Source organism: Perognathus longimembris, chromosome 28 (assembly GCF_023159225.1).
Source record: "Perognathus longimembris pacificus isolate PPM17 chromosome 28, ASM2315922v1, whole genome shotgun sequence".
In the NCBI taxonomy this organism is placed as follows: domain Eukaryota; kingdom Metazoa; phylum Chordata; class Mammalia; order Rodentia; family Heteromyidae; genus Perognathus; species Perognathus longimembris.
This window is the reverse complement of record NC_063188.1, coordinates 1,570,691-1,711,822: the sequence shown is the minus strand read 5'-3', so window position 1 is coordinate 1,711,822 and position 141,132 is coordinate 1,570,691. Positions and strand designations below refer to the sequence as shown.

The 141,132-nt window shown below is 49.8% G+C and overlaps 6 protein-coding genes across 7 annotated transcripts; 4 read left to right on the top strand and 2 right to left on the bottom strand.

Annotated features, from left to right (window-relative positions):
• The first annotated feature begins 29,672 nt into the window (after window positions 1–29,672).
• On the top strand, window positions 29,673–41,300 carry Zfp92 (ZFP92 zinc finger protein). The gene is made up of 5 exons (XM_048336663.1): window positions 29,673–29,760; window positions 37,206–37,270; window positions 37,590–37,716; window positions 39,693–39,794; window positions 40,147–41,300. The coding sequence occupies exons 2-5, from the start codon at window positions 37,238–37,240 to the stop codon at window positions 41,298–41,300; spliced, it is 1,416 nt and encodes a 471-aa protein (XP_048192620.1). The 5' UTR covers window positions 29,673–29,760; window positions 37,206–37,237.
• Window positions 41,301–67,559: 26,259 nt separating this feature from the next.
• Window positions 67,560–68,528, top strand: LOC125344061 (melanoma-associated antigen 11-like). The gene has a single exon (XM_048336662.1). The coding sequence runs from the start codon at window positions 67,560–67,562 to the stop codon at window positions 68,526–68,528; it is 969 nt and encodes a 322-aa protein (XP_048192619.1).
• A 6,773-nt stretch (window positions 68,529–75,301) lies between these two features.
• On the bottom strand, window positions 75,302–76,022 carry Trex2 (three prime repair exonuclease 2). The gene has a single exon (XM_048336826.1). The coding sequence runs from the start codon at window positions 76,010–76,012 to the stop codon at window positions 75,302–75,304; it is 711 nt and encodes a 236-aa protein (XP_048192783.1). The 5' UTR covers window positions 76,013–76,022.
• A 4,019-nt stretch (window positions 76,023–80,041) lies between these two features.
• Window positions 80,042–101,622, bottom strand: Haus7 (HAUS augmin like complex subunit 7). Of its 2 annotated transcripts, none has more exons than XM_048336634.1 (10): window positions 101,487–101,622; window positions 100,788–100,903; window positions 99,651–99,718; window positions 96,941–97,002; window positions 89,324–89,415; window positions 88,669–88,827; window positions 88,413–88,509; window positions 87,786–88,001; window positions 86,395–86,509; window positions 80,042–80,218 (listed from the first exon to the last, which is right to left on the bottom strand). In XM_048336634.1, the coding sequence occupies exons 1-10, from the start codon at window positions 101,595–101,597 to the stop codon at window positions 80,148–80,150; spliced, it is 1,107 nt and encodes a 368-aa protein (XP_048192591.1). In that variant the 5' UTR covers window positions 101,598–101,622; the 3' UTR covers window positions 80,042–80,147. The 2 variants fall into 2 exon arrangements, with proteins under 2 accessions (XP_048192591.1, XP_048192592.1); XM_048336635.1 differs by having other exon boundaries at window positions 87,786–87,998.
• An 11,017-nt stretch (window positions 101,623–112,639) lies between these two features.
• LOC125344060 (extracellular matrix protein 2-like) lies at window positions 112,640–118,633 on the top strand. Its single transcript, XM_048336661.1, has 7 exons — window positions 112,640–112,757; window positions 113,041–113,156; window positions 113,540–113,672; window positions 113,778–113,935; window positions 114,408–114,547; window positions 117,670–117,996; window positions 118,456–118,633. Exons 1-7 carry the CDS (start codon window positions 112,640–112,642, stop codon window positions 118,631–118,633), a joined length of 1,170 nt encoding a protein of 389 aa, XP_048192618.1.
• A 7,349-nt stretch (window positions 118,634–125,982) lies between these two features.
• Window positions 125,983–138,742, top strand: Bgn (biglycan). The gene is made up of 8 exons (XM_048336264.1): window positions 125,983–126,129; window positions 133,801–134,049; window positions 134,396–134,508; window positions 135,022–135,235; window positions 135,869–135,979; window positions 136,159–136,252; window positions 136,390–136,528; window positions 137,564–138,742. Exons 2-8 carry the CDS (start codon window positions 133,812–133,814, stop codon window positions 137,759–137,761), a joined length of 1,107 nt encoding a protein of 368 aa, XP_048192221.1. The 5' UTR covers window positions 125,983–126,129; window positions 133,801–133,811; the 3' UTR covers window positions 137,762–138,742.
• Window positions 138,743–141,132: the final 2,390 nt, after the last annotated feature.

The window sequence follows — 141,132 nt, the reverse complement described above, 5'->3', positions numbered from 1 at the left end:
CACTGCTTGGATGGCAGAGATGGTGTCAGATCCTAGAGTCACTCCTGTTTGGCCTTTCAAAAGTTAATCAAAGCTGGGAAGTCCTAGAAGAATAGTTCGTAAGCATGCCTTTCTAATGCCCATGTCTGTCTACTGGGCAGGAACTTGCCAGTCATCTGTGATAGTGGGTAGTAAGGGTAAGTTTGTCAAATGAGAGGATAGTTTAAAATCCCAACCCCCCGAATCTACTCAAAGCCCTGACTGGCAGTGAGAATTTTAAGCTGATACATCTGTTCAGGAAAGAGACCTGAGATTGTGTTCTTACTGAGATCTGTTAAGTCATTAGAGATCAGTTTCCCAGCCAGTCAGGAAAAAGCTTTTACAAACTAGAATGTTAAAAGCCTACACTGAGGTAGCCCAAAAAGAAGTCTGTATAGTTGAAAGTTAAAATGTTGAATATAATTTCCAGTTTGGAGTAAAGCTCCTAATGGATATCTGATCCTGCAGCCCCTTGGTAAAGTAGACTAAGGTTAAGGTTCCTGGCTAGGTAAGGTCAACGCCCCTGAGTCAGCCTGAAGAAGTTATAGAAGATGGATGATCTTCGCCCATCAGCCTCCCCTATTAGGACCAAGGAACCAGAGTTGTTTTTGGGAAGATGAGGCAGGATAAACTAGAGGCATAGAAAACAGAGGTAACAGTATAGACTGCACCTGTGAGAAATGGTTACAGGCCAAGCCGCCTATGTTGGTTAAAGAAAAAAAAATCCTAGCCTTATTGGAAATACCTGATTTAAACTTATTGCCCTGGCAAAATGACCCAAGGGCCATTGATTGCCTAAAGCTGTCTTGACTTTCAGTAATGTGCCAGCCTGCAAAAGCTAGTGTGCTTAAGAAGGAATCAGGAGGGCTGGGGATATGGCCTAGTGGCAAGAGTGCCTGCCTCGGATACACGAGGCCCTAGGTTCGATTCCCCAGCACCACATATACAGAAAACGGCCAGAAGCTGCGCTGTGGCTCAAGTGGCAGAGTGCTAGCCTTGAGCGGGAAGAAGCCAGGGACAGTGCTCAGGCCCTGAGTCCAAGGCCCAGGACGGGCCAAAAAAAAAAAAAAAAAAAAAAAAGAAGGAATCAGGAAAATACTAGGGAATTTGACTAAAGTTAGGCTTTAGGTTAACTTAGGTTAAGCTTCTCTAACCAGTCTATGGAGAAAGTTGCAGGTAACCCAGAAGGTGTGACATTCTACTGGAACCACTGGGAGCCACTGCTGCCTGACACCACCATGGCCCCTGCCGATTGCATTTGAGTGAGGATCAAGGAGAGAGTCTAACAGTCATCTGGAAGAATCTACATCTTCAGATCAGACTCTTATCATACACAGCTGGTTTCTGCTGGAAAGTGCTTTGGATCTGCTAACTAGCTCTATTAAGAAAATTGGATATTGTAAGAAATTTTCAAGCAGACTGGCCTGCTGCTAAATTCAAAGCATGTATGACAGGCTGGAGAGTCACTTCCAGGCAATACCTGGGGTGGGAGGTGTGTCCCAGAGTATTAAATGTGGGCTGGGAATATGGCCTAGTGGTAAAGTGCTCGTCTTGTATACATGAAGCCCTGGGTTCGATTCCTCAGCCCCACATATATACAAAAAGCCAGAAGTGGCGCTGTGGCTCAAGTGGCAGAGTCCTAGCCTTGAACAAAAAGTAGCCAGGGTCAGTGCTCAGACCCTAAGTCCAAGGTCCAACACTGGCAAAAAAAAAAAGAGTATTGTGTGTCCAGATGGATTAGGGTGTGACCTCAGAAGAGAGGGAGGTAACTGCCATCAGGAGTGCCAGGTACCAAAGTAACTGGACAGAGATTTAAACTGCTGGGGGCATCTTCATGGATCCCTCCTGGGGGTGAATCTTACAGATGCTACTGGCCAACCTTAGGCAATTGGAGGAACTGGAAACTGGAGAATTCCACTCTAGAATAGTTGGCTCATGATATAGAATATAGATATAGAATATAGATCTAGAATATAAAATATAGATATAGAATAGTTGGCTTATGATAGTTGACTCTGGTCTGGCTTCTTAGGAGTAGCCTGTGTGTGGAGTCACAGTAAATTGCCTTGATGTAGTTGAGATAAACCGGAAAATGTAGACAGCTTAAAACTCTAGCAGCAAAGAAGCCCCAGGAAATGTAAAGAGGAAGGTTAGTATAGAAAGCCTTGGAGAAAGGGATAGAGAAAGGGTTTCCTCTGGATAAGAAAGGGATTTAAAAAGTAAATTGTCACAGAATGTTCCAGTAAGTCACTGATGGTGTGAGGAAGTAAAAGATGGTGTGAGTGGGGATATAGTTAAATTTTATAAGACACAGATTATAAAACTATATAAGGAGAGACTTTAGAGAGGAAACAAAAATGTTTCCTTTAGAATAAAAGGTTTTGGCATGTTAAAAGTGAGAAAGACAATCCCTAAAGTGAGTATGTAACAAATGGTAAAGTTGGTATGTAATCAAATTGGCTATAATATAAATAAGGTCAGAATTGGGGCTTCAGTGTAAAACTATGTTTATCTGTTGCATTTGTTATGAGTTTTTATGGTATTGCGATTCTCAGTCAGAATCAAACTAAGCAAGGAGAACCACGATTGGTTCTCGAGTTACCTATCAGAAGGGGGGAATGAAGGGAGGAAATGAAGAGCCAGACTTTGAAGTCAGGCCCCACTTTACCACGCGAACCCCACTTTACCATGCGAACCCCACTTTACTACGTAAACCTGAGATAAGCAGGCCCTGTGAGCAAGCCCAGGAGAAGCTTATTAGGGCCCAGCTGGTCGAGAACTCTAACGACTGGGAATGCTTAACTCTAACTGCCCCTAGAATGCCTCAAACCCTGAGCCAATCAGATTTGTACTCGTAATCTTGCTTGCTTGAACACCTGATTGCTGCAACTTTGTCTTTTGTCTTTATAAGCTCTGTGTAATCGCAGCTCGAGGCTCCCTCCTAACCTCCGCTGTGTCGGTGGGAAGGACGAGGCCCGAGTTGCAGCTCGCTTAAATAAAGCCTTGCCTTGCTTTTGCATTTCGGAACGTCTGAGTCTCGGTGATCTTCTTGGGGGTGGTCTCGCGACTTGGCACAACAATGTGACCTACTGGGGACCAGGAGCCCCTTCAGATTTGAAAGGCAGGACAGGAAGAAAAGGGCAGGCAAGGGGCTAAGCCCAGACTGCTAGTCGGTGGAAGCTCTCTGCCTTTCCCCTGAGTAGAGTAGGCCTGTGTGCCGTCATGCCTGAGCAGGTGAGACTCTGCCTGTGTGGGCTTCCATCAATAGGTCCCCTCCAGTTCTGAGTGGGGGTGAAGTGAAAGGTTTTTTTACTTGGCATTATTTAGAAAGTGAATGTGTTGGACACCACTCCCCAGTAACTGTATTTAGGTCAAGTCACCACTGGGCAGGAGGCACAAGCTAGAGGCTAGTTCTGGACTTGAGGTTTCTCCACACAGCTGCACCCCCACAGTGGCCTTTTGTGTGCTCCTGACCTCCACCCAATGCTGCCCCTGATTGTCCGATCTCGAGTCCCTTGTGGTCGTTTTCCATCTCCATACTCCACAGAGGGGGTGACAGGTAAGGGCTTCTCCCGGGCAGCTTGACACCCCCCCCCCCCCCGCCCAGGCCCTAGCCATCAGCAGGTCTATTCCAGAAGACACAGGTCTCTAGAGGCCGCCCCGTGGTGAATCGTCAGTCCTCTCCTGTGAGCAAAATGACTGAGCCGTGGCTCTTCCCTCATTCTTGGTCCATTGATAGGGGATCACTCACACCCAGAACCCTGGCATCTTCACCTGAATAGACTGGGCCAGGACAAAAGCCCAGGCATCTTGCGGCCACTTCCCCAGGCCTCAGAGATTGAACCAAGGTTCCCTGGTGCTGGAGCTCTTGATCTGTCTTATTGGCCTCCTTCTAGAACAGGTATGTTCTCTGGCGTACAAGATTTTCTGCCGATGACCAGCTTCAGCAGTCGATTGGGTACCAACAAGGAGTGTGGAGTCAGTGCAGGAGAGACACGGAGTCAAAAGTGTTGAGTTAGTCTCTGGCCCAAATAGCTCAGAGGTCTTTATTTATACTATTTTTAAGCGGGAAATGGTTACATAAAAGCGTCTATTTATTTAAAGCAACTCCAAGGTTTTTTTTTTTCGGTAAATTCTAACCAATTATTTGCATATTGCTCAGCTGTCTATAGTTATTTTAACATATCCTGTCCAATGGAATACTACACAGCGATTAGAAATGATAAAATATTGGTATTCGCAGGGAAACGGTCAGAGCTTGAGCAAATAATGTTGAGCGAGACAAGCCTAGAACGCAGAGAACAAAGGCACATGGTCTCCTTGATATATGACTGTTGGGGGTGGGGGGACAGTAGAGACCAGGTCTGCAAAATAACACACTTCTTTTCAAATGATATTTCCACATGTTTGGGTCAGTGACTTTACATTATGTATTTAAATCCAAACAACTACTAAACAATCATAAAAAGGTTGAGGATAGAACTATCAGTGGATCACAATAGCTCACCAGCTATGAACACATGATTATATAAGACGAGGATAAGCAAAAACAACTCCAAGAGAAGGACACAGGAGGATTCTATTGGTGATGTTACATTTAAAGTTCTAGGTGAATTTCCTTTGGCGTACCCCACGTGGTTACTGTATATGGTTTTGGTACACTGGATATTGTATATATGTCTACCTGATTTAGAGAAGGGAAAAAATATGAGGGAGGGTGTAACAAATATGACAAGGAATATACTCACTACCTTATTATGTAACTGTACCAACTTTTCACATCACCTTGTCAGTAAAATTTAATTAAAAAAAAACAACAACATATCCTCTGACTAGACATTGGGTTTCTAACCACAATAAAACTTGGTCAGAGGCATGAGACATCTCTTTATCTTAAAGCTTGCAGTTTCCACATTTTTATTTATTCTATCAAATGCCAAGTAAGTTAACCAAGTATTTAACATGGTTAGTAATTGTAAAATCTCAAAGGGCCTCTTTTGTAATTGTGCTTTAAAATCCATTATCCTTTCACGTTACGTTCAGGTTTAAAATAGGTATAGATACACCTTCCTTGTGGGTATTTTCCTGCACACATTTCCTTCTTTAAGCACTATTGTAACTGTTTTACCCATTATTCCTTTTTTATGTTGTCATTTGTGCATCATGCCTTTCCAAACCACCTTATTCTCTCCCAAATAGAAAGATTTGTCCATCTCAATGTTTTGCCATGCATCCTAGCTTCCCTTTCTCCCTCATGGTCATAATATCCTGTCCAAAATCTTTCCAGGCTACACAACCATTTCCCACTAACTGCTGCTCCTGTGGGGTCCTTCCAAATCCTACTTAGTGTCATATATGCCTCATAGAAAGGTCCCCCTATGGTGGGAATTAACAGTTTCTCTTTTGTGGATACGGTTGTATGGCCCCAATGCCAAGTCCAAATTTTGGGACTTAAGATGGGTTTTCTAGCTCTTAAAACTAGCTTCTTGGACTCTGGGTCTTTCTCTTCATCACTAAAAGATTTCTAATTTCCTCATACAGCTCTCTTGCAGGTTTTTCCCCTTGCACCAATCCTGGGCTTGTCCCCCACTGGTGAGGAAGTAGTTACTTTTGTGTCAGTCACATAGTAATGCACTTTCTTCTCTAAAATGCCCTTATCTCATAAGAAATATGTTAGAAACACAAATATACTAATTATAAAGCATGTCTTTAGCAATGCAGTCTAGGCCCCGGGCCTTGCCTATGAGGCTTTTCCTTCTCTCGGATCCATGTCAAATGGATGGAAAGCTTCAATTTTCCCTACTGAAATGCCTGGTAATTTGGGGCAAGCCCCTCCAAAGGGGTCCTCTCTGCACCTTGTCCCATTTTCAAGACTGGCGTAACACCTGACCATTGACACTGCTACCACTGTACTTGGAAGATAAACCCAAGAGTACTTTGGCCATGGGTGTCAACACTACTGCCTGCCTGACACTGGACCCCAGATGCCTTGTCTGGCCATTTCATAGGTTTATGTCCCCAGCTCCTCAGTGTGCACCATAGCCTCCATTACAGAGCACAGTCAGCCCCATAAAGATCATTTACCGCCCTCTTGCTGGGCATGGGTGGGCAGATTCCTCTGTAACAGATGTGACAGACAACACAGACGCCTACCAGCAGTTCCTGTGTCCCTGTCCAGAACACACTGTAATGGTTTAGACTGTTACCTTGTTGACCTTGTCCATACCGTAAACTCCAGGTTCCCTGGGTAAAAGTTCCAAACCAGGCTCTGCTAAGCCAAGCTTATACAATGACTATAGGTTTTCCTGGACAGCTACACCGTACTACCTCATGAGGGTGAAATGTTTGTGTCCACCTGCCAGCCTAGGCAGGACAGGTGAAAACACACTCACTTCAGGAGACAATCACCATGACAATTTTTTACTGAACATGGACAGGAAGAGAGAGGTCAAGGGCTAAGGTACAATTTGACCAGGACTGTTTACCTCTAGGGCAGGCTCTGCTGTTTCACTGAGTCTGCAAATCGAGCGGTCTGAAGGTCTGGAGATGTGTGTTTTAGTTCATAGCATGTCTGACATTGTGGCAATTCCCTCAAGTTCCATGTATCTCAGGAGAAAATCCTCCAGAGACTAACCCAAAACCAAGACTATGCAGAGAGGTTTAAGCCTGGTGAGAGGAGCCAGAGGAAGTGGGAACTGTGGGATTATAAGGCTTCAAAGAAAAGTAAGAATCACATTCAGGAACTTTATTGAAGAAAAAAAACATTCCCTGAAAACCACTGAGGAGGAGATGGGAAGGCAGACAGGAACTGCCTGCAGCCACTCTTAGAGGCCGCAGGCCTCCTCCAGTGCCTCTCCTCCGGGGATACTGAGGCCCACTCCCAGAGGTGGGGACCTCCCGCTAGGAGTTCCTTCCCTGAGAGCCCAAGATCAGCCTCTTGTCAGGAGGTTGGCCGTCTCTGCCAAGACAAAGCACTGTGCAGTGGCCCTGCCCCATAGCAGACAGACCCAGGACAATACCAAGCACTGGTGAGGCAAAGAAGGGCACATCTCACCTAATGGAAACGGAATCAACAGTACAAAGTAGAACACCAAAACACCACATTGACAACATCCCTCCCCCCCACCCCACGCGCGCAACCACCCTGGTCCAGTTCTTCCTGTCCAAGATTGAAGTCCTGGTCCTGTGTGAGCATCAAACCGCTCGCTCGTTGTCCACTCTTTTCTGATGACGGCTGGATTTGGGCTGGCAAGCCAGCGGCAGGCATCTGGGCTAAACCTACACCAAGAAAGCAGAGGCTGAACTCATGACAGTGCACAGGAGAGCAAGCAGAGCCCCAGCGGGCACGGGAAGCTGCGTGTGCCCCGGACACGGAGGTGGCTGACCGGGTGGGTCAGGACCTCCCCTACCACCCCGTCCCCACCCAGGCTGGACACAGGCGGCCTGTTCACCCTAACATCTCAAAGTCTAGTCTTCAGGAACCCCCAATCACAGTCAGAGCTGGTCGTTCACCGGGAGCTTCCAGGCTAGCTGCCTGACTTGGCAGAGGTTTGGGGCTGAGGGGGTTGGGTGGGGGGAGGGGCAGCCCTCCCTGCCTGAGTAGACGGCAAACATGGCCATCGGGTTGCTGGTTTGGGGCTTTGTGGGCTTTTCCCTGGCCTCACCTCCCAGACTGCCAGGTGGTGGCTAGCCGAGAGGAAGACTCTGTGCCTTCTGAGCCCGCACACTCAGGGAGTGAGGAAGGACTCACAGTGACTAACCTGCTCTTCCTCCTCCTCCTCCTCCTCCTCCTCACTGTCCGACTCTAGGATGTCCTCTACGATGTCCTCGAGCGCCCCCAGGTGGGCTCGCTGGTAGTCCTCGGCCTCCTGCTCTTCTGCCTGCATGAGGCTCTCTGGGTCCCAGCCAGGCCCTCCTGGGCCCTCCCAAGAAGCAATGCCCACCTGGGCTGGGCTGGGAGCCCCAGGAGCCTCAGTGGATCCTGCCTGGCTCATGCCGGCAGGCGCAGAAGCATTTTCTCCTTCCTGAGCCGTGGCAGGGGGGACCCCAGCCTCTATGGTGCCAGTGGAGGCAGCTGCCTCTGTGGCATCATCGGGCTCAGGAGTGGCCTCAGCAACATGGTCAGGGTCAGGAGCAGCCCCGCTATCGTCATCGTCGTCCACGGTGCCCTGGGAAGACCCTTCTTCGCTGGCAGGGGCAGGCTCAGCAGCTGCTCCGTGGGCCCACAGAGCAACCCAGCTGGCGTCATCGTTGCCCACAGGGTCCTGGGAGGACCCTTCAGTGGCAGGGGCAGACTCCGCAGCAGCTCCGTGGGCACACGCAGCCTGGGCTTCAGCCAGACCACCACCCTGCTCTTGGGCTCCTACCTCTTCGTTGGACTGCTCATTCCTAGCTAGGCCCGCCTCCCATGCCTCAGTCTCCCGAACTAGGCGCAGCAGCCCCACAAACCCCGGTGGCCTCCTCTCCAGCCTCAACCTCCTCAGGTTGTTCTGGAGCACCCGGTTAGGCCGGGCTCGCATCAGCACCTGCCGGGCTCGCACCTGGTCGGCGACTGCTGGGTGGATGGCCCCTTTCTCCATGGCCATCTGCAGCAGGCCTTCCAGGCGCATCACATATGCAAACAGAGTCTCCCGAGGCCTCTGGGAGCAAGTCAGGAACTTCAGCCTTGCGGTCATCCTGGTGTCCTTGTTCCCAAACACCTGCACCAGTGCGCCCAGGCAGTCCTGTGCGGGTGTGTCTGGATGTTCCTCCAGCAGCCCGCACAGGAGATCCAGGGCAGGACCACCCAAGCTCTCCACCAGCCGCCTCCTCCTCTCCCTCTCTGAGATGTAACGCCACAGGTACAGCATGTCATTGGCATGGTCCAGCCAGCTCTCGAAGGACTCTTCCCCATGGCCTGGCTCTTCCCTCCCAGAAAAGGGCCTCAGTTCCTGGTAGGACATGTTCTCCAGGATAGGCTGCAGGGCCTGGCTCCACTGCTGGGCCCAGGCTCCTGACCCATCTGTCCCTTGGGCTGCATCAAAGGCTCCTTCCTCACCTGGCGCTCCCGCCTCACCCGCTGCACCTGCCATACTCACGACCCCCATCACACCTGCAAATCCCATGTCGCCTGCAGCTCCCTCCTCATCTGACAATCTGGCCTCACCCATGGCTCCCAGGCCACCTGCGGCTCCCAGGCCACCTGCGGCTCCCAGGCCACCTGCGGCTCCCAGGCCACCTGCAGCTCCCAGGCCACCTGGGGCTTCCAAGCCACCTCCGGCTTCCGCTCCACCTGCGGCTGAGGCTGAGGGGACACCTGCTCCTCCTTCCACACTCGAATCCCCTTCCTCACCTGAGGCTTCTGCCACAAGGGGTGTTCCATTCTCACATAAGGCTTCCTCGACTGCATCTTCTGCATCACCCAGGACTCCTGGCTCAGCCTGAGCTCCAGCCTCCTTGACTGGTGCTCCTTCTTCATCATCCTCAGCTGGACTTTTTGCCTCGCCGCCCCCCAGTCCTTCCTTTACTGAATCTCCTTTCTCGCATGCTTGACCTGTGTGTTCCCCTCCACCCACAGCTCCTTCCTCTTCTGTAACTCTTACCTCAACACCATTGACTCTGTCGCCCCTAGATCCAGCCTCACCCCAATGTCTTCCCTCGCTCCAAGCTCCTTTATCACCCGGAACTCCTTCTTCCTCTTCAGAAGCTTCCTCATCTTTAGATCCGCCTCCGTCACTTCCGCTGCCTCCCTCACCCCCAGCTTCTTCTCCACCTCTATCTTGTTCCTCACCATCACCTCCCCCTTCCTCATCTCCAGTTTCTTCACTCTCAGCCCCTTCCTCACTTTCGCTTCCTTCCTCACTCCCAGATCCTCCTTCACTCCCACAGCCTTCCTCATCCTCAAATCCTTCCTCACCCCCAGGCCCTTTCTCACGCTCGGGTCCTTCATCATGACCAGCTCCTTCTGCAACATCAGCTCTCTTCTTAGCCCCAGCTCCTTTTCCTTCCTCACCTTCACTTCTCTCCTCACCCCCGGCTCCTTCCTCACCTTCGAGTCCTTTCCTGCTTTCAGCTCCTTCCTCGGCACCAGCTTCCTTCTCGCCTTGAGCTCCGTCCTCATCCCCAGCACTGTCCTCACCTTCCTCGCCTTCCTTCCCCCCAGATCGTTTCTCACCCTCAGCACCTTTGTCGTCCTTAGCTCCTTCCTCACCTCCAGCTCCTACTTCAACTGCAACTCCTTCCCCGCCCCCAACTTCTTCCTTGCCTCCACTCCTTTCCTCATCCCCATCCCCTCCCTTGCCTCCAACTCCTTCACCAGGAGTTCCCTCCTCACCTCCAGCTCCATTCTCGCTCCCAGATTCTTCTCCACCCCTATCTCCTTCCTCGCCCTCATCTTCTTCCTCATCCCCAGTTTCTTCACTCTCAGTCACTTCCTCATCCCCGGATCCTTCCTCACCATCCTCACTTCCATCCTCATCCCCAGATCCTTCCTCACCATCCTCACTTCCATCCTCATCCCCGGATCCTTCCTCACTTCCATCCTCATCCTCAGATCCTTCCTCATCCCCGGATCCTTCCTCACCTTCCTCACTTCCATCCTCACTCCCGGATCCTTCCTCACTCCCGGAACCTTCCTCACTCCCAGATCCGTCCTCACAATCTTCCTCACCCCCAGCTCCCTCCTCACTCCCAGCCCGATCCTTGCCTCCAGCTCCATTCTCACGCCAAGATTTTCCCTCACTCCCAGGTGTTTCCCCACGTTCTTCGAATCCTTTGTCACCTTCAGTTCCTTCCTTGTCCTTAGCTCCTCCCTTGCCCCTAGATGACTCCTGCCCAGATCCTTCCTCATTCCCACCATCTTTCTCAGCTTCAGCTCCTTCCTCACCTCTAGCACCTTCCACACCTTCTGCTCCTTTCTCAGATGCCACTCTTTGCTCATCTCCAGCTCCTTTCTCTTCTTCAGCTCCTTTAACACCGCCAGCTCCTTTCTCCCCTCCAGCTCCCTTCTCGTCCCCAGCTCCTTTTCCCCCGGGTGCAAATCCCTCCACAGGATCACCTGCCACGTGGGGTATTCCCTTTTCGGCTAAGGGGGCCAAGCCCGTGTCTCCTGCTTCTTTGGCAGTGCCTTCCTCACCCATAGCCCCAGGTACTGCGTGCCCCTCAGGCTGTGCAGGATTGGGACTGTCCTGTAACTCAGCCTCCCTGGTGTGGGGCAGGAAGACCACAGGCCACAGAGCCCCGTCGCCGGATATTGCTTGGGGAATCAAAGTTTGGTTTAAATATCCAGCAAACTGCACCAAAGCGACCCTGGTGCCCACTTCCTTTCTGAAGGCCCTGCAGAGCACTCGGTACCTGCCCAGGGGATGCAGGGAGGCCTGTATCACCTCCTGGAATTCACCTTCCTGGCAATCGTCAGGAATGTCCAGGATGAGCAGGGAGCGCTGAGCATCGGCGCCCACCAACTGGCACCATTCCTTCAGCAACTCCAGCGCCTTAGCAGAGGGTGAGGGGGAGGGAGGCATGTTGGGAGCAGACTGTCCAGGTGTCTGTAGTGCCCTGTGAGTGCAAAGGGAAGAAAGGGATGTTGGTACCAGGCGATTCAGCACCAGCCCCTGCCACCCTACTCCCACAGCGTGGGGGCCAGAAGTTCCTCCTCCCCTGGTTTGGTTTGTGTGTTTCGTTTTAAAGGAAATTTTCCGACAACAAGTTAAAACTGTTTACAAGATACAGGGCTAGCCATGCTTTGTTTTATCCGGCAGCAGGTTTGTGCTTTTTGCCCCCAAGGAATTCGCCAGTCTCTACGTTTCCCATTTTTTTCACTATGTCTTTAGTGTGGGCCTGACCTGTTCCCATTCATTCTTGATAGTGGCGCTTATTGCTTGCTCTCTTTGGTCCCGATCAGTGTGGTTAGTGCTTACAAATCTCGTATTCTTTGTGAAGAACCGAATTGCCCTTCTGCACAGGCAATTATGAAAGTCTGAACAAAAAGCCTCGTGCTGCTTGTGCTTACTTGCTCACTGGCACTCTGCAAAGTCAACCACGCTTCCAACTTCTGCTGGTTCACTGGAGAATTTTCTGCCCCAGCGGGCCCGGGCAAGTGTGAGCCACTTGGTGCCCAGGTTAAGTTCGGAGTCTTTGGTCTTGACCTTGAAACCGCTTCTAAATTCCTCTAATGCTTTCCGCTTTGACCTATGGGACTGCAAACAGATAGACATGTTATCCTTATTCATTCCCAGTGAGATTTCACTGTGGCCAGAGAAGTCAAATCAAAAAGGCAGTCCTGGAAGCAAACCTCGGGCCGCAGCTAGACTCCAGCCTCCTCAGAGGCTACTGGGAGCTCTGGTCATTGGAAGTACAGAGGGCCAATGCCCACTGCCTCACTTTCCTCTCTAGGTGTAGCAAAACACCCCCTCCTCGTCTCTGACCCATTCCTCCCCAGCCACACTTCAGATACAGCAGGTGAAAGTGCACGGGCACCGGGCAAACTAGGCAGCCACGTGAGGTGGCCTCCGCCCCCCCCCCCCTTCCGTAGACCTGACTCTGAGGGGAGACAGGGACTGTCTTCTGGCTCCTCCCCAGCGAGGCATCCAAGGGCCACGCCCGCCCCCGCCCCCTGTCCTCTTGATGAAGGTCCTGGAAGGGCCCTGCCCACTGGGTGGAGCCTGGGTCTCCAGTTACAGGAGGTGCGTGGCCTTGTGCAGTTGCAAGCTTCAAGGACACTGGGTGAGCTTGGGGTGGAAGTCCCTTGGACATCCTTGGCCTCCCAGCCTCGGCCCAGCTCACCGGCCAGGAAGCAGTTCCCTAAGGCCAGCCCCGCCTCCTGTCAAGCTGTCCCTCCCTCCCCTCACCTGTGAGGTTCTGGAAAGTAGTAGTGTCCTTGGCTGTCAAGTCCCACATTATACAAGGGGGAGGGCTTCGTGGCTGTCCTTAGATGCAAGGCTTCGGCCTGGGGTCCCCTAGGCAAAGGGAGGGGCTTCCGGGATGGAGATCACACACGTTGCCAGTGTTCCTCTGTCACGCCGTCTCTTGCCAAATGGCCTGCGAAATGCCCCACCGTTTCCCAAGAGCCCACTGGCCAACCTGGAGACCCCTACTGGCCTAGCTCCAGTCTCCCTGTGCCCCTTAACTGACGTGCTTGGGGGTTCATCCCCGGTGTTCAGTGGGGAGGCCCCATGCCACAGGCGGCATGGTCCCCTCTGACACGGACCTCAGAGGAAAGGGCTTGTCCTGAGCTCCCCTCCGAGACTGGATGGGGCTCCAGGAGTGGAGTGGGGGTCCATCAGGTAGCCCAGAGCCCTCCATGTCTGTCCTGGAAGTCCCTCCCCCGTCCCACCCAGTGCATTTGACAATGCTGCGATGCCCAGTGCAACCCTTTCAGCTCCACTTTTCTTTGCGGCTGTCTGTCTGGGCGTGGGAAGAAGGCTCCTGTTGGAGCTCCTCCACCCGCCTCCCATCCTCACCTGCCCAAAGACCTTCATTCCTGGAAGCCATGCCTGCCACCCGCTGCCCATTCCCCACCACACACGTGGGGCCCTCTGATGTGCTGCCTCCCCTTGGTCATGCCATGCCCCTTGCCTCCCCGCTCCCAGATGCTCCCCGCCGTGGCGAGGGAGGGGCTGCAGATGTGGAGATCTTGCTCGTGGTGGGTCCACCTGCGTCCAAATACAACTGTGTGGCCCTCCCCTGAATTCGGTTTGCCTCACTCCCCTGTCACTCCCTCCCCCATGGACCTGTGCACCATGTTCCACACTGCTTGAGGCCCAGGCTCCCTGAGGACCGCAAACCTCCTCCGGGACTGCCAACCAGGCTCCACAATGCGTGAACACCTCCTGGTGGACTGGAGCCTAGGGTCCACACTGCTTCCAGACTGCCACCTAGGCTCTGCGGACACCTGCACATTTCCTCACTGGCTGGCAAAACGACCTGCAAATCTCCACAGGGAGTGAGACCCAGGCTCCTCGAGGACTGCAAACCGCCTCACAGACTGGGATGCATTCCACAGCCCCCGCAAACTCAGGTTCTGAGCATCCCGGAAATCTCACACGCCGTGACCCACGGCCCCTAAATCTCCTGACACACGACCACTAAACCTCATCACAGGCCACAACCCATGGCCCCCAAATCTCCTCCCACACTGCAGACGATAGGCCCAGAAGTCTCCTCACACGCTGCAACCGGTGGTCCCCAAACGTCATCACACACCGCGACTCAAGGCCCGGAAATGACACACACAACAAGACCCTCGGCCACGAAACCTCTTTAGACACCACTACCCATTCTCCGTGCCACTCGGAAACTTCCTCACTGTCCGCGTGTGAGGCCCGCAACCCTCCTCCTCACAAGCAAATGAAGCCTGTCGCCCCCACCCCTCAAGCCAGAAAACCTCCTCGAGTCTCTGGGGCCCAGGCTCCAAAAAGCCTTCGAAATCCATAGGCCGAGAGGCCCTCAGGGGCCCCGCTAGCGTCGCCTCCCGCCCCGGCCCGGTCACACCTTCCCTAACCTCCAGACAAGGCCGGACAGCCACGCCTTCGACTCCCATCAAGGCTGGGCCACGCCCCCTCGCCTCCCGCTGAGGCCAGGCCACGCCCCCTCGCCTCCCGCCGAAGCTGGGCCACGCCCCCTTACTTCCCGCCGAAGCCGGGCCACGCCCCCTCGCCTCCCGCCGAAGCCGGGCCACGCCCCTTCACCTCGCGCTCAGGCAGGGCCACCCGCCCAGTAAAGTCCCGCCAAGGCCCGAACCACGCTCCACCGGCTCCTCACCTCCCGCCCCTCAACGCTCTCCCAGGTCCGACCACCCCCGTCACTTCCCGCCCAGGCCCGGCCGTCCCCCCCTCACCTCACGCCGAGGCCCAACAAGCGTCGCCTGCCGCCCAGGCCGAGCCACCCTTTCCTCACCTCCCCCCAGGACCCGACAGGCACACCTGAAACTCCGGCCTAGGCCGAGCCACCCCTCCTTCACTTCCCGCCCAGGCCGGACCACCAGGTTCCTCACCTCCCGCTGAGGCCGGGCAATTCCCCCCCCCTCACCTCCCGCTGAGGCTCCACAACAGTGCCCGGCCACCCCCTAGTCACCTCCTGCCAAGGCCGGGCCAGCCCCTGTCACTTCCCGCCTAGGCCTGGCGACCCATCCCCCCCTCGCCTCCTGCAGAGGCCGGGCGACCCAACCCCCTGCCACCTGTCCCAGCCGGGCCCGCCCCCCCTCACCTCCCGCCGAGACCCGGCCGTCCCCCCCTCACCTCCCGCTGAGGCCCAACAAGCGCGCCTTCAACTCCCGCCCAGGCCCCGCACGCGGCACTTGACCTCCCGCCGGGGCCCGAGCGCCGCGCCTCCAAGTCCCACCCAGGCCCGGCCTCGCGCTCCTCAGCTGCCTGCGCCACACCCACCCCGCACGGGGCCTGGGGCCTTCACGAGGCCCCACTAGGCCCCGGCCCAGCTGGGCCTTCCAGGCCGGCCCTCACCCCTCCACCCTCCGGGAGTCCCCCCCAGGCCCCCCGCCCATGTCCCCGCTGCCCGGCCCTCTGACCCCAACCGCGACCCTGCCTGCCCACGAGAGCGCGGCCGCCCACCCCGCACCCGGCCCGGGGACCCGGCCCTCCGCCGACTGCCGCAACCTCGTGGCCGTCGCCTCACCGTCCGCCCCGCTCCTCAGGCCGCCGGGCCGAGGCCCCGCTCCGCACCCCCCAAACCCCTGCACACTTTCGGGGCTCCCACGAGGACCCGAGTGCTGCCCCGCCAGCCCGCAGCCCGGCCGCGACACTCACTGTCGGCCCCCGGGGCTCCGTCCCGCACGAGGCCGGTCCAACGGCCGCTCCCGCTCGCCCGGAGAAGCCGCTCCAAGTGCTTCCACAGCGCCCGCCGGGAGAGGTCTGCGCCGGTCTGCGCCGGTCTGCAGCGCGCGCCCAACGGTCACACCGAGGGATGCTGGGAGTCCCCAGAGCCACGCCCCTTTCCCCCAGAATCCCCCGCTCCTCCCACAAGCCCCCGCCCCACCCCGCGTCCCTCCCCTCCCCTCCGGACTCTTCCACACCCCTCCGGGGAGGGGCCGACTGCCTCGCCCACGTGACCCGCCCCTCCCTCCCCGAGGCGGCGCTGGGCCCCACCGCCCAGGGAAGGGGAAGGGCTTGGTGCGGCCCGCCTACCCAGCCGCCATCGCACTGCCGAGGCCCGCACGGCTCGGGGGGACCGGCTCCCGGTGCCCGGATGCTGGCGTCCTGCTGCCCTCACAAGACGCACGCCAAGCCCAGGCCTCGGGCACCGGCACCAAAGGAACCCGGATGTAGTCTCGGCGCCATCCTGGCTGCCGGGCCGTCTCCGCCGTCAGCGCCATCCAGACCGCCATGTCGTCTCCGCCGTCAGCGCCATCCAGGCTGCCCGGCCGTCTCCGCCGTCAGCGCCATCCAGGCTGCCGGGCGGTCTCCGGCATCAGCGCCATCCAGGCCGCCCGGCCGTCTCCGCCGTCAGCGCCATCCAGGCCGCCATGTCGTCTCCGGCGTCAGCGCCATCCAGGCCGCCCGGCCGTCTCCGCCGTCAGCGCCATCCAGGCTGCCGGGCCGTCTCCGCTGCGCTTCCCACCGCAAGCACCTGTCCTAATCACCACCGCCCTCCTCCCCTCCCGTCTCTTGCCTTTGCATAAATGCTCTCCCTCCTTTCTCAGCTTGCCCTTCGAGCTGACAATCTGCATCCTCGGCTGTCCCTGCAGGAAACATCCACATGATCAGAGTGTGGCACCCTTTAGGCTGACCTCAGTACCAGGCACCCGCAATTTTGTCCAAACCTTGCGGCGGGGTTTTGGAGGTGGCCTTGGAATGTTCCTTTAGGCACGGGTGGACCCGTGAGCCAGGCTTGCGTGTGGCCCTGACAGCCGCGGATGTTCTTTGATCTTCCTTTCTGCCACAGAACCTCATCCCCGCTTTGGCCCATCCTTCAGGCTCTATTTGATCACAGGACATAAATCTTCTACATGGGAGAAACCCTACAATACACATCAGTTCATTTTATGAACCTCCATGTGTGTTGACGGTACATAATTAGCGAGAAAATGCAAGTTCTGTAGCACCTACCCATATGCTTGCTTTTTCTTCTCTCCTTCATTTCCACCCCAAGGCACACCTCAGGTCATGCGTTCACCAGCCTTCTGGCTGTCTCAAACTGCCCTGATTTTGCTTTCCTTCTTGGTGGATGTTTGCTGTGCAGGTAGAAATAGACTTGAGTGATGAAGGATTTCTCCCCTTCCTTCAGAATGTAAAAATGCTCTTCCATTGTCTCCTGGATCCCATTGTTCCCGTTGGGAACTCAGTATATCTTCTTCTTTGTGTGCCGTGCTTCATGCAATTCTACCTTCCTTAGAGCGTTTTCCCTTCATCCTTTGTTTGCTTTATCCTGACGGATCGCCAAACTGCCTATGACTCTGCCTTGAATTTGTCTTCCTGGGGCTTCGCTGAACCTTTAGAATCCATACATTCACTTTTGCGAGCTCTGTCTGGCAACTTCAGTTACTGTGTCTTCCTGTATTTTTTGTTGTTGTTCCTTTTCCTTGCTGGCTACTCTCTCCAGCAATTCCACACGAATATTACATAGATGTTTTGACATTGTACTGCCACCCACGGAGGCTCTGGTACCTCTGACCCTTGGAAAAGTCATGTTGTCCCCTCCTTTCCACAGAACCAATCCTATCTACTTACCTCTTCTCCTCCGTTTCTGTATTCCCATGTCTGTGATCTGTCACTCGGACCATCCGGTGAAGCCACAGTCCCAGCACTCAGAAGAGTGGCTGAGGCCAGAGGATCACCAGTTCTGGGCCACCCTGCTTTACCTAACCAGTTGCCAACCAGCACGGGTTATACCGGGAGACCCTGTGCCAGAAAGGCACCCTATAGTGCAAAGACAATATATCTTCACTTCCGATATCTATATCGCCTTCGGTTGTAGATTTATAGCTGGTTCTTTGAGATGCATTCTTTCTCTCTTCTGAAAATTCTTTTCCATACAAGTTCATTAGGAGTATGTTTGGTGTTCTCAGGCACATTTGAAACCATCGCGAGGTCACCTCAGGGTCATTTGCTTCCAGTACTTCAAAAAAAGAAAAATCCAGACATTTTTTTTGTTTGTTTCCTGAGTAACTTACATTCTTCTTTCTCCTTTCTTCTGGTAATTGAGCATTCTAGCCTGGTATGGCCTATAATGTGTCCTAGAGAATCCCATATTGCCTAGTTTCTGCTCTGTGTCTCCAGAGATGTTTTGTTGCTGCTGCTACTGCTGTTGCTTTCCTTCTAGTTTGTCGGGGACACTCTGCTCCGGGAGCTTCTTCTTCCGGCAGGAGGAGCAGGGAGCGTATCCCAGGGGGGTAGAGCCGAGAAGAGGTAGAGTTGTGAAACCGACCACCCCAAGCCCCCCTTACGTTGAAGGCAGGACACAGGACACGCAGACGATTCCGGGGAGAAGTCGAAGCAACGTCTGAGGTCTTTATTCCGGGATTGGATTTATATAGCAGAAATGGCGGCAGGAAGGGGAGGGATTTGGAGCGGCTAGCTAGGCACTGTGATAGGGTGGCTAGGCTGTCCATCAAGGGTCCATCATGGGACTTCCCCTAAGGGCGGACGTCACGGCCCACAGGACCGCCTCTGGGTTGATCACCCTCGGCCATCTTTGTGCACACGCGGTCTGAGGCGGGAGGCGGGGCTGGTTAGAGCCACCTTTGCCGCCTTTCCGGTTCCGGACCCTGGGAAGGCAGGCGGGGCTAGCAGCCACGTGGCCCCAGGGCTGGAGAAGAGGTGGACCGGCTAGGACTGCCTCTTAAAGCTGCAAGCCAGTGCCTAACATCTCCCCCTTCTGCTTTTAAATAGCAGGAGGCTCCTTACTCGAGAATGCGCCTGTCTTAGGTTGCCTCCCCCATGGGAGGTCTTACCCGTCATGGGCTAACACCCTAATTCTTCAGGCAAACCTATCTGCAGGGCCGGTCAGCCCAGTAGAAGAACTAGGGGAGAGTGGAATTGACACTCAAGAGAATGCCCTGTTATTTCTGCCTCACGCCTGTACACTCCGGTAGGCTGCACGTCCTGGTGGGTGTCGTGACCAACCTCATAGGGTTCCCAATTGGCTAAAAACAAAAGAACACCGTTGACTGGACAGCCTTGGCTTATCACTTAAGAAATAGTGGTGACCTATTTGTCCTAGCAAGAGGCAATGTGAACATAAGGCAAATGTAGACATAAGGCAAATGGGGGGGCCTCGCCCACAAAGGGGAGTAGGTGAAGGAGCCACCCATTTGGCTCAGTCCAGGGAAAATTGGAGTTCTTTGTCTGTTTCTGCACCACTCATGGTAAAGCAGGCAGCATTCCCCTTCTCTGGCGGTGAGGTAGAAGCAGGCTCAGGCTCTGGCGACTGGAGGTCCACGGCAGCCAAGGTGCTGGTAACTTAATGCATGTGGTTAGCAAACATTTTATCAAAACATTGAAGCAAGGTGCCAAACCCTCCACACCTATTTCCCTCCAACGGGAACCCCTAAGCTCAGCAGCAGGGGAAAGGCAAAAGGGAAACAACAGTGCAAAACTCCATTTCAGTTCTTGTGCAAAGCTGCAGGCAATATCGCCACAGCAGAACACTGCACCACGAAAGACGCCAAGGCAGAGTTCAGGAAGCAAGCAGGGCCGGACAGTGGGAGGAAGTGAGGCTGGCTGCCTCCGATGTGGTCCACCACTGATGCACACAGGCAGGCTTCCTGTATTTCCACGGAGGAGCAGGAAGAAATCCACCACCGTCTTTGTTTTTTCCTAGAGAGAATGAGGAGAAGACCTTCCTCAAGAGCGAGTGCTCTTGGGTGGTTGTACTGTTGAACAATACTTTAAGTCTCTAGCTGGTATCCACATTGGGCTTAGTTCCCCAGTTGGGAAGACACACGCAAAGCCCCTTCCCACGCTGATAAGTGGCTCAGGATGTCGCCATGCTCCAGTGAGGGTCTCCTTCCTACGGACTTCCACCTTTAAATAAGGTGACTGATTTGAACAATGCCTCTGAAAAGCCGACAGAGGATGGTCTTTGGAGAGATTTAAAATATTTAATGTAAACATAGCTGTCCTTAACTGGTCATGGGGGCTGCTCCAGCCCCTTTTGTTTTAATTAAAAACAGAGAAGGGGCACCAGGCTAGGAGTATTGGCAGAGGTGTCTCTTGTGGAACTACTTCCTGCTGAAAAGGGGCGAAGTAGTCAAGGGTCCCTGATTTGTCATTTTGCCTGGTACCGTCCAGTTTGGTTGGAAAAAGTCCTCATCATTTCCGAAGCCACATTTTGAAAAACCAGTTCAGCTCCAGTGGGGACCTGAAGTGGGATGCTATGACCAGCGAAGGTCCAGGACATGGGAGACAAGACGCGAACAGAACAGACACATGGCACGGCTTAATGGCGGCGGAGCTGGTCAGAGCCTTAGCAGGCTCACAGCAAGGCACCTTCAAGTCCCTGCCCAGCCTTGAGGAATTTGGCATGCCCATCTCCTGGGGGATGGGTGGGCTCCACCTCCAACCAATGTTTAGGATTTAGCCAAACAAGCAGAATTTAACCAAAGCTCCAACTGAGCAAACATCAACAAGAACTGAAAGCCTTTTTTGTCTCTTTTAAAGCAGATGTTAATCAAGTAAGCCCTTTTTTCTCCTGGGCAGCCAGGGGGCTGTCTCCCTCCCATCTAATACATTCTTCAGCAATGCTTCCCAGTATCAAAAGAGCCTTTACTCTCCCCAGATGTCCCTTTACCACCTGGGGGAGGGGGGGACTTGGGGAGGAACCGGCCTTGAGGGATAGGGTCAGGTAGACCCCAAGAGGGCTTTCTTCTCCCAGGCCCACGCAAGATGGTGAGGAACCTCTGGTGGAGGGGCGACGAGGCGGCGGAGGCTTCCCGCCCCCACCCTGCTCGTCCACCACGTGTTCTTGGACTGAAGTGCCTGGCCTAGGATCGGGGGGATCAGGCCAAGGCTCGTCCATGGGCCAATCAGAGTGAGGCACCGAGCCCCTCTCCTCCTGGGCAGCGGGAAGGCCGCTTCCCTCCCCTCCACTGTGCCCTCGCTCCCCCGCAGATCCCTCCTGGGCCCAGACGTTTTTCTCCAGCGGGCCTGGGTTAAAACAAGCCTCAAGGGCAGAGAGGACTGGAAAGGCCTCCTGAGCGAGCTCCCCTCCCAAATCCAACTTCCTCTTTTTCACTTTCTGCTCTACGGGGCCCCGAGCTGTCCAGCTAGTAGCCCCCGCCAGCCACACAGGCGGCACATGTCAAGGCCTCCTGGATCCTTTCGACCCGGGAGTCTGAAATGTCTTGTCTGATATTTTTGAGCGTGAACCTCAAAACCCTGAAGGGTGGGTCACTCCGCTGACTTTGGGTTTGCTCCATAGGGGATACTCTTACCTCAGACATGGCTTGCTCGGCTCGCCGGTAGAGCTTCTAAGCCTATGTTCGTTCGCCGCATGTTCTGGCGCCAATTATGTCGGGGACACTCGGCTCCCGGCGCTTCTCCTTCTGGCAGGAGGAGCAGGGAGCGTATCCCGGGGGGGTAGAGCCAAGAAAAGGTAGATTCGCGAAACCTCCCGCCCCGAGCCCCCCTTATGTTTAAGGCAGGACACAGGACACGCAGACGATTCTGGGGTAGAAGTCGAAGCAATGTCCGAGGTCTTTATTCTGGGATTGCATTTATATAGCAGTAATGGTGGAAGGAAGGGGAGGGATTTGGAGCGGCTAGCTAGGCACTGTGATAGGCTGGTTAGGCTGTCCATCAAGGGTCCATCATGGGACTTCCCCTAAGGGCAGACATCACGCCCCACAGGACTGCCTCTGGGTTGATCACCTGTCGGGATCTGATAGATCCCCTTCTCCCCGATCCCACGGGGAGAATGGTGAACCCCAAAATCTATGAAAGAGCACTCGGCCTTGCCCTCCGCCGGCGGAAGGCCAAAGGCATACTCACATGGACCTGCGCTAAGTTGAGGAAAGGTTGCTGAAGCCTTCCCCCCGCCCCCCCCCCAGTCCCCTCACAGGTTACCAAGAGCCGGGGCGAAAAGGAAGGCATCAGGGACACGCTGCGGTGGTGGGATGCGTCTCAAAAACTTTAATAGGGAAAGGCACTTATATAGAAGTAATGGCGGGAAAGAAAGGGGGCTGGCCAAAGGGCCAGTCATAGGCTAAGGACCATGTCCATCAAGTGACATCACGAAACTTCCTTTGTGGGCGGGACAACCCCATCATGGTGGCACGCACGTGTTCACCTCCCAAGGGGCGGAGGCCAGAAGGTGGGAGGGACTTCCATTGTCCCAAGGCTGGTGGAAAGGCAGCCTTCCCCCAAGGCCATAATAATCCCCAACAATCACCCGCGGCCATCTTGGCGCACACACGGCCTGAGGTGGTAGGCGGGGCTGGTTAGAGCCACCTTTGCCTCCTTTCCGGTTCCGGACCCTGGGAAGGCAGGCGGGGCTAGCAGCCACGTGGCCCCAAGGCTGGAGAAGAGGTGGGCCGGCTAGGACCGCCTCTGAAAGCTGCAAGCCAGTGCCCAACACTAGTTGTCTGACCAGGCAAACAGGATCTCCAGCCCAGTTTCACCAGTGTTGGACATCAACTGAAGGCCACACTCAGTTCAAGTCTTGGAGTCTATGTGGTTCAGTCACAGCTCTGGGGCCAATCAGAGTTTTGCAGAAGTTGTACAGTATATGCCCCATTTAGGGATCCTACCTCTTGGTGCCTTTTTCAGGATCACCCTTTTTGCTTTCCCTTGGCTGTGCTCACCCTAGTGTCTGCCTCTGGCTTTAAGCCATCCAGCATGGCACCCTCTGAGGCCCATCTGCACATGCACTTAAGGAAAGCAGACCCTCACCCGTCCTATTTCAACCTTGCATTCTTCCATGGTTCCTGCCTCTATTGCTGAGTGTCTTGTGCTGTCAGGAGGTTTTGCTACTCATCTTCTGCCCTAGATTCATAGTTCTTTTGTGCTGGAGAGTGCATCTGTCAGGGGCTACCCCCTACCGTGGGTAAAGGCAAAGCCTGATTTAACGCTGGACAAAGTCACTTGGGCATGGACTCTTGCAAGAGCCTCCTACCTGACCCTCCCTTGGCTTCAATATGGTGTCCTCTCCAACCCTTCCCCTCACAGCACCTGATGCACAATTACCACTGCTCTCTTAACACATGATCTTAAAATTAGGCCCACGATTTTTTTTTTTTTGGACAATTCCCCTTTCAAATACTGTAGCTTGAGTTTTCTGCCACTGGAGTGGAGGCTTAGGCTTCATAAGTCCATTCGTGGCTAATACTGGTAACACAAACTCCACCCCTGCTTAACATTAATGGATTACCCAATTTGTTGACAGCCTTAACTGTGATCAGCTTTAAGTAGAGACCCAGTTCGCTGTGGAACTTAACATTTTGATAACAGCTATGAGTACTGTAAAGTGGATCCCTCAGCACAACTGCTGAGGTCTTCACATGCTGTACCTCACCAGACTCTCACCTTGCCAACACCCTCCAGCTCAGATGCTGGGCCGAATTCATTGTAGGATAGTAGGTATTTAATATTGTAATATCCCCTCAGTACCCACCAGTGTGCATGAGTCATGGTCTGATAAGTATTGTAGTGGCATATGACCCCAATAGACTGGCTTGTAGAAACACAATAGCAATTGGCTAGGGGGTATCTCCTTCGGGTTTGTGGAATGCATCGCTATAGAACCAGGCTGAGAGGCTTTGGAGACCGTCATAAGTGTCCTGAGCACACCTTAGTGCTGGAATTGGGGTGGGGTCCCTCTGTGCCTCTCACCGTGGTAGGGCACCGACCCTGCAGTTCTTACATACCTTAGGTGCTGGTTCTATACAGGAGATTCCTGGGCGATGAGTGAGGGAATGCTTATGCGTTAAGTTTTCCTTCTTTTTATCCAAGGCATAAGGAATGTGTCTAAGTGATAATTGAAAAATGAAGAAATCTCTCCCAACCTTCACTTTTATCAGATCACATTTGCCTGGGGCTTTCCTAGAAATTTTTCAGGAATATTAACAGAAGGGCCTATTTTAAGAGGTAGATATGAAGAAACCTGGAAGCACAGCGTTAGGAAGTTTTGGTAATGGACATTTGATACCAGGAATCACAAAGATAAGTATATACTGGGACTCCTCATATCTTTTCCGGTTTCCTGTAAAAGAGTACATACACATTAGGCCGTGCATTAACTGAGACAGGTTAGGCACCCACACCACCCGGGTTTTCCACTTTTATGATGCATATTCCAAACACACCATTCAGATCTATATGGAAAGTTTGTCTGGTAGCAGTCGCCCCTCATTTCCAGCACCCTGATCCTGCTACCTCTAGCCCAATGAAGGATGTTTATTTCCCCTGTTTCTTCTTTCCTGGGGCATCTGACTCAGTCATAAGCATGTGCTACTCTTTCCTGAAGGACAGGCCATGTGTCCATATTCTAGGTCCAAGTAGTGGTAAGAATGCTCTGACTTGTCATTTCCCATTTATGTTATGAAGACTAGGGAGCCCCAGACCAGATAAGAGACCTTCTTGTACAAAAATCCTGGTGTTGGAAAGAGAACCTATGTTTTTAGTCAAGAAAAATAATAGTCCCACATAACTTGGAGGGAGCAGCATGAGCAATAGAGGGATAGAGTGAGAGAATAAGAGAGATTAAATTAAAGAAATCAAGCCATTCACTGAGGATGGATTGACCAGAATATGTTGTCCGTGTGGGACTTTTGTCCATGTTGGTGGTTTTGGTAAAAGTGTTGTGAAATCATTGAAATATTTGAAAATGGTCACACAGGTGCATGCATACATGCGCCCACATGTACACACACACCTGGATGTGTTGCAATCACATTTTATTTCACATATCTGTCCTTGGTTTTTTGTGAAAAAATTATGAGGAATGCATGCAGAATCGATGCATAAGGCCAATAAGCAAGCCTTGTAATTCTTTCATGAAATATTCCTATAGCATGGGAAACAGTCATGTAAGTATGATGGAGTACTAGTAGGTGATACCATGTTAAACATATAGAGTTCCATCCTAACCCCATGCTTGATAGAATGTGGGTGAAAGACGGATGTATCCCTGTTTTCTGGTCATTGGCATGGGTGTGTGGGGGTTCCATTCACTGCAACTGAACAGTCAGGATGAGGAGAATCCCTGGCATGAAACCATGAGCTTAGTTTGGGGTATGTTTATTGGAAGCATCCAAGTGGCAATGTGAAATGGTCAGCTGAATTCAGGAGGCAGGAACTCCAGAGATCGATGTGGGCTAGAAACAGAAATGGGCCATTGTGAAAGTTCCCAGTGGCTCAAAGATGGACTCATTCATGGACATGCACTTATCCTTCCTCTCCAAGCATGGACACAGACCAGGAAATAGGGGAAATGTGGCCACTAGTATGTCAGGCAAACTCCAAATCAGCCTCAGACTGAGCAGGTATCCTGGGCCATTGGAAGGTCTCTCTCTTCCTGCCTGTGGTCTCTTTCACCTTAAGGGATGCCTCATGATTGAGCATTGCTGGTTGCCCTCCAAAGTCATTCTCATCTTATTTCTAAGAGGCCCCCTTTCGTTGAAGTGTCTGTCACTTGACTACATGTCACAGGACATTGTAACCTCCATCCCCAAGACCAAAACCAATTGGTCCAAGCACAGCTGCACAACTGGCTGCACAGTAGCTCTGGCACAACTGTGAGTAACCTGGAAAATCTATTGAACAAATAACAGAGTGGGAGTGAAGTGAAGAATTCTGTTTCTCTCCACAGAAGACATATCTCTCATATCTTGTTTCTTGGGCAGAAACAAGGCAGCATGTGGCCCTAGTTGACACTGAAAGATACTCTCAAGCAGACAGTAGCACTCTAAATTCAGAGCCAAGACCGAAAGATGGCTAGGTATGGGCTAGAGACCTGGCTCAGGTGACATAGTCCTTACCTTTCGACTGTGAAGCCTTGAGTTCAATCTCCAGTATTGTCAAAGAAAATAAAAACAGTAGGAGGTTGGGGTGATAGTGCATGACTCTGAGGCAACTTGGGTGGGGATGCATGATGGCGACAGTTGTGAACACATAGAGGATATGTAAAGGGAGGTTTCTGTTGTCATACATTCCTGAATAAAAAACTGCGATAGGTCTCCCTATTGGAGGGTAAATAGCAGGAGCGACCCTACTTTCAAGGTTATTGGTAGCCATGTTGAGGCTTTACAGCAGAGTGTAATTTCTGTGTCCCTTCTGTGAAATGCAGCCTTAGCTATTGGAAAGTTGCACTCTGGCCAGGATTTTGACAGTCACTTCCTGGTTGTGATGCCATCTGACTTCCAAATCCACTACTTCTGAATGGAAAATGACATATGAGAGGCAAAAATTTTACTCTCTTAGGCAGGGCAGATCATACTACCTCCTAGCACCCAGACATGGCACTATTGCCCACTATTTTCCTCAACGCTGTCAAGCTGCAGAGACCATAGGGCTTGAGGTCTACCGCACATGAAATGAGACAGCTTCCATCTTATAAACTGTTCAGCACTCTCACCCTTTTCCAGTGTCAAGGAAAAGCCTGAGTGAGCTAGGGCAGGGCCACATGTACTCAGACCCATTGCTCCCTGCTCAGAGTTGCTGTCTCTGGAGAAAGACAATTGCACACTCTGCTTCTCTGACTATGTGCTATTTCCCAGCAGGAATGAAGTGGGAGGGAGCTTCACTGAAACTACCTCTCCCAGGCTAGCAACTCAGCCTGTGTACACACAAGCTCACTTTCCTGTCTGTCACCTCAGAAAGTGCCATGGGATGAGAAATCACTGTTCAAGATTTACACATCTTTCCCCTATACCACCTTTCTGCACTTTCAGGCCATCAGAACATGTCAGGTGGCCTTTGAGGAGATGCAAACTGACTGTTGTCTCACTTCCCAAGGCATCTCACAGTGTCCTTTAGTCCAGTCTTACCTACTGACTCAGACCGTCTATAGGGCTCCCTAACTTTTTACGAATGGTTACCTTCACTCAGGACCCCTTATCCAGATCTCTTCTCACTAAACCCTCTGGGGGTATGCTGCAGTGGGGCTATACCTGTGCTCCCAGTCCTCCCAGGGTCCTGGATGCCTCCATGAAAACTGCTGCCCATTCTCCCTGGGAACTGCTAAGGCCAAAGGGAGAGAGCAGTTGGCAAGGCAGCCCCGGCCCCCATCCAGTTACTCAATGACATGGGGATGAAGACCCTGCGTCACCTCCTCTCCTGTCCGTGGAGAGCCTATGTTCACCCTGGCCCTGGTCACCTGCACGACTGCAAGTGAGCACAAACGGGATTGACTCTCCCCATCCTGGAGGCCCGAGGCTGAAGTCATGGTGTGGCTTTAGAGGTGCTAGGGAAGGGTCTGCCTGTCTCTTCTAGCAGTTTCGGGGCTCCAGGCATCCCCTGGCTTGTGGGCACACTCTGCTAATCTCTTCTTCCTTACGCACCAAGCGTCTCTCTTCTGTGGAGCATACCTGTCACTGGATTTAAGGCCACATGGATAATCTACCTTGTCCTTAATGTAACTGCATCCGGAAATATTCTTTTTCCTCATAGGCCTCTTTCACAGGCCCTTGAGGTTAGGATGTGCACCTATCTTTTGGGGAGCCACCATTCACTGCAGTACACTTCATTTATGAAGCCTGGGCCTAGTCAACCAATGCCCCACGGGGGATGGGGGACATCTCTGGCACTGGAGCCCACAGCTCAGGGCCACCAGTGACTCTGGTCTGGGGAAAGGGCTGGGAAACTGTGCTTGCACTTTACCCGCTAGGTCCCCACTCTCTACAGGCAGAAACACCTTGAGCTTTCCGGAAGCCTGGGGCAGGTAGCCTTCCTGCTGGGAGCACAGGCTTGCTAGAGCTCCTTGCCATGAGCCAAGCTGTCCCCGCAAGGACTCAGGCCACCAGAAGACTGGGAACCCAGGTCAACTGGGAAGGAAAGGTACAGCTGGGGGTGGAGGTCAGCAGTTCCCAGAATCCAGGGTTGGGAGGGCAAGCCTGGGAAATGTGGAAGCTATTCCTTGTTATTCTTCTTTTAGTCTTTTTCATAGTCCTTTTCTTTGAGGAAGTTATAATTGTCCACACAGAGGTGTGTCTAATGTTTGTATCCTGGTTTCAGCACATGGATGGTTATGAGTATTGTACACACTGTACATGTAATTAGTGACATTAAAGCCAGTGGCTCACACCTGTAATCCTAGCTATTCAGGAGGTTTAGATCTGAGGGTCATGGTTATCTCCAGTAAACTACAAAAATGCTGGAAGTGGAGATGTGGCTCAGGAAGTAGACCACTAACTTTGAACAAAAAAAGCTCAGGGGGCTGGGGATATGGCCTAGTGGCAAGAGTGCCTGCCTCATATACATGAGGCCCTGGGTTCGATTCCTCAGCACCACATATACAGAAAACGGCCAGAAGCGGCGCTGTGGCTCAAGTGGCAGAGTGCTAGCCATGAGCAAAAAGAAGCCAGGGACAGTGCTCAGGCCCTGAGTCCAAGGCCCAGGACTGGCCAAAAAAAAAAAAAAAAAAGCTCAGGAATAGGACCCAGGCACAGAGTTGAAGGCCCATGATAAGCAAAGAAAAACCAGCAAAAGTATTTGTAAAATATTCCCCTGTAGCCCTCCCTTCCCATTCTGCAGATGTCTAGCCTCACCTGTTGAAATCATTTATTTTGTAAAATTCTTTGAAGATAATAGGTAGCTGAGGGGTGGCTTGCTGGTCACATCGTATAACCTGAAAGGAAGACTTGGTAGCTAGTAGGTCTTCAAATTTTGCACTTTCTGCTTTCTTGTGTTCTATCTGCCTCCTCAACACCATCTCCCACTTTCTGATCCTTGTTTTTCCAGATCATGCAAGCTTGTTCCTAATGAGACAGAGACCATGCCCTGGATACCTGATGCTATAAATATCCCACAATGGCTCCTAGAGACCCCAGAAAGGTGGAGAGATGAACAGGTGGATATAATTCCCGCAGGGCTGGCCTAAGGAAGATACTTGACCAACTGTGATTCCCCCTCCCCGAGTCTTTCAAGGATTGTAGTATGGTGACTACCGCGGCCCCAACCCCTCTCTGCAGCCTAGATGGGAAGCGAAAGTGCCCCAAAGTCCATGGGGAGCGACACTAGAGGCTCCTGTGGGGCAGGTTTGGGCCGAGCCGCCCTCCCGCAGGGCCGCGCATGCTCTACGTTCCCCCCTCGGCCCCATTCCCACGCCGCCGCCGCCACCCCAGCCCCGCCCGCTCACAGCCCCATTCTGAAGCGCAGCGCCAGCAGACCAATGGAGATGGACAGCGGTGCCGGTGCGCTTCCTGAGCAGCACCCGGGGCGAAATCCACACCTTGCTGGCAGCTCTCATCTTCCTGGGTACGGCGCCCCGGAGGGCTTCTCGGAGGTGGCAACCTCGGCTTCAGCTCTGTGCAGGGGTGGGGAGCAGCAGACAGTTCGCTGCCTGAGGATCCCTGTATGCCATCCGGGCATGGATGGCTCAGAGCAGGTCCTAGGCCTGTCCCAGCAGGGGCACGAAAGGGCGGATGCAGGTGGATGGGGAGTGGAAGGAAGGAGGGGGAGCAGCAGCGGCGGCAGCAGCGGGGGGATCGTCACAGACGCCCTGGAAAGAGGGCGGAGAGAAGCCGGCTGGCTGCCTTCTACAGGTACCAGGATAGAGGGGGAAGCTCGCTGCAGCCAATGCTTCCCTTTTCTGTTCTGTGGTTTTCAGACATTAGCGCCGGGGCTGCACAAGACCATCACATCGCTCATCCACTGGGTAAGTTTGGATTTTTGCATGTCTAAGTGTAAGAACTCCTAGAAGGCTGGCATTGTGGAATCCCAGGATGTGTGCATGACACCAAAAATCATCCTCTCTTGGCTCTCACAGTTGGGTGCTGTGCCTCCCACGGTGACAAGTTCACTGGTTTCAGATATACTAACCTCATGTCGGGAAAGGTCAAAACCTTATTCTAGCCAAGGAACAGGTAGCCAGGACTGAATGAAGGTGGAGAAAGACTAGAGGGTGGGAACAGAGCTATGATTAGCAGGGAACTGTGCCCAGTGCTTCCCTACAGGACTGGTTGTGACTAGTTCTGCCCAACAAATCTCTGCCAACCAGCCCCCATGGGCCACGTTGTTGCACACATCAGGGAACAAATCGGGAAAAATATCTACTCTTTGGATCTACTTTTGGTGGCTTAGTACAAACAATAAACTGTAAATGGTTTAAATGAGTAATTGTAGGATATATTAAAAGTTAATAAGACTTGGAACAGATAGGAGGAGAGTCCAGTTGCAACTTTTAAGTAATGTAGTTTAAATAGGTCTCATTTCCAAGGCAACATTTCTGCAGACTTGAAGGTGGTAAGTGAGCCATGTGCCTATGTTTTGGGAAAGCATTCTAGGCAGAGGGAGCAGCTGGTGCAAAGGCCCTGGAACTGGTGTGGCTTGCCTCTGGAGGAGGGGAGGTACAGATTAAAGGCCAGAATGTCTGGAACAGAGCAAGGATTTCAGGGCAGGAAGGCCAGGAACGGTCGTGTGGGTTTTACTCTGACACGTGCATGTTCTCAAGGACTGTAATCAGGAAAGGGCAAGACCAGACCCATGTATCTCACAAGCAGTCTGGGATGTCTAGGCCACCCTGTGCCCCGATCAGGACAAGCCTAAACACAGAAGTTGCCTGGAAACTTCTTAGGGGGCTATGTGGAAGGTCTGCTTGAAGCTGAGGTGTGGGAATATCAGGGCTTCCGTTCCTTGGTGTAAATTCCCTGACTATTCTACCTGGCAAGGTGACCAGGTGACAAGGCCTCAAGGTAAGAAAAGCTGCTGGGGCTGAGAGGGTAGTTGGGATCTTGAGCTGGACCTGGGAGAATGCTCCACCCCAAGTAGTCCTGCGTGTTATTTGTGTCAGAAAAAGCCCAAATTCCTCATCCCTGAAGGCTCAGTATGATTCTCAAAGCTCTTCTTCATGTGTGGCTTCTTGGTTTGTCTTTTCCCTGGGAAATGCACCCCACCTAGTGGTGGTGTGCAAGATGGCACTAAGGTGCTTTGCCGGAACCTGGCTGACTCTTTTCTCTGTCAGGCTTTTTGGTTATGGGCAGCCAGCTCTGTCTTATCCTCCTCTTGCCCCAACCAGCACAAGTGAGGCTGTTCAGCACACCCAGTGTCCCCGCAATCAAGAATAGGGGAATCAACTGCTGGCCTGGAGGCTCAGGCCCCTTGAAGAAAGGAACTAGCTCAGGAAGCAGCTAGTAGATGCGTAGGCTGATAGAGCTTCTTGGCTTCTTACATGAGGCTTGGGTCTGATGGACACTTGCCTGTGTGCCCAGTGTTCCGCTGTGCAAAACGTGAGTTTGAGGCCATCTTTCAGGCTTTCCTTGCTCTGAAAGCCCACAAGCAGCCAATGGTCTTGCTGGTCTACCAGGCAGAAGTTGCTCTTCAGCTCAACCAATGTCCTTTTAGGGGCTTGCTTATGCCCACACGCCAGTGCCATTCCACCCACCAGGGTTCCAGGGGCAAGAGTGTATGAGGAAAAGACTTGTGATTGCCTTTGCAGAACTTGAAATTATAGCTTACTTTCTGAGAGTGGCTTCAAGGAGAGATATTGCTATGAGTAGCTATCTAATACAGCCAGCACCGCCCCCCCCCCCCCTGCAATGAATCTTCTGCTGTTGAACTTCTTCGTTGATCTCCACTGAAAACAGAATCTTGACCGTGGGGTGGTTCTCTTAGGTCATCACAACCAATAGCTTTTTGCACCTTATGTCATGGGTAAGGGGACTACAGATATTGCTCTCATCTTCCAAGTTTCTGAAAGTGAATAGTAGCCATACAATATAGTTATGGTGGGGGGAAAAACCAAGCTTATACTGTTTTTTTCAAAACCAATCATTTTGTCCTAAAACATTTAGAATTTTTGATAATTCCTTCTCATGTGTGTTTAGTGTTGCACCATGTACACTGTCTGATGGTACATAGAGGGATGTTTTCATAGCCTGTGAGCATAGATGATTGCAATAGCACCTCTTTTCCCTTATTTTTCATTGCATTGAGAACTCTACATCAGGGGCTGGGAATATGATCTGGTGGCAAGAGTGCTTGGCTCGTATACTTGAAGCCCTGGGTTCAATTCCCCAGCACCACATATACAGAAAACGGCCAGAAGTGGCGCTGTGGCTCAAGTGGCAGAGTGCTAGCCTTGAGCAAAAAGAAGCCAGGGACAGTGCTCAGGCCCTGAGTCCAAGCCCCAGGACTGGAAAAACAAAAACAAAAACAAAAAAAACTCGAGAGTTCTAAATCAAAATTCATCATTTGGAAAGGAACACGTCAGAGGCATTTAATAAATCCATAGTGTTGTGCAACCACCACCTCTATGTATGTAGTTCCAGAACACTTTCACCACTCCAGTAGAAAACACCAGACATGGGAGACATTTGCAGACCTTCCAGGCTTCCCTCAGGCCCAGCCCCAGTCTGCTTTCTGATTATGGATATGCCTATCCTACATAAGTCCTATGTGTCTATAAGACTTAGAGATCTTCCTGGATGGCAACTCTCCACACACTGACACAGGTATAGATTAAAAGCAGAGAGAACTCTGCCACTTGCAGCTCTGGATGGGGCCACACAGGGGCTCACTTGGGGACAGGATTACAGCAAGCTGGAATCTCAGGATAGAGGTGGTTCTTTGTGGATTTTCTTATTAATTGAAGGATTTCGTGGGCTCTGGCACTCAGGGCCTGTCTCTAGTTGTCTGGGATCAAGTGTCAAAGTGGGACCACAAGAAGGAGGCAGGGGGGTTCAGTCACAGTCTCAAATCTAGGTCAGGAGGGTTCTTGGTTCTTGTGAAATATTATGTTACATCATATGAATGGAATTATACAATATGTGGCCTTTTGTGTCTGTGTCTGGCTTTTTTTTTACTTAGCAAAGGGTCCTCAGGGCTTATCCACATTGTAGCATGTGTCAGAATTTCCTTCCTTGTTATGGCCAAATAATGTTCCAATGTTTATATTGACCACATTTTGTTTATCTCTTTGTCTTTTGACGGACATTTGGGTTATTTCTACCTTTTTCTAGTGTGACTAATGCTGCTGTGGATATTAATTTATATGTTTTTTGTGTGAACACACCTGCTTTTAATTCTTTTGAGTAGATACCCAGGGGTGGAATTGCTAAGTTCCATGGTAATTATACTTAACTCACTGAAGAAATCTGAGAATACCTCTTTTTCCCCCTTTTAATTGGGAACACTGTGTTTGTTGGCCAGCTTTCTATTACTATAAGCAAATGCCTAATGCTATACCCCAGGTGTCAATGATAAGGTGGGCAGTGCCAACTGCTCTAGACTCCTGAGCTTCCCATGGGAATGGACAGTGGCGTCCCAGGTACTTTAGCTTGCTTTTTGCCCAGGCCTGTTTCCAGGGACCAACAGCTCAGTCCTTTACCCTCCCCTAAGGCCATCCTCTAGTTCCCTGGCCAAGTATACCCTCGAAATGAGCTCTCTTGGCCCTCAGCCCTAAAAAAAATAATAAAATCAAAAGAAAACAACACTGCCTCCTTCCACCTACTGCCTAGCTTCAGTGGAGGGATGCTGAGGCCAGTAGGGATTTTACCACCCTGTTCCATGCCATGGATGAGGCTGTCAGGCTATCCCAACATCTCCTGCTTTCTGTGTACTGTTTTACTGTGACCAGAACCAGGCTATCCCAGTCAATGGTGACTACTTGCATGGAGTAAGGGGACAGGGAAGAGCTGTGCAGAAGAGATGGGCTTTAGTCTGCATCCCCGTCCTGTCTGTGTTCCAGAATTACCCATGTCTCTACCACCATGACCCCATTTGAGGGTATAACAATCCAAAAGATGGAAAAGAGCAGGCCCTAGCCTCAGCCAAAGCAAGTCCCTCCAGCCTACAGACCCAGGATCAGGTCCTTCCCTCTCTGCCTCCTCTTTGTTACCAATTCTGAACTATTTTGTTCCCACCACTCACAGATTTCTCTACACTAACTTTGGAAAAGATGCTGGTCACTTGGGGTAGAACTCTCAACATGTTACATGTACAGAACTTTTGTCTGAAGAGACAATTTAAATTATGTATATTCAATGAGAAGTATTTAATGTCAATCTACCAAATGGTATTTTATATAGGCACCTCCCTTCAATGTCCACCATTCAGACATACCACATTTATTTTGTCAGTTTTGTAGACTTACATGCTCTGACTTCTATGAAAGGTTTTAGGATATCTTTGATACTTTTTAAATGAAAATGTTTCCTATACACAATAAAATGGCTGAGATAATGGGCTTATGAAGGAAAAGGGTTTTTTGGCTCACGGATTTGGAGCTTTCAGCCCATACTTGACATGCCAAATCATGACAATATGGTAGAGCAAAACCATTCACTTCATCATGCAGAAACAAAGAAAAAAGAAGAGGAAGAACATAGGAATCCCAGTGTCCCCACTGAGCACACCCCCCCCCATGACCTAAAGACAGCCTTCTAGACCCCACCTCTTAAAGGTCCCATCATCTCCCAAAGCCACCTGCCCCTGGGACCAAGCCTCCAACACCTGTGTGGGCCAGTGTGAGAGGGGTGTGGTATCATTTACAATACAGACTTTAGTAACACTGTTCAGTGTGCACTTGGGCAGAAAGAACAGTCCAGTGATTCCTCCCAGGTATAGCAGCAGCCACCATCTTGCCTTATTTGTTTCATTCTTTATTGGTGTTTTGTTTCTGAAATATTTTAACTTAAGTTGCTTGCTAGTTCTTCCTCAAATCATTCAACACGCATTCCTAAAGTGAACATTTTCTTCTATGATCCAGTGCCATTATCCACCCAACACATGAACACTAAACAATCTCCTACTAGCTTCTAATGGACCATCTCCTAGTCACTGCTCTTCCATGATGACTCTTTAACTCATGCCATCACCTTACCTAGGTCCTTTGTTTTGCTTGAGTACTGGGTTCCTTAAATCTCTTTTCTCCTAGAAGGGTCTTCCTTTCCACCCTCCTTTTTACCCCTGACACTGACTTTTGAGGAAAGCACCCTGTGTTGCTTGCTTGTGGTATCTTTCTGCTGCCTCCATCCCTGGGGTCCTCTGAATACCGGACATCAAGTACAGGGACCATATTAGGATGTAGTCAAATCAGGTCCATTGCTGCTGTAAAATGATGTTGGATTTCTCTCTTACAAGCAGCAACTGGAGGATGACATTTTCATGTTTGATATCTCAGTCTCCTACATTTTTCCCCTAATACTTCTAGCATAGTTTCCATCTTTAGTGATCCTTTTGCTGATTCATATGAATGTCTTCAGAAACATGATTTTCATTTTTGGCTGACGTTGATTGACAGTTTATCGGAGATGGAAAGGGCTTTGTGGCAATTTAAATGTCAGTTGAATACTATGGCTGTCCTTGTGCTCCTGGGAACCTGTCCCCTCTTCCACTCCAGTAGCACAAGCTATAGTCACCCAAAAAAGCTGTCTTCACCTACTCCTCCGACTATCTACTGCCTAGTTTCTATGTTCCTCTGTCCAAGACCTTCATGTTGATCATTTCAAGTTAAATAGAAATAACTTTAAAATTTGTATTATTATAAAGGTGATGTACAAAGGAATTACAAATACTTAAATCTGGCAAAGACAAAGAACATTTTTGAGCCAAGTACTGGTGGCTCACACGAGGATCATGGTTCAAAGACAGCCTGAACAGGGAAGACCGTGAGACCTCATGTCCAATTAAGCACCAGAAAAGTAGATGTGGGGCTGTAACTCAAAGGGGTAGAGTGATAGCCTTGAGGAGTTCAAGCCCCACAACTGACAATAAAAAAAGAAAAAAGAAATAACATTTCTGGGGTGAATGTCCTTTTATATTATCTTCTGGCATTAGAATTGATGGGAGAAATCTGAAGCTAATGTGATTTGTGTTCACTTTGTCAGCTCCACACTTTTCCTGCCTGACTCTCTGCTGTCCTCACTTGGATTCATTATCTGTGCTCACTCCCTCAGTTCTCAGCAACAGGAACAAAGTGTGGGCCTGCTGAGGGCTAGGAGATGTATCCTTAGCCCACTACTGTCTTTGCCCACTTGCCGCCTTTAGCTTTCAGCCTGAAATTACTCCTTCAGAGACCCTCTTCCTGCTCCTGAGCCCCTCTTCACTTACCTTTCACTTACCTGTTCCTCTCTGCTTACTACTACCAAGTCTCAGTTTTTAGATGAAGAGTCTACTATGCTTGTGGAGTTTTCTATAGGACCTCAGAGCCAAGGGGGAAAGGTATCAGAAATGGATCTTCTGATGATGTTGGGATGAGAGATGTTTGGAAGAATGGAAAGAGAGTGAAGAAAATGAGGAAATAAGGGGAAAAGAATAACTGGTCAGGCTGGCCCCCAGCATAAGAAGTGGGCATGGAACTCCTGGCTCATGACTCACTGAATGGGAAAGAGGAGGAACTAGAATCCCAGTTTGAGAAGGTGTTGGGGACCATACTGTGCCCCCTGAAAGGCATACTGATGTCCTGTTCCAAGCCACATGTGAAGGTTCCCTAATTTGGAAATAGTGTCTTTGAAGATCTGATCAAGTCATGATGTGATGATACTGAAATAGGGCAGGCCCTAGTCCCAGTAGTGGTGTTCGTACAAGATAAAGGATTATTGGAACCAGACACAGAAAAGAAAAATAGGCATGGGAAGATGCAGAGGATGCAGTGATGCAGCTGCAAGCCCAGATTGCTAGTATCCACCAGAAGTTGGGAAAAATGAGGCAGGAGTCTTCAGAGAGAGGGAGGCTGCCCTTGCCAGCACGTAGATCTCAGACTTCTGGCCTCCAGAAGTGGAAGCTAACGCATACTTCAGTTTACACACACATGTGCACGCACCACACACACACTGTGCATGTTACAGCATCCCCATGAAACAATACAAAAGGTTTGTCAGAGGCCTCAGTGAGGCTCCACGAGTGAGGAAGTCCATTGCGTCCCGCTGTAGGCAATGGCCCTGTGTAGTGGGGTGTCTGGGCATTGAGCCCTTGGCCGCTCAAGAAAAGACCACTCCCTCTTTCCTTGTTTGCTGTCACTCTCACATACACCACAGCCCAGCCTTGCTTCGTGCCATCTGATAAGAAAAGCAAAATTGTGAAACAAGTTGCAGTTGGCTTCTTTGTATCAGTAACTGCTCCAGGATGGCCTGGTCTCACCTGGGCTCTTTACATTTCCCTTAGCCTCTTGACAGTGACGGGGCAGGATCCCGGCAATGGCAGCCATTTTCCTGAGGGAAAGATCCAAGGTGAGTGGGTGTTCTTCTCTCAAGGCCTCAATATCTCCCCTTATCAGGCTGTCCTCGCCACCCCCACCCCCCGCCATGGACCTGGGACCCTCCAAGCCAGGGGGGAGCTCAGAGTCAATATACCCCTTTCTTGGCTTCACATGCTGGCTATACAACTTCTGTCAGCTACTCTTTCGTCAAAGAATGCTGATTGTGAATGAGCCTATCCACAATTACTCAACTATCTCAAAACTGGGGTACCCCCATGTTATGTTGATGCTAGCTCACCCTGGAACCTAGAAAGTTAAATTTCCCACAGGCATGAAATTGTTTATTATAGGTACCAGTATCTTTTGAGGATGTGTCTGTATACTTCACGCAAAAAGAATGGAAGCTTCTGGACCTTAAACAAAGGATCTTGTACAAGCAGGTGATGCTGGAGAACTATACCCACTTTGTATCACTGGGTAAGTGACTTTGCCCCCACACACACATAGTCGTTCCCACCTACTCCACATACATTCTGTTTATTTCTGAGTTTTCTTTGTTATTGGTTACTATGAGTGCAAGAGTAAATTCATTTGTCCATCAGACCACTAATCTGCTGTAGGACTTTATTGGTAAATGGTTTGGACCTGAAAATACATTCAGTAAATATATGAGCCAGTGAATTTCAGTAATCTACCATCAAACTAATTTTGCATACAAAACCATGAGTGAACTAAACATGCATAGATGCCAATTATACTGGAATCCTATGTATTTTTTAGGATAAATCCATTATTATCACAGTTGCACTGTACATTCATCCTACTTCAGAGAATTTAGCACCATCTTTTTTTTTTTGCTAGTCCTGGGGCTTGGACTCAGGGCCTGAGCACTGTCCCTGGCTTCTCTTTGCTCAAGGCTAGCACTCTGCCACCTGAGGCACAGCACCCCTTGTGGCCGTTTTCTGTATATGTGGTGCTGGGGAATTGAACCCAGGGCTTCATGTATATGAGGCAGGCACTCTTGCCACTAGGCCATATCCCCAGGCCCCTAGCAGCATCTTTTCCTTGCATCATCCTCATAAGTGCCATGTAGGATGAAGTGCTGAATTTGATTTTCAAGTCTAGAGAAATCCAGAAAGGATCTGTCAGAGCTTCAAGTGGTCTGTTTTCCCTTTCCTTTACCAACATGCCTCTAACCTCTTATCCCCATGACACTTCCAAAAAATTATGTATTAGAGGATGAACCCAGCATTCACAAGCTGGCTGGGTGGGTGAGAGGAGAAGCAACCTGAGTGACGGAAGCAATGTATCCACCTTCTGCCTCTGAGAAGGGAGCCTGGGAATTGTTCTTTGCACACATGGTAACCCAGTATGTCATCTGCTGTTGCAGAGCTCAGTCCTTCCTCTTTCCAGACATCTTCTTTCCTGCTAAGAATGGGTAATGCATAGAGGTTGCTCCCCCAGTGTACCTAAATGCCTTAGAGCTGGAGGCAGGTATTGGAGACCCAGCCTCCTTTCCACTCTACAGACTTCACCTCTAATTTTTACCCCCTATGGGAGACTAGCTACTTTGCCTGGATTTTCTCTAATCTTTTCCAAACAAGTAGATGTGTGTTTCCAGGAAGACTTCTTTGTTTTCTTCTGTGAACTTCATGGTGAACCCCTGTTTCCATTTTCCATTTTATTTGTTGTTGTGGTGGTGGTGGTGGTTGTGAGACAGTGAGTTGAAGTTGGTACCTGTTGAATTACTCATTTGCTGGTGTCCTATTGAGCCCTGCCTCCCAGCCCCTAACAAGATAGGTTATTTCTTTTCTTTTTAAAGCTTTATTCCTTGTGCCCATCCTTGGCTTGAAGTCAGGATCTGGGTGCTGTATCTGAGCTTTGGTGCTCAAAGTTAAGGGCCTACTTCTTGAGCCACAGTTCCACTTTCAGGTTTCATTTTCTTTCTCTTTTTGGTCAGCCATGAGGCTTGCACTCAGGGCCTGTGCACTGTCCGTGAGCTATTTTGCTCAAGGTTAGGGCTGTACCACTTGAGGCACATGTCTACTTCCAGGTTTCCATTTTCTTTTTGTTTCTTTCATTTTTTGTCACCCATAGGGCTTGATGTCAGAGCATGGGTACTGTCCTTGAACTCTTTTGCTGAAGCATAAGTGTGCCAACACTGTGAGCCACAGCACCACTTTTGGTTTTGTTGTGGTTAATTGGAGATAAGATTTTCATGCCTGGGATGGCTTTGGATCTGGTCCTCAGATTCTGCCCTCCTGAATAGCTAGGATTACAGGTGTGAGATACCTCCCTGGCTCAGTGTTTCCATTTTCAAAGTACATCACTGTGGCAACCTTTTTCTGGACCTACCCAGTGATGCTGTGTTACGTGAAGAAATGTGGGCTGCCTTCAGGCATGACTCTGTCCACAGATAGAGTGATGCTCATCTGCTTCATTTTTATGAACAGGACTTGACTTTCCCAAGCCTCAGCTGGTGGCCTATCTGGAACAAGGGGAAGGGCCCTGGGTATTAGACCTCTGCAGCGAAGGAGTAGCAGAATTACAGGCAGGTGAGTGAGCACCTCTCAGTTTATTTGCCTGAATCAAGGGGAAAGAAAGAGCACAGTTCAAACAAGATACAGGGTGGACCATTTAGGATGGGATATTTTTCTTTGGTGCCACCCATCCCTTGGCCGTGGTGTCTGCCAGGAGAATGTAGAGCCTGTGGCCTGCTGTGTAATGCCAACACTTCCCTCTGTCCTCTGCTCTTGTATGTGGTGGAGGAAAGCTTTTCTGTTCTGGGGTCCTCCTGCTGGGCCCCCCACATTCCCTTGTGCATGCTTGATGTGGAAGTGGAGAGCAAATCATATAATAGTTGAGCCCCAGGGAGTGATGGCAGTGCTTGGTGCTCTGTCCTCGCAGGCGATGGGATTCAGAGGAAGACGCGGATTTCAGAGCGCAAACCTTGTGCAGGAGGAGTGCCGGGGGGTCAGGTGGCGAGGTCGGCAGGCGCATCAGAAGCATTGTCCCAGAGTCGTCCCCCGACCTTCTTGCAGAACCGTGCCGTGCAGTGTCCCCAGGGCGTGGGGAAGCGCTTCCCGTGTCAGCAGTGCGGGAAGTCGTTCAGCCGCAGCTCCAACTTGATCAAACACTGCATCATCCACAGCGGGGAGAAGCCATACTCGTGCGACGAGTGCGGGAAGCTGTTCCGGAGGAGTTCGGCGCTGCTGGAGCACCAGCGCCTGCACCGTGGGGAGAAGCCCTTCACGTGCAGCGAGTGCGCCAAGAGCTTCACACGCAGCTCCAACCTCATCAAGCACCAGATCATCCACAGCGGCGAGAGGCCGTTCCCGTGCGGCCAGTGCGGGAAGCTGTTCCGGCGCAGGTCGGCGCTGCTGGAGCATGCGCGCACGCACAGCGGGGAGCGGCCGTACGCGTGCGGCGAGTGCGGCAAGGCGTTCAGCCGCAGCTCCAACCTCATCGAGCACCGGCGCACCCACAGCGGCCAAAAGCCCTACAGCTGCCCCGCGTGCAGCAAGGCCTTCAAGGGCATCTCGCAGCTCATCCACCACCAGCGCAGCCACAGCGGCGACAAGCCCTTCTCGTGCCACGAGTGCGGCAAGGCCTTCCGCGGCCGCTCGGGCCTCAGCCAGCACCAGCGCGCGCACAGCGGCGATCGGCCGTACGAGTGCAGCGAGTGCGGCAAGGCGTTCGGCCGTCGAGCCAACCTCTTCAAGCACCAAGCGGCCGCGCAGCGCCGGGGCGGCGGGAACGGGGTCCGGCGTGGGTGTGTGCTGCTGCAGCCTCGGCGGGGCGCCTGCGCGCCAGGGCTGCAGGAAGGCGACGAAGGCCTGGCCGGCCGCAGCAGCCACAAGCCCCACGCGTGCGAGCAGCGCAGCCAGGCCTCCGAGAGCAAATGGAAGAAGCTGCGGCGTCCCCTGCGCACCCCCAGCGGCCACAAGGCCCAGGCAGGCGGCCAGCACGCAGGGGCTCACGAGAAGTCGCCCCTCAGCCACCATCTGAAAGCTCAACCCGTCGAGAGAAGTGAAGACAGCCACAGTGCCAGCGTCGTGTAGCACGAGAAGGTCCATGGCAGAGCCTCACCCTGACACTGGTAAACATGGCGGTGACTGACAATGGAAGGTCCTACCCTTCCTCAGTGCGATCTGCCCCAAGTCCTCCCCTGCTCGGTTGCAAACGCACCTCTCTACTCCGAGATGATGCAGTCCATGGCCAGGCACTGTCCCTGGAAGGCCCACCCCTCCAGGGCCTGGGTTAGGACGGGGGAAATGTACACACATGTGCGCGTGGGCTGTGCAGGCGCCAAGGAGCAGACTTGGACATTATAGGAAATGAATTGCTCTCTCCCATGCACATGAACAGCACTCTGCAGCTCTTCTGCAATAGGAAAGAGTAGGGTAGAGCCAGCTGCACGCACCAGTACAGGTGCTACTGGGAGGGTTTGTGTCCTCTCTCTCCCTTTTCCTTAAAAATTGTTAATGTTCCACAATAGGAAATACTAAAAGCACTTCAATCGCTGAAGAGCTTATAAATGAAGGGAGCTCGGAAGTTAGCCTGCTGGTCCATGGCAAAGCACAGTGCACCCTGTTGGCCTGAAACACAGAGGAAAAGCTCTGTGGGCATGGGGTTAGAGTAAACTGAGCACCCCCTACTGCTTGTTGGAGAACCTATGTTCCACCCCATCATCTCTGAGCACAGGCTTCTAGGAAATCACCAGCCTAGGCCCTGCAGACAATAAGACTCAGGGACCCTGAATGTGTGCGCTCTGCAGGAGAAGCCCTTTCCTTCTGGTCCCTCAGAGCAGCGTGCTCTGGATAAGACAGCAACATTTGCAGCTCTGCTATCCTGCTGGCTTCCGTCACCTCCTCTCTGACCATGTAAGACAAGGCCAGAGTGGCTTCTCTCACCCCTCCTCTTACCCCTCCTCTCAAACTTACCTGCTCCTTCCGTTCATGAATCCCTATCTTGTGGTAGTGATTATTAGGAGGAACAAAAATGAGAATATTTAGAAATTTGCACTTAGGCAGGCCCTGAATTGCAGCTGGGCAACATAGAGCTGCTGTCTTTCACTCAATATTTCTTGGAATATTCAAAGTGTGTTGCTTTAATATTTTTATATTTAGGGCTACTGCAAGTCAGTAATGGAAAATGTTGCCATATGAGTGTCACGGAGTCACTCTTTAAATAAGAATCCCTCAGGCTGGGTGTAGCTCAGTGGCAGAATGCTTGCCTAGCATGACAAAGCCCTCGATTATATCTCCAGCATCACAAAACCCCAGCATCTCCCCAACCCTCTGAAGACCTCAGGCAAAGAAAAAGCGGCCTTCCCACTTACACGTGGGCAGTGGGTCTGTCTTCTCCTTGTCATGATATGATTCTCCCCTCTCTTCAGCCTTGCACAGACAGGCGGACCTTTCAAATAGCACTTTACTGAAAGCTACAGGGATTTCTCAAGAAGCATATGGCCACTAGAGGAAGCTGCTAGCAGCCACTGTCCTATTCCCTGCATACTATCCCCAGACACCCGGGAGCTCTGCCTCTTGGTGTTCTACACCAAGTATCCTGGTCAGCTGTCCACCTTCCAACCCTTTCTACTCCAGGAGACAGTGGGGCTTTATCATAGATGCCACCTGAAGGGCAGGGAGTGTGGTGAAGGACACCCCTGGGGACATAGAGCTGCACCTTCCTTGTAGCTGAGATGGTCAAAAGCTGCTTCCTGCCGGGAGACAGGAAGGCAAGAACACATGGAAACCCAGGACTCCTCCTGAGGATGTTGTTTCCAGAAATTTTTATAAATACACATATACATGACTAGAAGTTTTATGTACAGAAAGTATTTTATGAAGTTCCAGAATTTTTATGATTGCCTCTTGTCTCAGCCTCTTCTTGTAGATTTCTGAAGGCTTGTGCTGGGTTGATCTCCTTGTGTATATAAGCCTGTCCTAGAAGCTTATAGATGATTGTCACATTGCCCACATTATCCCTCTGCCAAGCCCAGTGCTAGTACTGTCAGCCACATATGAAATGAGCACATTGGACTCAGGCTATTGTAATCATCTCCAATTTTGTGTGAAGGCAGTCCAAAATATCTGCAACTTTGGTATTTCCACTAGGAAAACAACCATTAGGAACAGTGTCTTTGAAGCTTCTGGTGAAGCAATTGGACAGATTAAGTTTTTCTGACGCTCAGTCTCTTCTAGGGCTGACACAGATACAGGAAACCAGTCCATACAGTCACAGCTTCTATGGAGGAAGACTTGGCTCTTGCAGATATAATGACACTCTTTTGGTCTTCACATAAAAGCTAACTCTATTTTTAACATGTGTATCTTCTTTCACTTGTATCCATCATTCAAGGATGATTTGCTATAGGGAGGATGCATTCTATGCAGACATTTTCAGCAGAAAATAAATCTGTCTGGAGAATTATGTCAAAATACCCTGAAAAACTCCAGGGTACCCATTGCTTGTCTGCATAATGACAATATAACTCTTTCTTTGTTGAATCTCCATCTAATTTAAGTCCTGCTAATTTAGTTTTCACTGTCAGGTGATTAGAAGTAGGCATTTCTTTCACAGATAATAATCAGGTATAAAATATGAAGTGAGTTGGTTTTGCATGGAAGGAAAGCCAGAGTTCACAGAAGAGACACTTGGAACTTTTCTGCTATTGTGCCTGGAAGTAGGGCTTCATCCCTCCTGCTGCGTGGGGACAGGGATGACTGTTCACACATGGATTTTTGAGAGATGGCCAAACTGTTAAAAGGTTAAACTATTTTTAATGCCTTTCTGCTTTTCAGAGCTTCCTCTATCTTCTACTCGCTCCCAGCATGCACGCATATGCACTTGCATACACACACACACACATACACACACACACACACACACACCAAAAATTTGCCTGGATGATCATTTGGATCTCCTTTGCCTTTTGAGCAGTAGTCCTTCTGAAGCTTTGTATGCTTTCCAAGACATGTGTAAACCCCATGACAGTATTTCCATGGGGAATTCACTGTGACATTGAACTGTTCCCATTTCTGTTAGTTGTTAATAAAGAAGCTCTACCTTGAAAGGAGCCCCATAGTGAGGAGGGGCTGTTCTGATGGTTTCAACTTAACTGATAGGTAGTTAGTTGGGTTAGAAATCACAGAAGAGACATCACTATGAAACTGGGAAAACCCCAAAGCCAGTACTTGGGTGATTCTTTGGGCCCCCTGCCTCCAGCATAATGCCTTAGTCTGCTCAGGGTACAGAATCCTCTGACTAGGATCATGGCAGCCAACCAAGGCTGCATAGACACTGCCTGAGAACGGAAAGGGAGGGTTTGCCTATCTGTTCCTTAACAAGTTTCCCATCAGTTTTGTGAGAAATTCCACCCTTTATGTTTTTCCTGTTGCCAGGATTCAGACAACAGGGCAAAAGCCATACTTATCACTGTGAGTGAACAACCCAGCTCTCCACACAGGAATTGGATGTATAGGGAATTTTGATGGGAGGTTGCTATGAAATATTGGGACGGGAAAGCTGGGAAGGATTGGGAGGACAGGTTGTGGTGTGTTGCGGAGACACGAAAGGGGCACATGTGTTTCTCTCACACAATTCTGAGTTAAAAGGTCAATAAAACCCAGAATATGGGAGAGCTTGTTATGCCGTATACACAAGTTTGGACAAACTGGGTCCAGATGAGCAATTTTTCAACACATGAGAGAATTATTCTATAATTCAGGAAGGAAAGTTGACATAAATTAGAGTTACTATAGTATTTGGCAACCATTAATATTGTGCATTATAGTTATGATGTGTGTGAGGAGGTGACCTTGTATGTCTCCATGGCCACAATCTACTGCTTATGATGTGGCACCATGAGAGGGGAGGGTAAGAGGAGCCTAACATATTTGTCAGAAGTACCCACGTGCTATGGTACATACAGCTATGGATCCTCTTGGTTTTGTGCACACCTCTGAACATTCTTTTTTGTTTCACTCTGGGTTTTTTTTAGATAGTATCTCCCTGTGTAGCCCAGGATAGCCTTAGACATGCTATGTAGCCCAAGCTAAAATTCATGATCCTTCTGCCTTAGCCTCCCAAGTGTTGGGATGACCAATATGTACTACCATGACTGACTTCTACTTATTCTTGTATTTTTATATTGGAAGTATTTTCAAGATCAAGGTCCTAGATATTGACAGGAGCACAATGCCTCCTTTTGTGTCCAAGAGACCTAAATCTGGTCCTTTTCTACCATCCGAGAACATTGAAGCTAGAAATGAAGACCTACTGCACAGTTGGACATTCTTGGGTTTGGATTTTTTAGCTTTCTCTGGCAGCTTTATGAGGTACAGAATAGGCATACAGTAGGCTGTACAACTTTAAACTTGGTGGGTTTTGATACATGTCTCCACCTATGAAAACATGCTTTAACCAAAGTGTAGCTTTGTGCTTGCAGTAACTCTTCCTTACTGCTCTTTCCTGTCACATATCACACACACACAGACACACACACACACAGACACACACACACAGACACACACACACAGACATCCATTGGTCTGTTTTCTTCACTATAGTATAGATTAACTTGCATTTTCTACAATTCTATATAAACTGATTTCGTTCAGATGGTTGTGTTTCTATCAGTATTTCATACATTCTTGCTGAGTGCTATCCCATTGTATGGATAGGCTACAATACATCTTGGGTACACGTGAGTGGACATTTAGATGGTTTCTGATTTGGGGCCATTACAAACTGCTGTGAATCTTTGTGTAAATGTTTCAATGTCGATATATGTTTTTATTTCTCTTGGCTACATAGATAGGAGTACAATTGCTGGGTCATATGGTAACACACTGAGTTGAAGTCTTTGAGAAACTGCCTGACTGTTTTCCAAAAGTATTTACACTATTTTATGTTCTCACAGTTTGTATAAGAGTTCCAGTTTAGCTGAGTGCTGGTGGCTAATGCCTGTAATCCTAGCTACTCAGTAGATCTGAGGATCACAATTCAAAGCCAGCTTAGGCAGAAAAGTGTGTGACACTCCTCTCATCTCCAATTAACCACCCAAAAACCAGAAGTGGCGTTGTGGCTCAAGTCGTAGAGCACTAGCCTTGAGCTGAAGAGTCAGAGACAGCACCCAGGCCCAAAGTTCAAGCCCCATAACCAAAAAAAAAAAAAAAAAGAGTTCCACTTTCTCCACATACTAACACTTGTCCTTGTCTTTTCGACTCTACCCCTCTTAGTAAGTGGGAAGTGGTATCTCATTGTGGTTTGGATTTACATTTCTATGATAACTATCATTTAGGAGTATCTTTTCATGCACGTGTTAGCTATTCACTTGCCTTCTTTGAGAACATGTGTGTTCATCTTCTACCTATTTTTGAGTTGTCATCTACTTATAAAGTTGTGAGAAATTTAGACCTAAGTCCTTCATAGATAGGTGTTTGTGGAAATACTTTCTTTCAGATTGTGAATTTTTAAATTTTAAATGCTGTACTTAAGAAGTATTTGTAGGGGCTGGGGATATAGCCTAGTGGCAAGAGTGCCTGCCTCGGATACACGAGGCCCTAGGTTCGATTCCCCAGCACCACATATACAGAAAATGGCCAGAAGCGACGCTGTGGCTCAAGTGGCAGAGTGCTAGCCTTGAGCAGGAAGAAGCCAGGGACAGTGCTCAGGCCCTGAGTCCAAGGCCCAGGACTGGCCAAAAAAAAAAACAAAAAAAAAAAACAAGAAGTATTTGTAAAACTCTGATCACTAAGAATTTTCTTAAGTTTTTATGGGAGTTTTTTTTAATTTTGCTTTTGCTTTGAGACTAGGTTTTTCTATGTTTCCTAGGTCTATTTCAAGCTCCTGGACTGAAGTGATCCCCCTGCTGAAGGGATCACTGAAGTGATTTCCAGAGTGCTTGCTATACTACCACACTGAGCTTTGACTTCATGTTAATTAGGACATTCTCCCCCTCTTATTTTACAAATATTTTAAGATAACTTCTATGAAATCAAAAGATGATATGGCTGAAAGTACAAAGCTTAGCAAGTTACCTACCTGTTCTGTTTCCTTATCACTACTAAATCTTAAAACTTTCTTCAGGAGAAATTGAGAACCAAAGGAAATACATATCACAATCTCTAGTAGGTGGTATCAATAAAAAAATTGGCTTTAATATCAAACAAAAAATCTATACTATGAAACTAAAATGAAGCACTGCATCATAACTAGTTTCTGGGCATTCCTTTTAACAACAACTGCCCCTTCGAACCTAATGAAAATGAATAAATCAAGAGGCAGAGAATTGATGGGAATACAGAGTAAATGTATGGACAGGTAACAATAAAATCTGCCCACTATAACTAACATGAGTCAATAAGAAAAAATTTAAAGACCTATTATTCTACGATGGCAGAAACAGAAAAAAAGAGAGGTCCTTTGTACAACTAGTTAAACATACTGATAAAAATGAGAAAAAAGTAAACCTAGGTGTCCCCAATTTCGATCAAGATTGTCTTATTTTGTATAAGCTCTTTACATTTCAAGCTATATAATATAATGCTCTTTTCATAGGAACTATTAAACTCAGCTATTAACTTCCAGACAATTTACAGCTCACAAGGTTAACAAAAATGAAATTGTATGACATCTAAATAACAGCAAGTAACAATATGCCATTATACAACCCACTGAGGATACTAGTTCTGTTGTTTTATCTTTCGTGTTAGACTCTAAGACATTCTTTCACATTTTATAGGCTCATTATTTGTTTTATTTAAGACTGATGTGTGTTAATATATGATGCATAATATATTAAAGATGAATAAATCAAATAAAAAATAAAGTGCAAAATGGGCTTTGATCTCTACTGCACATAGTCACCTGTTCAACTCCCTGGGAACTTGGAAAAATATTTTTGCTCAGCCTAGGATCTTCACCCAACAGTGTCAATATTCTACTGATACTTGGACATCACTAGTAAAGAAGTCATACCCTCTACCCTGTAATACAGGTGTGCAAAGGTCCCTTCTCAGCCCTTTAGTTCTTTAAAAGGTTTATGCTTTAGGTTCTTTAATTGTTTAGGTTTATGTTCATTTAGGTTTATGTTTCATTGTATAGTGTAAGGCAAATTCAGGACTCATTTTTTTCTATACGAATTATCATGTTTCCCAGCACCAGTGTAGCAAACACAATCTTTTCCTCAATTCAATTTCCTTAGGATCATGGTGAAAATCAGGTGGCCATGACTCTACTTGTGGACTCTTCATCATGCCTCAAACTACTTTATGTTATTTTGTGTCTTGCCAGCCAGTGCCATGGACTGAATATGCCCCCCCCCCGAAAAAAAACACCAAAAGTCATGTGAAAATCCCTGGCCCTCAGAGCTCAGAGGGTAAGCTGTCCTATAAGACATCACACTAGCCTGGTGTGGTAGTTCATGCTTGTATACCTGCTACTTGACAGGTAGCAATCAGGAGGTTCTCCACAGGTTGAGATCAATCTGATCAAAAAGTTAGCTAGACTTGATCTCAACCAAGAAGCAGTGCATGGGGTTATGGGTCTGTGGTCCCACCTATTGGAGAAACAGAGAACAGAAGGATCAAAGTTCAGGCTGGCTCAGCCTGGCCCAGGCTGACCCAGGTCAAAAGAAAGTCAGGCCTTGTCTAAAATAATAAAGAAGTGGTAGGAGTATGTCTCTAGTTTCACAAAGACTAGAGTTCGAAACTATAAAACACATAGACAAAGTTATCATGGTATACTCCAAAGAGTCCTGAATTCAAACACTGTGGTTCTGACAGATAAAAAAGAAATGAAGGGAACATGATGGAAAATTCGAAAGTACAGTGAATAATAACAGACATTGAAGGAATTTTAAGACAGTTGACTGGGTGCTATTTCCCACAAGGGAGACCAACAAAAATGTCATTACTTGTCCACATTACATCAACAGCCAAATAAAAGGAATTATAGATGAACATAGAATCAAGACTGATGATCTTTTATTAGAAAACAAAAGGTAAGCATTGGTGGCTCATGGATATAATACTAGCTACTCAGGAATCTGAAATCTGAGGATCAAGGTTTGGAACTACATTGGACAGACATATATCCAATTAAACAGGAAAGGCTGAACCTGACATGTGGCTGAAGTTATAAAATGTTAGAACTTGATACATGGAGTTCCAGCCTCAGTATCAGCACAGAAAAAAATGAAAAGAAGAGAAAATAGAAATTTATTTTTTTATATCTCAGAACACAGCCATAAACATTAATATCACAGCAGATGTCAGTGGCTCACACCTATAATCCTAGCTACTCAGAAGGCTGAAAGAGGATCTCAGACCAGGCAGGAAAGTCCATGGGACTCTTACCTACAATTAACTACCAAAAAAGCCAGAAGTAGAGTCATGACTCAAGTGGTAGAGCACTAGCTTTGAGAGAGTAAAAAAAAGCTCAAGGATCATGTCCAGGCCCGAGTTCAAGCCGCAGGACTGGAAAAAAGATTAATATCATAATGTATAAAATGCTTTCACAATTCAGAAAGGAACATAATTTCTTGAAATGAAAGAAAAGTGAACTGGACAGGTGATGAGCATGAATATTTTAATGTAAACAGAAAAACAAATGGCTAGCCAACATAAACACAGGTCAATCTTAGTGACTAAGGTATTGAAGAACTATTACTTTATGTCACTTAAAAATACTTCAATAAGTGTACAGCATGTAGTGGTGAGGCTATGTCATAATGGGAAAGTTGGCCTGCTATTTAATTGTAAAGAGAAATATTTAGGCATTACAGGATATTCCATATTCTGTCTTAAAAAACAATATTTCACTGACTTATGATACAAGAACTCCAAATCCTGACACTAAGTGAAACCTGTGACACATGAGCCAAAAAGTCTGAGTGAATCTGGATCCCATCATTGCAGAGAAGAAACCACAAATGCAATGCATAGGTGCACTGACACACAATGGGGATGGGTACTGTCCAAATCTGTCACTTGCCCAGGATGGGTTGAGGAAGTGCAGGAGACACAGGTCCCTTCATATAGCTCCTGGGCAGTTCAGGATGGCGAGTGCTCATCTCCCTGGCCTGAGTGAACAGGCTGGTAAAGTGGTCCAAGCAGAAGGTTCCAGATCCTAGAGAGTCTGAGAGAGCATGAGTGACTGTTAGGAGTGGGGAAGCGTTCATACCTGTCCATTGACCAGGACAAGCCACACATGCGCAGGAGAAACCTAGGGCCCTCTGGGGGCTCTTGGGTGGACTAGGATGGAGAGTGGTCCCAGCTCTTCTCTGAGTGTACTGGCTATGAAAGTGATTCAGGCCACAGGTCCCAGGTCCTGGAATGTCTGAGAGCCAATGCTTCCAAGAAAGCCATTCGGAATAAAATTGAGAATGCCCTGAAAAGCCAGCATATGGAAAGGTAAGGTTGTCGCACTGTATTCTTGTGTACACACTACTTTTCTATTTCTAGGAAGCACTATTGGAAATCATATCTGGTTTGGTTTTCTTTTGTTTTTGCTTCTACTGTTGAGATTTGAACTTGGTGCTTCACATTTGACATTTAAGCACTCTTCCTCCAACGTCCTTCCCCCCCCCCCATTTTTTGCTTTATCTTATTTTTCAGATAGTGACTAGAAGCTAGGCTCGGGCCCTAATCCTCCTATATCCACCTTCCATGTAGATGTGGTTACAGCCATGTTCTACCACATTCAGCTTTGTTTCTGAGATGGGGTCTGCTTGGGCTGGCCTAGAGCTGAGATCTTCAAATCTCTGTCTCCTGTATAGCTGGGATTATAGGTGTGCCTCATGACACCTGGCCATGTATTGCCTTTTCTGTAAAAAGTAATTCCTCTTTTCCTATAGCCTCACATCAAAAGTTAATTGTATTTGCTAGATGTCAACAAAAAACACCTTGTTCTGTCCTTTCAAATTAACCATTGGTTTGCCTAACACCAAAAATTTGTACTCATTCCATGCATGTGTGTGCTGCATTAACATTCAGTGCCTCAACCATTAGTCCTATGATAGTTACATGCATTTAATGGTATAAAATATTAAATATTACATCATAAGTATGGTATACATTTCCTGAATGGAGTTTGCTAACCTTTTGTACACAATTCTCATTTTGAAAAAGTAGAAAACAATGAAATAGTTTCTTTGGAAATCTTGGATGCTTAACAGATATAATATCCTCATTACTCAGAAAAAGAAAATCAACAAGAAACCATTCTTGTCCCTAAGGTGCATTTTTGTGAAATATTTATACCAAGAGAAGTCTTCCTGAGTTTTCTAGAGCTAAAGCATGTAAGATAAACTCTCTGTTAGCCAATGAAGAGCAGATATGCTTGGAGTACAATTAAGTCATCAATGTTATTTTCTAATTTCCCCTCAGATTTTAGTTGATATTTTCCCCTCCTGTATTTATAGTACAAATCAGGGGAAATCAAGTGAGCTTTGACTATTTTTAAGTTCTTTTCACTGTTTTGGAGTATCACAGTGTTTATTGTGGTATTTCACAGGCAGAAGCTTTATGACGAATATTTGGTTGAGTTTGCAAATTTGACTGAGCTCTTGAAACAACACATGAAGAAAGTGAAGGAAGAAGGGAGAAATCCAGCTGTGAGTATCCAGCTTCACTTTCCCTTCACTGAATTACAAGTCCCATTCATTAACAGTTCACGTAGATATGGAGGAGAGAATGTAGAGGACATGGGCCTAGATTGATGAAGATGAGACGAAGTCGTAGTAATGGGATGCTAGATACAACTTCAAATCTTCAAGTCAAGCAGGAAGGAAAAGAGAAAATCTTTTGTAGTGGAAAGGATTACATCTCTGCTGACACTGGTTGGCTATCTAAGGAACAATATAGAAGATAGAATAAATTTCATTACAGAGAATGGGATACATCATAATCACAAAACCCCAAACTCCTTATTAAGCCCGAGGAAGTGGGTTCTTTTCCTGTTTTCTAGCTAATGCTATATAGCATGGAATATCACAATCCCAATCTTAAGTGGATGAGGGAGCATTTGCACAGGAAAAGCACTCTCTCTCTCTCTCTGTCTCTCTCTCTGTACCTGGGCACTGTCTCTGAGCTTCTTTTGCTCAAAATAAGCACTCTCCCCTTGAGCCATAGTGCCACTTCTGCCTTTTTGAGTAGTTTATTGGAGATAAGGATCGCACAGAGTTTCCTGCCTAGGCTGGCTTCAAACCACAGTCCTCAGATCTCAGCCTCCTGAGTAACTAGAATTACAGGTTTGTGCCACTGGTATCTAGCTCATCTGTTTCATTAATGATGTGTCTAGACTATCGTGTGTCAGGCTCCCCTCTTCACCCTCGCGTGTATCCCGCCCCATCCAACCGGGCAGAAAAGCTGGAGTGAGGCCCAGTGTGCAAACCTTGGGGGTGCATAGTCGCAAGACGCCCCTCCTCCCCTTGGTCTCTTAAAGAACGACACAGGACGCGAATGCAGGCATCTGGGGTGAGCTTCTGGAACTCCCACTGGATTTACTGGGGGGGGGGGCAGGGTTATATAACAGTAATGGCGGCAGGAAGGGGAGGGATTAACTGCATACTAGTGATAGGCTGACAAGCTGCTCATCATGATGATGTCACAGAACTTCCTCTATGGGCGGAGATCACTGCCCACAGAACCGCCCTCTTGGGCTCGGGCTGCCGCCATGACGATATCACATATGGATCACATATGGCCGAGGCGGTAGGAGGGGCTGGTTTGCTATCTCTTTTGGTAGAACTCAGAAGGGGGTAGGAGGGGACAGCAGCCAAGCAGCCCCAGGGCGGGAAAAGGGGCCTGTCCCTTAGGTATAGCCAGACCCCGACAATCCTGGTTAGAAGTAAGGAGACAGAGCAGAGAGGGTTGTGCCTTTAGGGACGAGGAGAAGCCATAGTATTGTTTCCTGGGAAGGGCCCAGTAAAGTATGACTATCAGGGTATAAATGTCAATCAGTGCTCAGTGTTAGAGTCCAATGTGGGTTTATGACATAATGATCATCAATTAAAAGAGAACAGTCAGCAAGGTTGTAACAGAGCAAATGGAAAGTTGGACATGAGGGCTTATTATGAGCACGTGTGCATGTATGCATGCATGTGTGTGTGTCTGTCTGTCTGTGGGTGTACCAGACCTTGTTGTACTCAGGGCCTCACTCAGGGCAAGTGCTTTACCAGTTCAGCCATGTCCACAGCCTTTAGACACTGAGGTATAGTGTCTCTGGAGATGGGGTAGGGTATATATTTGCAGACAAAGGTGTGATGACTGATTCTATCATTGAAGCTGGAACTGAGAAAAAGAGGACATGGAGATGAGTATTTCTTAGTCAATGAAAAGTGTTCCATTTGAGAGATACGATATCCAGATACACTACTAAGTTTCAGTACTGAGGATGATGTGCTACAAAGAAAGATAGCCAAGTAGTAACTAGATATTGAGAAACAGTGTCCAAGAGCCTGGACTCTGGAACCCACTTTTCAGCATCCAGCTTTGTTTTGATCTTTGTGAAGCCACAGGTAAGTTTAATTATGTGTAGGCCTCTGTTTCCTTCTCAGTGAAAGGGGACATACTAAGAGTCCCTGCCTCATTGAGTTGTTTAGCATATCAAATGAGTTCCTGTTTGATAAGTGCATTTAAATGGTTTCAGAAAGGGATCTGATAGGTGATTCTTATAGGGTGCTTTGTTACTAAATTCTCTTTTGCTGTTATTGGGAATTACAAAATTAGTGGGTTCCTGTGTAAAAGAGTGAGTAGTTAATGACTGAGACATATCAAGAACATTGGTAGAGAAGCAGAAAGTCCAGAATTCTTTCAGACATCAAATGTGTGATATTTCAAATCTTTAAAAACTAAAGCCTATATTTTGAATATTGTTAACTAGGACACTTTGCTATTAAATGAGTAGGAGTCAAGATCATTATATCATTTTCATGTGTATTGGTGAACAGAGTCATATAAACTTGGAAACTGTTAAATGAAAAAATATTTTTAAAATAACCCTTTTAAGCTATTATATTTAAATTTAATAATTTGGGGTAAGCTTTACTTTTCACAAAGTTATATTACATCTTTTTCTTTTTATACTTGCATTCTATATTTGAACAGCAAATACAGGCTTTCCAACATTCTCAAAATCTTCACAACCAGTACATGGACGCCTTTGGAGATTTATATAAGAAATACATGCAGATCTGTAATATTTGGCAATATAATATTTTCTTACAATATTTCCTTACTGTGTCCATGGAAGATGAAAATGCTGATTTTCTTAATAAGCTAATGTAAATATTGGGCTTCTACCTCTACAATTCTTCCACATTTTCCATTTGGTATTGTTGTTAAGTTTGCTATGCATAGTAAATTATTTTTACTCATAGGGGTCATTCACACTGGTTACTATTATTCAAAACAAGAATTCATAAATTGGTCATTTTACCCAGAGATAAACATAGTCCTCCAGGACTATGGTACTGGTACTTTATAAACAGCTTAATCACAGCTTTTGTTCCACAATCCATTTTCCAAGGGAATAGTGATAGCTAAAAGTAGCAAGTATATGCCACCTGTATTTTCCCACATGTTTTAATGCACATTTGGTTTTCGTATTATTGTGGACAACATATTGTTTTATGCAACCACTTACAGTGGCTGCATAATGATCAGAGAGACCTAGACATACAACAAGGTGAGCAGAGGAATAGCAGTTTGTGAACTGAGAATTATCTTCTGTAGATTGTACATCTTAGCAAATTGTTCTCAACACACTGACTTCTGCATTGTGCAGGTGTGGTCTTATTTAGGATTCTATTAAATGTTGTACACTCCTATTGTTTTTCTTCTTCCTCCTCCTCCACCTCCTCCTCTTTTTACTTCAAGTATATTTTAAATATCTTGCTCACATTCACATTAACATTTCATGCTTTCAAACTAATTTAGATGGCACAAAACAACCTAGTTTAAAAATAGTCATTCTGTACATTTAGAACACTTGATGCACTCAGGGACACTTACTTGTGTACAGAACATTCGATGAAGTGCTTCTGCCTAGTGGATGCGCTGTTGTACTCCTCCAGAACATTTGTCAATTAGCATGCATTTTGAGAGAGCTCTTCTAAATGTTAGTGCTGAATGTTCCTACTTAAGGTGGGACTTGCGTTTCATTTAGAGTGCTGCATTTTATGATCCTTCCCATCTGGCAAGCAGTGGGCTCTGTGACTCTCCCTCTGCAGTGGCTCTCTTACATTTCTCATAGATATCACCCTAGTATGGGACCGCGACATGCCTTTCCTGTACTACCAGCTTTTATCTGGGGTACTCTTCTCTAACCCATCCTTTAAAGGTTTGCAATATTATGTTCCCAAAAGAAAATCCTCCCCTCTTGCAAACTGCTCAATGGCTTCCCTTTCTAAATCTTTGTATATTCAGAGTCCTACCACGTGACACCACCCCTTTAAAGCTTCATTGCTTCATTCTTCCTTTCCTCCCACCACTCCAGGTTGACAGCTTGCTCTAACTCCCACAACTTCCATGCTCTGGATAGCAGTCCAAGCCAGCCTAGGAAAAAAGTGTGACCCCTCCCCCCCCCGCCGCCGTTAGGTGAAAAATAACTAAACACAGTGGCTGGGGCCATGCCTGGAGTGGTAGAGCATGAGACCATGGGTTCAGTTATGCCATTTTTCATGACTTGATGTGGTCATTCTACATCCAGATCATTTTATTCCCTCTAGGAAAATCATATTGCTTTGACCTAGTGATAACAAATGGGATAATACCTCACAGGGATTTTTTTTTTGCATTGCTATGGATAAAACCCAGGGTCTCATGCACACTACCACTAAGTAGCAGCCACAGTTCACTGTCTCATGTTTTGGAAATTTAGTAGTGGATTTCAAAATTATGGCACTTGTTAATATACATCTCACACTCTTTTCCTTCATTTATTCCATCTCAACCCTAAAAATTCCTTATCCTGCCTGAAGGAAATGTTGGGTCTTCTGTTATGAAAATATTCAATTTGACTCAGTCATGTATTTCTGGGTTATGTAGTGGCTATTTTGACCCTCATGTACTTGACAATATTTTTTGGTTTGGAATAACTAATAAGTATCACTTGAATTTTAATCTTTACTCTTTTAAATGTAGATGTTCTCATTTTTAAAAGCGAAATGAACTCCAAGAGATAGAAACAGGAGGATTTTATTGTTGTCATTATGTTTAATGAAATAGGTGAATTTCCTTTGGCATACCCCCTGTGATCACTGTATATGATTTTGGTACACGGGATATTGTATATATGCCTATCTGAACTAGAGTAGAGAAAGAAAAATGAGGGAGGTTGTAACAAATAAGACAAGAAATGTACTCACTACCTTATTATGTAACTGTACTCCTTCTGTACATCACCTTGTCAATAAAATATAATTTAAAAAATTAAAATAAGATGAAAAGTGGTAGTTTCTAATTGAACATGTCTTTTTGTTTCAGAGCCATTGTGAAGCAGGGGATTATCAAGAAAATGATCTCACTCATGAACTGAATTCATTTAGAGAAAGAATGGCCCAGATACAATCAAAATGTATGAAGGAAATTACAAGTTAACATATCTTCCACATTGAAAGTGAAGATTGGTTTCAGCATTTAATATTTTATTTACTGAAATGTGAATGTCTACCTAAATATTTAACATGTGTTCACTATTTCCTTTCCTTTAATGGTGGCAGGAGGAGAAGTCTGATATCCTGCGATCTCTTTTCTCTCTGTTGTCCTCCCAAGACTTTGAGGACAATGAAGCTCGACCTTAGTGATGTGACACTGTTGTGAAATTAGCTACATGAATGTAATGTGGCTTAAAGGTTCCACATGAAGCTGTTCTATCTTCTGTTTATTTCTTTGTTAACTGCCAGAACCCATTTTTGTTAAAAAGCCAGGTGAAGGCTGACGAATGATAAGCCAGAAACAGTGCTAAAGCTGTGTGGGAGCAGCTCCCAGGTCTGTGATAGTAACAGTCACAGGTCTTCTTTAACGTTATTTGTTCACTTTTAGCAATAAAGTTTATTTTCTTTGCAGTTTGGTCTCTATGTGTTAGTGGCATTCTCCTTAGTCACAAAGCACAGCATTTTCATGTCTCTATTTATCCTATATGTTAAATGATTCCAGGCAGTGATTTACAAAACAATACAATTTTGTCTGTTCATTGTATCTTGGGGCACTATGAACTTAAAATGTAAGGTACCAGAAACTACACATTGATCATTAGGAAATGGAAACTATAGCAGAGATTCTGTTTACTATTCTGAAGTGATCCTCAAGAGTATTTTATGTGAAAAAAGTATGATGCAGAGTAGTGTAAATGTTTGCATGCCCTTTCATAAGGATACCCACATACACAGAAGGGAATGTGTCTTGGAGAGGGGACAATGTGGAGAGTGTAGGAATGGATGGCAGACTTCTCTAAAAAGACTTTTATAATATGGGTTTTTATAATAAAATTGTGGAGTTATAAAACAAAAATCCTTGCAAAAACCTCATACTGAAAACTGATGGTTTCATTTAATTTGTATAATTTTCTCCATGCACACATTATTTTATTCAAGTTTTTTAAGGAAATAATTTATCAGAAGAGACACTAAGAAATCAAGCCACTATGGCTCAGAATGTGGCTAAGTGGTAGAGTGCTTGCCTAGCATGTACAAAGCCCTGAATTCCATTCCTCAGCACCACATAAACAAAAAAGCCGGAAGTGGCACTGTGGCTCAAGTGGTAGAGTGCTAGCCTTGAGCAAAGAGAAGCCAGGGACAGTGCTAAGGCCCTGAGTCCAAGGCCCAGGACTGGCCAAACAAGAAAGGAAGGAAGGAAAGGAGGAAGGAAGGAAGGAAGGAAGGAAGGAAGGAAGGAAGGAAGGAAGGAAGGAAGGAAGGAAGGAAGGAAGGAAGGAAGGAAGGACAGCCATTAGATGTTATAGCTTCCACTTGGGCACTTGGTTTCACTGTTTTATTTCTACAGTAAGCTCCCAGAAGATCTTGGTCAGTCCAACCAATACTACAGACTGTTGCCCTAAAGTATACAAATTATAAAAGCTCTTATTTCTGACAGATGAATTTTTTTCACTTTCAATAACTTTAAACTATGGCACTCTGTATCCCAAAATATCTCAATAGACCTATTAATAGGATATGATAGGGGGCTGGGGATACAGCCTAGTGGCAAGAGTGCCTGCCTCGGATACACGAGGCCCTAGGTTCGATTCCCCAGCACCACATATACAGAAAACGGCCAGAAGCGGCACTGTGGCTCAGGTGGCAGAGTGCTAGCCTTGAGCGGGAAGAAGCCAGGGACAGTGCTCAGGCCCTGAGTCCAAGCCCCAGGACTGGCCAAAAAAAAATAAATAAATAAAAGGATATGATAGGGACAATATATAGGATAATTATTACATGATTTATTATTCTATATAACAATAATATAGATGGTAACAATATACTTACACATTATATAATTCTATATTAATGTATTCTATAATGTGCAATTATATTCAATAGTTCTATGCTATTATATAATGTGTATAATTGCATTAAATATACTTATGTGTTATTATGACAAATCATATAATTATATTTTATATTCATAATAGGAACAATACATAGGCTAATAGAAATAATATAGAGAATATTAATATATGATTATAATAGTATATAGACTATAATAGAAATAATAGGAATGTAAAGGGCCACCGGTCACCTTGAGCAATATTCAGTAATATTGCTCTTGTTACCTTGAAACATCATATAATTACATGTGCCTACTAATACAGAGAGAGAGGGAGTAAGGAGAGAGGGAAGGAAGAAGCTGGTGTTAAACCTGAGTCAAGACATGGATATATAATATCCATTGACATTCATGGTCAATGTGACAGCACTATAATGTAGTACATTTAAGAGGTGATTAGGTAGCCTATGGGCATGGTTCAAGGGCTAGAGCACCTACTTAGAAAGTGTGAGACCTTGAATTAAATGACCAGTACTCTAAAAGTAAAGTGAAGAACAGGTGATTAGACTTTGAAGGGACCTCACTTCCAACTGACATGCAGACCCTAGATAATTGGCTTCATAAGCATGCACTGTTCTTTGTGTCTGAGTATGGACACAGAATTTGTTTAAAGTAGATGTGGCAACAAGATACCATTTTGGAATCAGAGAACAGCCCTCATCAGGTAATCAAGCCTGCCAATGCCTCGATCTTTGACTCCTCTAGAACTATGAGTGAATAAATAAATTTTCTTTATTTATACATGACTCATTCTCAGATACTGTGTACACATGGTATGCCATCAGTGTAACAAAACTATGTCTCCTGTTTCTCATAGAGTAGGATATGGTCCTGAAGCAAAGGTAGGCCGTCTATCACCTTCCACAGTATCTAATGATCACTAAGAATGTGGACTCTGAAATGTGATGTTTAGAAATTTGAGTTTTAGTCCTGGCTCTATGTATAACTTACTATCAGTTTACATTAGTTTCTAAAACTCTCTGCATGCCTCACTTGTATAATTTCGACAGTGGAGATAGTACCCACATCCTTCTGGTAATGTAAGGAAGAAATGTATAGTGTGTGAAATATTTAACATCATGCTCAGTACATGACCATGTTCAATAGGCAACGACAATTTTTCTAGAGTTGAATATCAATGTTAAAAATTGTCTAAGACTTTTCTGATAAAATCCTTAGATTTAAGCCTCTCCTTTCAATCATCAATTCCAGGCATGTTCTTGACAGCTACTAAGTGTTCTGTGCAGCAATTATATGGGTCAAAATATGATCAGTACGCATCATTCCCAAAGCTAGGAATAAGCAAAGGGCAGAAAGTTCTTGAGGAATATGGTGCAGAGGAAGTCACATGAAAGATATAGATAGAGACACACATAACCACAAGTTTCTGAATAGCTAGGTTTTACTATGACATTTTCTTCTTTCCTTCCATTGTAATTGATTTCAGGGTTTAGTCTTAAAGGACATGTGATAGAAACACTCCTGTTGGTGTAATTTTAACCAAAAAATATTTTAACAATCTAGTAGGACTTAGTGGAATCCAGTTCTTCATTCTTCCTACTCGGGAACGTGTTTGCTGACTCCTATGAAGAAAGAACCCTCCCTTGAATGGACATCATGCATGAAGTGCTCAACCCTACCTAGGTCCTTGTCCTACATGTGTGCTTCATTGTGGGCCTGTGGATCTAACTCCACACCCACAAGACTCATCTACCTCCCTTACCACATATCCTCTTCTTTCCTCCCCTCTTCTGTATCCACCATCAGAGAACTCTCTCTCTCTCTCACACACACACACACACAACACACACGATGTCCGTTTATTTCATTCTCCTTGTGCACCAGATAATACAAAAGTGTACCTACACAGCTGACCACTTGTCAGTAGTTAGGCCTGTGGAGACTCTTCACATTACTCTGGGGTCTCTGGCCTCACTGTCAAGGTTATCTGCTACTGTCTGTGCATATCACAAGTAGAAATAATGGAACTTTCTGGCTCATTCACCAGGTGATAAAGGTTGACTCATGCCATCCCTTTCCCTTTCTTACTTTTTTAAAACTACTTTTTGTCTTTTCCTTTTTTGCTACTGGGGACTAAACCCAGGATGTTGTACTTGCTAGGCAAGCACTTTGCCACTATGCTGCATCCTAGCCCCCCTTTCTTAGTTTTGAGTGAAACAGTCTAAAGTATGGATGGGGTTTTTCGTTCAACCCCATGTGATGGGTCATGTGGACGTTCCTTGTTGTCCTAGGCTTCTTGGGAGGCAACAGAGATATCATGGAAAGGTATTGCTTTGAAGGGAAAAATGTGGACGAGCCACATGAACAGGAGTTCATCAAAAAGATGTTATCTGCAGGATGGGCCGTGGCAAGCAAGGACATGGAGGAGTGTTGAGGAGCAGAATCAAAGAGAACAAAAGGAGGAGCTTGGGCGGTCAGGTCACCTGTATTTGAACCTGGGTTGAAATGGCCCTTACAGTTCCCGAGGCTACAAGTCCACAGTGCGGGCCTGCCGAGATTGGTTTCTGGAGATAGCTTGATTCCTGGCCGAGATGGCTGCTTCTTAGTGCTTTACCATGGCCTTCCTTCAGTGTCTTTAATAGAGGAGAGAGGCAGACAGACAGACAGCTTTGTTTCATCTCCACTCCTTATAAGAATACTAATCCTGTCAGAACAAGGCCCCAACCTTGTGACCGCCATTAACCGTCATTACTTTCCTAGAGGCCTCATGGCCACACACAGGATACTGGTAGTGAGGGCTTTGATTCAGAAACTGATGAAAGGACAGGAGAGCAATCCATTCTTGGATTCGACCCCGGCCCTCCAGATTCCTGTGGTCACAGGCGAGGTCCATTCATTCCATCCCCCAGCCCCAGTAGTCTGCAGTCATTCTACTATCAACTGTAAAGGCTGAAGCCTGAGGTTGTATCAACAGTATCATATAAATGGCATATGAGTGGAACATGAATTAGGATGGCTCTTGACAAAATTTCCTCTTCATATGGGAACCTGTGATATCCAACAAGTTACGTGCTTCCAACCACAATCATGAGGGTAGCACAGGACAGACATTCCATTTCAAACAAGACACATCAGAGGAGAAACCAGAAAGGGTACTGGATTCCAAGAAAGCCTTGAGTTCTTAAAATTCAACAGTAACTCTATTACTATAATGCTAGCTACTCAGGAGGCTGAGATCTGAGCTTACAGTTTATAGCCAGCTGGGGCAAGAAAGACTGTGAGACTCCTAATCTGTAATTAATCATCAAGAAGTCAGACGTAGAGGTGTAGCTCAAGTAGTAGAACTGTAGCCTTGAGAAAGAAAAAAAGCTCATGGACAGCACCTAGGCCGTAAGTTCAAGCTCCAGGACTAGTATCAAAAAAAAGTAAGCCTCTGGTCCATTGGGGTGGTAGTGTAACTTGTAAGTTCACTCATGTGAAGGAAATGAACATTGTCCTAGTGGGTGACAGACATGTGAAGAGGTGTATTTAGTAACAATCCAATTGAGTTGACAAACCAAGAGTATGAGAGATAGCTTCATCTCTGTTACATATTATGTTGAAAACAAATCAAAATTACACTGAGGTGCCTTGTCAGTGCCTTCTTCCTTTCTAAATGTGTGGTTTTTTCCCCTTTTACTTGTGTCATTGTGGCAGGCAAGAAGTTGTGTACAATGGTGAATAGGATGTAAGATGAAACAACTGATTATTTTTTGTGATATTAAGGAGACGTAAATATTTGCATATATTATATACATATGATGGAAAGAGATATCAAATAAATTTCTGTGTAAATGGGAGTTTGCAGATGAAGGTGACTGCAGTGGTGTATGAAACCGTAGTTGATGTGAAAACAGCAAGACTTGCTCGTGTCCTCTGATACTGTCTTGTGAGTAGGAGTCAGTTACAAGTCTATTTTTTTCAGAATAAACATGAGGCTCGGTGAGCCAACTGCATACACCTGCTATTCTTGAAAGCGCCACCTCCATCATGGGTGGTGTAGGTGGATCCTATGGTTGGCCCTGGAGGTTGGGGACAGCACAGTCGGGCTGGATATCATTCCCTGTCTCTCCCCCCTCCTGTGGGCAGTTGGGCAAGTGAGCGGGGCACTGTGAAGTCCACTGTGAGGTCCGCTTTGTGGTCCATGGTGAGGCCCCCTGTGGGGTTCATCCTTGGGACCCCTGTGGGGCTCATCAGGAGGCCCACGGTTAGGTCTTTTGTGATATCTACCATGAGGTCCTCCTGTAAAGCCTCCTGTGACGTCACTAGTGAGGACCCCCGTGAGGTCCCCTGTGAGGTCCTCCATGAGAACTCCTGTGGGAAGGCCTGTAAGGCGCCCTGTAACACCCCTTAAGGCTTCCCATGAGAACGCCTGTGAGGCTCCCTGTGAGGCTTCCGTGAGGCTGCCTATGAGGACCGTGTGCCCCCCCTCCGTGAGGTCCCCTATGAAAACGCCTCAGAGGCGCCTATGATGCCCCCTATGACGCCCCCGTGTGCCCCCCCCCCCCGTGAGCTGCCCCGCAAGGCCCGTGTGAGGCCCCTCCCGCCCCCGTGTGGTGCCCGGCGGGGGGCGGGGGTGGAGGCTCTGCGTGGCGGGAGGGGGAGCCATGGCCGCCTCCCGTTCGGCCGTTTCGGTGGGGGGGGGGCGTCCGTCCCCGTCGTCTCCCCTGCCGCCCCCTGCCCGCCGCTCCGCCGGGCCACGCAATGTCGGGGTGCCAAGGCCGGTTGGGGGCCGGGGGCGCAGGGGGACCCCGAGGGCCTGTGGGGTCAAGGGGGAGCTGCAGGTGCACGGACCGCGCTCCCCAACTCAGGCCACAAATCACGTGCGCTTGCCGCCGTGGAGCCCACCCGGCCCCAAGGGAGCATCCGCGTCGACAAGGGCGCGAGGCACGTGACCGCCTCCGCCCGCGGCCCACTTCCGCCGGAAACCGCGGACGGACGAGCTGCCCGCGCCGCACAGCGTCAGGCCTGGAAGAAGGAGGCAGCCGCCGGAAAGTGTCTGTGGAGACGGAGCGAGAGCTGACGGAGGACAGGGGAAGAACCCGCAAGGTACAAGGGTCCCCAGAAAATCCGACCCTCACTCGTTTTCTACCCTAGCACCATTAAGGGACATCAAGTCCGAGGAAAGCGGCCCTCCCGCGCCCCTCCCCCACTTCTGCCTCTTGGAACTCTGGGAGCAAACGCCTTAATCAGAGTCCGTGAAGGCTGGAAGTGACAACGACGTCAACAGTAGAACATATCCAAATAATTCAACCCACTCCCTCTATTGTGAACTTTACATCACCTAGGGAGGGGGTAACGCCTTTCCCTACACCTCCCGTATCAGGGAACCTTACAGTCCAAGTCTTATGGCTGTGAAGCAAAGATGGCAGAACGCTGTGACAGGGTGGGATGAAAGCTGAGGGTGCACCAATAAGCCCCTGAAAGGTTGACTGTAAGAAAACAAAAACGGCAGGGTGCCAGTGACTCAGGCCTGTAATCCTAGCTACTCAGGCTGAGATCTGCAGACTGCAGTTCAAACCCAGCCCAGGGAAGAAAGTCCATCAGACTCTTATCTTCAATAAACTACTAGGAAAAAGCTGGAAGTAGCGCTGTGGCTCAACTGGTAGAGCACTAACCCTGAGCAAAAGAACCCAGGGACGGTGCCCAGGCCTTGAGCATACGCCCTAGGACCTGCACACACACACACACACACACACACACACACGCACGCACTGTTAAAAAAACAAATATATGTATTACCTGACATACATAACTGTAATCACTTTCTACATCACTTTTGCAATACAAAAAAAGAAAAAGAAAACAAAAGAAAAAAGAACGGAAAACTCAAAAAACAGAAGAGGAAAGCCTGGGAAGGGTAACCAAGTTCCCTTCAGCTGGTCTGAAGGGGAACCACGCATAGCCCCACCCTTAAACTAGGATCTGTTTAAATAGTAGGCATAAGGAGTGAAGTCAGGTAGAGCAGATGGAATGGGGTTAGATAGAGGCAGGGTGGGTAGAGTGGGGGAGCAATGCTATCTTGACTAAGGACTTTCAAGGTTTCAACAGCAAATGTGTCGAGCACAGGCATTAGAGTCATATGTGGCCTTGGTCTCAGGCTCTCTTTAAGACTGTTGAGTATATTTGTTAAGGGGAAGGGAAATGATTCAGCAGGGTGCTCAGCAAGGACAGTTTTAAAATATGAAACTTGGAGGAAAACGTGACTGCTTTCAATTTAAATTATTTTCCATCATTCAGGGCTCCCAACTTAGATCTAAACAAGGACCTTCAAATCACTGCAGCCTCTCTACCCATTCCTGACCCCTTTCTACAGCCTCACAGGACCAACCATGTGAGTCAGGGTATTGATCTGAGGGGTGCAGATGAAGTTGGAAGAGGATGGGAGCTATGATCTGTTTGGGGCCAATGGGAGGACCCAGAAGGAAGATGGTGGGGGGAAGATGATGAGGTCGCCCCAAATCTTATTATATGTCTGCTGTTAGTCCTAGGTGGCTCAGGCACCATGGTCAGATATGCCAACTCCTAAATCAGGCTTTGAGGGCCAGAAAAATATGAGCACTCTAGTTGCACAGGAAAGAGCTGAGATTTTGCAGGAGAGGAGCTTGAACTCCAGGACAAAGAGGAACTCATTGAACACTGTCCCTCTTGATAGTTCTGGGAGACCCCATTCAGAGTGACAGGTAGATGATGCCTGACTTCTGCTTCTGGATCTGAGAGAGATTAGAATTTCCCCAGAAGGAACAGGATCTTAAGTATACAATTCAAGGCTCCAAACATACATAGAACTGATGGATATGGGAAGAGCTCAAATTACCCTGAAAACACTCAGCCTTATCAATGAGTGCTAGCAGCTCACGCCTGTAATCTTGGCTACTCAGGAGCCTGAGATCTGAGGATCACACTTTGAAGTCACCTCAGGCAAGTAATCCAAGAGGCTCTTTTCTTTCCAATAAGCTATGCCTCTCTCCTGCCTAAAAAAGCTGGAATTAGAGATCTAGCTCAAATGGTAGAGCACCAGCCTTGAGCAGAAGAAGCTCAAGGAGCCAAAGCCCTGAGTTCAAGCCCCAAGACCACACACACACCTACCAAACTTGCTATGAATTGTGGGTGGTTCCATGCAGGGTAATCAGGAAAATCATTTGAACTTCTGCATCTGGGTCTTAGTTAGGCTGATCTTTGGAAGGAAGAACATGAATCACCTCAGCAGATTGAGGGGCCTACATTCTATCAGGAGTCCATGTGAGACTTAAGGCAGAACTGATGGGTTCCTGTTTTCTGCCCCTGTTTTCAAACTTAGTCTATTTCCTATAGTCTACAAAACTATGCAATCTGAGGGCAGAAGGCTCAGCTTATCATAGACTGGAGCTTCTCTCTAGAGTAAAGGGGCAGACTCAGGTTCAGGGCATGTGCACTTCTGCCTTAGGCATATCAGACAGGAATCAATCTCTGTCTAGGAATGTGACCATAATTGAGGAACCAGAAAACCTCTGATCTAAGACATAAGATTCTTACTCTTTCAGCCCAGGGTGGCTCTGAGCAGGACTGTGGGGAAATAGGCCTCCGCAGGCTTCCTACTCAGGGTTCTGGTGAGGGTCAGAGTAATTGCAAGATGAATGTGCAGGACAGCAGAGAAAAAGGACTAAGGCATCATGAGGAGTAAGGATGAATACCTTAAGGACACTTCAGACAAAATACCCCTAAAACCTGACCCTTTTGTCATCCTAGGGAAACTCCTGCAGTGGTGTCCAAACAAGCTATATTCACATTTCTTTCTCCCAGGTATTAGGACCTTGAGACCTTTAAGTGAGAGAAGGCATTAGGACAGCAGAAGGGACCATACCTGGTCAGCAGAGGTGTCCAACATCTTCCAGGAGTCAAGGTGAGGAGAGGAGGGATTGCCCTCTCAAAAACACACAGGACCCCAACCCCAACTTGCCAACTGTGAGGAAAACCCAGGGACTGTGGGTGGATTAGCCTTCCATTGGCTCCTCTTGGAGTCTTGCAAAAAAGGGTAAGGGAGGTAGCCTCAGGTCATCAGAGAGGAGTTCCAGACCTTGCCATCTATCATCATCATCAGATCCTGCATGTACATGCTGGACACTGAGTTTGGTCACTGCTTGCTGCTGTCCCTGAACAGGTATAGCCATATGTGAGAACTTCTGGCTGAAGTTCAGTTTTACAGACCAGCTGCTGGCAAGGAGACAGTTGGAGGCCCAGAGTGGGTATAGAAGGAACATTCATCTCAGAAAAGTGGGCCCTCTTTTTATGGCTAGAGGCCTAGTGATGGTCTTTCAGGCTGGAACCTCAAGGTGGGCGGGGGGGGGGGGCAAGAAGGCTGATCAGTGAGTGCCTCTTCCACCAGCATTAGCAACCAGGAGCTGAAAGTATAGTCTCAGAGTGTCCTCAGGTCACAGAGGAGGTGACACCTAGGAAGGGTTAGAAGTGTACACTATGAATGTGTACCTGTGGCTCACCTACCCCAGAACACAGGAGACCCCACCATTACCTAATCCCACGTGCTGTACAGATATCCCTACAACCTAAGCTCTGTGAGCCACCTGCCCCATGAGGAGCCTCAGGCTCTCAAGAAACAGACTACCAGGAAGCCAGGAGCCTGGGCACCCCCACCCCACCCCCAAAGAACACCCCAGTGAGGGCATGTGCTAGAACACCAAGGGTGGGGGTGGAGGCTGAGTGCACTCACACGCTCCCTCTCTCCCCAGGTCTGGGAGTCCTCGTCACCTGCGGTGCCCAAGGACAACCATGATGCCTCATAGTCGGAAGGGCCGGCAGGGTCAGGATAACCACCAGGACCAGAGAGAGGCGTCGCAGGGCCTGATGGGTGGGTTCCTGGTCCCTGTAGCTGAGGAGGAGGAGGCCATTGCCACTGCCTCTTCCTCCAGCTCTGCTGTGACCCCAGCCACTTCAAGTGAGGACCCTGCTCCTATGGTACCAAGTAGTCCCCAGAGAGCCTCCTCTCCCCCAACTGCTTTGGTTTCTGCTATAGAGAACCAAGTCATTCAGGGCTCCAGGAACCAAGAATGGGATCATTTGCTCCCTAGAGATAACCAGGGCATTATCCCACATAACCCTGAATCCTTGCTAGGAGAAGTTCTAGCCTTGGTACCTTTCCTGCTCTTCAAGTATCGCAGGAAGGAGCTGACCTCCCAGGCACAAATGCTGGAAGTCATCACAGGGCACCACGAGTACTTCTCTGTGGTCTTCCGTAAGGTCTCTGAGAGAATGCAGCTGATATTTGGCCTTGATTTGAAGGAAGTGAATCCCACCAACCACTCCTACATCCTTGTCACTTCCCTGGGGCTCACCTACGATGGGATAATGCGTGATGTCCAGGGTGTGCCAAAGACAGGCCTTCTGATCATGGTCCTGTGTATCATCTTTAAGGAGGGCAACCGTGCCTCTGAAGACATGATCTGGGAAGCACTGAGTAATATGGGGGTTTATCCTGGGTCACAGCACTACCTTTTTGGGAATCCTAGGAATTTAATCACTGAAACTTTTGTGCAGGAAAGATACTTGCTGTACCGGCCGGTGCCCAACAGTGCACCTCTTTGCTATGAGTTCCTGTGGGGCCCAAGGGCGCACTTAGAGACCAGCAAGATGAAAGTCCTGGGATGGTGGGCCAAATTCAGTGACTGTGAACCCACATGCTTCCCCTCCCTGTATGAAGAAGCATTGAGAGAGGAGAGAGAGAAGGAACGGGGCCCCTAAGCATGAGTTACAGTCAAGGCCATTGCGGGGAGGGGGTGTTTATGTTCCAGAGCGAAATCCCATGGCACGTGAGACCCATTGTTCACTTTGTGTTTGAAGACAGGAGTCAGCCTTCTCAGTAGTGGAGTTTTAGGGTGAGTTGAGAGGAACTTAGTGTACCACATTCAGGTGACTTTGAATTGACCTCTTGTTTCCTTTGGAATTTTTCAGCTGGCCCTTTTAATTGAAGGTTTATTCAGCTTCATAATGGAAGGTTATGAATGACAGTAGTCATACATTTATTGCTGTTAATATAGTTTAGGAATGTGTCTTGCTAATTGTTTAATGAATTGGGTAAACTGTGTTATTTTGTCACTTGGGACAGGTTAATATGACACTGGAGTGTGTAATTTCTTGGAAATGGAAATGATCCAGCAGTAAAATATATGATATAAAGAAATGGAGAAATGAAAAGTTCATTCTTTGCCTTTCCCAGTTTTTTCTTCCCTGTAACATTAAAAAGTATACATGTTGGGGCTGGGGATATGGCCTAGTGGCAAGAGAGCTTGCCTCGTATACAAGAGGCCCTGGGTTCGATTCCCCAGCACCACATATACAGAAAACGGCCAGAAGGGGCACTGTGGCTCAAGTGGTAGAGTGCTAGCCTTGAGCGGGAAGAAGCCAGGGACAGTGCTCAGGCCCTGAGTCCAAGGCCCAGGACTGGCCAAAAAAAAAAAAAAAAGTATACATGTTGACCTGGGTTTATTTGGCTGTTGTTTGAGAATGCATTAAATTGCATTTTATAAATAAGTCTTCAAACTTACCATCTCATTCGTAAGACCTTCACTAAACATCTGCTCCTTGGGAGGCCTTTGTTTAGTGGTGAAGATACTAGTAAGCTGCCTTCACTCAGGTCCATGTTTCCCTACAGAGTAGTCTAGGAGCAGTAGCCATATTGTTGGGTGTTGAGATGCCTTCTGAGACATAAAGAACAAGAAAAGGATTGAGGAGGAGGTTGGACTCCAGAGGAAAGCTGCCCAGTGTCAATGTCCTCAGCCAAGGCAGTTTGGGATGGGGGGAGGAACTAATTCCTTCCATGGCGGTTCATCCTCAGATGGTGTGACTTAGGCCAACGAGAATAAAACACTGCTCTGAGAAGTTCCTTTAGGATGCTGGATAAGGCAGAGAGCCTGGGGAAGATGAGACAACTGTGGCTGAACAATATACAAGAGCTAAGTGACTTATCTGCATCATCTGTAAGGATTTCCTGAGATAGGAAGTTTTACTGAGGCAAGGCCTAGAAAGCCCCGGCCAAATGCTATTCTGGTTGGCTTGGAGAGCCAGAGACAATTGCAATGACATTTGTGTTTATTATCTTGGGAGTAATTCAGCCAATTGGAGGCAAGAGCTAGATTTTGAGCGTTAGGGAGAGTTTTGTGGATAGAGAAACAGCTCAGAAGGAGGAAGGAAAAGAGAGAGGGAAGAAGGACAAAGGGGAGGAGCTGGTCCTTGGTTCGAGTTCTAAGAGTTGCCTAGCAAGGAAGAGTCCTTCACAGCTAGATTTTGCAGTGTGTCCTCCATAAGAATATGTACTGAATTTGTTTCATGAAATTTCATCTTGGCTGATGAGCTATTCCCCGATTCTCTGGCTTCCCTAGAGAACCACAAACACCTGAACAACATACCAGAGTGGACAGGGCTGGAACACTGTTAGAAAGACCCACTGACGTTCACTGCAATTACACACACACACACACACACACACACACACACACACACACACTGCTCCAAATGTATCATGATCCAGCAGTCCTATTGGACAGACTTTGTCAGATTTGCTTCCCAGATGAAGATCCTGAGGCTCATGGCCTGGGGACTTCCCCTGGGTCACTGGCTACCAACAATGCTTAGAGGAGATCTTGGGTCTCAATTCATCTGCAGCCCATGTTATTCCCACTGTTCCATGTATTTCCCATAGTAGCTCAGTAGCTCATCCAGTTCTCTCCCAACACTCATCATTAGTATTTGCATGTCTTACTAAGATTCTTCAAAAAGAATCCCACAGTGTTAAGAGTGTTCAGGTTTGAATGCTTTCATGCGTGCAGAAGGTGATCCCTTTCTGATCTACCAGACAGAACTTTCCTATCCGTTCCTTTTCCCAGTGTCCTCATATAGATATTTTCCTGTCTGAATTAACTGCCTCCAGGCTACCAAGACTTCATGTTTAGTTAGGAAATTTTGGAGGAGGCCTTTTTATCCCACCGCCCATACTGGGACTTGGGGACCTTCAGTGTTGGCGTGGGAAGCTAGAAAGACAACCAGGAGATCACAGAAAGGTACTGATTTCAGTAAGGAAGGTTGAGGAGTCATGGGAACAGGGATTCATAGGACAGAGTGTGGTTTGCTGGATTGGGAGTATGGCAGGCTAGGACAGGGAAGGAGTCATGGGAGGAGGGGGTCATGGGGAATAAGAGGAACGTGGGTGCCTTAGGTCACCTTTGGAACCTGGGTTGAGCACTGACCTCCTTTTCCTCCTCCCTTGGGTACCTTAAGTCAGAGGTTCAGTGTCTGTGCTACATGTTGGTAGCTTGCTGGCCATCTTTTCCTCCTCCATGCTGCCCTGAATGTTTCCTCCCAGGACAACGAGTGACCCCACACTTAGCCATTGTGTGACCAGCAAGCAACTCCCCCAGTTGGTCTAGTCGTGGCTTGGAGGGGCTTGGGCATCACAAAGCCCCATCCTGACTCCTGTGGAGGGAGGGGGGCCAAGATGTTCTTGCTGCTAGCACTCCCAAGGATCCTTTCAAACTCACGTCCCATCCGTCCTCATCCCCCATATCAATTCTTTGGGTCACATGGTGCGGAGAGTGTGTTCCTCAATGGAGAGAGATTGTTCCTCCTCCCTGTTGTTTCCCACCGACACTCCAACCCTAGGCACATTCTGTTCTCTCCCAGGCTTTCATATTGACTTATTTGTGTAGGTCTCACCTGAACAGTTTTCCTATGCTAATCTGGCCATATTTAACACTGCGGGAAAGTGGATCATCTCACTTCTTTCCTACAAATTCTTCAACACACACTGAAGATCACTTTTTGGATCCTGTGAAGTCTTTTCCATGTTGTTTCTTGCCCTAGTGTCTACTGGGTCTTCTCCATTTGGAGCATTTATGCTTGGAATTACAGGCTTCAGGCCCTAAATCTTAAAAATGAACCTACCCAACTGGATGTCTCTGTCAGGATGGGCTATCCAGACAGAGAAACAGAACCTGTAGTACATGTGTGAGTAAGTATGCATCTTTTCATGTGTAATACACATCATATATTGGGAAAAAATATTTGGAAATCCTGTTCTAACAATAAGGGGTTAATATTGAAATGTACAAGAATTCACCTGAATACCAGAAAACCAAATGGCCTTTGTTATGGTTTGTATATGAAGTACTCCCTGAAAGACTCAAGTGTTGAAGACTTTGCCTCTAGATGTGGATCCAGTTATTGGGAGGTGATTGGGTCATGAAAGCTCTGGCTTCATCAGTGATTGAATCAACTGATGATTCCTAATTTGGTGGCATTAGTGAGAGGTGGTAGAAAATAGGGCTTGATTGAAGGAAGTAGGTCACTGCAGGTGTGCTTTGAAGGATAGCTTATCCCTGATCGTTTCCTACGTCTGTCTCCTCCTCCATATGTTCTGGCTAGTGCAATGTTCTGCTTTGCTGCAGACCTGGACACAACAAAGCCAAGTACCCACAGACTGAGAACTGTGTTCCAAAATAAATCTTCCTTCTTTTTTTTTCTTGGTAGTAATGGGGTTCAAATTTAGGGTTTCATGCTTGCTAGGCAGGCACGCTGCCTCTTCGACCAAACCCCCAACCTTTATTCGTGAGTGTGTGTGTGTGTGTGTGTGTGTGTGTGTGTGTGTGCACATGTGCATGTGCTGATACTGGGATTTAAAAATAAAGCCTCAAGTTCTTGCCTAGCTTTTTTACTCAAGCAAGGCTAGTGCTCTGCCACTTGAGCTACACTGCCACCTCTGGCTTTTTGTTGGCTAACTGGCTATGCATCTCTTGGGTCTGTTTGTAGCTTCATACTAGGATCCTCAGATATCAGCCTTCTAAATAGCTAGGATGACAGGCATGAGCCATGAGTCCCCATCTCTTTCCTCCTTTTAAATTGCTTCTCTCTATCATTTGTCACAGTGATGAAGATTCACATGGTAGGTATGTGGTTAACTTTTTTACAACTGTTTTCCACCTTGGTGGCACCACTTTATAATCTCACCAGCAGTTTAAGACTCTATTCTCCATCATGCATACTAGTACTTGGGTCATTGTTTTGGGGTTTTTTTCTAATAGATATAAAATGTTCAGGAATTTTGACAGGTGAATCATTTATTAAAATTAATTTATATAAATAGAAAGTTAAATAAATTATATTAAAATAGCTAATTGAAGCCCATCATACCATAACTAACCCATTTTATTATGACTATGCATTGTCATACACATAATGGCTCTACTTGGTGGATCAGTGTTGTAGAGTGAGTGCCACTTTGACTCTCTTGACAAGGTCAGTGACATGGTGGTAGCTTGAGACTGGCCATAGTGGCAAACCTGTTGTACAGAGATCAACAGCAGCACTTATTACTGCTTTTTCAGCTGCCTAGACTTAAGCAAGTCATGAGGGAAATGTTAGTGCAGTTAAACAAGACTATCACCTCCGTGGCTATGACATTGTGAACAGAACAGCATGAATGTGAAAAGCCCTAATGGCTTTGTTGCTCTACTTTCATCTTACTCATTAAGATAAAGGAGAATGACAGCTGACATTGATGTGGAAACCACATTTGCCCTTGAGGAAACATCAGGGGCATACATTCATTTATATGTATGGTTCCATTTGCTTTCCTGGAAAGTCAGTTGTTGAGATTTTACCAGCAAACAACTGCTTTGATGCCGCAGAGGGCAAGTCACAGCCTGCCTGCACCCCATGGAAGCGATGTTTGTCTTAGCCAGTCTGAACAAGCACAGATTCAGGAAGGGTGTCTGAGGCCAGCCCACCATAAGGCCAGGAAGGCCCAGCATGCTGAGGGAGAGGTCTCCCAGTCCCGAGGAGTGGGAGGATGTGAAACTGGATACCACCCTGGGGAAGTGACCTTTCACAGACTGAGAAGTCCAGTCTGGACTTGAGCCCATTCGGAGCTGCTGAGTAAGAAGGTACTCACTTGGTACCACGTATTCATCAGCAAGGCAAGGGTTTCAAGGTGCCACCTTCTGGTTCTAGCGCTCTTCCTGCAGTCTGGCCAGAAGGAAAGAGAAGGCACCCCTGCCAAGGCAGTAGATCTAGAAGGTTCTGGGCCCACTATTCCTTCGGCTCCTCTAAGGACTGGCTCTGGCCAGCCAATCCTGCCTGTGTCACTTCCTTAGGTAGGTGATCTCATCAGAAGGCTTGGTTATGACAAGACCTTCGGGTTGCTGACCACATTGCCAAACTTGCCTCTGTGGGCTTCGCATTACCACACCCTTCCCCACGCCAGGCTGCCTCTCCCTGCAGAACCACTCTAGTCTCCACATAAATTAGATTTTGCCCCTTTTTTCTTCCAGACTTCTGTGACTCCCCATCCCTCTCAAACTGAGCCTTGGCTCAGGCCACATGGAGTTTGGTGCAGCCACTGGCTGTGCCCTGGCTTCACCATCCTTCCGCCTGCACATTGCAGCAGCTCTAGTCATTTTGACCTACTTAAGAGTTCTCCCTAAGGGCCTGGTTGGCTCAAGGCTGGAGGCTTCATTCTGTGAATCATTCTTGGGCGTGGCCACCCCTCCCCTCTTCACCTACTCTGGCATTCAATGACACAGGTCTTTCCTTGCTTGCCTCCTCACAAAATGGTAGTGCCCTGGGGTGGAGCTCCACAGGCAGTTCAGATAGCAATCCCAAGTCCAGCCAAAGTGGATGGCAAGAAGCCACCTCCACAGCACGGCCTCCCAGGTCTCTGATGGCTATATTCCCTGAGCTAGTTACTCCATCTCTTTTCTGCCTCAGATCAGCTTGGTCTGGCCTATCTAGGTGGCCCTCTTGTGGCACTCATGCCCCCTGCTTGCATCTAGAGAGTGCTTCCTCCCTTTCCCTAGTGCATCAGGTCATGCCAATTCACCATTCCCACATCACAAAGCAGGGGCCCAAGAGGGCAAGCGCTTGAGCTGGGCTTTGTATCCAGGCAGGTGCCGGCTCTTCAGGCTCAGCTCCCCTCCCACATCCTTCCCTGGTACAGCTTCAGCTGCTCATTCCAGGCCCTATTCATTGATCTCTTGGGCCACTGGAGCAACAATACAGAGAGGGACAATACTCAGTGTGACAAGAGACTTGTCAGGGAGATGGCTGATGGCTCGCGACACACAACCATCAGCCCTACAGAACAGCCTGAGCCCAGATGTCTCCCCCCACCCCCATGCACCCACAAAGCTCACCATGTAAGAGACTAGTGGAACAGTCTGGGGACTTTGCTCCAGCCTGCCATGGCTGTCTGTGAGCTCTAGGCAGGCTGATGGGGTACATGAGCAGTGGGCCTGGCCCCGAGTCTGGTCACTAAATTCAGCTAGTGAGTAGTTGGAAATGTTTATTTTAAGACACAGGAAGAATGGGAGCCTTAAAGCAGCTGGCTGCTGCGAGAGGGCTCTGAGGCTCCATGGTCAGTGAGGCCAGGGCTGGGGAATGCATGGCATGTGCCGTGGAAGAACAGTGATGTTCTGGTCAGCATCAGCTCCCAGCCGCAGACCTTGACTGCACAGGCAAGTTTGCGCTTAGGCTTCAAAGCTCGGGCCTTCAGGCAACACATACATGGGCTCAATGTGGGCCCAGCTGCGGGCCTGCTCATCTGCCCAGGCAAGCAGCTCAGGAGCACGGTGCAGGAAGATCAGGAGCAGGGTATGCACATCGCCCTCCGCTGAGTGGGCCGCACTTGGCTGAGCCTTGAAATAGCGGTGGAAGAGGCTGCTCAGGCTGTAGCTCTTATGGCCCTGAGCCCGCGTGCCATGGCTGTGGGCACGGTCCAGGCCCCGCAGCGCCGGAAGTGTGTCCAGGCAGACAGTGTCCTGGGGCAGGTGAGCACCCAGGCGTTGCAGCTCGGTGCACAGCAAAGGGAAGTCGTAATCAAAGCCATTGTGGGCCACCAGGCAGATGGGGCCTTCCTGGCGGCTCAGGAAGGCCTGCAGTGTCTTCACTATGGCATCATCGAATGGAGCCTTCCGGCACTGAGCCAGACCTTCGCTAGTCAGGCCGGTAATCTCACTGGCCTTGGCAGTGAAGGGGCGCTCCGGGCACATGCATAGTGTGAGCTTATCCAGGACACGGGGCAGCATGGGGGTACCGGAGTCATCCCGCTCTGGGCTCTCCAGGCAAGAGCGGTGGACAGCAAAAAGAGACAGTTCAGCAATCTCAGGATCCACATTGGGGAGCCCAGTGGCTTCTAGGTCCAGAAAGACGAAGGTCTCAGCCCGGGGAGGTTCCGACATGGTGATATTCTCTCACAGGAACAGCAGGGCCTAAGGCTGCCAGAACAAGAGGCATAAACTTAAGGGCTAAAGCAATGGGAAGACAATGGAAGTGACATTGTCCAAAAAGAAATGCACTCATCCCCTGGCTTATATAACTATAACCCCTCTGTACATCATCTTTGTAGTAACAATTTTTAAAGAAATGAGAATAATGAAGTTGCTCTCATTACCATGTGTCCTTTTTGCCTAGAGTAGGTGAGATATGTAGAGAATTATCTTTCTGTGTGCTGTCGTGGGCAGTTGCTTCTATATGCAGGTGAGTTTAATAGGAATTCAGTTATGAGCTTTATGATCTACTCACCTTGAAAGTAAGGAAAGTTTATATCTATTCAAAAGAAAACAAGGAAAAAGAAATGGGATTATCCAGGCTCGGCTAAGCATGGCCATCATCTTACTGGTCAAAGTTCTGGCCTGTCTGGGTCTCACTTCCTTCCATCCCCCAACTCATCTCCTAGAGCCTTTAGCTCTAGGAGTAGCTGCTAAGGCCCACATCCAGGGACACTCAGAGGGAGACTCCACGGGCCTGAGGCCAGTGCTCAGGACCTGTTACTTCTCACCCCCAGGATGGAGCCTCCCCAATACCTAACACCCTCTCCTTTTCATTCCTCAAGTCTGCCTAGCCAGTCCTACTCCTGCCTACCTAAGGAGCTAAAGGAAGGCCTGCTGTGCCTAGTCCCCCCCCAAATTTTTTTTTTTTTTTTGCTGATAAGCCCACATCTAGTCACAGTCCCCTCGGAGATACAGAGAGGCAGATGCAGCCCAAGAACAGAATTGGGGCCCACCCTCATGGGACATTGACTATGAAGGCTCAGTGGGAAACGCCCTGGTTTCGTCCACTTGGGGCACGGCATTGGGAAGCAGGCACCAGAGAACACCTGTAAAGAGGCCCATCTCCCCAACCTACTCCCTATCAAACAGCGCTGCCCCAAACTGCCTGCCCTTTGCCTGCCTCCAGCTTCCCGGCATCTGTTCTCATCAACCCCACCAGGCTGGCTTACCTGGGGCTGGCGCTGGCTGGCTTCCTGGGCTGCTAGGCACCTGTCTCAGCACAGGCTGCTCCAGGCAGCCTTTAATAAGTAGCCACGGCCCGCCCCAGCCTGCTGTTGGGCAACCAGGAGCCCTGAGGCTGCAGGACCTGTGGTGCCGGCTTGCTGACCGCCCCCTCTTGAGCTCACAGCCACCAGGACATACACCCTGTGTTTACAGACTGGGAAGTAGTCTCTGGCCGCACGCAGGCTTGATGAGCGATCAGCACTGTCACGGGCTGGAGGAACATGTCCTCACAGGCCAGCAGGAAGCCAGAACATGGTGGAAGGCTCTGATCCAGCCCTTCCTCCTAGTCTGCTGAGGGATAGTCGGTGGCTAGAGGACCTGCTGATCCAGATTTGATGTCTGGCTCTACACTGAGACACACTACAGAAAGGCAACAGGGCCCCTTTCTCCAGGCCTTGGTTTCTGCCATCCCTGGGGACTAGGCAGCCCATAATAAGGTTGATGTCACCTTAGAAACAGAAGTTCCAGGCCATGCTCAGCCTATGAAAAGGAAGTTTAAAAAAATTATTGTACAGGTGATGTACAGAGGGATTACAGTTACATAAGGTAATGAGTACAGTACTTTTCCAACCATGTTACCCCCTCCCTCATTTTCTCCCACTTCCCTCCACTCCCCCTCCCCCACCAAGTCATGAAGTTGATTTCCAACATAATGTCTGGTGAGTATAGTGTTGCATTGGTTCACCCTTTGTCCCACTATTTCCGTGATTCCCCTTCCCTTCCCCAAATCAGATAAATTTAAAGGGTACTGAAATCAAAAATAATGACATGGAATAAACCAAAGGGGGAAAAACAGAAAGAAAAAAGTAATCTGCCAAGAGTACATAGAAAGAAGCCTCATTTTCATTTCTTGGAGTTCATTTTGATATGCATCATTTTATGTGGTCATATGCACACAGCTATTGAGCTATTGTGATCCTCTGCTAAGAATGTCCTAGACATATTCCAGTTGTTACAGATGAGGGAAACCACACAGCCTATAGGAAGAGAGTCCTCTAAGGACAAGACCTAGGTGTTGCCCCAGTGAGCAGGAATGGCCTCTGGGATAGGCTCAGTGCGGACACTTGCTGAAGCTCTCCCACCTTGAGGGTTCATTTTACCAGGACAGGGAGATGGTATCTGTGTTAAGGGTGTAGGGATGATGTCTAACAGCATTTAGCAGAGGCTACCTGCCAAGGCAAGGAGGCAAGGGAGATAGGAACAACACTCCATCGGGTCAAAGGAAGGTTATAAAGCCTGTGGGCTGTGGCTGAGCAATGTAAGGGGACAGACAGCTGGAAGCCCCTCTGATCCCAGGCCCTTGAAGCTTTCTCTACCCCACCTGGTTCCAGGTGAGGAATACTGTCCACATGGCAGGGTGGCAAAGCCATCCCTGGTCCAGGTTGTATGCCATTCCCAGGATCTGGCATCTCAAGGACCTAGACATGTGCTGCATGGGGCGGGGGGGGGGGGCACAAGGGCAACCATGGTGCTTGTTTTGCCCACTGCAGGCCATTCTGAGTGCATGGCCCATAAAGCAGTTGGTTCACTTGGACAGCGGGGAGCGCAGTCCTGCATGGCCTTCAACCTTCCCCAGCAGTGGTCTACAGGAGTAGCCAGGCAGAAGGGCCTGGCACCTAGCTCCTTGGTGCTTTCTTGCTCTAGTTCCCAGAGGAATTGGGAGCAGGGAGCAAAATGAAAGGGCAGGGCAGGGCAAGGCTGGCAGCTATGGGTGCTACAATGGGCCCACCAGTTGTGCCTGTTCTCATTCTTGAAGGGAGGTGGCAGTGACACACACACTACTCAGAGATACTGGGTCATCCTGGAAAGCCCAGAGACGTTTCCTGGACAACCAGTCAGGCCACATCAAGAATTCCCCAGTGTTGCTGGCTGCTGGTGGCTCACACCTGTCATCCTAGCTACTCAGGAGGATGAGATCTCAGAATTGCAGTTCAAAGCCAGCCCTGGCAGGAAAGCCCATGAGACTCTTATCTCCAATTCACCAGTGGAAAACTGGAAGTGGTGCTGTGGCTCAAAGTGGTAGAGTGCTAGTGTTGAGCAAAAGAGCTCAGGGACAGTGCCCAGGCCCCACGACCAAACAAAAACACAAAAACCCAAGAATTCCCCAGTGTTGTGCTGAGCACTGTTACGTCCACCCAGGAAGACCCCTTTCTCTGTGTCTGTGTGTGAATCTGCACGCAGACTTTCCCTTCTCCCACTTTTTTCCTTGCAGGAGGACCCCATGTACCCTACTCTAGAAGTCTCCGCCCAGCACCTCTGTTACCTAGGTGACTAGCACACCTGCACGCAGTTACCTCCCGTTTCTCTGAGGTCACATCCTGAACCGCCCCAGTCACACCTCCTTCAGGCAGTGAGAGATTCTCAGACTCTCAGGTTACATCTGCATCCAGCATCCAGTGTGGCTACATCTTCTCCCTCCCCTCCCCCACTTAGCCCCTACCACACCCTGTGTCAGCTCTCTTACTGTGCCCACGAACACCACATGCCGGGCCAGCAGTTTGGGAATAAACTTTATTTTACGCCTGAGAATGCTTGGTAGTTCCCTATTGGTTAAAACCAACAAGCACGATCCATGGAAAAGGAAGAACAAACCAGCCGACTCTCAGGGGTGTGGTAAGAAAGGCTACAGACATTCTGTGAGGAGGGCTCCTGAGCCCGAGCCAGCCGGTGAGTGAAGCTGGCATGGGTAACAAGAAAGGGAGCATGTCAGGATACCATGGACACCTGCAGGTCTAGGTGTGGCCAAGTTTAAGCAGGCCATGGCAAGGAGTGGAAGCAATAAGGAGAGGGGCAGGGCCCTAGGCTCACTAGCAATAGATGGCTGCATCCAAGCTCGCTGTGGACAGGGACACTTGGGGCCAGGAAGGAGAGCTGAACATCCCTGAGCAGAGGAGAGAAGACTAACACACAATGACAGAAGGAAACAGTAGGTTTAAGGCAGTTTATTAAGAGCCTGAGACTTCTTTTTTTCTGCAGGCAAGTGGAGAAGCACATGGGATCATTACCGCTTCTCTATCGGCTTCAGGGTTTTGTTCCCACCCTATATTGCGCCTTTGTACAGGATATCGTTGTAGACTTTGTATTTCTGAATTAGTTCGTCCATTTTGTTGACTACAAAGGAAAGTAAAATACAAAGAACAAAGTAAGTCTAATGCTTTGGGGACTGAAAGAGGGAGAGGTGAGCAGTTTACAGCAAGACCACTTCCTGCCCTCCAATCACAACCCTATGCTCACACAGTCCCCTGCAGTCCTGCATGACCAGACGACAGGGAGAGTCCTGGTCCTCAAAGGGCTTGAAGCCTGGATACAAGACTTCCACTGTGACCCAGGAGAGCTGTTAAGGCAGACCCTGTGTGAGTACTTAGCTAGGAGCCAAGGCATGTTCTATTTTAATCAGATAATAAGATATGTGCACATGATGACATACCAAATGACATAAATACACTTAAGGCCTTAGCTGAACAGCACCACTCATCCTGGAGGTAGGTGTGTCCCTCCAAGTGGTCAGCTCTTGGAAAACGGGGTACTAAAGTCTTTAGCTACATCTGCCTCCTGAGGCTCCCACTTCAGACAATGACTACTGGGTGCCAATGACGGCTTTACTTGTCCCCCCCCCCCACACACACACCAGAGTTAAGTTTTCCCTTTGGGCATTCCTAACTTTTTTTGAGTCTTCCAGTGGAATGAGCTTCCTGTACAATGTGCATCTCCACAAATGCCATTTCCCTAGCCTTGGCCTCCTCTTCCTTTCATGTGCATCGGCACCATCATGATTTACCACCCCAGCAGCTCACACTTTGCTGCCTGGTCGAGGAGTGCTTGGTGAACAGGATCCAGAACTCATGATCTGGCCCTGAGCACTCCCAAAACACTGTCATCAAGCCCTTGGGGCTGCTCCCCAGTTCACCCACTGGCTTTCCCTCTTAAACCTTGACCCCAGTGCCTGGCTATGGTGGCATGCACCTGCTCTGCAGCTGGTATGTAGAGACGCATCTCAAGAGCTTTCCTTTCCTTTTTTTTCACTCTGAAGACTATTAGCTACCTGGAGACAGCCTGTATGGAACTCAGCCTTGTCCTCATTTTTCTGTCTCTTTTCTCTCTTATTCTTATGACATTTACTACCTCCCGCTCTACCTCATTGCTGGGTCCAGTGGTCCAGGGCTGTTGGGATGTTATGCTAAGTACGTTTGCTGAGTATGTTTGAAAGTTCTCAGGCCAGATTTCCTGCACACTGAGGTCTTTTCTCTTCATGATGTGAGTTCGATTTCTCTCACTCTGTCTCTGTCTCTCTGTCTTTGTCTCTCTCTATGTCTCTATCTGTCTTTGTGTCTCTCTCTCTGTCTCTTTGTGTCTGTCTGTCTGTCTGTCTCTCTCTCTCTCTCTCCCTCCCTCCCTCCCTCTCGTATAGGCAGCTGCTCCCCAGCAGGGATTTAGAAAAGAAGTTCTGTGGAAGCCAGAGTAAGTTGACATGCAGTGTTTGCGTGGGGTGGGGGTGGGAGGCAGTGGATGAGGAAGCAGAACAAGGATCAGCCCCAACCATAGGCAACCTTGAGATGAGCCTCACCTGGGCAGCCATATCAAGAATCTGATTTGCTTCTTCATTCCTATCATTTCCTCACAAAACAGTGGGCTAGGGTCTCACTGCGAGTTTGTGGCTGTGCAGTTGGCCGTCACTACAGATCTCCTTCAACTGCTTTGTTGCCAGGACAGCAGCTAGGTTGTGGAACTCTAGAAGTTAACTGATCAGTTCCACCAGGCAGACACCCCACTCCTTCAGGGGCTGTCCTATGACTGAGGCGTTCCTACCCGTGACACCAGTAAAACACTCTCATTTATTCCCACCTTCCATCCCTATTTATTTTCATTGCCACTATGTTGGTACCCTCCCCCGTTCTCAGCACTGCCAGTGGTTGCTCTGCTCCCCCCACCCCGTGCTTTATAATTTGACTCTTCCATGAATAGACACAAATATTTTCAATAAAATACGTGCATCCTGAATTCAAAAACACACCAAAAATATCATACCATGATTAAGCTGTTTTCATCCCAGGGATGCAACTATAGTTCAACACATGTAAATCAATACGAGAATGACAGATAAAAATCATACAATCATCTCAATGCAAAGACGCCTTTGACAAAATCCAAAATCCTACTATGACAAAAACTCTGAAGAAACTAGGAAAAAGGAACTTAAGTTAATAATGAAACAAGGGTATCCACTCTCTGCATTCTTATTCAATATAGTGCTTGCTTTCTTAGTGTGAGAAAAGCATCTTTTCTATCAAAGTAGAGAGCTTCCTTTCTGCCAATCTTTTTTTTTTCTTTCTGCCAATCTTGTGAGCACTGGTTTCCTGAAAAGTTCCTGCTTTTGCCAGGTGGCTTGGCCCCTGTTAACTACATTTTAGTTACATCCTTTTCCTGCTGTACTTTAAGACATGGTGTTACAAGCTCCTTAAAATGTTAGTCACATACTATTTACTAAGCCATACCCTTTTGCAAGTTGTGAAGCTGAGCTCAGCCAATCCAAGCAGAAGGGCAGGATTAGGTTAGGGTTAGGACATTAAGGCCAGAAAAATAAAAGAAAAGAAAAAGTCAAATCTGGCCTTAATGTCCTAGCTAATGTTGGAATTGGCTTATGATGGTGGGATGTTGTGTAGTGATAAAAATACCAAGGCAAAAGGTGACTTCTGCAGAAGGCTGCACCATCAGCCAAATATCTGGCAAGCAAACACACAGAGCAGGCAGGCTGCTCCCTTGTTATGCCTAACCCAATTAACAAATGGGCAAATAAACTGAACAGACACTTCTCAAAAGAAATACAAATGGTTAATACATGAAAAACTACTCAATATTGCTGGCCATAAAGGAAATGGAAATCATAGCAACACTTGAGATTCTATCTCACTCTAGTCAGAATGTCAATCAACAACAACAAACGTTGGTGAAAATGTGGGGGAAAACAAACCATATGTTGTTGGGAGTGTAAACTAGTGCAACAACTGTGGAAATTAGTATAGACACTCTTCAGAAAATTAGTATTAGAATTCCCATACAATCCAGTGCTCTCACTCTTGGGCATACAGCTGAGGGAATGTAAGGAGCACCTGCACACCCATATTTATTGCAGAACTATTTAGTCACAATATGAAAGCCACGGAAACTGCCCTGGTGAATGGATTCAAAAATGTGGTGCCGATACACAATGGAGGCTTATTCTGCCATATAGAAAAATGAAATTATGTTGTTTGTAGGCAGATGAATGGAATTCAAGAATATCATTTTAAGCAAAGTAAGTACAATTCAGAAGGATATAGATTACTTGCCCTCATATACATATGCCAGACCTAGAAAACACATACAGGTTCTCATGCAGGGAGAAACTTTCTAAGTATGAACTCTAAGGGGACTTGAGGGGGAGACTGTTAAAAAGGTTCATAATACTGAAATACCGTATCTGTTTATCAACATGGCATAAGAAAACTCACTGAGAATTTGATTTCTAAGGGGGCAGTCAAGACAGTAATCAAGGGGGGAGGTAAGTTTGATCAATAAGTATTGATAAAAGAGCACAGTGAAATCTCTTTGGACAATCAACATATAATATAGGAATATAAAACAGGTCCTGTATGCAGGGAGGGCTAATAATGGCAGGAGGAAGGGCAAGTAGAGAGGGTGAAGGAAGGTGAATGTGGTCAAATGTCTAAGTACTTGAAATACATGTACAAAAGCAGAAAAAATAGCTAGGTGCTAGTGCCTCACACTTGTAATCCTAGATACTCAGGAGGCTGAATCTGAGGATCAGGGTTCAAAGCCACTGTGGGCACGAAAGTCTATGAAACTCTTATCTCCAATTAATAACCAAAAAGATGGAAATGGAGCTGAGACTCAAGTGGTAAAGCACTAGTCTTGAGTGAAAAAGCTCAGAGATAGACATACACACACTCACAAAAAAACACACCGAACAATGAAACTTGTTGAAATTATTTTAAGAAGGGAGAAGGAAGGAGGGGGAGAGCAATGGGCAGGGTGAGGCTAAGCAGGGAATATGGTAAACAAATATGAATATGTCTAAATTAAACCACCTTGTACAAATAATATATACTAATTTTTAAAAGACAAAAACAGGGGGGCTGGGGATATAGCCTAGTGGCAAGAGTGCCTGCCTCGGATACACGAGGCCCTAGGTTCGATTCCCCAGCACCACATATACAGAAAACGGCCAGAAGCGGCGCTGTGGCTCAAGTGGCAGAGTGCTAGCCTTGAGCGGGAAGAAGCCAGGGACAGTGCTCAAGCCCTGAGTCCAAGGCCCAGGACTGGCCAAAAAAAAAAAAAAAAAAAAGACAAAAACAGGAAAATAGGGCTGGGAATATGGCCTAGTGGTAGAGTGTTTGCCTCGTATACATGAAGCCCTGGGTTCGATTCCTCAGCACCATATATATAGAAAAAGCCAGAAGTGGTGCTGTGGCTCAAGTGGTAGAGTGCTAGCCTTGAGCAAACAGAAGCCAGGGACAGTGCTCAGGCCCTGAGTTCAAGCCCCAGGATCGGCAAAAAAAAAAAAAAAAGGAAAAGAGACAGTCCCTAAGTAGGAGACAGGTCACATTGCTTGAAGACATGTCAGATAAAGGATAGTGAAAGAGAAACGACCATCCCTAGTAGCCTTTGGAGTCATTTTGCATTGGTCCCCTTCTGTAGGCATGTCTAGAGCTTGAGAATTTGTCTCAAAGCAATCAGGGGAACCAAAGGCCTGGCTCATGTGAGGTAAGGCACCACTCATGAGGGAAAATGCCGAGAGAATGTGTGAGGCCCTTACAACTGGCAAAAAAAAACCAAGTCAAGAAGACACACTTACAGCCAGGTCAGGAGCCCCAAGTGAGGCTGCACTTCTCTTGAAGTGCCCACCTCCTCCAGGCCACAGGGAGGCAAAGTGTGGGCCAGTTCACCCAGCTTACACCCGGAGTGTGCCTATCTGAAAAGTTAAATCAGCCACTAGTCCTATTATGCCCAAGTCACCTATGACATGACATGCTATTAGGCATAGTAATGATCATTATTATAGTAATGATAGCATTAGAGTATAAATAAACTATTAATAGCAGTTATATAGACTGCAGTGAGAGCCACAGTGAGAGTGATGATTAGAATAAATGCTGTAATAAACTTTAGACTGGAGGATTCTGTTACAGTTTAATCAATAAGGAGAGCCTCCTCAGTCTGGGGTAAAGCCAAGAGTGATGAGAAAGCCACTGCAAAAGGAGAGGGGCAGCTAGAAAATTCATGGAAACAAAGTCTTCCCAATGGAAGAGGTTGACAGGCTTTGTGAGGTAAGGGCACTATTTGGGGACACATCAGTGCAAAACAGCTATAGTGAAATGCTTTCATGGGTAGTAGTCTGTGCAAACAATAGATAACCACAAAGCTTGGGAACAGACTGAGGAATGAACAGTCTATTAAGTGCTCTGAAAAGCTCTAGCATAGTCCTAGGAACCTCGAAGGCCATATGCATGCACAGGGCTTTGAAAATGCCAGGAGGGAGCTAAGAAAGTGCTCAGTCCTCACCTCTGGCTGACCTGGAGGTTCTGAGACAAGATATGAAAGAGAAGGAAGAGTTGTCAATTGCTTGGCTGTATTGATCACAAAAAAAAAAAATTACACATCTAGAAAGTCAAAAGAGCTCCAGATACATTATAATCAAGTGCTCAAAACCATGAGAATTATGAACATAAGAAAGAAGATCATCATGTTTAAGGATTCTTAATGATAATAAATAGCTGGTTTCAGATCAGAAGTTATGGAGGCCTGTGCTCACACCTATAATCTTAGCAACTCAGGAGGCTGAGATCTGAGGATCTCAATTCAAAGCCAGCCAAGGCAGAAAACTCTGTGATGCTCTTATTTCCAATTATGCAGCAAAAAGCTGGAAGCGGAGCATTAGTCAAGTGGTAGAGCACTTGCCTAGCATGTGAGAGGCCCTGGATTTAATCAGGAAGGAGTGGACAGAAGGAGAGGAGGGGGGGAAGAAGGGAAGGGAAGGGAGAGGGAAAAGATGAGGGGAGGGGAGAGGAGGAGAGATGAGCAGAAGGGAGAGGATGGGAGGGAAGGGGAAGGAAAGAGAAGGAAGTTGGGAGGGAGGGAGGGAGGGAGGGAGGGAGGGAGGGAGGGAGGGACTAAACGTCCCCAATGTGCCCATGTGGCTGGATGAGCACTTAAAGAGGACCCCATTCATGAAACATCCCGGAAGCTAAGCGGGCACACGGACCGCTTCCTCCACCCTCCACGCCAGGTACCTAAGCTCATCACGGAGCTGCTGGTGCCCCAAGTGGTCTGTTGACCCTCCTGCTTCTTCACTGTCGCCACAGCTTGCTCAGTGGCATCGGTAACCTCCACAACCGCTTTCAGCAGCTGACAAAAAGAGAAAGGGGAGGGGATGTATGAGCACTCCATGCTGCTGGTCTAACCAAGATGGCCTCTCACTAGTCACCCAAATTCACGTGGATAACTTGACCTTCAATCTCTACCCTCCAAAAGATAGGCAGCTAAGGGAAAGACACAGGACTCCCAGCTGGAGAGTTGCTCTTCACACCGGGTTTCTTTCCTCCACACCCAGTGGTGATAGTGGTGATAGTGGTGATAGCACACTATCGTGGCGCTCTGGCAACCTAGTACCTAGATACATGTCAGCACTGCATGCCATCCCAGCTTGAGCAAAATAAATGCCAGGGTAGGAAAAGAAATGTTCCAACAAAAAGGGGGTATTTCAAAGTCCAGGAGCGTGGTTCAAATGGTAGAATGCTTGTCTAGCAAGCTTGAGGCCATGAATTCAATCTCCAGTTCTACAAAAATAGAGAAAATGCCTTTCTGAGAGACAGAGGACAGAAGCCTAACCATCTCCCCTGGGGGAAGAGGTGTCTCATGGACAGCCTGGCCTGAGGTTGAGAAGTCTTAGCCTTTCCATTAAGAACCCAAAATAGGGGCTGGGGATATGGCCTAGTGGTAGAGTGCTTGCCTAGCATGCAGTAAGCCCTGGGTTCCATTCGTGGCGCTGTGGCTCAAGTGGCAGAGTGGTAGCTTTGAGCAAGAAGAAGCCAGGGACAGTGCTCAGGCCCTGAGTTCAAGCCTCAGGACTGGCAAAAAACAGAACCCAAAATAAACCTCATGGAATCCTGGAGCAATGTGTCAGAGTTGTATGCGTGCTGATTCATGATTGTGCCTAACCGCAGCACGTGAGGCAGGCTTCCGAGGATCTGGGATGGGGAAGAAAATCCGTAAGCATTTGCTTAGTAGGCTCATGTACATGTATGACTTTCTCCTGTCTTGTCTATGGCAGCCTTTATTTGTCGGCGTGGCACACTGCTTAGTAACGTAACACTGAAGGCACCCCGGAATGTTTAAGAATAACGTACTAAAAAAGAATGACACCAATATGGGCCCAAAGGAAGACAGAGGAGACCAGGGGGTCATGCTGAGTCCAGTAAGACCGAATGCAGACAGAGAGTAAACCTCCTTGGTGGATTTCTTGGTAACCATACCAGCTCTCATCCTGCCTCCAGGGTACAAAAATGAATTGTCTCAAGTGTCTAAGGGCCCAGAGCCCTACCGTGCCAGCCCCTTCGCCCCTTGCCCCAGCCCTTAGGCCCTCATCAGAGTGTTAGTGTGGAGAGAGGAAGAGCACTCTTACCTGGTTGCAGGAAATGAGACTCTGATACACGGCTTTGATGATGGGTCCGCATGAGTGCAGGTCCGGCTGAGGGCGCTGGCAGCACTCACCCAGCTCATCATCATAGACTTGGAGGAAGGCCAAGATGAGCTGGTAGAAGTCAGAGACAACCAGGCGTAGCTTCTGGTCTACGGTGCTGGCAATAGCCGCGCTCACAGCGGCCCCTGGTTTGTGCTGCTCAAAGCACTGCAAAACCAAGGAGGGGTTGGGACTCAACCCTGTCTTGCTGGCTGGCCAGCCTGGGCTGTACATCTTAAACAGCAGAATGAGGAAGAAAGCCTTCATAAGCAAGGAGATGGAGGGGCTGTCGGGAACCTCAACCTCAACCCTGCTGTTTCCACTCCCATGAGCTTCAGCCTCCAGAATCCGAGTAGCCCAGGCAAGCACTGGTGGGGCCCAGCTGCCTGTGTGGAGCCTCGCTCCCTCGTCTCCATTCGTGCTAACTAAGCACTGTTCCCTAGCACCTCTCAGGAGCCATGTCACTGAAGCCGCACAGCACCCCATGTTGAAAGATGTCTCTTAACCCAGGACACCCAACAGGACCCGGTCCCCAGACCCCACAGGCCCCCGTGGTTGGCGTCCCCTCACCTCTCCCTTCATTGCCTGCAGCTTGGCCGCGCTCTCCTGCAGCTGCCTGGCCAGCTCAGCCACCTTCTCCTCGTCAGACTTGTCAGTGGGGCTATCCCTGCGGGAGACAAATGGGAGGGGAGGGGTCACCGCAAGCTCTCTCCTGCCACCCGGTGGTGCGCTCTGATGGTTCCGCACACCAGAGCTTCCCCTAGGTGACAAAAGCAAGAAGGCTTGGGGGAGTGGGGGTGGGGGAAGAATGTCCCTGTACACCTACATTTGCCAGTCGTCACTCTGCTGGTCAAGAACAGGCTGCATGTCCATGGGCCACGGGTCACACTCCGGGCTCAGAAGCGCTGGCAGATTTGGGGAGGAGAACATCTCCCCCAGCAATGCCTCATTCTTCTCCACAGTATGCTCCAGGTTCTCCTTTGGGCTGCAAGGCATGGCACACGTCTTACCACCACTTGCTGGAGCACCACATCAGCAAGGTAGGGAAGATTTAAGACGCAAAAAGAAACTATACTAAAGAGTGGGGATGAATGGGGTGCTGGAACTGCACTACCTGGCCAGTCTCCCAGCCTCTGCCTGGTTTGACCTCCCTAAGAAGCCTGCCAGTCTGCAGAGCAACCCAGCACTCGCCGTCCTCCAACACACCTCAGATGTCTTCTTCAGGGCCCACAGCACCTCAGACAACCACCAAGCATCGTGGGGATACAAACCTTCATTCCTTGTTCACTGCCTAGTGCCTGGCCAGCCTGCTGACTCCTCAAAGCAGGGGTCTTCCCTCAGTTTGTAACTTCAGCTCTTGGACTAATGTGTGGCTACTGCCACACAAGTGGGACAGAGACTCCAACTGGTCTATCCGGACCCCCTTCCATTCTATGTCCAAGGCCATCAAGGATTCCCAACTGAGCCATTTGAGTTTTTACCTTGAGCCCCTAGAGTACCCGGCGTCCAGGCTCTGCACTATGTCCAGCAATTGGTCCATGAAGTGCAGCTGCTTCTGAGCACAGGCAGAGCCCTGGAAGAAAAGATCACATACATTTGCTGGCTTCACACAGGCAGGAGCCTGGCCTAGGCCAGCTGCTCCAGGTGCCCTACCCCCCCCCCCCCCCCCCCCCCGGCTGCCCCTGCAGGGGGCCTGTCAGCTCCCTGTCTCCGTCTATCTAGAACCCTCTTAAAGTGGCCCAGTACCTTAGGAGCTGCTGTTACGAAAGGCTCCCTGCTTAGTCCTTACCTTGAGCTTGCAGTGCGTGGGACCACACTGTGGAAAGTGACAGGAATGGGGAGTACGGGGGTTGCAGCGGTGCCTGCAAAGGCAGAACAGAGTCTGCAGGAACAGCCCTGTGGCCCTTTCCTCAAGGACAGCTCCAGGATAACAACTGTTCTCAGTAGATGGACCGACCAGCTAGCACTGGCAGAAGCCACAGAACGGCAGCCTAAGGCACCTGGAAATGGAGGTGCAGTTGGGAAAGCCTGTGCTTCTGGCCTGACCTCCTACCTGCTCAGAAGATGTCCAAAACTCTAGTGGAGAGCTTCTTAGCCTAGAGCTGAAGTCTTGTCTCCTTCTGGCAAGCCACTGACTCTCAGGACCAAAGCACAATCTAAGATGCTATGTCCTCCCCGCCAGAAAGCCCAGAGTAGGCGGGCACATGAGAAAGCTGGGCCTATCAGTTTGCTTCTCTAGCTCTCCTGATTTGGCACATGCTGCTGCTCAGCCTTTATCACTGGCAGCTTGCTACAACACCTTGCAAACATACTGATACTAAATGCTGATACTCACTGCATGGGCTTAGTAGAAAGAGCCAAGCAGTCCCTGGTGAGGAGGACACCGTGGGGACAGAACAACTCCCTGTTGCTGGGTGCTGCCTGCCACTCCCAGGAAGCCTGGCTCCCACCTATGCAATCAAGTCAACACAAATGGAAGCCTCTGGAAGCTTTCACTACCACATTCTCAGCCTGCCAATGGCTTCTGGGACCTTCTCATTCCACTCCTATGAACAGTCTACCAAGGCTCAGAGCTCACAAGGATACCCCGGAAACATCTGCCGAACAAATCCACATAACGTCAGAGCCTGCTGAGCTCTAGAACACCCACCTCTGTTCCCACTCGACCACACCCATCAGCAAATCCAGGGGACATGGCGGAATCTAGCCATGCACTCACTTTCTTCACTACCACCACCACTCATGTAGCCACCACCCGTGCCTGGTATTGCTGCAGCCTGTGAACATCTCTCATCAGCCACCCCTGCCCCATCCAACCTCTAAGCCTTACCATACATAACTAGAAGAAGTGTTGCACTGACATGCTCTTCTGGAAGTCCTCCACCGGGGCCTCCCAAGCCTACCCCCTGCTATATACCTCTTACCCCACCCCTCCAATATGGTCCAGTATAACCAGCCTACCAGCAGTTCCCTTAGCACATAAGCACACACCGCCCCAGGGCCTTTTCATTTGCTGCTCTCCCAAATCTTCTCATTTCATTTGGCTCTACTGTGGCTGAGCTATAATTCATAGATCATGAAATTCGCCAAAATGTGTACAAGTCAGTGGTTGTTAGGACACTCAGACTTGTCTAGTCATCACAACAGTTACATTTTGGCTAGCACCCAAAGCAAACTCCAGACTCATTAGCAATCCTCTTTCCCAACATAGCAAGCACTAGTTTTTTTGGAGGGAGGGGTACTGAGGTTTGAACTCAGGGCCTTGTTCTTAATAGGCTGGTGCTGTACCACTGAAGATACAGTGCATCTCATCTCCAGGCCTGGTTTAGATGGTTGTTGTTACTGGTTATTTTGGAGATGAGTCTTGTAAACTTTGATACTTGGGCTGATCTCAAATTTTAAGCTTCCAGATCTCAGCCTCCTGAGTAGCTATGATTACATGTGTGAGTCACAAGCACTTAGCTGTATGTGGATTCGCCTCTTCTGAAACTTTCATATGTGTGGATCATACATGTGACCTTTTGTGTCTGACTCTTCTCTCTCAGTGACTTCAAGGATCTCTCATGTTGTAGCATATGCCACTGATTTCTGCTTCATTATTGAAACTACTCCATTCATTCGCCAGTTGAGACACACCTGGATTACTTCCACATTTGCCTACTATGAAAACACATCTATGAACATTCATGTGTCATTTTTCATGTGCATGTACTTTTAATGCTGAGTCTACACATACAAGTGGAATTGCCAGGTCCTACGTTTACTATGTTTAACCTTTTAAGGAACTGCCAAACTGGTTTCCATAATGTGAACACCATCTCCTGTTCTCAACAGAACTGTGTGAGGGATCCAATACACTCTCATGCTTTCCAACAGTTGTTAATTTCCCTGTAGATGTGAGAAATCCTTGTATGTGAAGTGCTTCTGGTTTGCACTGCTCTTATAATCAGACATGCTAAGCATGTTTCCATGAGCTTACTGATCATTGGTGCATTTCCTATGGAGAAGTGTCTATTCAGATCCTTGCCCATTTTTCAATTGAGTTCCTTGGTTATTGAGTTCTAATCGTTCTTTATAGATTCTGGATAGATGTCCCTTATCAGACCCATGCTTTACAAGTATTTTCTTCTATTCTATGGGTTGTCCTCTTGATTGCTAGATGTCCTCTGATGCACCAAAAGTTCAACTTTCATAAAGCACAACTAACCTCTTTTTTATTGCATGTGCTTTTAGTGTCAAATAATGACTCATTTCTGTTTTGTTTTATATAAGACAGGGACTTAACTGCACAGCCCAGGCTGGCCTTGATTTTGCCCATCTTCCTGCCCCAGCCTCCAAAGTGCTGTGACAAGCATATACCACCATACTTGGCTCAAATGACTCTTTCAAGTATCACTATGGGGTGGAAGAATGACTCAAATGATCCAGAGCCTCCCTAGCAAGTACAAAGCCCTGAATTCAAATCATAGTATAACAAAAACAAAGACAGCCTCATGAAGTCCTAGATTAAAGTACACGGGAAGGGCTACAATCTACAGTAGCCATTGTGCTCATGGTGGTTACATGGACCTAACTTTGGTGGGGAGGGCTGATTCTGGAGATTCTCAGCTGCCCCTGACGCCTTGGAGGACTATCTGGCTTCTTTCTATGATAAGGTATTCCTGGCGCAATTTGTACATTTCCTCCCCAGCCCTACATCACAACTGAGGCATCATTGTTCTTTGTCTTGCCTTGTCAGAAGAAAAGACAAAGAAGTGCACACATACTTTTAAGCTAACATCTATTAAAGCCAGGCATGGTGGCTTTTAATTCTAGCACTCAGGAGGTGGAGGCACGAAGATCATATCAAGGAATGAAGTCCCGATACACTGCTACTACACTGTCAAACTTCAAAAACACGGTGCTCAGGTAAGAAGCTAATCGCACAAGGCCATGTAATGGAGAATTCTGTTTCAGTGGCATAGAGACAAGGAGTAAAATGAATAGTCATCATGGCTCTTTAGGAATGGAAGTGACATCATCATTGGGCCTCCTGTCAGGGGAATAAAAATATCTTGGACCTAGTTAAAGGCAATAGTTGTGTAATATTGTGAATGTCCTGTCACTGCGTTGTATGCTTTTTTAGATTGGTAAAACTTGGTAATCACTTCAATAACCTGAACCTATAGATTTGAGCAGTATATAACCAATTAGAAGTAAACACATATTATGCATGCAGATTTCTGCTCACAAAGGTCACGTGTGTAGGTATATGAATTAGAAGTGGGCACCTAGAATTAAGGCCAAAGGTTTTAAAAATAAAGAAATGTAAAAATTACACTTGAAATTATGAAAAGATGGTTAGACATTTCAAAACTAAAATGTTGCTGTTGGGCACCAGTAGCTCGTGCCTGTAATCCTGGTACTCAGGAGGCTGAGACCAGAGGAGCATTGTTCAAAGCCAGCCCAGGCAGAAACAGCCTGTGAGACGCTTATCTCAAATTCAATACCAAAAAGTCAGAACTGCAGCTGTGGCTAAAGTGAGTGAGTACCAGCTTTGACCAAAAAGCGCAAGGGCAGTGCCCAGGCCCCGAGTTCAAGCCCGAAGACTGATGCAAAAATAAAATGAACTAAAAATAAAATGACAGCTACAGGATCCAAGTGACAAGAAGGTCTCAAGAAATTAATATTGCCAAAGAGAATATGTTTACATGTCACTAGAATTACACTGACCACTAGAATATATAACCCAATAAGAATTTAGGGGGAAAATTACAAAATCCAAATTTAATTACTTAATAGTCTTATCTAAACAACAGTATAACATTAAAAATGCAATGTATACTTTAAAATGGTTTAAAAATTGAGTCTTGAGTTTTAGGTTGGGAAGATAAATCATAGAGATGGATGGTAGCAATGACAGTGCAAGGTGAATTGTTTAACACCAGTGGACTATGCACTTAAAAATGATCAAGATGGGGCTGGGGATATAGCCTAGCGGCAAGAGTGCCAGCCTCGGATACACGAGGCCCTAGGTTCGATTCCCCAGCACCACATATACAGAAAACGGCCAGAAGCGGCGCTGTGGCTCAAGTGGCAGAGTGCTAGCCTTAAGCGGGAAGAAGCCAGGGACAGTGCTCAGGCCCTGAGTCCAAGGCCCAGGACTGGCAAAAAAAAAAAAAAAAAAAAAAAAAAAAAATGATCAAGATGAGCCAGGTGCCAGTGGCTCACACCTGTAATCCTAGGTACCCAGGAGGCTGAGATCTGAGGATCATGGTTCAAAGCCAGCCCAGGCAGGAAAGTCCATGAGACTCTTATCTCCAATTAACCACTGAAAATCGGAAGTGGTGCTGTGGCTCAAGTGGTAGAGGGCTAGCCTTGAGCTGAAGAGCTCAGGGAGAGCGCCCAGGCCCAGAGTTCAAGCCCCATGATTGACAAAAAAAAAAAAAAAAGATAAACCAGGTGCCAGTGACTCACACCTATAATCCTAGCTTATTCAAGTAGCTGAGATCTAAGGAGCATGGTTCAAAGCAGGAAAGTCTGTGAGACTGTTTATCTCCAATTAGACACCAAAAGAGTCAGAAGTATAGCTGTAGGTCAAGTGACACAGTGCTAACCTTGAACACAAAAGCTTAGGGACAATGAGAAGCCTCGAGTTCAAACATCGGTACCAGTGCATGTATATACATAGACACACACACTAAAAAGATGAGGGCAATTATAGCATGTATATGTCATAATGTTTTTAGCAAGTGAGTAAAGCCTCCTCTCAGTCTGCTGGAAAGTTCTTGAAAATTTGTAGCATTTATATTAAGTTCATTTTACAACAAAAATTATGAAAAGTACAAGAAGTAAGGGAAGGGTTTTAGCTGTAGGTAAAATGGGGAAACCACATGCTATCTTTTTCTCCCACTAAAGACCCACCTCCCAGAGATGAACCACAGGCATGGGGCAGGAGTTTCAGATCAAAGAAGCATACCAGTATAGAAGTGATCATTCTACATAGTGGTGAGCCCACATTATTTCTTTTCCCAGTCCTCTCCTGACCTGAACTCAGCGCAGATGGAGTCATAGAAAGGAGTGCTGCAAGGCAGATTGAGAGGGCTCCAGGACACAGCCTCTAATTCTGGCTCAAGGAACACAGAAGAGATCTATAAAGATCAGGGAGAAGAAAATCCCCTGGCCTTTTCTGTTTACTCAGACCCCAACCACAGGCAATATGGTGCTGATGGCAGGAAGTGGGGGGGAGGAGTGGTAATAGCAGTAATAGCCAAAGGCAGGAGCTAAGTAATACTGAAGGAAGGGAGCCTTCTGTCCGCTTCCTAGGGCCAACCCTCTTGCTATTTTCTTCCTGTTTTCCCACTGTTGAAACATGGTCATGGTGGGTGCTACACAGAAGGAACTGAAAAGTACCAGAGATGGCAGAAAGAGAAAAGGCAAACAAAAAGAGTGACCCCACAAGTGTTTCTGGATGCCTGAGGTCAGGCCTAGCTGCACATGGGTGGATCTGACCTTGATGCGATTAACCAACTCTAAGTACTAAGCCAGTGGAAGGGCCCACGACTCAGAGCAGGGTGGGAACCTTGTAGCTTAAACCTGCTTGGTAAAGTGCCTTCTAGAACACCTATACCACCATGAAAATCTCAACTTGCACGAGAAAAGGCAGTGCCAGTGATGAAATTACAGATGTTAGAATAATCTGACCAGTATTTGAAAGCAGCAGCCATTATTTTTTAAATGCTTGAATAAGCAATTGTGAGCACAAAATACAGTTAAAACATTGTCAAATGAGAAATAGAAAATAAAACCATGTGGCAACTTTGAGATTAGAAAAACAATAACCCAAATGAAAACCTGCTAGATGTTTCAATGTTTGTTCATTAGTTGTAACAAACATGAGACTTGCTAGGATACAGAAAGCTGATAGTGAGGGCTGGTACAGGCGTAGGGGTTAGGGAGTATATGAGAATTTGCTGTCTTTGCCACTCATGTTGAGCCAGAACATTGCTCTGAAACATTACGATTATTTTCACAAGATGAAAGAACAAAAACACACCCCATCGGATGAACACAACAGCACAATCACATATAGCCATATTGGAAAACAGTTCCCTAGCTCTTCAAAAACTTAAGACAGCCTGGCGCCGGTGAGGCTCACTTCTGTAATCCTAGCTACTCACAAGGCTGAGATCTGAAGATTGTGGTTCGAAGCCAGCCTGGGCATAATTCCACTCAAAAATCAGAAATGGAGCTATGGCTCAATGTGGTATGGCACTAGCCTTGAGCAAAACAGTACAGGGACAGCATACAGGACCCGAGTTCAAGCCCCACAACTGAACAAAAATGTTAAACAGACAGCTACCATACAACCTAGCAATTCTCTAATTCTCTCTCCCCTGTATGTGTTTGTATGTGTATATTGTGTATATATATATATGTATATATATATTGTGTGTGTATATATACACATACACATATATATATAAAATAAAAGATAAAAGAATGGCTACTCTGTGTTATCCATAAGTTAAAAATAGAAACAATTGCTTCCCAAATTTACCCATTTTAAGGGCAGGAAGTGGGGTTTCTTTGCCTTGGTAGTGAGTGGATAGGGGCACCTCTATAGAAAAACCCTCAGATGGGAGGGTGGCATTCAGGAGAAGGTACATGAGCTTGGAAGTCAGGGGCATGGGTTTGAGACATGGTTCTGCCACCACATAACCTCAAGGAAGCTGGCATCCTCCTGTGAAATAGGGCAAAGACAGACACTGCCAAGAGTGGGCATGATCATTACTGGCATGCGAAGTATCTACCATAGTACTAGGCAAGTATGATATCACCAAAAGAGGACATGATGCACTCTGTCCCTTAGGCCATCATGACCCACAGATGTCCCTCCATGCCCCATACATACTGTCCGCACCCATTCTGAGTCATGCCTAGAATTGATGTACACAAAGGATTCCTAGCAGTGCCTGCCACACAGATGCCTAGAGAACCAGCCTTCCTATGCACCCAGCCAGCTCTGGGGCCTGAGGAGCCTCAAAGGCACTGGCTACAGAAGGCCCTCCTTCCCCCACACCAGCTCAGGGCAGAAAGCATGTACATGGTTCTCTTACCCAGAGAAGGTCATGGTCATCTGGCGCACACAGCATCAGCTCATAGCCTAGTTTCACCATTTCTGTTGGAACACAAAGATCCTGTTACTATAGACATCCATCCAGAGGATACCAGATGTCCATGGGCTGCTGAGACTGCCACACACCCAGAGCTCAGCACCCACAAGGCCACGCTGGGCACAGAGGGCCAAGTAGACCAAGAAGCAGGCAGACCCTAGTGCCAGGGCCATCCCTTGCTGTGTGACCTGCACCTGGTCACTGCTACTTTCCGGGTGCCAGTTTCCTTGGCTGAAAATAAGGGGTTACCCATCATGTGTGTGTATATATGGGACTCTCTAACACTGGCTTCCATCAGAAGCCAGCCAGCTGCCTGAGCAACTGGTAGAGGTCAAGGTGCCTCCATAAGGAACCACGTCTATCCTCTTAGATTCTAAAGCGAAAGAATCACAGCTTACGCTTTTCCCTGTCCCAAAGGCCTTTCATGTCTTCCTCCTCTACCATCTTACTGGCCACTATGAGAGGCAGGTCTAGGCTATATTTACAGATGGGCAGCCTGAGTCCCTGCACAGGATCCAGTCCAGCCACATCTTCCAGGGTGCCCAGGGCATACTCTTGAGGAATCTCTGGGTCTAAGGCCAGACCTAGGCTTACCACTTATCCTATGGCAATGCCCTCTCCCTTCATCTCCCTCTCTCCCTTACACACACACACACACACACACACACACACACACACCACACACACACACACACAATGCAGGACAGACAATTCTGTACTCTTGTGCTTTGGAGGACCCACTGAAAGAAGTAGGCAGTATGCCAAGGTGAAAGCACCCAGGAACACTGGAAATGCTCTATAAATGCCAATTGTGCCCCTCAACAAAAGCTGTACTGCCCATAGCCCTAAAACCTCATGTCCCTGTCACTGTTTTTCTTTCTGGCAAGTCTACCCAGCCCTCCCTTCACTAGAAATCCAGGATCAGGCCAGCACCGTACGGCCACATTCCCCATCTCTCACTGAGACAGTTACTGCAAAAGCTCAATGCTGATCTCCGTGTCTCAGTCACAGTGTTCCTATTCTCACCACGGTGACCCCAGGAAAACTGATAAACCTAACACAAGCCATAACCTTCCTTGGAGTAGAAGTCTTCAAGACTCAACTCAATGTGGACCCATCCCTTCTTGCCATCTTCCACCCCTTCTCTACTCCATTTCAGGCATATATGCTTCCTTACTCATAAAGTTGCCACACAAACCCACCTCAAGCCCTTGGCAGTTGCTGTTCCATTATCCTGAATATAATTCATACTACTCCTACTATCAGCCAGGCTTTGTTCCTCTCTTCCTGACACGTCTTTTAACGGGACTATGCTTTTTCAACCTCTGGGCACCATGTTGTCATTAACTGGCTGTTAACTATACCTCTATCACCCCATTCTGTATACTGAGATTCTCACAGCCTTCTATACTTCCTTTTTTCTTTAGCTCTTTTTTTAAAGATTTATTTAATAGCATGCTTTCCACCAGCTGCGTCACTCATCAGCTAACATGATCCATGCTAACAGTTCCATACGGGTAGCCCAGTTGTCTACTGTGGCATCAGGACCTGAAACACAGCCCTGAACATCTGATGAAGTCAAGAACTCTCCTGAGCCCAACCTGTCCTGGTTCCTCTTAACTTATACTCAGCTCATGAAGGGAAGGGAGGCAAGGCTGAGGTGTTCACCCACAGTTTACAAGAAAGGAAACAGGCTGCAGCAGGGTGAGAGCATCCTGATGGCCAGGGGTTAACACACGTATGCATTATAGAACTCAGGCGTGCTCTCAGAGGCTCTGATGTTCCTGCCAGCAGCTTATGTAATGGGTTCAGGCACAGGCTGCTGTAAAACACAATAGTGCACTTGAAGTGTAGGGACAGCTTGTCCCCTGATAATTAATCTGGCAACACCTGTTATGTATTTTTGCGTGCCAGGTTCATGCCCCCTGCCGTAGTGGGAACAAGCCTGACAGATCCATAGGAAATCCAGGCTTTGAAATTCTGCAAATGTAAAAAGTAAGCCACTCACTCATTCATTTATTACCAGATTGAGGAGAGTTGCTGACAAGAAATAGGTAAAGGTGGCTACCCAGCAAGTTCCAATAGAGGGCAACTGGGGTGCTTCTAAGGAATGTCACATGCAGAGTGCATACACACACTAGTGAGAGAGGGAGACAAACCACTGTGGCATCTGCAAGAATTATTCTCTTTACATCACAATGCTGTGGTTCACCAATATATTATTGGTCACTGTGAGAGGAGGACTGCCACTTGCCATGCCTAAGGAAGTCCTGATTCTAGAATGCTCTAGCAACATCCACAGGGCATACACAATTCAGAAGAAAACATCAGCTGGGCACTGGTAGCTCACATCTGTAATCGTAGCTACTCAGGAGGCTGAGATGTGAGGATTGTGGTTCAAAGGCAGCCTAGGCAGGAAAGTCCACGAGATGCTCATGTCCAATTAACCACCAGAAAACGGGAAGTGGTGCTATAGCTCAAAGATGTACAGTGCCTTGAGTACCCAGGCTCTGCATTCAAGCAGCATGACCAACCAAAACAGATTTTAAAGGAAAACATCAGCCCATTAGGAAAATTCACAACTTGGTCAGGAAGCCTGTGAGCAAGTTCACAATTTACCACCAAATTCTGTAGTCCTAGAGAGGAGACCCACCTTGGATCTTCACCTGCACTGTGACACCCTTCACATAGTTGAACTTGTCCTGCAAGGAAGGACAGGCCCTGAAAGGAAATAGCAAAGTCAATCAAGCTCAAAGCAGCACTCCACACCCACACTCAACAAAGTAAATTGCTTATGTATATGGTAAATTGCCATTGAAGTTTCTCCTTAAAATGGTTAATTTCAGAGCCTGTGAAATTCACCACCAACAGATACTTCAGAAAAGTTACCATGGAAACATGAACATGAATACTGAAAAGCAAATCTTTCTGGGTGGGAACTTGGTCTACAAAGAGGTAAATAACAGTTTACCCCCTGGGCTTTTTCCACTTGGCCAGGGTAGCAAGCCCATCCAGGAAACACACAGGGATCACATACTATTCTTTTTCTGGGCTCTCACCTGTCAGAGCTAAGGGTTGCTTAGGCCAGACTTAAAGAGTCTCCAATACCAACAGACAATAGCCCTTACAGAGGATGGCAAGGTTCATACCTAATAGGAAGGAAACCTGTTTCCCAGGTGGCTAGAGAAAGCCTTCAGTACCTGCAGTTTGAAGGCAGATGCTCAGCTCCTGGGGCTACTCCACTAGGGGGAGAAAGAGTAACTTGGGCATGGTAGTCACAAGGAGCAAACAATTCTGTGGTACATTTTTGAGGTTTTCCTTGGGATTCTGGGCAAGGCTTGTTTCTAGTACACTGGCATTGGCGAGTCCTGCATAAAGACTGCCTTGTGAGCTGAAACCCAGGCAGAAGCGTGGTACCCTGACTCTGACAATCCATTCTACCACCCCAGGCAGTCCAAGGAGAGCCTAGCGGACCTTATCACACTTTCAGAACAATTGAATTGGATTATTTCTCAGGTGTCCCTCAGCTTTTCAGTTTCAAATGTATTAAGTTCAGAAAACACGGAGTAGGTGGAGGAAACCCAGCCAGTGCTAGAGGCCAGTTCACCCCCATTTTGAGCCTAGCTGTTTACCCAGCAGTTTTAACTAAGCAACTGCTCAGGGGGTGGACTCTATTACAGAACCCTTTGAGGGGAAACACACTTGTGCCCTTGAGGTGGTCTGGTGGTGCTGTGGACATCTCATAATAGGTGCACGAAAGCAGGGTGTTACCAGAAAGCCAGGGTGTTACCTTGTACACATCCACTCTAGGATCTCCAGCCGGTATTTGGAAGGCTGACACAGCAGCTCATAGATTGTTTTTGGCTCACTGATGTACAGACCCTCAAGGAAGGGGCACTTTAGGCGCTAAGCAAAGAAAAGGCAAGTTAGAAGCTTCAGGAATGCAGTCGCTGCAGGGGGGCAGTGGCCTTCTGCCAGGCTCGGGCAGGACACCTTTCTGTACAAACCTTCCCCATCCCCAGCAGGATGCCAGGCCAAAGCCTCCCCTTGTCTTCCACACGTGTGTGGGCTGTAGTGGCAGCTATGCTTAAGGAGAGGTGGACGATTAAAGTGCAGGCTGAGGAACAGCGGCAGAAAAGTGGGGGACAGTTTCCCGAGTTTATAGGGCCATTTTCCTAAGTGCTGCATGTGACACAGCGCTCCCGGCTCTTACCTGACAGGGTGGTAATAGCTTTGCCCACTGTGCCTGGGTGCTATAATCTGGAGATTTGTGCCCAGCGCTAGCCCCAACTACCAGACGCTGCAGTAAAGACAGCAAGAGTGGAGGCCCGGGAACCCCAAAGAGCAAAAATAAATGGTCCACAAGCAGCCGTTACTGCCGGGCAACAAGTCGCCGCGGGGCGCCAACACGGTGGGAGTGTGGCGCCGCCAAACCCAAGTAGAAGACACTGCCCAGCCCCTCCCGGCTCCAGGAGGCTCCTCATGGCACCTTTAGCTTCTCGAACACCTCAACAGCCTCCTTGAACACGCTGTTGTCATCCTCGTTTTCGTAGAAATCGTAGTCAGAGCCGTAGCCGGCGAAAGCGCCCAGCCCCGCCATGTTTCGCGCTCTGAGTCGGCCCGGCCCACCGTCCGTCCCCACTAGCCGGCCCAGGTGCCAATCACACTCTTCCCGCCCCTCAGGGAAAGAACCACTCAGCGAGCTGACGAGGCCGCACCCACTTTCACACTGAGTATTTCCATTGGACCGCGGCTCTGCGGCGCCCTGCGCATGCACCACCCCGGGGCGGGCCGTGGCAACGGGGTGGGGCTGGAGGCGGGGAAAACAAAGGCTGAGGTTGGGTCTAGATCCCGCTAGCTGTCGCCGGCCCTGCAGGCTGGCACAGCTCAGGACGCCTAGCGGCTAGCCTCCTCCGGAAGAGGGCGCTCCAGCCTTAGTCGGTCTCTTCTCGGCTGCACCTGAGGGTACGCGGAACCCCACCCACAAGAACCAAAGCAGCCTTGGGTTCAGAAACAGACCTGGACTTGAGTGATCTTCCACTGCCAGGCTTTATCTCCTGCTACCCTCCTTCACGTTATACTTAGAAAGAAATTTACTAAGTTTAAATCTGGCTCTAACACTTAACTAGCTGAGTAACTTTGGGCCAGTTAGTTAACTTCTCTCTGCTTCATTGCTTTCACCCAAGTAAGAGGAGGGCACTCTCATTTAGTTGCTAACGACAATGCCATGGCCTGAGAGAGTAATTCATATGAAATGCATGACACAATACGTCAGAGGTAAAAGAAGAAAAACACCATGCAAACATTAATATTATCCTAGGCTCCCCCCCATTCCCCCAGCCTAATTTGGCCTTCATGGATATTCTTGTAGTTCATTCCTTCCCTGCCCACAAGTAACAGATTTTTCTGCATGTCCTACACGTCTCAAACTCAATAAGTTACGGGCTGGGGATATGGCCTGGTGGCAAGAGTGCCTGCCTCGTATACATGAGGTCCTGGGTTCGATTCCTCAGCACCACATATACAGAAAATGGCCAGAAGTGGCGCTGTGACTCAAGTGGCAGAGTGCTAGCCTTGAGCAAAAAGAAGCCAGGGACAGTGCTCAGGCCCGAGTCCAAGCACCAGGACTGGCAAAAAAAAAAAAAAGTCAATAAGTTAGCAGTGAACTTTGTCAGCCTCTCATCTCCTCCTTCCATTGAACTCCAAAGCCTCCAGTTTGCAGACCCTCAACCCTGGCACTTGCTCATTACACACTTGATTGGACCTAGACAGAATCTGCCCCTCATCTGTGCACTGCCTGCATATATCCTGGAACATGAAATGGAGAGGGCAATTTCAAGAGGCCCAAAGAGTCATGAACGTGCGAGTAGGCAACTGCAGTCATCCAAGAGACAAGAAATTGCTTAGCTCAGTCCAGGAAGGAGAGAGTGGGAAGTAGCCTGGGGCTGACAGGAAGAGAGGTCCTGACTCAAGCCTAGCTAGAGGGATAGACACTGAGTCCATATTGAATAACTCGGAATTTCAAGCTCTTCTGAGGTCACAGAGCCTCCAGGTTTGACTTAAAGAAACCTGGAGAGAAAATAGCTCAGCAGCCCTGGCCCAGGGCCCAATAGCCAGCAATGCATCTTAAGACCCCTTTCCACCCTCCGTATGTTTGTTGCCTTAGGTTCTCTTAGGGAGAGGAGAGTGGTAAAGAACTTTGAGTTCCTGATTTGTGGTGGGGTTTTTTTTTTTTTTTTTACTTTTACTTCTTTCCCACTTCTCTTTCTGTTTTTGCTTTTCTTCCTTTCTTTTTTAGAAAATTTCATTTCAGTCATGGCCTCAGCCCAGACATTCAAATTCTTGTGGGTTTTTCTTGTGGATCTTTCCGAGGACTGGGGAATTTGGTGGGAGAAACCACGGCAATGTGGCTACCGCCCCCTCCCCGATACTGCCCATATCCTTTGCTCCTGAGTAATAGGGAAGAAATAAGCCCCTGTGCATTCTGGAAGAAACTTCGCCCCTTCTCCACTCAGTTTCAAGGAGTCAGAAGAGTAAGCAGGCCTGTCTCAACTCAGCAGCTCAGTCTATGGTACTGGGTGGGGCATAGAGGTACCAGTAAGGCCTTGAAGAGGGCAGACCATCTGGTAACGTCACAGAGTGGCTGTTGGCCAGCCCCCCAGCTCATGGCAAGGATGTAGCCTCCTTCCACATGGGACCCTGAATCGTGGCACTTCTCAGGCATCTTTCACTGGAAAGGCTGAAGGCTGGGGTGGGAACAGAGAGACTGATGGGCCTCTCAGGAAGGGAGGAGAAGGGGCCCAGGGATACTCTTCTGGAAACATAGACTTGAGTCCAACTCAAGGAAGTACTTCTTCTGGAAAGTACTGTCTAAACACCAGCTGGATGCCTGGAAAGGGAGGGAGTTCTGTGTCTTGGAAGGTGCGCAAGCCTGGAGAGGTGGGTAGGAATGTGGAGGGATGCCCTCCTACAGTGGAATAGATAGATTTCTAAGAGCATTTCTTCCTAGTGAGAGGCCTGACTGAGTCAAGGGCCTGTGTTATGGGGCTTTGGGATCCTACAACTTCAAGACATTTTTGTAGGGGAGGCCGTGAGGGGTGGGGTATCAGAAGCAGTGAGAATCGACCTCCTGATTGTTAGGAAAACTTGGCCATGGGTCACAGCGAGGCCTTAGTCCCATGTCGGTGCTTGGAGAATAGGCAGGGAAATGGCAGCACTGGACAGGCACTGAACCCACAGTGTCAGGAAGAAGCTGACAGGCTGTGGAGACATGTGTGCCCCTCAATCTGTACAAAAAGCTCAGAAATCTAAGGCCTTTAAAGTAGTAGTGCTCATGAAGTTGGCCTCTTTGCCACAGGAGCTGCTTTCAGCAGCACAGCCCAGGCTGCAATGGGAACCAGCCAGGATCGTCAGGGAGTCACCCCTGGTCAAAGGAGGTTGGCGTCTCTCTTCTTTCCTGAGGAGGAGAGAATGGATTGACTTCCCTATACCATTAGGGGTCAGGGGTCAGCTTGAGGAAGAGCTTCTGCACTGCTGTGTGGGCTCAGAGCCAGGAGGCGATGGGTCCCAGAGAGCCTTTACTCCAAACTATAGAAGAAAAGGTGTGTGTGTGTGTGTGAGTGTGTGTGTGTGTGTGTGTGTATGTGTTTGCATATGCCATTTCCGGGAAACAGTTCAGCTATGTGATGAGAAGCTTATCATGGATGTGAAGAAGCAAGTGCAGTACTTACCACTGTAAAGGAGAAACGAAGCAGAGTAATGAAGTCAGACTGGGAACTGGCCTGAGTTCAGGGAGCCTATGCTACTCCAGCCCATTCCCAGGGCCAATAATAGTCTCCCGGGTCTGTGCAGCTTTTGCTGGGCATGGACAGCTGTGACCCTGTGGGCTGGGTGGGCAGGGGAACACACTGCCCCCAGGAGCTGGGGGTGGAAACAGGCATGGAGGCAAAGAGAAGGCAAGGGCTGGGGTCTTCCCCAGTCCTCATGGCACAGGATGGGGACCCTTGCATTAAGGCGGTCCCCCTATGCTCACACTCCATTTGCTGAGGTCTCATAGTCACGCGCTACCTGGAATGCACAGGGATGCATGGCTGCCCATGCATGAGGCTTAGCCAAGGCAATGGAAGAAGAGGGAAACCAGTGGCCTGCACAAACACCCCCTCCACAGGGAGACTCTTGGGTCTAGACGGCTTGGCAAGGCTAACAGGGCTGAGTCACATGCGTCTGGAGCTGGAGACACGGGCGCCAGAACTGGAACATAAACGTGCCCAATTGGAGGGCCAGGTTGGGGGAGGAGGTGATCCACTTCGCCTTCTCACTCCTTTCCCTGCCCCACCGCACCCCCCCCCCCACCAAGCCTCCATTTCTGCTCAGCCTCAGTCCTCTGTCTGAGGCCTACATAAAGGGGCAGCACAGATTTCACACTCAAGTGGAGCCCACATTTGGCACAAGGAACCAAGTCGAATTTCTGACAGGGAAGGAGAAGGATACGATAGTGGTCTTCTCCACACCATGGCCGTGCTGCCTCCACCAGCCATGTGAGCCAAGTAGAACCTTTGCTCAAAAGTCCTCCTTGCTGTACACTGTCCTGTCCAGGCCACCTTCCGTTCCCCCCCCCCCCAGGAATGCCCACACCTAGCAGTGGAAGGCCTGGGGTCATCCACCCTGAGGACTGGTGGTTCTCACTGCCCCCCCATCCCATCCCCAGCCATCATTGTCTGTGTCTGTTTGTCCATCCCTTGGCCTGTCTGTCTCCCCCCTGCCTCTGGTCCCAGCAAGGCAGCCTGGACGATGAGTCTGTGAGTCCCAATTGGAATTGTCTGCTCACAAAATCATCTGCAAACAAAGTCCTTTAATTGGGAGCAGATCCTCGGAGCTTTCGATGGCATTAAAACAAAACCAGTTTCCTCTAGGGAAGGGCTGCTGGCAACAGGAAGAGGGCATGGAAAGTTAGCCTTGTTCCTTCTGAAAGCTTTTAGGGAGTAAGGCCCCTTACTGAAACACAACATGGCTGCTTTTACCGTGAATCTTGCCCATGTGTGTGCATGAAAGCGTGTATACACATGCGTGTATGAATATAGTTTACTCAGACACAATGTGGGGAAGCTCAAGAATGTGCCTAGTCCCCTCTCTGTTGCATCCCAAGGGTGTGACAAGGGTTTTTGAACCATGGTTCTGTCATAGACCTAGGGAGAAGAGCCTTGGTTGGAGGTTCTACCAACATCTGCAAATGCCTTCTAGAAAGCTGGACAGGTGGAAAACTAGCCTCCAAGTCCATTCCTTGAGGTAGGGTGCTTCTACCCAGGGCCAGACACTATCACCTGTCCCCTGGCTGCCCAGGGTTCAGGGTGGCCAAGGGTTCCTTTTTATAAAATGTCAAATTGTGTAAGGAAATCGCAGTGCTTCCCTTCTCCCCCCCCACACACACACTTTGCCGTATGTATGTATGTATGTATTTGGATGGGAATCTACTTTGTTCTTCCAATTCAATATGGCTCCCAAGGCTTGGCCCACAGACTACCTGCCAGCCCCATGTCCAGCCTACAATCCTAATCTAACTATGAAAGCCCACTCCCATGCCCTCTCAGGTGGCAGGCGCCTCAGAGACTAGCTGAAACAATGGGTTCCAAGAGGCCTACACCTCAAACTCCAGAAACTCTTTGAAGCCTTCATCTACCTGTGTCCCTGCACCCCACCCATACCCCACTTACGTCCCTCCACCCCTGCCCCACTATACCTCAGGTCTCCCGAGTCTCCTCAGGTCACCATTCAAGTTGATCTGCTCTGTTGACTTTGTTTTCTACTCTTTTTCTTTCTTTTCTTTTTTGCTCAAGGCTAGCACTCTACCACTTGAGCCACAGCGCCACTTCTGATGTTTTTTGTTAATGTGGTACTGGGGAATCGAACCCAGGGCTTCATGCATGCTAGGCAAGCACTCTATTGCTAAGCCACATTCCCAGCCCAAAAGGTATCCTTTTTTTTATACAAGGCAAGCACTTTACCACTACAGTACTACTAGACCATATTCCCAGCCTTGTTTTCTTCTCTTTCTTTATTCTAATACCCTAATGACTCAGTTTCTTCATCATCATCATCATCATCATCATCATCATCATCATCATCATCATCATTTTGGCAGTATTGGGGTCCTTTGCACTGGCCAGCACTCCTACTGTTCCTTTTGCATGACTATGTCCTCTTTATTCATACCTCTGCCCAAGTCACTTTCTCACAGTTCTCATCTAGCTCTCTGTGGAAAGTGTTGCTTCGGCTAGCTATCAGGACCAGCCCCTTTGTTTCCGGTAGAGTCCCCATGCTGTCACTAAGTGAGCAGGGGCTCAAGAATGTTGCACGCACAAAGAATGTCTGCCCATCCTCCTTGATGAGAAAAGAGCTCTCCGAGCTGTGCTGTGCATAAAGCTCCGCGGAGACTTGAGGGACAGATAGCGTTGCTTTGTCATTCTCCTTTGTCCCTTTCCTGCTAATTTGATTCAACTTGCAGAGGGCATGCCTGTGTGCACAATCGAGAGGGAGTGAGCCATATGAAAGAGAAAGGGAAAGAAGGGAAGGGAGGGGAAGGAAAGGAAAAGGAGGGATATGGAGTCCCTTTCTTGCCCTTAGAATTTAAGTATCTGGAAACAACAGTGACCCATAGCAGATTCTTCTCCCTGCCTACTCAGATTCTCCAACTTTCTTAGGACAGCATTTTCATCATCTCAAGATAGGGAGACTGAGGCACTGACCAAGGAGACTTGTTCCTGGGATCACACAGCCAGTCAGTCCAGAATAGAGCAAGGAGCTCAATGCTCTTTCCAGCAACCCCCGGGCCTCATCCTGGTTCTTGGAAAATCCCAATGCCCCTCCCACCCTGTACTCCAGACACAGCTCAGGATCTGCGCTGGCCTGAGGCCCTGCCTGGCTCAGCCTGATCCAAACGAGCTCTTGGGAAGTGGGGGAAGGCAGAGGGCAGACAGAAACTTGCTGGGAACCTCTGGGTTTGCTGAGCCTTCCCAGCCCCCACAGACAAGCTGGCTCTGCTCTGTTGGGGGTTCCTTCAAGGTCTCAGAGAGCACTTGGTATCCCAGCAGGAAAGAGGAGGTGGCACGCCATTCCCCTGCTGCTTATTCAGATTGACCACTGGTTCCTTAAGCAAGGGATAGGCAGTCAGGCAAGTTCTCCATGGGACCTGGGATTGGAGATGACCCTAGGCCTTAGCCCTTCCTGTCTAGGTGGTAGGAAGAGATGGCTGTCCCTCCTCCAGCCTAGCTGTGCCAGAGAAACCTGGGAGCAAGCGTCCCCCCACCCCCATCCCAACTAATGGGAACCAGATGGCAGGATGTTTAGTCAGCGCCTGGGGAGCGGCAAGAACAGGGGAAATGGGTAGGGGGCCAGGATTCCAGAATCCATCCCTGGGCAGGGGGAGGAGCAAAGCTAGAGCTTTCATCCTAGGTCCACCTCAGATGATGCCTGGACTAGAGACTCCGTGATGGGTGAGGAGCCCCATTATCCATCTGCTCCTCTGCAAAATGGGGTCGGGGGTGTACTCACTCCCCTGGCTCTTCTGGCAAACCATGCAGTCTTGGTGACTGATGATGGCACACCTCCCACCCCTTTTGCCTAAGGGTGTCCTTCCTCCAGCTTCAGCAGGAATCCTGCAGAGAAAATGCTGGGTGTGGGCCATCCTATGTCACCCACGGGGTGCACACTCAGACAGTGGCCTCACTCCTGGCTCCCAAGGCATTTGCTCATTACTCAGACAGTCCCTTGGTCTGTGTGTGGCATTGTCCCAAATTCAGGCCATAAACCACAGCCCTGCATGCAGACGTGGGGAGAGGCGACTGTGGACCCTGTGTGGCTCTGAGAACAGTGGAGTGGGTGCTTCTCCAGAACAATGACTCCCATGTGTCCTGGCTGCTGCCCACTTGCAAGGATCCTTCCCTATATCACGTTGTTCACACACGCTCAAGACCTCACGATACCAGAATCCGAACACCATGCCTGCCTGGCCTCTGCCCCTCACCCACTGCTTCGCCTTCTCCCCTCCACCCAAGCCTGGCCACAATTAACTCATTTCTTCAGATCCCTTCCAAACATAAGTCAACACTGGACAGAGCTGTAGGAAAAGCTTCCTCAATGCTGGCCCCAGGAGCCGAGCCATGTGGTGAGCTCCATGTTGCCTGCCAGCCCCAGCTGCGTTTGGGGCTGATGCTGCAGAGGCCCTGCTCCAAATGTTCTTTGGGGGAATCTGTATAGATCCCCCTTTTCTTTGCCGCTTGCTCTGGTACCTGTTCCTTTGTCCCTACTGAGCATTGTCTTCCCTCAGGCCCAACATCCTTTCTGCCTCATGCCATCCTGATCCATGGGGGCCTCTTTGATCCAGGGGGTTGCGGGAGGTACAGGGGTACCTGGGGCATGAGCGTTTTGGCTAAGGTGTCTGGGGGGACTTGTGAGATGGCCTTACCTAGGTAGTGCCCGGTGCATAGAAGTCCCAATAGGGGTGCCACAGAACTTCCGCCCCAACCCCCCATTTTGGAGGGAACAAGTGGTGTCCTCAAGGGGAGGGAATGGCAGGCAGAACGTTGGTAGGAGAACCAAAAGCTAGTCCCATCCCAAGTCAAGCCTGTGCCCTGGTAGCACTGGATTCCTAAGGGCACATGTCCATGCTCATGGCCCCTGCTCTGCCACATGTTCTGTTTCCTCCACTGATACCTATGGCAGAAGCCCATGGGATTGGTAGGTTGTACAGAGGCCAGAAGCCCAATTGCCTTGGCATCTGCCCTCTGTTCCAGGGATCCAAGAGGCCCTTACCCGTCTCCTTTCCCAGCCATGGAAGTAGGACCTGGCAGTGTGCAGTGGGCATCCTGCTCCATGGTGGGCCTCACAGGACTGCTGTGTGGAGAGACAGAAGCCCTATTCATGGGGGCCATTGGGCCTGGGCCAGTGCAGAATCAATGCAGGCCTTACAGGAAAAGCAGGATCCCTCAGCTCCACGAAAGAATGTCTGTCTTTCTCCTCCGGTAGTAGAAGAGTAAACTGGAGTGTTGGGACAAGCCCGGGAAGGTGTTTGTTTGGCAGAAGGGAAGTTGGGGTGGGCAAGGGCAGCTCCTAGTTACAGAGCTAGGGACTGGCACGCAGGGAGCAGGAACAAAACTACTGCGAGCTGTGCGCCATCACTGTGTGTGTGTGTCCTACCCACCGTGGCCGCCACTCCATCTCCTATAGCGCTTCATGCTCATGGAGGCAATGAAGACTATGCTATTCCTCCTCCTGGCTCTTTGGATGGGTTGCTGCCCAGGAGGCGTCCTGGCCAAGCAGGGGCTGAGCCTGACAGAGACCACAGGCCCACAGACCCTACTAGGTTTGCCCACCCTGCAGCTACCACTCAGCCAGTCCAGGTCCTTGAAAGGTAAGTAGCTGGTACCAGCACAAGAGTGCCTTGCCCAAGTACTGTAGCGCTGCTTGGGCTGAGGAGGAGGGCAGGAAGCCAACTTCCCTGAGACGGTCCACCTGGGGTGCTTAGGCAAGGCCAGGAGGGACCCATGCCCTCAGGAAGGCCCTCTTCTGGAAAGAAAAGGGGACTGCAGACTGGGAAGCCTGTGCCCCCTGTCTAGGATGAGACACGGAAGGGGAGGGGCTGCAGAAGGGACCAGGGTTTATTGGATAGGGAATTGATCTAGCTGACCCAAAGCCTTCTAGGACAGGGAGAACTTGGGGGTGGGGGTGGGAATGTAGAGCCTGGGAGGGGCAGAGCTTGGCTCAGGGGGTTCTGGAACAAGGACTATGACCTTTGTCTCATAGCTGGTGGGTTGGTGCTGTGTTTGGTGGCCACATGTCTCCAGGGGTATGGCAGGAGGGGCAAGTGTATGGATCTAGAACCGCTTCCTTGAAGACAGAGTGGGGGGCTCCAGGCTATAGGAGCAGGGGGGTCTCAGGGATTACCACTTCTCTTTTTCTTTTAAGATTGTAATGCACTAGTTTTGCATTTAGTACCCTTTTAAAAATTATTATTAAATAATTGTACAAAGAGGTTTCAGTTCTCTAAGTCAGGTTATGAGTACAGTTTTCCATGTCATTCCTTCCTTAATTTCCTCGTATTTTCCCCTTCCCATCCTTACCCTCAACTTACATAGTTCAGTTTGTCCCTCTTTTGAAGTGGCTAACAACCCCTAAGCTGACCTTCATGTTTCTCTAGAAACCAAACAACCCCTATCTCCCAGCAGGCATTGGGGCAGCCTCTTCCAATAATGCCATGTGGCAGCCATCCCTTCATCTCCCCAGAGGCACATGTAAGGTCCCCGCCTACATGGGGTATGGCTCAGAGGGTACTCAGAAGTGATGCCCTGGTTGATTCTGTGTCCTTGACAGGCTATGGGAGGAGTGGTGGGAGGTAGCACCCAAGATCCTCTAAGTAGGTGAGGCTCTCAGCCCTAAGGCAATTCTTGAAAGTCTCCTGGCTCTGTGGGCTAGGCCGAGCCTGTGCTTTGTCCCAACAAAGAGCACAAAAGAGCTTTTTCTGTTGTGCCAGGCAGGCAGCATTGCCAGGTGAGGCTGCCCAGGCTCCTCATGACATTGGGCAGGGCTCTGTGCTCTCCGTCTCTTCTCTTTTACTCTCTCTCCCTCCCTGAGTCCCTCTCTCCCTTTTTCCCTCTCTTCTTCTCCCCCTCTCGCCTTCTCTGTTTCTGGTGCTCCTCAGAAGAGGAGTGAGAGCAAAGGTGGTGTGAGTAGAAAGGGAGAGTACAGTGGGAAGAAATGAGGCCCCTCAGCCATGGAGCGGGGGAGAGGGGGTCCCAGCCACCCTAGTCCACACTGACTCTTTTGCAGGTCAGGTACAACCCATTCCCAGGAGTGGTGACCCACACAGACCTCAGGATGCAAAGCTGCACTGGCTGCAGGCTCAGCTCACCACCAAGGATCCGCCTACCTCTGACGGGAAGGCATCCAACAGGCCATGGCTGTGGAAGAGGTCACCCCCAGTGTTCTCAGGGCAGAAGCAGGGTCAAAACAAAGGGCAAAGCATGGAGCAGACTCACTCTCAGTCCACTTCTGCCCTGGGGGCTAGGGCAGGGAAAGCCCAGATTGAGAAGCTCAGGCCATTGCAGGCCAACAGGGCCCCTGGAGCCCAAGAGAGGGTACTGGCTACAGTGCAGGGTTGGAGCAGAAAGACAGGCGGTCAAGAAAGCTGGAAAAGTGGCCCGAACACTGAAAGGTTGCTCAAAGGTGAGAACTGGCCTGGTTACATAGCCCCAGATGGTGCCTGCTAGAGGTGATGAGGCCACACATTGACTGTAAGGTGGCCAAGATTTTGTCCATCCTCCATCAGTCACACCAGTGTTCCCAGTTCAAGCCCTGATCTATTATCTGTGCCCAAGCCAGAAGAACCCATCAAAGCTATGTCCCCTCCTAGCTACAGTCACCCCCCCCCACCAGCTTCAAGCCTCTACCCATTGATTGGGCCCTTGCTGGTGACCAAGCCAGAACTGCCTTACTCTTCCCCCAGGGGCCTTGAACCAACAGAAGGACCACAGCAGAAGCAGGGGCAGCACAAGCAGCAGCTCAAACACCACAGGCCATGAGCCAAAGGGGCTAGGAAGCAGGCAAGGTCATGCACCTAGGGTCACAGACCTGCACAACAGGGGGCAAGCCATGCCCTCCTTGCCAGCCTCATGCCTCTTGGCCCAGACAACTATTGCCTGTGGCAGTGTCAGAATGAAGCATGTTCCTGCCTTGACTGACCCTGGCCTGACCACATTCTACCTAGCAGGTGGGTGGCCCCTCTTTTAGCAGTTATCCCTACAGCAAGGGTGGAGAGGCTGTGTGCCTGTGCTCTTCCACTGGCTCCCTTTCTAGGCAATCCGCAGCCACTGTGGTTGTGTCACTGCACAGGGCATAGCCCATCCTCCTCATGGGTTTTGGTGAGTAGAGAGAAGATGCCCTCACCTGAGACAATCAAAAGTCTTGTCTTCTCTATAAGGGGAGGGGAGATCCAGAGTAGCAGAGGGCACGGGGTTGTGGAGCATAGGACATGGCTGCCTCTCTGTGTACAGATAATGAAATTATCAAGATCCCAGCTCACACATTCCTGGGGCTTCCCAACTTGGAGTGGCTGGACCTGAGCAAGAACAGACTGGACACTCCAGGCCTGCACCCCCATGCCTTCAAGGTATGCCACAGTTTATCTACGTAGTCTCCAGGGGCCTAGGTCGGGGGGGGGGGGGCTAGTAGGTCTCAGATGTTTATTAGTCTGGTGCTTATTGTTCTGCATTGGTCTGCACAGTGGAGATGCTGGGGGTCAGGCCTGAAGAAGGCACTGCAGGAAGCATCTAACACAATAGTTCCTATGATTTGAGGTACAGGATCTATTGCTACATCAATATGAGAGAACAGGACAGCCCCAACAGGCCTGGCTCCAATGGGAACTAGGAAGCCACAATATAGCCAAATAGAAGTGCCCCTTGGCTAGGATAGGCCCAAAGCCATGTCCAAGAAGGCCTCCATCCTGACCAGCAGCATGCCAACCCCTAGCCAGCTCTTCTCTCCTCTCAGAACCTGATACGGCTGAAGCGGCTGAACCTGGATGGAAACTTGCTGTCTGTAGTACCCACCTTGCCTGCCTCCCTGCAGGAGCTCAAACTCAATGACAACCTCTTGCAAAGTCTGCAACGCAGCAGCTTCCAGGGTGCAGGAAAAGGGGCTGGGCTTGGGAAGTTGGGAGGCCAAGTAGGGGTGCAGATGAGGGGGTATCATGGTTGCTCCACTCACTGACCCCCTCTCTGGCCTACAGGGCTCAGCCAACTGTTGACGCTGGAAGTGGAAGGGAACCATTTGCATGATGGGAACATCTCCCCACTAGCCTTCCAGCCCCTCCATAGTCTGCTCTACCTGAGGATGGACCGGAACCAGCTGAGGACCATCCCACCCGGCTTACCAGCATCCCTACAGGTAAGCTGGGAGACCTTGGGATGGGAGCAAGGATGATGCCATTATAGTTAAATTCCCAGGGTTACCTATCCATGAGGAGATTTTTATAATGGAAGTCACAAGAATTCAGTGCGAATGAGACACTGCCTGAGCTAACCTTCTCAAAGCCCAGACTTGGGCCCCCTGGACTCTGGGTCCACTAGGTGTCCCAGAGTAAAGCCAATATCTTCTTGGGGTCACACAGTCCCCTGAAAGTCCACCCCACTTGGTGGTGCTCTCTAGGGATGGGTCTTAAAGGTCTCTGAGGAGCCATAGCATATTGGGCAGGTGCTCCCAGAATTCTTTGCGCAGATGGCCATGAGTCTGAATATCACATAGATGAAGATGTATGACTCCCAGACAGGGCTGGAGAAAAGAGGGACAGCCAGAGCCAGGTTTTGGCTTGGCTGAGAAAAAGTGGCAGGTGGACCCTCATGCTGACCCTTGGCCCTAGGAGCTGCACCTGGGCACCAACCTCATCAAGGAGGTGACTGAGCATGTGCTGAGTGGCAGCCACAACCTCAATGCACTTGTACTCAGCAACAACCAGCTCCAGGAGGACCGGATAGCACCCCGTGCTTGGATTGATCTCCCGTGAGTGTCTACCTGGGTCAGGTATATGGAGGCCAGAGAGGGAGGAACCCCCCCCCCCAAAACCCAGAGTCAGACAAGTGAGAAAGAGGGTGGTGTGGCACCATGAAGAGCGTGAAAGACTGGGCACCGGAGGAAGGCCTATTGTTCCCTTGCACACCCATGCCCATGCCTGTCCTTGCCCTCTGAGAACCCAAGAAGTATACAAGACTGGAAGGAAGTGGTGGCATACAAAGCTGCTCTGACCTGGAGCCAGTTATGAGGCTATGGGGCAGGAAGGGACGTAGAAGGGGGCAAGTAGGACAAAGAATCATGCGCTGTCCAGGGGCTGCAGTCACTAAGCACTGCAAACTGAGTGGCTTCAAACCATAGAAGAGGATTTTCTCCCAGTTTTGGAGGCCAGAAAAATGCAGTCTGCCTTGGGGGCATGTGCTCTCTCTGAAGGCTCTGCAACAGAATCTTCCCTTTCCTCTTCCATCTTCCAGAGGTCCCAAAATTTGTTCCCTGGTGTTTTGCTTGGCGTGTGAAATGGCCACCACGGCCATACTCATTGGGGGCTTAGTTGGTAGCTGGTAGACTTTCAAATGATTGGATCCTGAGGGCTCTGATCTGGTCAGGGAAGCCTACATGGATTCAAACTATGATGGCATCATTAGGAGGTGGTGCGAAGTACAAAGTAGGGTCTAAGTTGGAAAAAGTATGTCAGTGGATGTGGTTGGGGGCTATATCTTGCCCTGGCCCCTTCCTTTATTCTTTTTGCTCTGTTTCCTCTCCCCCAAGATGTGAGCTGCTCTGATACACAATCACTGAAACCTCTGACACCACAAGCTAAAGAAATCTTTCCTCCATTTAAACTGTTTATATCAGGCCTTGTGTCATTGCAATGAGAAAGCTAACTAACTCACATATTTGGTTTGTGGCTGCTTCATGCCAGTGTCTGCGTCTGTCTGCACATGGCCTCATCCCCCGTGACTGTCCATCTTCTCTCTCTTCTCTTCTGTCTGTTATATGTGTACCTGTCTGACTTTAAGGCCCATCCAGGCAATCCAGGATGACCTCATCTCCACTGCAAAGATCCTTTTTGTTTTTTGTCAAATAAGGTTACATTCAAAGGGCCTGGGGATTAGGATGAAAGTTCATTTTGGTGGGTTGCCATGTAGTCCGTGACCCCAGCTACTAGAGGGAACTTCCTGAAGTTCAAAGCTACCTCACACCAGCAAGGGCCCCTTAGTTTCAGGAGAATACTTTAGGTCTTGGCCTCGTGTGTACAACTTTGTGAAATCCCCGTATTGATCGGCCAGTCTTGGATCTCACCACTTTTCTTGTTATGGCAGAGGCCTTACGTAGCTCTCACAAAGATGATGATCTTCCAGTTCAGCATCTTGGCCTAGCAAAGGGATTCCTGCCCCACATCGTCCCTTGCTCTCTATATGTAGACATGCCTATAGGAGCCATTGTTAACCCCACTGCTAGAAAGGTCTAGGATGATTCCTCATTCTAGTTTAGATAGCTAGGTAGGGGTGTTGGCACTTACAGAGTGTACACAGTGAAAAGAAGCTACATCTAAGGAACCAGGACCATGTTTTGGGAGCAGTGTGGAAGGTCAAAGGGAGGCTGAGTGCCAGGTCAGAGGCTGAGGAGGGTCTGTTGACCACCAAGACAGGGTGGGGCTGGAGTGGAGAGGGGAGGCAGGGGTCCACAGACAGTCCCACCCTGCATTCCCTGGACTGGAGCGTCCCGCCCTGCATTCTCTTGTTCCAGGAAAAAGTTACCAGGACGTTTGGGTTTAATTATTCCTTTATCCTCCGCCTCCCCTCTTGCAAGGGGCAAAGGAAAGCAGACAGCAGCCTGGGAGGGGCCACCCAGCCACGTTCCACTCCAGCGGCCGCCGCCACTGCGGGGCCTGGGCAGGGGGCTGGCGGCCAGTCAAGCCCCGGCAGCTCAGCCCCTGCCTCTCCTGACTCCAGGCCTGCTTGCCTTGTCTCCTCTCTGATGATGGAAGGGGAGGAGCTGCAGCCACATGGGCAGGAGGCAGAGCTGCCCAAATGGCTGATTCCCTGCTGGAGCTGGGGAGGGGTGGGAGGAAATCACTGAAAGAAGCCACTTTCCCTGCTCTGATACATTCTAGAAGCATTGCCGCCCTCTGCTCGTGCAGACCAGCAGAGTCCAGGACTTGCTCCCTGCTGGAGTCAGAGCCTTTAGGAGCCACCATGGACCTACTCATGGTAGCTTGGTGAGAAGTGAAGGTGGTGACCTGGACTTCCTCATCTGCCCTGCCCTGTCCCTCTGCAGCGTACAGACACGAAGGGCTCTCTCTGAGAGTCCAGGCATCTCTCCCTGTCTGATTCCTGAATGGCTGCTGAGAAGGCTGCCTGAGGCTGGGAGAGGAGAAGGGGAATGAGAGGGCTGAGCAGGCATAGCCCAATAGTGGGGCACATGCCTAGCATTCTCTAGGGCCTGTGATCCAGCAATGAAAGGGGAGATTGAGAGAGTTACAGGAGAGGGTTCGGAGACTTTGGACAGGCAGGGAGACGACAGATTTTAGGTACCTCCCTGTGTCAGATGTCAAGCCCAACAGTCCAGGAGGCCCTATGATAAGGAACAGAGGGAGAGGAAGAAGTGAAAGAACGGTCTGCTACCTCTATACTGAGGCCTATTGTAGCTAGCCCCAAAGACAGCAAGGAAGACTTCATCTGGTCCCCCAAGTCCAGGCCACAGGGAGACCAGAAGTCACTCAGGGGATAGCCTGATTCAGGAGTCCTATGAGTCCTTGCTATTTAGGGTGATGCAGAGACGGGCCCATCACCCCAATTCACAGTTCCAACCTCTAGAGCTCCACTGAAGTTAGCAGTGGCGCTCTCAAGCCACCAGCTCCCTTCACCCATGTGTCCTTCGCCCCACAGGAAGCTGAAGACTCTTTTTTTTTTTTGGCCAGTCCTGGGGCTTGGACTCAGGGCCTGAATACTGTCCCTGGCTTCTTTTTGCTCAAGGCTAGCACTCTGCCACTTGAGCCGCAGCGCCACTTCTGGCCATTTTCTGTATATGTGGTGCTGGGGAATCGAACCCAGGGCCTCATGTATACGAGGCAGGCACTCTTGCCACTAGGCCATATCCCCAGCCCCTAGGAAGCTGAAGACTCTTGACCTATCTCATAACCTGCTGGTGCATGTGCCTTCCTTCCTGCCACGAGGCCTGAGACACCTGATTCTGCATCACAACCAAATCGAACGCATCCCTGGCTATGTATTTGCACACATGAAGCCAGGCCTGGAGTTCCTACACCTGTCCCACAACAGGCTGCGCAGTGATGGTATCCATAGAGTGTCCTTCTTGGGCCTGCAGTCCTCCCTGGCAGAGCTGCTGCTGGATCACAACCAGCTGCAGGCCATCCCACGGGGCATCCTGGAGCTTAAGAGTCTGCAGGTGCTGCGCCTGAGCAACAATAATATCAGGTAGGGCCACCTATCTGCACCTGTGTCCAAGCTCAGCCAGGAGCTAGCTAGAGCAGAATCCTCACCCACAGGCCACAGAAGTCTGAGAGAGGGTAGAGGGGGCATGCAAAGATCATTGTCCCTTGCCCTAGCCCATGCATCCATCCGTCGTGGTTGTCATGATGAGGGAGTGTGCTGTGTGAACAGCTGGCAAGACGACACAGCCAGGAGAGAGGACTTTGGACAGATTAGTCTGCCCAGGGCATAGGCAAAGGGAAAGCAGGGCTCTGGTCCTGAGCAGCAAGAACTGCGGCAGGGGACCTAGTGCTCAGTGCTCAGTTGAGAGTGGGCCAGGATTCCACCTGATCCTCTTCCCAATTTCTGATCTTTGTGCCTCCATCTTACTATTCCTCTCACTGTGGGGCTCTGTTTTTGCATGATGTTTGCCTCTCTTTTCTGGGCCCTTCAATTTTCTTACAGACATGTGCCTCTGAATTCCATTTGTGACACACGTGTGACCCAGGACTCCAAACTTATTGCCACACACCTGGAGAACAACCTCATTGACCGGCGCCGCATCCCACCCACTGCCTTCTCCTGCATCCGAGCCTACCACAGTGTGATCATCCAGCCCCAACAGGGAGAAGAAGACTCCTAGCCCTACCCTTCCCGCCTTCTCAGACATGCACACTGCTCATTCGAGGGCAGCACCCCAGACCAAGCTGCACTTGATCTTTGCACCACTGCCTAAAGATTTAGAAGCTCCCATTGCTTTGGCTATGCCCACTTTCTATAACGGATGGAGGCTCTTTCACTTAGCAAATAACCCAACAGAGGGCAAGGGATGAAGAGGGCATTGACTGAATTAAATGCATCTCCTGCAATCTGGTGTTGCCCCCCCCCTTTACTTCTCTACTGGATTTAGCATATGCATTGGATCTCCTTGTCCATGAGTTTCTGGGGCCCCACCTTAGACACTGCTTTACCAGATTCCCGTAGCTTCTTGGACACCCTCCCTACATTCTACCCTCACTAGGATCCTCCTTTGCTTCAGGAACCATCTGCAGCTGAGCTTTGTCATGCAGGAAGTGCCTAGACCCACAAAGGTAGATTTTCCTTTCTGGTACAAGGTAGTTATGGAGGCAACACCTGCCTTTTGACCTCACGCTACATCAGCTACTGACTGCCACACGGTAGCACCTCTGAGGGAGCATCTTTGCTTTCCACCTCATTGTACGTTCCAGGCTCCTCATCCTGGTCCCTCCATAGTGTACACCCACCTCTGAGCAGCTTTCTAGGTCCCTAGAGCCTCACTCACAGCTCACAGATGGGAGGCTAAGGTGTAAGCAGGTGAATGAACTTGCTCAATGACAAGGACTCACTCACTGTGGAACCAGGTTGTGAGCTATGCAACCTGGTGCCACAGGAATGGTAGTAGCAACCAGTCAACAATGATTAGGAACTGAGTGTCTTTGGGCAAAGCCAGGCCTGGCCTCAGCAGTTGCTCTGCCTGTGAGGGGACCACAGGGAAAAGGTCAGGGTTCCTGAGTCAGCCTCCTCAGCTCACAGTGCCGTGGTACCAAGTAACAGGCATGCAGGGTTGCAATAGGAGTGGGGCAGCCCTGCTGCTTCCATGAATATGGAAGGAGGAAGGACCCAAAGATGGCCACGGAAACCTTGAACTACCCCCAATTCCAGCTGGGCTCTGAGCCTGGGAACTCCATCTTGTCTTGGTCCCATTCTTCAGCTGAATCCTCCTCCCAACTCCCCCCATCCCCACAGTCTCAGCAGAAAAAGGGCTCGAGTTGGAGGGGTGTGGGGAGAGGCCTGGGAAGCTAAGCTGGTGGAGTGTTTGCTTTGGATTCATCCCTGCATTCCTTCTCCTCCCGGGTCTGGGCCCACAGATATGGCACTTCCTGTTTGGGCTGGGTCAGAGGTCATTAGCCCTGGAGGCACTGGCCCTGGTTTCTCAGCTTTGAGAACCCACCCTCCCCAGCCTGGCCACCCCAGCCTTCCTGCTCTGGCCTCTTGGTCCTCCAGCCCCCACCCATTTTACAGTCTAAGTTCAGGCCTGGGAGGCTGGGCAGCTCCCACATTCTTTTCTCCCCATTCTTACCTCTGCTGTGTAGATGAGACAAAGAGGCTCCCAGTCCTAGACCCTTCCTAGACCTGGGAGGAAGGAGAAGAGAGATGGTCCTCATGTGAAGATAGAAGGGGAAAGAGGGCAGGCATTCCATAGGTGATTACTGGGTTCATTTCACTTCTTCTTCTCTGAAGAAGGAAAATAGCTTTGGGAATTTTCGGAGGTACCTGAGTCCACCGCCTGGACGTGGGAGAAGCTAGCCCCATGACCAGTCAGAAATTAGTCTGGTCCTTAGTTAGGATGAAGGGACCAGGCCTTTATGGCTCTAGGCCACCATTAATTAAGTAGAGCTGCCCAGCACATGGGCATGGTTGAGGTAGGGACAAATCCCTGTAGCTCTGACCCTTTTTCAGTGCCCCAAAAGAGCCAGAACTGAGCACTGGGGGTGGGTGCAACATCTGGCCTCCAGGAGTTTCAGTGATATGATGATGGGAAGGGCTACAGTTTGGACTGGCACCATATGGACACCCCCAACCACAGCCAAGCCTGGGGAGCAAAATCAAAACAGAAGAGCTTGGTGGCAGGACCAAGCTGCCTACGGTCTGCTTCCACACTCCCAGTGTCTACCACTTCCTCATACCCGCACACAGCATCCTCTTTGGGCAGGTGCTGGCTCTGTGTAAAGGGACAGTAGTATATGTAGCCCAATTAGACACTCTAAGGCGCTAATCCTGTGAGGAGACACAGTGCTACTAAGTGGTTAGACAAGAAGGCAAACACTCATTAGGCCCTGGATCGAGATTGGGGCACAGAGATAAAGGTGTAGGACTGAGGGTAAGGACAGCGGAGACAGTGAGGACACAGAGGGTCACATATAAAGCCCATAAGCTTAAGTGGAAAATGGGGATGAAGAGCCATGTACTTGTTGTGACTGGCCCTGGGTTTCTTCCCAGGGACCTCATCAGTGGGAGCTTGCGAGTCTGCTCCACTCCTCCAGGACCAAGTCCCATCTGCCTCCAAATTCGTCTCCAATCTACCAGCCTCCCTGCCTAGCTTGTCTATATCCTCCCCCAAGCCTCCCACCCCAATGGTGGGCAAGCCTTTCTCAAGACTCCTCCTCCAGAAGCTGGTTCTGGAAGGAGTGTTTAAGGTGCTGTCCTAGCCCCCATAGCCACTGTCACGAAAGTGACCACATGGGGACAACCCGGAGACACTGAGTTGTACAGTCCTCAGGCCAGGTGCTGGCCTGTGCCAGGCACCTGGGCCAACTTTGGCTTCAGGTTGGAGTCTGACCATAGGAAAGCCCCTGGCTAGCCCCTTTCTTGGCCCCACTTAAAGTCTCCCAGTTCTATAGGCTGCAGGCAGAGCCAATCAGCACACTTGGGGTCCTTCCTTACACTGGGGAGAGGACACTGTCCCAGGGGCTCCATAGCCTTCCTCTAGCTCCTCTACGTTGCAGATCATCCATAGGGGTCACAGTATAGCCATATCCACTTTTCCTCCTCTGGCCACTCCTCAGGCCATGACTCTAAAGATAGCTAGACAGAGGCTGGGCCTTCAAGGAGCCCCCTTTGGGCCCTGAAATTACAGCCCTGGTGGCCTGGAGAGGGGAGATGCTATGTGATTATGTCCTCAGGGGAAGGTCAAAAAAAGCTCCTGGCATGCACAGTGCCAACTTTCACCAACCACGCCTCTGCCATCAGCACTTGGAAGCTTCAAGACAGTGGAGGCTTGGATTATTAGTACCACCTCGGATGCTACCTCTTGAGCAAGTTGACACAATCTGTGTCCCTAACTGCCCCACTCCCTGCACCCAGAAGGCCCCTAGGAGCATCCATTTTATGCCACTTTACACCACAAGGGCTGCCGTAGTTGGGGGGTGGGCTTCCTTTTGGGTCTGTGGGTCTGCTCCTCACCTGTCCTTGCTTAGCTGCTGAGAGTGTGGGCATTAACAGGCTGCAGGGGACAGGGAAGCCCTAGGAAGGCTGTGAATTTACGGAGCAACTCTAAGCAGGTTGGCTTGCTCAAGTGCCCCTGATATACCTGTGATGTGTTCCTGTCGATGCCTCTTCTGGAAGCTCTCCCGCCCACCCCACCCCACTCCACCCCCACTCCTTAGGTCACGTTCTTGCTTCTTCAGGCATGTCCTTGCTTATGGTCCAACAGCATAGGTCCTCCCCAGGGACAGTTTCACGCCCTCCCAGGACCTCTTCACTGCTTCCCAGGTCTCTCCTGTGCTTCTCTAGTAGGAAGACCAGCATTGCTCTTTCCTTTCACACTGGAAGGACAGCAGGTACCTGGGCTGGAGCTCCAGGGCGCCGCTTTCTCAGCAGCTGCCACTCCTGTGGAGGGTTTTCTACACACACAGCACCTGCCAGTCTCCCAGCCCTGCCCTCCAGGGACTTGCAGTAAAGGCCAATGTCTCATGCCCAAACGGGACCAGAGGCCTGCCCTCTGAGTGCCCATATTTCTTTCCCGGGCCTCCCCTTCTAGCTATAAAGTTAGCCAAGGCATAAACAGCTGCAAGCCAGCTGTGAGGGGGATGTGCTTCAGCTGATGCCGGCTCCTTCAGACACAGGCCAAGGGGGGTAGAGGCTGGCTGAGAGTCTCCTGCTCAGGGGGAGGCACCTTCCTCTCAGCCCCCTTCTTCTTTGGCCCCCTCCCTCCTTCTCTCTCTTTTTCCCTTTGCTCTTTCCCTCAAGCATGGGCTTTTCTGCATGCCCTATGCCCTGCCCTCCTTCAGCACCTGTCAAGGGCCATTCCTTGGACTGTCTGATGAGGGCTGGGAGAGGCTCCTTAGAGTACGAGGTCAGGATGTAGCCTGGCCTGGCCCACGCAGAACCACTATCCCAGCAGCAGAGCTGGCTGCCCACTCCATGCGTCCAAGGAATGAGACTTCTCAAGAGAAGGGGCTTTCCCAGGCTCAAAGGCACGTGAGGCATGGCCTCATCCCTATCCCGCTGGGGATGTATGTAAGCTAGGGCTTTGGGCGCCTGTCTTGTGATGGTGTAGAGTCACACGTGGGCTGGGCTCTGCACTCAGTCTGTCACTACTCCCTGGAGCACTTAGACAGCTGTGCATTTGACTCCTCCTCAGGAATCCCAGGGGCCTCAGGAAATTCCTGCTCTTCCTTCCTGCCTTACCCCCACACACTCCCCACCTCCTCCCAGCTGCAGGAGGACAGAGGGCAGCAGGCTGCCTGCTCCCACTCTGCTGGCTGCAAGGAGAGCTTGTGGCCAGCCATGCTTCAGCCAGGGTCCAAGTTATCCTTGTACTTTAGAGATCTGGGGCCTGAGAAACACAGAGGAACTGGGAAGAAAAAAGAGCAGGCCCGGGGACTGAGGTGCTGCTTTAGTGCTCTGGGAGTGATCCCCAAATTAGAGGGCCAGGCCGAGTGACTCAGTTGGCCCTGGGCTGGGCATGCAGTTAGAGCTTATTTCAGACTACAAACCACAGACACAAGAATCTTCCAGGCACAAAAACCATATTTATACAAATACTGTCCCAGATGTATCCCCAACTTCAAGGAAGACCTACAAGGTGAATAGTGGGCTCCCCTTCTCCCTGTCCCCCATGGCAGGTCTTGCTACATCACCAGTCCAAGACCCCATCACCACTCCAAGACCCCTCTAGTAATTCACAAGACCGAGACGTGAGGACAAGATCTGTGCTGGAGAAGGGCTGACTACCACTTACCTGCAGGATGTCTTCATGCTGCTGCTCCCCAACCTCCCTCAGAGCAATTTTCCTCTTGCCTATTGGTCTGTTCATGCCACTCTCAGGAAGTCTTCCTGAGCCTCTGGTGCTGTGTGTGGCTCTAGGGAGGCCAGAAACAAGAGAACCACTGTCTTCTCATGGCATTCAGAGTCCAGTCCTATGAGTCCCCAGAGCAGACCTTGACAGTTCCCTCCTGGGATCCCACTGTACCCCGACCAGTGTCCTCAGGGCATGGAGGCCTAGGATCTGTTCAACAGCTCAAGTGTGAGGTAGAAGGGGGGGGGATCCATACCTTCAGCTATCACTCCTACATCCCCCTCCAATCTGCTGTCTCTATAGATGGGTCATGCTAGGTATTTCAAATGAACAAGACCAGACATCAGTGTGACCTTTTGCACTAAGCAGAATGTTCAATATGTGCTTTTGACCCTTTTCAGCCTTTGCTGCTTCTGCCTTAATCTCTGCTGATACATTTAGCATGAGTGAGTAGATATCAGGATCCAAATCCAGTGCAGGAGTGGGGCAGAGATTAGACAGGGGGCCAGAGTTCGGGTAGCTGGGACTCCTTGAAGCTTCATAGCATTGGTGATACTACTCTTGTACCTACCAGGTATGTTGGAGCATGTATACAGTGAGAAGTAAAAGCTGAAGGTGGGGGAGTAGCTCAGTGCTAACACATTGGCCTAGAGTACAAGAGGCCCTATGCTCCATCCTAGCACTGTAAAGACAAAGGAAGGGAGGGAGGGAGGGAGGGAGGGAGGGAGGGGAGGACAGAAGAAGGAGCTAGCAGACAAAAGCCCTGGTCTGCATGGGTTACTGTCCATCTGTCCAATCTCCTTGTTGCAAGCATAAAAATATGTGAACTCAGGGTTCCCAAACTGTACCCTTCTTGTCCCTCTTCTCTCTTCTCTGCAGGCAGGTACGACAGCTGGGCCCTGAACTGATCCTGGCTCCAGGTAAACATTTTCTAGGGATCCCCTTTCCTAAGTTTAGGAAGTTCAACTCCAGCCCCTGACTAAGGGATGGGATTGTCATCCCTCACGCCCGTTTCTGTCCAGTGCCCTTCCCTCCAACCCTGCCCCTGACAGCTTGTCCTCCCTCAAGCAATTTTCTTGTTTGCACTTCCTTACTCTTGTTCCCCAGAGTCACTTCTTGCATCTGGGGCCTCACCTCTGTGTCACAGGGGAGGGAGAGGGGACATCACTGGACAGATAGGTGTCTTGCTACAGATGTGGCCTCACTCTGGTCTTCAGGAAGTGGCTAGCTGAGATTTGCCAAGTTGAGCCACTTAGTCCCTGAAAGTGACCAGAGGAAATGCTCCTCACCCCACAGGGTGGTTATCATGTCCTAGGGGGCCTGCTGGGATTGAGCAAGGGGAATGACTGTCTGGCTTCTTTTTCTCTGAATCAGCTTTCCCAGTAAGGCTTCTCCAAAGTCTCTGGGCAGGCAAGCCAGGGAGCCTTCCCCCTTCCCCTCCCTCCCCCCCCCCAACGCAATCTACCATTCCCTCCTGCCAGCCCCAAGCTGGTTCCCTTCCTGCTGTCACCCAGACAGGACTGTTGCCTCTTGTTCAAGGAAGAAAGACTGGAGCGGAAGGAGAGCGTTCTGGGAGCATGGGAGCCTAGATCAAGCCCTTCCAGAAATCCACAACAGCGACTTCTCTAATCCTAGAGAAACCACCTCCTTGTTTCAGACAGGCAGAAGGAAAGTTCTGGGTGGAATTAGGACAGAATTTCGGGAGCCACTCACTTGCCTAGTAATGTGAGGCCATATCCCCCTCATCTGCCATTTCTGCCCTCTAAATTGCTTCTGCCTAGCGAGTGCCAGCAAGCGCCTCAGTGTCCCCATCTGGGCAGTGGAAAGTTTGACTCTGAGGCAGTGCCTGTCCAGAGACGCCAAGGGTTCGTGTGTGTGTGTGTGTGTGTGTGTGTGTGTGTGTGTGTGTGTGTGTGTGTGTGTGTGTGTGTCCTCTTGAAATCTGCCTGGGGGGGCGGGGTGAGGGGTGCAAGGGGGAGGGGTATAGCTAGCCCAGCCAGCTACAAGAAAATTGCTCCCTTTGAAGCTGCCAGGGGGGACGGAAAGCCTGCCCCCTCCCTCTTACCCGCCCTCCCTCCCCACTCTACCAGCCCCCTCCCTTTTGCCTCCCTCCCCGCCCCCTCCCTGCCGTCCCCTCCCTGTCGGCCCGCCCGCCCAGCCTTTAGCCTCCCTCCCACCGCCTCTGTCTCCCTCTCTCCACGAACTGCCCAGGAGTGAGCTGCTGCTCTCGGTCAAGCAGGCCTGATACAGACCCTTGGACAGCCTGACATCTTAGCCTACCAACTAGGCAGCCTGACCTGGCTGCCTCCACACCCCAGGTAGGCCTCCCCACCCCCCCCCCCCAGCCTCACACATGCCCACCTTCCCTGCAGTGGCCTCAGTCGCCCTCACTGTCCCACTCCTGAGTCTTCTGTCCCGTTCCCAACCCTCCCGCCTCTGCTGCCCTGATCTGTGCTCCTGCTCTACCCAGTGTCCATGGCTCTGCTGCCCCTTACTACCTTTCCAGCCCCTGGGCACCACCAGAGGCTCCTGGTCCATGCCCCTTCACCGCCACCCTGTGGCCCCGTTGGTCCTTATCCCATATCTATGTCTTCTCCCACCCTGTTCCAGGTGCCTTATCACCCTTTCCTTTCCTCTCCCCTCTGACCCTGCTCAACTACCAAGCTCTCTTGCTCTCTGCCTCAGGGTGTGTTTGGGCTGGGGTGGGGGGGGGGTTCTCACTACCAACCATCCACCTCTTGCCTTTGCCTCAGCGTTGGCATCCTGCCACCCACCTGGCTCTATCAACTGCCCTCTCTCTTCACAAGTCCCAAGGACACCTTCCACTTGCTACCAGCATCCCTCTAGGGATTTGTGCCTGGCCCAGTCAGGGTGGCCCTGGGGCACCCACGGAGCTCAGCACCCAGACAGTCCCCTACCGCCTGGGCTACTCCTTGGCATGGGCTGAGAGCCTTGGTTTTCCAGGCACAGCTCAGGCACCCTGCCCAGATATCCCTTGCTTACCACAGGGCAAGAACTTTCTCTGCTTTCTCCTGGGTGAGGTGTGGTTCCACAGAGCCCCAGATACAGGAGTCCTAGGTAGGGCTGCTTGGGTGTCTCAGTCCTGTCCCTGTGGAATTAGGAGTCAGAATGGGCAGCAGACAAGTGGGAGGAGAGGAAATCAGGGTACTGTGCCATGTTCTTGGAGACAGCCCTGGCTTGGGGCCCTAGAGGGGCCTGCCAAGGGACCCAGAACAGGGAACAAGAGAGAACAGAGCCATCTGGGTGTCCACCAAGTGCCCAGGGAGTTTGGGGGAATAAGAGCACCCTCGTGCTGCTCCATGGGTGGTGTCAGGTACCCATTTACCCAGAGCAGAAGGGCCTCGGTCTGTAGGGTAGTGCCACAGGTGAAGTAAACAGGGAAGATCTCATTGACGCTGGGGATGTTATTCTGTAACAGTCTTCACAAGTAGCCTGCTCTCCTCACTACCCACCAGGCACTTCAGGTCCTATCCTTGGGGCTCCTGCCTCTGGGCCTTGTCCTTCCCTGCCCTGCTGGATCTCTGCCCTGTAGTGACTAATTTAGATTGATACAAGCAAAAAAATTGATCCTTAAGTACCATACAGAGTCCCAGGAACCTGTGTCACCCACAGCCTGGGAAAGTTTGGGGAGCAGGGGTGCCTTTGTGGACAACATGCCTGTCTATGGCGGCTGAGGGCCAGTGCTAAGCCTTTGAGGGCAGGCCTGTGGATGTATTCTGACAGGAAGACACAGGGCTGCCTTTAAGCCACTAGGGTGGGTAGCAAGGCTCTGAGTCAGGGAGCAGAGAAGGTTCCTGTGGCTGGTTGGCCAGCTGGGTGTGGCAGCTGGCCTTTGTGGCCCATGTGCACACTGGTCCAGAGACCCAAATTGCAGGAGGCATTAACTCTGCCCTTGCTTCTGCACTATACCCAGAGCAGGCACCAGGCCCCGTTTTGTGCCAGGGGAGTCTGCAGTGGCTAGGCTAGTCCTAGGGGTCCTGAGAGGAGGAAAGCCAGCCCTGAGCATCCTACCAGTCCCTCCAGCAGTGCAACGCCGTGGACTCACTGATGGGAAAGGCAGGACGAGCAGAGACACTTCCTGAATGCACTCTGGAAGTCACTCAGAAGGTCAAGGAGTCTCTCATCCAGTGACAGTACCAAGTCCCAGGAGGAGAGATTTGGGATGAGGCCACACTCTGCAGTTTGCCCTTCTGGAGCCTTCCTTAAGGACTTTTGGTTTCTTGGAATCCTGTGTGGGAGTGTGATGGAGATGGGATTCCACCCATCTTCTGGCTTTCTGGGCCTACCCACCCCATGGAGACAATGTAAGATAAGTCTGTCCCAGGAATCATGTGTTCTCTCTCCCATGGGATTCTCCATAGGGCATCTGCTGCACCTGCTGCACACCTTCTAACAATTCCACTGATTATTACAAAGCCTCCCCCCCCCCCACATTCTGCCCTGGTCCTGCTCCTCCTCTTTGGCGACTCCCTTGTCCACATCGCCCCACCTTGCAGGCGGCCGCTGCCCCCGCAGTGCTGGCATCAGGCTCTCCCTGGCCGCGTAGACTCACACCCCAGAGGGGAGGGGGCCGCAGCCCAGCAACCTTACTCCCACCCAATGGTACAAGGTGGTAGAGCTGCCCCCCCCCCCCAGGCATGGGCTAAAGGGCGCAGACTGGGCCCAGCCCCTCGGTACACAGAGCAGCCTGGGGCCCTGCAGGCTCTTCTGTGGCCCAGCCCCGTTCACCGGAGCCTGCGTTTCCCCTCCTCACCTCCCCCACCACACACCAGGGTCCCCCTCCCTCCTTGGCCTCCGACACTGAGCCAGGGGAGGTCAGCAGCCCCATTATAAGTTGCCACCTATAGAAACTTCAGGGAGTAAGCAGTGGAGTAAGTGAGCACCATGGAAGAGGGAAGCGTGGCTCAGACCTGCTCCATGTTTAGACCCTTCTCCAGTCTTCCTGAAATAACTAGCTTCCTAAGATTCTCAGGGAAAGGCTAGGGCTTGCTGGGCCACTTCCTCTGGGAAGCAGGAATTGTTTTGCCTGCCATTTGGAACTGACAGCCTCCTTGGCTATTTCTGTGACTCTAGGTGCAATCTCAGCCTTTTCTCGTTTGCTTTCTTTCCCCATCCCTTCTTGCTCTGAGTCAGAACAGCCTCAAATGTGGCCTTCCATGAGCTTTAAGGGATGCACTACAAGGAGCCCCCACAGTCCTTGGGAGGCCTAAAGCTGTACAGGGTCCTAGCCTGCCTGGCTGGATAAGAGGGCTAGATCCCATCTCAGCCAGAGCCCCTGGGAGAGAACAGGAGAAATGTGGTTCTGGGGAAAGGCTGAAGGAAGCCCCATACCTAGGAAGAAAAGAGGCTTTCTGGTCTTGGAGCCTAGTTGCGTGGCTGATCTCCATCTGTGGCAGTGAGACTTGACACAGGCAGGTGGGTGGTTAGGTAGAATTCCTGCTGTACCATTTCCTACCTTTGTGGCCTTGGGCAAAAGTTTGGGGCACACATTCTGAGTGTAATTTATCCCTCCAGAAAGTGTTAACAGCATAGCTTCCTTGTTATGGTCAACAAGGGGAGAGTGGCTAGGTAAAGAAAGGTGTCGATTCCCCTGTCCTGCCATTGGGAGATGTTAATATCTTCCCTCTTCTCCAAAGAATCTAACACATGGCAAGTAGGACCCTAGATTTCTTCAGTGACCAGCAAGAGGGGAGAGAGTTCTTGCTCGGGTGAAGAGAGACCAGAAAGCCTAAAACCTGCAGCCAACAAGATTCATCTTCTGTGTGACTCCTTTCCAGAAGTTTCTTGGTACCGTAGAGCAAGTGATAGAAGGCTTTCCCTTGATTCACCTAGCCACCTTGACACCTCCCTTCTGCCAGCCACTTGAAACCTTTTAACACCTACATTCAAGTGTGGCCCATCTCCCAAGACTGACTGAGAACAGGACCCAACTCTCCACACATCGCAGCATTGCAAGGACCCTGAAAGGAAGGAGGTGCCCTGGCAATCACGCTTGGGGATCTGTCCCATAACTGCCACGTGGGACAATGGCACTGGGTTCAGTGTGTGGCCCAGAGAGAGAGAGGAGAAGGGGCTCTGTGTCACTCCTTCAATCCCCACCTCCATATGCACATTTGTGTGGCCGTGCATGCATGCACACACACACTTAGCCTTTGGCAGGCCCCGGGGGAATGCACATTGCATTGCTCTGGTGGACACTCAAGCAGAGTGGAGCCTAGGGGAGGAGGAGAGGGTCCCAGACACCAGGCCAGATGTCAGCCTCTTGCTTGAAGCTGCAATCACAGGGCTCTGGTGTTCAGAGAGGAAGGAAGATGGACACGTAGACTGTCCCTGTCACTCTTTCCCAGTCACAAAGTTCTAGAGGCTCAACAGGGCTGTGCAGAAGGTGGTACATTGATCAGAGACGCCTACGCTTGAGCTGCACAGTCTGAGCCCAGTGTCTACTCATTGGCAGCTGCTAGCCACACATCTGCAGGCAAGCTTCTAAGGCCTGCCAGACCTCCAGTCTTGCTCCTGCTGCCCTTGGCCTCGCCTGAATGCCTGGCAGAGCCCGTCCGTGTTCTCAGAGGCTGCCAGCGTGTCTTGTTTAGCTGTGACTTGGAGCAATCCTGCACTGAGCACTGCGCCGGCTTTCACAGGGGCAGACAAGGAGGGCCCTTTTGAGGTGGTGGCAAAGGCTCCAGGAAGCCCAGCCTCTTCCCTTCCTAACATCTGCGGTCTCCAAGCTGAGGCTCCCCATGATGACCACTTCTTTCCTTGGCCTTGAGGGGGTGGCATCCAGCAGACTTAGCTGACTTTGATGGAGCTTAAGGGAACCTCCATGGCCAATTAAGGGAAACTGAGGCCCAGGGACCCCATTGGTGGTGAGGAGGCAGGTATGGGAGGGACTTGCCCATGGGAGACTCCTGCTTCCCATGTGAGGAGACCAAGGATGATCTCCAACACCCTGATTTTTACAATCAGAAGCCATTGGACATTCATCCCCTGGGATGTCTGCATTACCCACTGTGAGCTCAGAGACTCCCACTAGCCAGTGCTCCCTACAACACAAGGGTAGCTGAGTGAGCCGGGTGACTTAGGGTGACTTAGGAGAAATAAGTTCTTCTCTCTAACCCTCAGTTTTCTCATGTACGAACTGGGGCTACCAATAGTGCCAGTGTCTGAAAAACATTCCTTCTGTGGTCCCAGCTATGTGAGATGCTTTGCCACATCTTGTAGGCTTTGTGTCTCTGAGGGGAAGAGAGGGCTGTGCCAAGAAGCTTACTTCACCCCCCAGCAGTTCAGTCATGAGTTCTGGAACACCCGCCAAACTTGGTCCTGCTTCCATCACGGGGTCCTGGTAAATGGGCCTCTCAGCCCTCAGTCTCCCACCCCTCAGCATGAGCCCACATTGGAACCAACAGTCAGAGTGCTGGACTTCTCTCTGTGCCCCTCTCTCAGCCCCTTGGGAGCCCCTTACTTACTAGGACATCAGGAAAGGCTGCTCTGACTAGTGAACTTCCTGTAGGAACCCCATTGTCCCAAAACTGTTCCATGAACCCACCTGGAGGTCCAGGGCCTGTATGCCCTCTCCACTGGAACAGGGAGTGTTTGCCCAAGCAGGCTGTCCACTTTTCTGGAAGTGCTTGTGGAGGAGCTTCATCTCTCACATGTCTGGAAAGCTGTGTGGGGCCTCTAAGGAGATTCCTTGCTGGGGACAGAAGTGTCCTGTAGAGACCTCAGCCCACAGACCTGGAGGCGTCAGGTTGGCTATGGGGAGATAGATGTTCCTGGGCCCCTACCTTTCCCACTGCACTGGCCCCTCTATATTGCATCCCTATCCCATCCTCAGCTGTCTAGGTAGACTGTGGCTCCCAGGCCCCACCCAGGAGGCGGGAAGTTGGGCAGCTGTTCCAATCCTGACTCATCCTCTTGTGAGGTAGCTGCTTGAGCTGCAGCTGCAGCAAGGGCAACAGTGGAGACAGCGCCTGCCTTGCTCCCATTCCATCTGGTCTGCGACCTTTGAGCTCCTCTTCCTGCTCTCCCACTGCTCCTGCTTCTCTTCCCAGTCCTTGGGTGCACACTTGCACCTGGACACGGGTCCTTGCCTGTAGAAGCAGACACAGGAGGCCTTGCCCAACCTGGCCCTGCCCTGAGGCTGTAAACCAAGGAGAAGAAGAGGGAAGACACCACTTAGGTAGGCGAACACAGGTCTTTCTATCCACTCTGAGGCCAAGACTTCTGGTGGGGTCCTCTTGGTCCTGCTGGGCTACTTGGGCTTGGTTGACCCTCCGATGTGGAGCATCACACGGGTCCTTTCAAAGCACTGAAGGAGAGGTGCTGCACTCCTCACTAGGGGGCTTTCTCTGACCTCAGGAGTCCACAGCAGGCCTGTAGGAGCCTGTGACAGGGAAACTGACCTAAGCCTTGGGCTCTGGCCCTCACTTTGTTATATGATCTTCTAGCTCAAGGAAGCTACTTCTTGGATGCAACTGTGTGCCACTCTGATCTGCACACATGCTCTTCCATCCAGGGTATGGGTGGCAGCCAGTTCAGACCCCGTGAGCCACTGCAGGGGACATATCTCTGTGGATATTCCCTGCAGTGCACAGGCAACGTCACAGGCCAGTTTTCTTGCAGGATGGACAGAAACTGGTGGTACAGTGCTTGTGTCCAGATTCAACCAAGGTGGCTTGCTGCCTGCAGGTGTCAAGGACTTGAAAGCAACAGTCTTCTTGTCCACTGTGTCTTCCCAGGAAGGCCACTCCCTAAACCTTCTGTACCTTTGCCTTCAACACTAAGAGTCTGGGGGCTTACCTAGCTCATATGGAGACCCCCAAAGTCTGCCTACCAAGATGGGGCACAAATGAAGGCTTCTTTGGACTGGGACTACTTTGAGTCTCTGAGTAGGTCCATGGTGTCCAGCTGGGTTCCATGCCCACAGATGCACACAGGCAACCCCAGACATCCACGCGTGAGGGGACATGTCAGCCAGGCTGACATGGCTTTGTGCATTTAACAAATAGAGAGAATGAGGCCAGAACAAGAACCTGAAACTTTGCCAGGGAGTGAGAACGGTAGGGAAGGTACAAGCTCTGGCCCTGCCTGATATGTTCTAGGCTTTTGTGAAGACTAACGCCTGGACAGTGTCTTCTGGAGAAGGAAGAAGCAGGCAGATGTGGGTGCCAGGGGCAGGCTCAGGCAGAGCCGCGTCTCCCCATCCCTCCCCAGCTGCCTCAGCCTTGGGGGAGCCTCCAGACAAGCCTGACCCTGTCCTGCCTCCCTGGCGGCAGCCTATTCTCCTTGGGAGTTTCTCCAGGATGCCAGGGTCACGGGCCTAAAGGAAGGTCAGGGGCAGATCTGGAGCCAAGAGCTGTGTGAGCTGCGGTCCTGGGGAACAAAGGGAGGGACCGCAGTTTGCTGCTGGCCCCGGGAACATCGTGGGCAACCTCATAGGATGCCCCTCTTTGTCGAGCAGGCCTTCTATGCCTTCACCTCTGGACCTTCCCAAAAAAATGAGGACCTGGCGGAGGGGCTCAGCCAGGGAAGGAAATGACTCATGGCCACCTAATTAAACTAATTGCAACGCGATTACCCTGAGCCTGGAACTGGAGGGATAAACTGGGTGGCCTGAAGGGGCTAATGGCTGGATTTCCCCTCTACCCGCTCCACTTGGCCTCACTGACCCCACCCACCCACCGTGAAACAGGCTCAGGTTAACTCAGTGGCAGGGAGGGGGGGTGCACAGCCTGTGCTAATTGGGGAGATCATTCATTGCCTAGGTAAACCAAGTCCTGCCTATTGCCCGTACCTCCTCCCTCTGCTACCTCACACCCTGCTCGCAGTGTCCCTGGGCGAGGAATATGGGACATGGTACCAACCCACATATATCCAAGTGTGCACATGCACACACCACCAGCAGCCATTGATGGTGGAGAGACTGGGGTGCTCTTGCTAACTGATGACCCCTCTTCCCCTTTGGCTCCCAGGCACAACCACCATGCGGCCACTGTGGCTCCTCGTGTCTCTGCTGGCCCTCAGCCAGGCTCTGCCGTTTGAGCAAAAGGGCTTCTGGGACTTCACCCTGGATGATGGGCTGCTCATGATGAATGATGAGGCTTCAGGTGCCGATACGACCTCGGGTGTTCCTGACCCGGACTCCGTCACACCCACCTTCACCACCATGTGTCCTTTTGGCTGCCACTGTCACCTGCGGGTTGTTCAGTGTTCTGACTTGGGTCAGTCCCTGGGAAGCTGGGGTGGGAATGGACTACAAGGCTCAGGGCCATCCTAAGATAACCAACTAAAGGAGACACAGGCTCATCTTCCTGGGGGGCGGGGGCAGGGAAAATGGATTAGTATCGTGTGTGTGTAAGTGCCCATGTGTTTGGCCACAAACAGGGCCTGTACAGCGTATTCCTATTAGCAGCATAGTCCCTATGTTTGTGCCAATAATATGTGTGTGTGTGTGTGTGTGTGTGTGTGTGTGTGTGTGTCTATTCCTGTGCCCTGTGTGTCTGGTGTCTCCATCCCTCCACACCAGACTGGATGGCCCCAGGTTAACGTTGTGGTACTGGCTTCTAGGGCTGAAGACTGTACCCAAGGAAATCTCACCTGACACCACGCTGTTGGACCTGCAGAACAATGACATCTCGGAGCTCCGAAAAGATGATTTCAAAGGCCTCCAGCACCTCTATGTAAGCCTTCCTTCCCTCCTCACCCTAACTGAGGAGCTGGGAGAAATTGGGACGTCTGTAGTTTGGGGTTTGGGTCCAGACAGGTATGTGCGCACATATGTGTGGGGCAGGAGAGGGCCCAGAGCCCCACGGTCCTATGCAGTCCTGAGAGAGCTCTGGCTGCACACTTAAGCTCCTTGTTTGGCTGAGAACCTTTTATCTGATTGGTTCCTCCTAGCAACACACAAAGGGCAGATTTCATGGTAACCAATGAACAAGTGGGGAAACTGAGTGCAAGGAGGGATGAGCTTGGTTGGGCTGTAGTGACATAGTTAGGACTTGGAGCTTGACCTGGTTGCTGGCTTCTTCTTCTGCACTCTGCCTCCAAGCACACACTGACCCTGAGGCTGTGCTGGGCTGAAACATCTCCCAGTTGCCATCACCAAGGAGCTCAGGAGGCAGAGGAGGAAGGGAGAGAAGGGTGAGCCAGCTGGGGAGGTGACACATTCACGCCTGTCACCTGTCCTGCTTCAGGCCCTTGTCCTGGTGAACAACAAGATCTCCAAGATCCATGAAAAGGCCTTCAATCCCCTCCGTAAGCTGCAGAAACTCTACATCTCCAAGAACCACCTGGTGGAGATCCCTCCCAATCTGCCCAGCTCCCTGGTGGAACTGCGCATACATGACAACCGCATCCGCAAAGTGCCCAAAGGCGTGTTCAGCGGGCTCCGGAACATGAACTGCATTGGTGAGTGCAGTCCTAGCCCACCGCAGTCCTTATTCCAGCATCAGGCACAACGGAGGCAGGGAGAAGAAACCTCTGCCAGCCAAGAATGCAGGGTCCCCAGCAGCCACCGAGGACCCCAGTGCACCCCACACAATGCTCCAGGTGTTTGTTTCAGCATATGGGAAAGGCACCCTGGAAGGTAGCTTTAAAGGATCTGTTCAAGAGTCTCAAGAGCAGGCTTAGAAGTCCAGTGTGTTTCTGGATATTCCCCCACCTGCAATTTAAAGGGAGTGTGCAGCACGGCAAGGGAAAAAGAGCTCAGACAGTAGACTGCCAGGTCCAGCTACAGGGATTGAATGGCTTCTGGACAGCTTCATCTTCATCTGTGGCTCTTCTCAATTTCCTCTTGCTTTTCTGTCCCCAGAGGCAAAAACCAGGGCCAGGGCTTCTGAGGCTAGCAATGTTGAATAGCTGGGGTTGGCGATGTAACGAGTCATTTTGTGGAACTGCTTTCAGGAGGTGGGGGGGGGTGGGGGGAGTCGGCAATCTGTAGCACCCATCAAGCAAGCCAGGGCCCAAAGCCAGAAACTGACAGACCCCGGCAGAGTGCAGGGTGGCTCTGACTGGCTCCAATGTTAATGGCCTCTCTCTTAGAAATGGGTGGGAATCCCCTGGAGAACAGTGGTTTTGAACCTGGAGCCTTTGATGGTCTGAAGCTTAACTACCTGCGCATCTCCGAGGCTAAGCTCACTGGCATCCCCAAAGGTAGGTGGTCCTGCTTTCCTGCCCTGCCTCACCCCCAGAAACACAATGATGGAACCTGCCCCATCTATTTGAAGCAAGACTCAGCAGGGTTCCCCTCACGTGAGGCAGACAGAGGGACCCTGCCTCCCCTCCTTGTCCCCTGTACATGCATTCACCTCTGAGTACTCTCTTCTGGGCAGATCTCCCTGAGACCCTGAATGAACTCCATCTGGACCACAACAAAATTCAAGCTATTGAGCTAGAAGACCTGCTCCGCTACTCCAAGCTGTACAGGTGGGAACAGCCCAAGGGAGCGCTGGGTCTCCATCAGCCAGAGGGGCAGGGCATAGGACAGGGTAGGAGTCCTCCTAGCACCCATCCCGCAGTCCTCTCCTTTAGCCTCTGAGTATCTCTTATTTACCCAACTGCAGACTGGGCCTGGGCCACAACCAGATCCGGATGATAGAAAATGGGAGCCTAAGTTTCCTGCCCACCCTAAGGGAGCTGCACCTAGACAATAACAAGCTATCCAGGGTCCCTGCTGGACTTCCAGACCTCAAGCTTCTCCAGGTGAGTGGAGACATAGAGTAACGCATAGACCAGCATGCAAGTGGCCAGTCACTTCTGATCTCTGGACCTCCTGTCATGTTGGAAGGAGCAGTGCTCACTCTCTTTGTATGTGTCAGTGTTTGCAAAGACATGTCATCTTCCATCTATGGTATTCTCACAGGGGTCTCCATCTCTGCCTTGGCTTCGAGATGTGTGGATGAATTTGGTCTTGCTCTATCTTGCTCTGGGCCTAAGTCTCTTCTTTGGTCCCATTCACAATAGTAGGAACACTGCCATCCTCACCAGACACCCCTCCCTGCTGGGCAGTACAGCTCCTCCAGCAGCAAGGCCCATGCCAGGTTGAGCACGCCCTCTAGTGGCCAGCGACCTCTTGCTGTCAGTTTCGAGAGCTGCTTCAGGAAGTAGGGGGAGGTGCTGCTATGAGTGACCCTGAGGACTGGGTAAAAAATGAGAACACCTTGAATGAAAGCCTTTTCTTTCTTCTTATGACCCATGGGTTTTCATAATGAGAGCATGCTCTTCTGGGAGCAGGCCTGGAGCTCAGGGGATGCAGAAGAGGGATCAGGCACCATCTGTGAGCCAAGGCACTTTCTTCCTACATAGATGTCAGTCACGATCAATGACTACTTCCAATAGCCTCACTCCACCAAACAGTCCCCATGACATCCCCAGGGAAGCCTTCACTCACCATGCACCATACCTGCACCTCCTAACCTGGTCCCTGGTCATATACCAGTGCACAAATTATGGCCAAGACCTACCAACATACCAACACTTCGGTTTCCCTCCTCCCCAAACCATAAGGAGAATCCTGAACTGGCCTTCAAAGGGTGGTATGGCTATCCTCCAATGAATGAAATGATGCCCAGGAAGCAGCAGTGAGGCCTAGCATGGAGGTAGGCCCTGGTGCCTCCTGTGTATGCCCTCCATTTTTCCCGCAAAGCACAGTATCAGCCCAGGTTGGGACAGACTAGGAAGGTGGTTTGAGACAACTGGGCCCCAATTGCAAGCCTGACTATATCCCTCTGTCCCCAGGTGGTCTATCTGCACTCCAACAATATCACCAAGGTGGGCGTCAACGATTTCTGCCCTGTAGGCTTCGGAGTCAAGCGAGCCTACTACAATGGCATCAGCCTCTTCAACAACCCTGTGCCCTACTGGGAGGTGCAGCCAGCCACCTTCCGCTGCGTCACTGACCGCCTAGCTATCCAGTTTGGCAACTATAAGAAGTAGAGGCAATAGTGGCCACTATGGTGGCCATAGTGGGGGGGGGGTGTCTCTGGGGAACACAATCAGGTGTCCCAGAGAAGAAGGCAAAGCAAGGAAGAAAAGCCCCTCTTGGTCCCTGACCACAACTAGCTCCCCATCACAGCCTCTTCCTGGCTCCCAAGCATGCAGGTGGACACAAGACCTGGTCCCCATCACATGCTCCCCTGAGATTCAGATATGCATCACTCACCCATGGGGGCCACTCAGAGGCACCCCATGAAGCTTTCTTCTTGTTCATCCTGAGGCACCAGCTTTAGGAAGAGATGGTCCATGGGTCTGCAGGGCAGAAGGAGTTAGTACCGTTGGAGACAGTGGACTCCACCATGACCATCACTTCATCCTCACACATGTTCCTTCTCTGACTCTGCTGGACCCTGCTTGTTTCCCTTGGCTGCTGAAGCTTCTAGTTCAACAAGTTTACCACCTGCCCATCCCTGCCATGTTGCTCTTGTATCAGCCCCTGGACTGGTCTCTATCTCTCTGACTCTCTGTTTTACACACACACACACACACACACACACACACACACACACACACACACACACACACACACCATCTGCCCTGGGCTGGCTCTGGTTTACATCTCCGGCCCAAACAAGCCCGGGCAGCTGTCTCCCTGGCCACTCTTCCGGGGTGTGGTCTGCAGTCCCAGAAGGGGCTGAAAATTGGAGACCCTGATCCTTCCATATAGTACCCAGGGAGGTGGCCATGCTCAGCCGTCACCAGAGGGAACGGTAAGCTTTCTATACTTCCAGAGGGGGTCCAGCATATCACCAGAATCCTGGGCACAAGTTTTTATTGACCCCAACCCTCTTCCTAAGATGGCCAGGTCTTGCTTCCTCTCCTCCTGATCCCTGCTGTGCTGGGGGTGTGAACGGCCACACCCAGCTTGAAGGGCTGCTTCTGAGGTCAGCTGATTTTCCATTAAAGAAAAACTGCAATATGGCTCTGTGTGCCACTGATTCTGGGCCGGCACTGAGGATTGGAAAGAAAGCAGAGGCAGGGGAGCCCACCTCTTCTACCACCTAGGCTCTGCTTCTCTGTGCCTTCTCCGAGTGCCTGTCCTTCTTTGTTGCTGTGTCTTCCCTTAGAAGAGAGTTCTCCTTACCCTCAGGTCCAGGGGTGGAAAAGGTCCCAGGTGACCAGGCCCAGGCCCAGGATCTGACCACATCCCCATCCTTTCTAGGCATTTCCATTGCTCCAGCTATCCTTAAGGTGGATTCCAGAAACTGACCAGCCTGAGGGGGTATCCCCCTCCTAGACTGGAGTGTTTGTCTAGCACCTGCTAGCTGTGAGGCACCAGGCGGGACCCCAGCCAATCAGGAAAGGAGCTGCAATATAGTGGGGCCCTGTATGCTTTTCTCCATGGAACTGGAGGGCTCCAAATAATTCCAGAGCCTGACTACAGTCACAGGTGTAGGCAATCCCCATGGTAACATGTGAGAAAGAGCAGAGGGAATGAACCTATAGAGTAAGGGCCCTATACTGACGCCCCCACCTAGGCCAGCCTCATTTGGCTTCCCCTGCCTGCAAAGTACCTCATAGGGTCCCACTGGGTGCCAGGTTACATAGCAGGCCCTGCATTCAATAAAAGCGTCCACTTGCATCCAGGGAAGCCTGGTCACTAGGGACATAAGGCTTGTTTGGAAAGGGACAGTCCCTAGAGCAATGCCCTCTTGGAGTCAAGCCCAATGGGCTGAGGTGGCCCCTGGTTAGGCCTGCAGTTCTCTCTGTCCTACATGAGGGGCCTCTTGGTCAGCTGGGGGCTGGGGCTCCACTGAGCGGCTGCGAACAAGCAGCAAAAATAGAGCAGACAGAGCCTGCATGGGCAGCAGCCCAGGAGAGGTGGAGCCAAGAGGTGGATCCTTGCACACAGCCCTTACGCCTGGCCTGGCACCCAGGGCACCCATCGTCCCTAGGTTTTTCCTTTTGGGGATGGCAGGCGTCGCTCGATGTGGTGGCCCAGCGATAGAATGTCACTCGGCAGCATCATAGCACTATTCTGGGGCATGTGTTCCACAGCCTGGCAATCTCTGCTGAGCTGAGCAGGCACAGGGCAAGGGCACTGGCCAGAGTCCAGGAGCCAGGGCCTCAGTCAAGTCCCCTTGCTGGTGTGAAGGAGGAGTGGCCAGAACCTTCAGTGTGTTTCTGTGTGGGTGCATCCAGGGTGCCCGGTCACATTCTGCAGCTCCAATCCAACCCCACTGGATGTCTGTCTTCTCCTCATGCCTTCCACCCAGTCTGCCTGCCCTTCCTTTCATCTGTCTCCCTTACACTTGCTGAAGCTTCCCTAAACTCATGCTCTGTGTATACCAACTTAGGGACACAGTGGGGCAGTGGTAACATGACAAACTCAGGGGGCACATTCCACGGGCTATACGGGCAAGAAGGACCCCCACGTGCAGTGTCTACACTGCCCAGACTAGAGGTCATGAGCCACTTAGGAAGAAGCGCACAGCTTGTGGGTAATGGTACAGTGTGGGCTCTGTTCTCAGAGCCCTTGGTGTTCACCATGTAAAGATGAATTCCTTAGCCTCACTCTTCTCAAGTGTGTTGAGCACTGTTATTATCAGGTCATAATAATAATGACTTGGAAATCCCCACAGTGGCATTCAGATTACCCCTGTGGGCCTCATGTTTACTTTCGGGTGGGCTGAAAAGTGAGGTTTCTTTAGCGTAGCCTCTGTCGGGGATGCTGTCCTCTGAGCCACAGAGATGGGAAAGATGAAACCCAGAGGGCAAAGGTTTCATCCCAACCTTTGCTTGGGTGAGAGCCCCTGGGCTTTGGGACAGAGTGGGTACAGAGTGAAGGAAAGGAGTAGGCAGGAGGTGTGTGCATGGTTACAGTATCCTGCTGGCCTGATGTGCCAAGCAAGCACAAGGTAGGAAGGGGAAGAGAATTGTGAGGAAGTACCTGAAGCAGGGAGCACCAGACTTTGGAAGGCAGGGGCAGGCAGACTCCGCTCAAAGCTGGGGCAGCTGTCAGCACAAGTTGACAATCACTCACATTCACAAACACATGGCAATGAGTGTCACAGGAAAGCCCTCCCCCTGGTGAGGACTGTTCTATGAAGCGGGTTGCTGCCAAGGAATGGCCTTTGACGGTGTGGGGGTGGGATAAGGAATATTTCTAAGCACTTACTGCAGATTAGGTGCCAGCTGGATATGGTGGGTCTCAGCTGGAGCCTAACCCAAATCCATTGCTTGGGTTTAGACAAGTCAGGGCTTGTAGGTCGAGCAGCCACCCAGGAATCTGGGGCCAGGGCCTGGATGGAGCAGTACCCCTTGGGAGACAATCCCTCTCTTGAAGGATCTAAGGAGAGTGGGGGAATCTG

Bases quoted from the DNA above. Each gene is read 5' to 3' on its own strand.
- Zfp92 (XM_048336663.1), top strand. From the start codon at position 37,238: ATGGCAGCCATTTTCCTGAGGGAAAGATCCAAG. The intron at 37,717-39,692 runs GTAAGTGACTTT...TTTTATGAACAG, and splicing joins TACCCACTTTGTATCACTGG to GACTTGACTTTCCCAAGCCT. The intron at 39,795-40,146 runs GTGAGTGAGCAC...CTGTCCTCGCAG, and splicing joins AGTAGCAGAATTACAGGCAG to GCGATGGGATTCAGAGGAAG.
- LOC125344061 (XM_048336662.1), top strand. From the start codon at position 67,560: ATGATGCCTCATAGTCGGAAGGGCCGGCAGGGTCAGGATAACCACCAG.
- Trex2 (XM_048336826.1), bottom strand. From the start codon at position 76,012: ATGTCGGAACCTCCCCGGGCTGAGACCTTCGTCTTTCTGGACCTAGAA.
- Haus7 (XM_048336634.1), bottom strand. From the start codon at position 101,597: ATGGCGGGGCTGGGCGCTTTCGCCGGCTACGGCTCTGACTACGATTTC. The intron at 100,904-101,486 runs GTGCCATGAGGA...TTCTTTGCTTAG, and splicing joins AGGTGTTCGAGAAGCTAAAG to CGCCTAAAGTGCCCCTTCCT. The intron at 88,828-89,323 runs GTAAAAACTCAA...CATGCCTTGCAG, and splicing joins GGGTACTCTAGGGGCTCAAG to CCCAAAGGAGAACCTGGAGC.
- LOC125344060 (XM_048336661.1), top strand. From the start codon at position 112,640: ATGCCCTCCTTGCCAGCCTCATGCCTCTTGGCCCAGACAACTATTGCC. The intron at 113,157-113,539 runs GTATGCCACAGT...CTCTCCTCTCAG, and splicing joins TGCACCCCCATGCCTTCAAG to AACCTGATACGGCTGAAGCG. The intron at 113,673-113,777 runs GTGCAGGAAAAG...TCTGGCCTACAG, and splicing joins GCAACGCAGCAGCTTCCAGG to GGCTCAGCCAACTGTTGACG.
- Bgn (XM_048336264.1), top strand. From the start codon at position 133,812: ATGCGGCCACTGTGGCTCCTCGTGTCTCTGCTGGCCCTCAGCCAGGCT. The intron at 134,050-134,395 runs GTCAGTCCCTGG...ACTGGCTTCTAG, and splicing joins TGTTCAGTGTTCTGACTTGG to GGCTGAAGACTGTACCCAAG. The intron at 134,509-135,021 runs GTAAGCCTTCCT...GTCCTGCTTCAG, and splicing joins AAGGCCTCCAGCACCTCTAT to GCCCTTGTCCTGGTGAACAA.